At 40.7% G+C, this 144,179-nt stretch overlaps 3 protein-coding genes across 11 annotated transcripts; 1 reads left to right on the top strand and 2 right to left on the bottom strand.

Moving 5' to 3' along the window:
• Positions 1-3,098: 3,098 nt before the first annotated feature.
• STXBP4 (syntaxin binding protein 4) lies at positions 3,099-70,668 on the bottom strand. 7 transcript variants are annotated; one of them, XR_007906350.1, is made up of 23 exons: positions 64,644-64,839; positions 61,336-61,409; positions 61,061-61,156; positions 60,623-60,692; positions 59,710-59,784; positions 57,434-57,519; positions 56,641-56,770; positions 56,108-56,240; positions 53,932-54,038; positions 53,386-53,554; positions 52,289-52,367; positions 49,445-49,527; positions 48,855-48,951; positions 47,391-47,494; positions 46,640-46,726; positions 45,374-45,439; positions 39,086-39,262; positions 36,956-37,072; positions 36,380-36,429; positions 35,075-35,208; positions 19,283-19,340; positions 5,664-5,929; positions 3,099-5,585 (listed from the first exon to the last, which is right to left on the bottom strand). XR_007906350.1 is itself a non-coding variant. In XM_051798021.1 (23 exons), the coding sequence occupies exons 2-23, from the start codon at positions 68,510-68,512 to the stop codon at positions 5,818-5,820; spliced, it is 2,142 nt and encodes a 713-aa protein (XP_051653981.1). In that variant the 5' UTR covers positions 68,513-68,597; positions 70,524-70,668; the 3' UTR covers positions 3,099-5,817. The 7 variants fall into 7 exon arrangements, 6 of the variants coding, with proteins under 6 accessions (XP_051653981.1, XP_051653982.1, XP_051653983.1 ...); XM_051798021.1 differs by lacking the exon at positions 64,644-64,839 and adding exons at positions 68,475-68,597; positions 70,524-70,668 and having other exon boundaries at positions 3,099-5,929; XM_051798022.1 differs by lacking the exon at positions 64,644-64,839 and adding exons at positions 68,475-68,594; positions 70,524-70,628 and having other exon boundaries at positions 3,099-5,929.
• On the top strand, positions 70,636-74,395 carry LOC127475838 (cytochrome c oxidase assembly protein COX11, mitochondrial). The gene is made up of 4 exons (XM_051798033.1): positions 70,636-71,031; positions 71,098-71,253; positions 72,345-72,470; positions 72,817-74,395. The coding sequence occupies exons 1-4, from the start codon at positions 70,651-70,653 to the stop codon at positions 72,997-72,999; spliced, it is 846 nt and encodes a 281-aa protein (XP_051653993.1). The 5' UTR covers positions 70,636-70,650; the 3' UTR covers positions 73,000-74,395.
• A 130-nt stretch (positions 74,396-74,525) lies between these two features.
• On the bottom strand, positions 74,526-98,546 carry TOM1L1 (target of myb1 like 1 membrane trafficking protein). Of its 3 annotated transcripts, none has more exons than XM_051798027.1 (15): positions 98,407-98,546; positions 98,218-98,302; positions 95,942-96,020; positions 89,929-90,078; positions 89,384-89,503; positions 87,729-87,833; positions 87,022-87,138; positions 83,937-84,070; positions 81,463-81,523; positions 79,970-80,087; positions 79,108-79,204; positions 78,580-78,640; positions 77,621-77,705; positions 77,271-77,343; positions 74,526-76,344 (listed from the first exon to the last, which is right to left on the bottom strand). In XM_051798027.1, exons 1-15 carry the CDS (start codon positions 98,462-98,464, stop codon positions 76,281-76,283), a joined length of 1,407 nt encoding a protein of 468 aa, XP_051653987.1. In that variant the 5' UTR covers positions 98,465-98,546; the 3' UTR covers positions 74,526-76,280. The 3 variants fall into 3 exon arrangements, with proteins under 3 accessions (XP_051653987.1, XP_051653988.1, XP_051653989.1); XM_051798028.1 differs by having other exon boundaries at positions 98,411-98,526; XM_051798029.1 differs by lacking the exons at positions 98,218-98,302; positions 98,407-98,546 and adding an exon at positions 98,061-98,159.
• Positions 98,547-144,179: the final 45,633 nt, after the last annotated feature.

Below are 144,179 nucleotides of genomic sequence, written 5' to 3' on the forward strand. Positions count from 1 at the left end.
TTTTCCTTTTGCTCCCCTTCTGGGGCAGAGGAGGGGCTGGAAGGAGTCTATCATATTTTTTTTTTTTTTCTGAGGCAAACTTTTAGGTAGGGATTTGTTCAAAACTTCTTGAGGTTTAATTTGGTTTTGTGATCAAGAGACACAGAAGTCACATTTGTGAAATCCAATTAGGCTCCAGCCCTGGCAGGGACACATGACATCAGGCACGTACATCCATCCCAGTCCCTGCCCTTCCCTGCTTTTAAAGCCCTCAGCCTCCATGGCAGAGCTGTGCTTCTTATCTCAGGTATTTGGGATTACTGCAAACTCAATTTACCAGCTCGGGAGCTGTCAGAGCTGCCATCCTCCCCTTGGAAACGTGGCAGGGAAAAGGCAGCTGAGAACTGCTCTGCTCCAGGGGAGTGACCAGAGCGGGGTAGGGCAGGGGGAGAGGCAGAGATGGGTGTTGTGTGGGCACCAGCACCACAACTTGTGAATGCAGAGAGCACAGAGGGAGGAGGCTGTGCCGTGGCCTTGGCTTTAGCCAGGAATTACACCCTGCTGTGCATTCCCTGCTCACCCTCCTGCTGCAGCTGGAGCCTGTCAGTGCCTTCACAGGGCACACTGGGTTTTTGGACTGAGGACTTCCCACTACGATAAGCTCAAAGCTGCCAGAGCAAGGAAGAGCTCACCCGGTGAGGATCCCTCCTTAGGATCCAGCTCCTGTGCCCTGGGGGTTCAAGGAGGTGATGATGTGTCTGACACTGTGCCACTGTCCTCATTCCCAGCCCCAGAGCCCTTGGCTTGCCTTTCCCTTCTGGATACAGCAAAAGAAGGAACTGGATAGTTCTCCTTACCTGGAGAGGCACGATTTCCCTCAGCCACATCAGAAACCAAATTGCTCATTCCCCCTGAGCTGCCACCGCTCCAGGCCAGTGCCCCTGGCCCAGAAGAGCCCTCTTGTAGCACCCACTGGTGCCCTACAAAACTTCAGTCACAATGGCTAAAGAGTTTTCTTATAAACAGAATCTGTATTTTTATCAATGAGGCGAACTTACCAAGGCCTTTTCCTCCGGGTTCCTGTAAATTGGTTAATTTGTGTGTTCATAACACAGGACAAGCAACGGTAACAAACCTGGGCTGAAACAGACTTCAGAGTTTTGGACCAAACAAAGCAGTAAAACACTTTTCTGTTCTCCTCAACCAGCCACAGGACTTGCCTGTTAGTGAACATTTACTATTGATTTGATTTTTTGCTTTTATATCTCTCACTGTGGGATTGGAAGTGGTTATTGGAACAGCAGAGGCTGCAGTACTGTGCTACTTCAGCAGCTAAAACCAGACTGGGTTAAGCACATACATGGAGAGTTTAGGCTCAAGGGACTGGACTGCATTCCCAAAGATGAGCAGAGACGTGAATAAGAGGAGGTTAATTGCATTTATACATTTTCCTTTAATAACAAAACGGTTCCTTTTGGTTGCACCTTACAAACAGCCAATTAACAAGCCGGCCATACCTCAACCCTGTCGGGTCCTATTTCCTGTTCCTCTGTGTCTTTATTATTTACAACACTTTTGCATTTAATTTGAAGGAGCAATAAAGGTCTGAGAGTGCCAGGCAGGTTCTTAGGGGTCCTCTCTGCTCCTGCCATCAGTGGCTTCAGAATTTGCATGGGACAGAATTTGCAGGGGAAAAACTAACTCTCAAAACATACCTGGGAGCAGGAGGAATACAAATTTATTTATCTACTCTCTTCAAATTATCAGCTTTAATTAGTTTGGGTTTGACTCAGATGCTGTACCACAGGGACACAAATCACCATTGATTATAATTGATTGGTTATCATTGATCAAATCATATGGTTTCGACTTCCCAACCTCATATTTGGAAACACAAATCTCTACTTGTAACAGATTTTGGCCCATGAGGTTTGTTTGTTTGTTTGTTTGTTTGTTTGTTTTGTTTTTTTGTTTTTGGTTTTTTTTTCAATTTTATGACTTAATGATGAATGAAACAAAACTCATTGCATCTTTGTGGGAAGTGAATTCAATACTATTATCTTGTAATAAAATAACTTATCTTAAAAGAGTGTTGTGAAAATACCAACCTATTAAATCCAAGGCAACATCAGCCACTGTTTGGGGGAAAAATGTAGAATGAGCAGTAAATAATCAAACCACCAAAAATCTGAACAGAACCTGGATGGCACAACCTGTGAGCTGGCTGGTATTTTTAGTGTAACATGAAAACAATCCCCAGGGAAAGGCAAAGCTGGTTACAGAGGACAGAGGTGAGGCTTTAGCCACTGGTCTTTGATTTTTGGTAGGCTATCACTGCAGGCAGTAAGGGGAAAGATTTACTAAGGTATTTAGGTACCTAAACATGCCTAGCAGCATTTATAGCAGCATCTAAGTAGGTTAGGTGCCTAATTCCCATTAACTCCACCAACGTGTTTAAGCTGCTAAACATCTTTGCCAGGCTGGCCCCAGTGCCTGGGCTGACAGGTGCCTGTTTGAACTGGTGCAACTGGGCTCATTCCCAGTCAGGCTGATGCTCCTTGGAGTGGTGGAATGGATGACACACAAGGACCAGGAGCACAGAACTGAACAAAGGCTCCTGAGCCAACTCAGATTTTTGCTACTGACTTAAGGAAGAGCCACACAAAAGTCACTCAGAGCAGCATTTGCAAAAAGGCCACTGAATTCTGGTGCTTGGTTTGGAGTGAGGATTAATGTTCCTGCAGGAGTACCTTGAGCTGAGTGTTAAGAATCCCATCAGTTCCCAGAAAAGTAGACGTTTCACAGGCCAAGTCAGAACAGCATTTCCCGAGCTCCTGGACAGCCTTTCCCACTTCACAGCCCAGCCTGTTCCACAACCACAAGCATTTTTCTTAAAGGATTTTCCTTGTCCTCCCTCAGTGCCACCAGGCACCTCCTGCGTGTCAGAGACAGACTTAAAGAAATGAACCAAACCACTCCTAAAGCAGCCTCTTACAAGAGGCATTTGATCAGATGAAGAATATTACATGGGACAGATCTACTCCCATTCAAAGCTGTAGTTTCATTATTTTAAAGGATACAACATGCACTTGAATATATTTTCTACTTAAATTTTTTTTTTATTCAGGAATAAAAATGAAAAGTTGCTGTTTACAGCGTTGCATATGTTGACAACTGCTCTTTACAAATTCTGTTCAAGTTACCCTACAACCATTTTCTCAAAATACACAGTTCAGTTTAATCAAAATGATTTCACAAAACTATTTCATAGAAAGGAAGAGACAAGGGGAGATCAAGAGAAATAACCTAGGAAACAGTGTATGGCAGCGTACAAAAATAGATTAGAACATTTGGAGATTGCAGGTATGAAAATGTATTCCCCACCACGGAGAACGTGAACTAGTGGATTATGTGGAGAGGTAAAAGCTCACTGGAGTAGCTGGAGAGATGCAGAGACCTATTTCTAACGCCTTTAATTTCTAGGCAAATTTATAAGAGAGAGGGGGGAAACAGGCTCCAGCTTCTGGCACGTTCTCATGCGTGGGTGGGGACAGGGAGCAGAGCAGGCAGATCCCCCCTGGTGCACAGCAGGCTGGGCCTGCTTGGGATCATTCCCAGCTCCCCGGGAAGGGCAGGCAGCACGTGCAGAGCTGTCCCCCTCCAGCTGAGCCAACAGAAGGACAGCTCTAAACTGCTCCCCGTGAAGTCTCTGCTCCTGCAGCCTCCCTGATCCGCAGCCCCCCGTCCCTAAATAGCTTCTCCTCTTCGGAACACCCGGTGAGTTGTCACAAAGCCACAAGCAGAATAAATCAAGGCTGCAAAGAGGCAAGTGGAGATTCCAATCTCTCCTGAGCAGAACTGGAAAACTGGAATCTCTGTGCAGGCTGGATGTCACGGAAGTATGAACAGAAAGAGCTGTCATAAAGCATCCAAATGATTTCTACAGCTACAGCAAACACCACAAGGAATTCAGAGCCTCACATGTCCTCTGTGGGTCATGAGTCTGTGCCATTTGCAGAAAAGGGATTTAAATAAAAATGCTTCTGGAGTGTCCAAGCCTGAAGCACAAGCTCTGTCCCTTGGGACTGTGCTCTCCAGGAGCACAAAGGAGGCTGTGAAGCTGCAGGAGCCACTGGGGTAAAAAATGGCTAAAATATTCATGTGTTATTGTTATGAGAAGTTTTCTTAGAAATATAAGTTACTGTGGGTCTGCTGAGCAAGCTTTTCTTAATCCACACCACCTGTGTAGATTCACAGATAATTTGGGTCTGACCTAGTTAAAAGTACAAAACAAGTTTTTGCTATTTGCTTATTCAATATATCCTGACATCTACTTCCAGCAAAGCCTGCAAAAGCCTCTTTTGTGAGCTGCACACTGTTCCTCCAGGAAGAACATTTGGTGATGTGTCTGCAGCTCTCAGACCAAGTGCAGGAGATTCCTGCACTGCTATTCAGAGACATGACTTGGAGTTCAAAAGAAGGTGTATTATTTTGACTCAAAAGGATCAGCAGCTCCAGCGTGCCTGACCTGGCACAGCTCTGCAGAGCTGAGGACAGAGCGTGTGGTTTGAGGCACCAGAACTGTGAGGAAGTCTGAGCTTTATATCCATTCCTCAGAGGACAAGGATTCTTAAATCCAGTGACACATCTACTGAACACAGACCTCAAAGATGTGACTGCAGCCTGTGCCTTCCTCACACTGTCACAGTCCCCTTCTCCCTCTTGCACTGAAGGTCAGAGACAGAGTTTTCCTTTGGCATATCCATCAGTGCTTCTGCAGAGTTCAGGCCTGTCTTTCATTCATTAGTAACACCCACCATTACACACACACACACACATAAAGAGCCTCCAGAAAAACACAGCACAGAATCATACATTTGACAAAGCTGACATCAGACATTGTGCTGTCAATAATGAGATTTAAAATATCCCAAACCTGCTCATTAACTTGCGCCAGCACCCCCCCGTCATTTTCTTTATCCTCTTTAAATCACCACCAGTGTGTACAAAATGATTTTGTTCTACTTAAAGACCAGCTCTGAGGAGGTGACTGATTTCTGCTGATCCTGGAGGTGGTTTCACAGGTTTCATTGTACTTGAAACTTCACAGCTTCCACTGAAGTATTTGATGTGTGTATGTATCGGTTTAGCAGAGCACAAAAGTAGAATAATTTTCATTCTTGCCTCATATTGTTGAAAGAGCATGGTGTCCTCTACCAAAACTTTCTTTTCACTTGACAAGATATCAAAGACTCATTTTTCTAAAGCTCAACAACTATTCATAATAAGTATTCGTTTTAAAAGTCATCAGAGCTCCAATACTTGTAACAAATAGCTGAATTTCTATTAGCAAAACTTATTTGCAGATTTCTTTCATAAAAATAAAGATTTTCAGTAAAGCCATCTGCATTATACTCACCAGCATTGGTTCAAAAACCCCAGCTGACCTTGCATCTCAGTCAGCCATCAGCTGGAATCCACCACCAACTGTCCCATCTTAATCTCATGTTGGCCAAAGCCGTGAAAATTTCACTTCAGGTCAGGTCAATTATGTCAGTGGGGAAGTCATGGAAAGACTGGACTGGGCCCTAAGGTGAGACTGGTCCCTGCACACCAAAGTGGGACAGATTAAGGACTCCTGCAGCACCCACCTGCATCCTTTGTACCCCCATCAATAAACCCACCTCAAAAATGGCAGAACCTCCTCCAGCTTGAAGGGGAGAAACGTCACCAGGTACAACTACATTACACTGGAAAGCAGGTAGATTAAAACCTGGGCATCTTCTCACTAAGGAACTGGGACCAGACTAACTACTCCCTGTCAGCAGCCTCAAGCCCTCAGCTCTTGGACCCGGGCAGGTCTCTCATTCCATCCTCCTCCTCCTCGGAGCAGAGCAGGCTCAGGGCGCTCGTGACGGGATGGATCCAGGATGTTGTCTGTGTCACGTGGCTGAAAAGACACAAGAAATGCCATCAGCAACCCCAAAGAGGCTCAGAGACCTCAAAGCAAGAAACACCAGACGCGGTCTGGAGTTGGAACGATCATGACGACACTTTCAAACGCAGAATTGTCCTTTTCTTGCGAACTGTGAGATTTTTACAAACAAGATGTGGCGTGTTCTGGGTGCCAGAACCTGGACTGAAGATCCCATTTCGCAATACAGAGAGAATGCTTTTGTATGAGACTCCTGATACACACTGGTGACATTTCCTGTTAATTATCTGAGCCGTAGACAATTAATCCAGCAATGATGTGCAGCCCAGACAAAGGAGTCTTGTGAAACTCCAACATGGTTATTCACATGGCCAGCACACCAGTTACAGCCTGGGGAACAGTGGGCAGGAGGAAGCTGAGCAAATGTGGAATCACATCCCAGAAATACACTCAGCTCCTTAGAACATGAACCCTGGAAGTGTTCAAGGCCAGGCTGGAAGGGGCTCTGAGCAACCTGTTGAAGGTGTCCCTGCCCATGGCAGGGAGTTGGAACTAGATGAGCTTTAAGGTCCCTCCCAACCCAACACATTGTATGATTCTGTGATCACTATTTTAGCATCATTAAGTCATTCCTCTTCTTTCATAAAAAGGCTGGTGAATAAATCAATTATGTTTACATGTCCTCTAGACCAGTTCAATAAAAGGGTGTCAGTGCTGATTTTTAAGGCTTAAACCCTACATTTGACATGCAGTCTAAGCTGCTTTCCAGTGTTGGGAAAGCTTCTCTATGAATGGCAAGAGCCCGACCCAGGCTGGGTAAGGACAGATCCATGGGCTGGGTTTAGTGTCTGAGGGTGAGAACACTGCACACCTTGTGATTGGTGTGTGCATGTGAGCCATACTGTGTGTGGGCAAGACACTGCCTCTGCTCCCTTCTGGAATAATGTGTGCTTGGGAAAGGAAATAGCTTCTCTTCACTTAAAAAAAAAAAAATCCTGCTAATAAATTCACAGTTTTTGTAGTCAAGTCAGTGCAAAGATTAATTCTGTAATGTAAGTTCACTGCATGAACTAGCTGAAAAATATTGTACATATAATATACACCATGAAGGACAAGCAGCTCTTCTCACAATGTCTGACACACAGTGTCCCTAAAGCCCATGTCTGTACTCACCTTTCAGGTGCTCTGGTTTAATTAAATATGAAGTGCCATGATGGAACTACTCTAGATTTAGTTTTTCAAGTGAAAACAGGCTTTGTCTTTCTGTCTTTAAAAGTACTCTCTTAAATACCTGATTATGGAAAGGGATATGTTAAAGTAGGAATTTGAGTGCATGTTCCACTACACTGAGTTATGGGTTTGGGGATCACTGTTCCCATCAACATGATGGTGCCATGATCTTACCTGGTGTTTAAACCTTTCCTTTGAGTACACTGAGCTCAGACTCAGCTGGGTATGAGGAGGATGTTACTGTTCACCAAGAGATGAATATGATGATAAGGTAAATCACAGCTCAAGCTGAATGAATAAATTAACCTGTCTCTGAACGGGTAACAGGAATTTAGGCACTACTTCAACTGAAGCAAGGCCTGAGTAAAGACCACACAAGACAAACAAAATGTGGAATATAAAGACCATCAAACCCGAAACCCCAGTTATGTGTAAAAGCAATTCAGAGGTGCTCTTTTGGTGAGAGAAGCACTGGATGGACTCCATTCCTTTATGTTACAAAAATGTCCATTACTGGAGCTGTAGAGAGCAGTTTCACAGGAGTTAAAATAGAGGGATAAATGAAAAACATGTTTCTACAGGAGATACACTGCAGCAGACACTGACTACTCTTAAGCACAGTAATTGTTTCATTCTAAGAAAGTGAATGTACCGTTTTTACTGGGAATGAGAACAACTTGCCAATGTTTCCAATGTTTACCTTTACAAAGTCAGATGACAGCCAATATGGAGTCCTTTTACACTGTTTTATGAGAGACTTGTGAATAAAGTCTATCTAATTAAAAACATCATTCCTACTGTTCCACAACACAGGGAAATGTATACAGTCACATTTATATTATGAATATATTTATATTTGTAAATATACAAGGGAAAATATCTTTGCTGTATTTTTCTGCAATGTTTTCTACAACGTCAGGAAATGCCTTCTCTTTTCCTAATTTAAAAATTCAGTCAATAAGGCTTTATAGTGGAGATAGCAACTTAAATTGAAGTCCCAGCATGTGATTTCATTTATCAGTGTAACAACACAGAACTCCTTCCAACACCTGCAGAATCATGGGAGCTGAATGAGCTGGATTCCATCCATTCCAGCTCTGCCAATGCAAGATTTATTGCCTACACTACTATTTTAAGTGTTTATATCGACTACTTTTATCAAGCCATTTCTGAAAGATCCATTATGGAGTTTAAATAAGAATAAAATTACTTTTAAATTTGTTTTTCTGCCCATTTGACTTCTCCATGTAGCCTGCCCTGACCTGCTGTGTGCCTGAATCCTTAGTTCCATCTTCTCCTGAGCACTCCTGTGAAATGGGAGAAGCTGCACAGGAGTAGAAGAGTTACAGGGAAAGGCATTCACAGGGCTTTGATACAACCAACTTAAAAATTCCTTGTTAAGTGTTTATTCTTCAGAAGGTTTTCCTCCTACATACTCCAGGGCCAGGAGGCAAATGACAGCACGTTGAAGTTCCTGCTACTGCTGCAAGAACCTCAGTTTGCTCTCACACAAATTAAATGCAAAAAACTCTCCAGACCTTTCACAGCGCAGAATTGTGGCACTGAAATCAGGATTACAATTTTCTGTATTCAGTGCCATAACACTGGTGAGAAAGAACCAGTTTTCATCCCCTTTCAAAACACACAGGGCCAAATTTTGCCCTGATGTCAATCTGCTGCAGTAGATGCTTCTGATTTGAACTCGGTTCCTTTCAACTTGCACTAGACTTTATCCCATCCTAGGACAGTTTGTTTTAAACCCTTTGCCAAAATCCTTACTAGGAAAAGAGCTCTTATAAATAAACATTAAGTCCAGATACCACGTCTCACACTGTAGACAGACAGACACACACAATACGCGCAGATTATTTAGGCAGAGAATAAATGTATAAACCCCGCTGCTATTTATTTTTAGCTCTCCAAAAGTGCTGTGGCTAAAGAGCTTTGACATAATCAGTCCAAAGAGATAATCCCAGATTTACTGGTTTGCAGAACATTCTTGTATTAGACATACATCCTCCCTGATTTGTGTGTTGGGGCCAGCAATAAAAGTGAGAGGGAGTCCAAATCTACCTCTAGGTATTGCATAATTGATGCAACTGGTTTGAATGTTCAAGGGATATTTGGAAAGCCAACATCACAAATTTCAAGTGCACAACGTTTTTCCATTTTGCAAATCTTCCTTTCAAAAGTCTAATTTAGCATTTGCAGGGCAATTAACAACATTTAAGGATTTTTAGGTTTTCAAACAAATCATTGCTATCGGAGGGCAGCCAAATTTATTGTTAGAAAACAGAAACATTTGATCTGGAAATATGTCAGCAGATTTAGTCTGTCGTTTTAACATTAGCAAACTGCAGGACAAATTTTAGAGCTCGGGAAAACAAAACATGAGAACAGAGGGATGTTTTGGCAAAGGAATAGTGGTGGATTATTTCAAATGCCATTATAATTACCCTCCTTATGGCTCTGCCTTCTTCACATGGAAAATTATTTCTTTTAAAATGACAACTACGGATGATCTTTTAAGAAAAGAATCACTCAAAGAAGAACTCCAGAGAAAAACTAATTGAAAAAAAATGTCTGCACCTTAGATTTTGAGCATTATCAAGACATACTTTTCACCTTAGATTGTGTTCTCCAGCCAGGGCCAAACTCTGGAGCCTGACAGGGAATTGTGAAGTCTTGCAGACCACTCAAGTGCTGCAGGTCCCAGTGCAGGATGCTGAGCTCTAAAGCAGCCATGTAGCATTCTTGGAAGTTGTTTTCCCTCCCCCCCCTCCCCATTTTGACATTCATAACACCTGGCTCAATGTTTCAACTGCACCAGGGTCCCTGAGCTTTATAAGGAGCAATCTTGTGCAAGAGCCTTTTGTTTGAGATCTGTTCAAGAGAGGAGATGCAGCTTTAAACAACTAGTCAGACTCTCCTAATGAACAGGGACCACTGCTCTTTATGGGCCAAACAGGATTTAGTTGTAGTTGAACTTGGAAAGCCAAATTCTGGCCTCAGATGAGCCCTGTTTTTCTCTACCAAACAGCTTTATGGAAGGTGAAAATGAAAGCAGAACTCTGCTCATAGGAAATAACACAAAGCCCACAGTAGCTGTTTTACCCCTAAATGAGCACACCCCATCAACTAAACCCACGTAATCCATAGTGATAATTTTGCTAAACTTTTAATCTTTCTTATCTTACTTTTTAATTTCCCAAATTTCACTTGCCCTTTAAAGTGCAACGATGCTCAGCTGAAGAGCATTGATGGAGCTGTTCCTGATCTGCTCACAACTGCAAACCTTTGCTGAACAGCCTGAGACACGGGCACTGCACACTCTGAAAGCTTTACTCTTTGCTGCTTTCACTGCTATTGAAATAATCATTAAAAAACGTAGCAAAGAAGAGAATAACTCAAACAAAGCCCTGCGAGATGTAGATGCAGTGGGTTGGAAGGGGACATGCTCTACACTACCCAGAAATATATTCCAGACTGGGCTTTTGTAGTTTTTAGACTTACATGCAAGTCCCAGTGGGAAGTTTTGAAGTTCCTGAGAAAGGAGGATGTGCCATCTGCTAGAGGAGTGGGAATATGGAGACTGCACATCCTCTGTTACCCGCTGGTATGCAGGGCCCCGGGCACTGGAGGCTAATGAGGGCCAGAACAACAGGAAAATAAAGAACAATGCCCCTCAATAAAAATCCTGAAACTTAATCCTTCCTCTAGATGTTCTGCCATCCTCCCTGCTTGCTCTTGCACAGATTCTGTGTTCCTCTTTGCCTTGAATTACTGCCTTTGTCTTTTGTTCCCAGGCCTTTCTCTTCCTGTTCCCCCCTGTGCTTGGGGCAGCCCTTTGCTTTGCAAGGATCCTTTTTCTCTTTCAAATTCAAATCTCACACCTTAGAGAAGGTGTCTAAGCCCAGAGACCCAGCTCTTTCATCTTTATTTTACTCATGTTTCTCTCACTTGCTAAAGCAAATCTCTTGGACCATGATCAATGCTCCTTGGGCACCTTTGGAAACGCTGCATAATTAGAAAATACACCATCAAACAGAGATCCTGCACAAAAATGGAGCAGTCCCAGTTTGCACCAGCACCTTGAAGACCTTCAGAGGTCATGGCAGGGAGAGGCAGAATCACTTTTCCTCATGACAGCAGGTGACAATGGAGCATCTGCTGGAGCACAGGGAGCAGAAGGCACAGGAAGGCAGACCATGGGATCATGGCAAGAGCAGGGCTTTAGTTATAGAGGAACCCCCTCACACGCTGTGGAATTTAGATAAATACAGCAGATATATACAGCAAGATGTGGTACACAGGATGGTCAAAATGCTGGATATGTGCTAGTTCTCTTGCCCTCAAATCTCTACCTGACAGAGTTTCTAAATCACTCCATAATCAGTCTGAATATAACGTGGAGTTACTGGTGCTGCACCCCACACATGCTGAGAATGCTCTCCTAGGATTGCATGATTTTTAGGAGCAGAACTATTTCTCAGCTTTCAAGAGCCAGTGTTTTTAATACCTTGCTGTTGCCCCTTATGAATTTAAACCTGGTATTAATTCTTTGTCTCTTCAGCACCACGAAAGCTCTCGGAGCCAGCACACACCTGCAGAGCCAGCCAAGGATGGTGTCTGTCATGTTTGGTATCCCCTCTGGAAATGCCAGTGCTTGGAAAGCAGATGTTAAATGCTGTATGGGGATACCAAGTCAAGCAATGGAAAACTCTTGCTATTTTGAAAGGCAAATGCTGGGAGGATCTGCAAGGAATAATTTATTCTGAGCTGTAACTAAAGCATTTTACAAAATAAGACAAGTGAGTGACATTGATGCAAGTATAATCTATCAATCAACCCTGAGAGCATCCAGGGACAACAGTTTCCAGACACAAATCCTAAAGGCAGCTTGCATTCAGTTTTTGCATTGTATTTATCAAAATCATCTTATTTTAACTGAAACATTCATTTTTTTCCTTTCCCCTTTTCTGTTAAAATTGGTTTAAGCCTGTACCCTCTTGCAAGACATTTCAAAAGGAACATTCAGCATCTAATAGTTCCCCAGGAGATGCTGGGCAGGTCCTGGAAGATGGCAGTGACCTTAATTTTATTGGCTGTAATAACATCAAGAGCACTTGTCACCTCATGGAGCTGTGTCCTGAGGCAACATAAATGCTGCTTGTATTTCCCTCAGGGATCACAGATTTTGCTTGAGTATTAATTAAAGATTGAGGCATATAAAGTGAAACCCCAGAAGACAGTCTTGCTATTTATTCCTTGATTAAACCGATTAAACCCTTGTCTAATAAGAAAAATCTGTGAGCCATTTCAGAAAGCAGTAATCTCTAGGAAGAAGATTTATCAAGCCAAATAGTGTGCTGCATCATTAAAAGTTGTCAACAATAAACAAATGGCCCAAAGTAAAATAAAACCAGTAATAACAGTAGGATCTGAGCCAAGGCTGAATCAGCCCTAAGGTTTGAGTGACAGAATGGCACTGTTTGAAAGCACCACCTGAAATCTGTCTCCCCACTATCAGCCAAGTGCTGTTTCTCTAGAAGTGCTGGTTTTAATATGTGCAGTTACCCAGAGTTCTGTGTCTCTAAGGGAACTTATAAAAATTCTGGTGCCATTTATTTGCAAATGCATCAGAGCACACTCAAGGTTTATGTTTAAACTACACGTGTACTAAGGTGACATGAAGCTGGAGTGATGGTTTTGGCCCAAAGCACCTTGCTGTGCTTTGATCTGCCTCTGATGGCTCTCCCAAATTCCAGGGAATAAAATAATTTCAGCTCCTTGTATTTTCTCACAGAAGAAATTTTAACAGCTGCCTTCTCTGACAGGCCAGAACTTGGACAGAGTGTGCAGGATCTGTGGAAGCTGAAAGAATGTTTCTCCATTTTGGTTCTTGATATTAAAAAACAAACAACCTCTCAGGAAAAAAGATTGCCCAACCAAAAGCAGCTTAAGGTCTTAACATTCTTGTATTACAAGCTCATGTTATCATAAAATCCAATGCCAAGTTTCCTGGTTTTACATCTGAGATTATTTTCCTTATAGTCATGCAAAATGATTTCAGTGAAAAATCAGAGAAACTGAATTCCAAAAATCCCAAAGAAACATGTCAGGACTTCTTAAATTCGTGTTACATCTGAAGGTGTGTGAACTGACATTATGCTGACAGGTGCAGACTGCTTTGGATCCTTATACATTAAAAAGTAGTAATAGCAGTTAGCACTTGGTTAATGCTGAGCCAGTTCTATTTAAATATTTGCCATTTCTTTTGACTACACAACTATTCTTTCTCTATTTTCAGTTAGAAGGACTTGAGAGTGACAGGTAAAAGCAAACATTTTCAAAAATCACCTCTATTTTTCTGGGGGACATGTAAAATAGGAAAGGTCTGATTTTAAGAGATGCAAAGTAACTTCAGCTTTCTTTGAACTCACTGGAACCAGCACTCCATGCCTCAGAACCAGCACTCCATGCCTCAAAATACCCATTCCTGCCCACAAACCATCAAAGTTAAGATGGGGACACCTACAATGATGCTTTTGATAACTGCTAATTTTGGTGGAACTAACTTGCCTACCACTACACAAGGAGCTGGGAGCAGGCTCTGGATTCAGTCCAGGGGGATTTCAATTGCTGTTGAAATCAGTGTGGCAGATCAGTTTTTCTTAGTTTGCTGCTCTGAAGTGACTGAAACTTGTGTGGAACATACAGAAGTTTATACTTCTAGGTCAGGTCTGCTGTGATTTGAACTTCATTGAAGTTGATTTCTTCCAGGAAAGTTGATTTTCTTCTAGGAAGAAACCAACTAGGACTGGTCCTCCAGCCCCTGCTTGGATAACCAGGATATTGTGATATGCCAGGATGTACTGGAATGAAACAGCAGAGGCAAAGCTGGACACACCTCAGTGTGTTGGGGTTTGGGTCCTCCCTTCATAAAGGTAGTGCTGAGTACACTTATCAAAGGCACAATTTTCTTTTTGCAATTTACTTCCCAGTAAGTAAAATCAACTGTGATTTATTTTCCTTTTATGACGACACCTTTAACTCTAGTGCTATAAAACATCAGTGTTTATACTACAGGAGTTCTTCCTCTATCACACATGCTTTGCTATTCTTAGTTCAGCTGTAAAATCATAAACAGCTTCTATGAATGCCCAGTTTTCAGTAAAATGAATGGTGGGTCTTTCCCAAGCAAGACCAAAAAACTCCGGAATATTATAAAATATTGAATATAGAATATATGATGTGTAAGCTTTCCAAGTAAAAACTTGATTTGTTAGGCATGATTTCAAATTCCACCAGAACACATCATGTATGGTTTTTACTAACCTGTATTTTATAAGTATTGACTTTAGGCTTCTACTTAACATGAACCAAATTCTCTGCCTTCCAATGAAGGCACCTTCATTGCCTTCTTTGACACATTGAAGCACAAAAGGCCTGCATGGAAAGCTTCTGATTTTTAGATAAGCTGCTGAAAGACAACCTTAAATCAAACCTTACTGTTTCCCCTTTGTTGTAAGATAGAAAATATTGCAGGCCCTAATACATCTGAGGGAGAAGATCCCAAAAGTTTAAAACATTTGGTAACTTTTCCTTGCCTTTCGGGGAAATTTCAGATAAATGTTCTTGAGGAAAATAGCAGTTAATGTGGAATATTTGGAATGCAGCCCTATTAAAATGCTAGAAAAACAGTGTTTACAGGGGCAAAATTCACAGCTGGTCCTTACAAACCATATACATATGCAAGGAGTGGGTGGGAGTAGGAGGGAGAATAGCAAGGCCCTACCTAATTTTAGGTGCCAGTCTCATGATACAGAGCTGCCATATGTTAAAGGTGAACAGGGTGGGAGGGTGGAAGAGATTAACCAGAATGGGTTTTCTGGGGAAAAAATTAGTGTCCCAGCTCTGGGGTTTTATACTGTTCCTGTGGGATTCTTAACTGGCAGAACATAACCATAAATTAGCATGTATGGGCCTCACTGGGAGGGCAGTTCTGCATAGACTGTTTCTCCTGTTTGAAAATCAAACCCAGAAGTTTCTAATTCACAAAATCTGTTCAGTGATAGAATGAACACACACTGTTTGCACTGCTGGACTTTAATGCTAGGGCATAGAACTAAAGTGGTATTTTGTTCTAATATCAGTTACAACACTTAATAAACTCATTCAGCTTTACACCTGAACTAAGCCTGGGCAAAACCAGCGACAGGTCTAACTTTAAAAGTGAACATGATGGCTTTTCTCTTATTTACAAAACTTTTCCCATCCTAATGCCTCCCAGCTGACTGATAAGAGCACACACACTCATCTGGATGTAGGTGATACTTTATAAGGGCTCATTGGCCCCTTTGTGTTTCTGGGATTTACAGATAAAATGTCTATTTCAGACAGGAAAATCAGTAATTAAATTTCTTACAACAGAACAGTCTTAATTGTCTAATAAGTAAAATTAATTAATGAACTTTTTTACCTTATTATGTGGGGTTTCTTCAATACACTGGTCCTCCAAGCTCAAGACAAACAATGGAAAAATTGGAGAGGATCCAGTGGAAGGTCACCAAGATGATGAGAGGGTTGCAGAACTTGGCACATGAAGAAATGTTGAAGGAATTGGGTTTGTTCAGCCCCCTCTTCTCACAAAGATGTGCAGCACAGACAAGAAGCAATGGGCACAAGTTGCTTCAAGGGAAATTCTGTCTAGATTAACAAAATATTCCTCACTGTGAGAACAACTAAACTTTGGAAAAGGGTACCCAGGTAGGTGATGGAATCTCCCTGACTGCAAATATCCAAGTCCTGGTTTGCAGGGCTCTGGCTGACTTACTCTTGAACAGATGGTTAAATGAGATGACTCTTCCAATCTAGACTTCTCTGTGATTTTATTCCATTACTTTGGAATGGCAGTGGACTGCTGAAAACCCCATCAGGATACATTCAGTTGTCACCTTGAGCAAACGAGGTCAGAATCTCAACTCCTTTTAACCAAACTGGCTGAAATAAACACTGACAGAAATTCCAGCTGTAAATTGGTGACAAAACAGGCACCAGTGCTGTGTTTCTGTCCCTCACTGACTGATGGGGCACCAATCTGTGCCGTGTGTGAATGACTGCCTGTGTTGCTACATGCAAAACACAGCAGTGCTTGCCTTCTCTGTTACTTTAAAGTACACCAGGTTATCTCAAAACATATCTGAGGTCAATCTCAACCTTTCTTGTCTGGCAGGAGGAAAGTTACATTCTCAGTGAAGCTGTTCCCTACCTACTAGTGTAATTTTTGTCCTTCTAAGAACTGATAATTTATATTATGTTAGTAAGACACTTGAACTTGCTTTGTTTCCCAATGCACACTGAGCTGTAGCTCATCACAGTTTACATTACAGTTTGCTATCCCATGGTAATCCCTGGTCTTAATGCCCAGCACAGACTCATGCCAGTTTTAGCAGTCTAAAAGTCAAGTTTTCTCACACTTGCAGCCCTTTGTGACCAATCCTGGCAACCTGGTTGATTGAAAATAATTTACTGAGACTGAAATGATTTGCTGAATAAAGGGGTGATTTCAAAAACTGTCAGAAGGTGAGGATTCACGGGCAAGATACAGCTTTCCCTGGTAGGTACAAGGCACTGCTCAGCCCCATGTAAACGTTTTATTCATGTCAGTTATTCACATAAGTGGGTTTCACTTTAGTGTGTAACACAAGCCAGCTGGTTTGCTTCTTTTAAACTCTGATTTCTCATGCACTTCATATTGCTACACCCCTTCAGAGATATTTATGGAAATTTCACAGCAAGCTGTCTCAAGCTTATGTGCTATTAAGATTCCATTCTGGGGTGTTTACTGCATTAGATTTATAATGTATAGATTTATGGACTCAGCTACTTGATAGCCCAATAAAGCATGTTGGAACCGAAGGCAACTACTAATTAAAATGATATTTGATTGTCCTTAGCATACTGTAAAACTGCTGGGGATTTAAACAAAGCCATTGCAGCTCCTATAGAGCCTCACAGCCCAACTGCACAGGAAGAAAACTGGCAATGCCCATTCAAGAGCAGTTCAACTGTGGTACCACTTTGGGAATGTTTTCCTATTTGTATACGTGGAACTGGGCTAGTGTTGAAATACTCTTAAGCCCCTCATGGCTTTGGCTGGGCTAAAAATGAATGAAAGGATTCTAAAATAGAATAAAAGGATTGACATTCACAGCCAAAGAGAACAAGAAGGTTACAGCATTAGTACCAGGGTTGTGAGGTATCAACTATTCTGATAATCCCCATTTAAACAATTAGATTAAATCCTCCTGGGAAGGATCAGCTGATAAGATGCCCCTCAAGCTAAGTTCCTCCTAGAAAAGGATATTTTCAATGTTGGTTTTCACCTTGAAATCTCCACCATTCGATGTCAGAAACAAGGAACTTATGCAACCCCTGCTCCTTGTTCCAAACTGAACCTTCTCAGATGACTTTGTACACATTACACAGTGTAGTAAGAGGGGTGAATTGCCAAGCATGCAAACAGCCTGCCTTACACTCTGCAAAGGCATTTGGAAATAGTCATGAAAGTAAAATAAGGAAATAGTTAAAAATAATATTAATTGCCATGATGTGCTATTGAAATGCTCAGTTAATTCCATTCTAATGAACTGCATTAACAGCTCTGAACACCACTTCTGATTACTCCACTCAGAAGAAGTTTTTAGCCATAAAAGGTGATTTCAAACCCTTCTCTGCAATTAAAATGGGTAAATTTGCCTTGCCTGCCAGGCAAGACTGACAGGCAGAACTTTATAGGACAGACTACAGAAGGTAACAGTGATGGCAAACCTGGGGCACTCTCACCTGCAATGCTGGGAGCACGTGGAGAGGGCAGAAAATTCAGGATTTATTAACAATCAGATGTGCCAAAATTCCTGAAAAAGCTTTCTCACGTGAAATCTTGATTTCAAATCTGTAGTTTTAGCAAGTGGGGATAAATGCAAATTAGGCTGCCACCACCTAGAGCAGCTGAGATTCTACTGTTGCTAATAAGCATCTGGTTGTCACCTCTGCAGTGGTTCAGCATCCAAGTGCAGAGCTCAGGAGGAAATGCCTGCACACATTCAGCACATCCACCTTTCTGCTGAGTCATCCACATACCTACGTGAGCGAGAAGCACAGCAACAAACCCAAAAATAAAACAGGAATGGGGGGATGTTTCAAGGATGTGACATCTCTCCTCTTCTAATTCTAAATTATACTCGCTATTGTTGATAGATAACACTATCTTCAAGCTCAGTTTGCAGTCACACAGGTATAAACCCAGGGTATTACCCAGAAAAGTATCCAACTTCCCAACTGTCCTATCGTGGCTCTCTGCATGAACAGACAGAGCCCAAGGGAACAGTGCTCTATTTTAATAGTTGCTCTTGTATTTCTTTCCATTGCTACGAAATTGGCTTTTAATTCACTTTCATTTCCTAAGTTATTTTTCTACAATTTTTTTTGGTATAGATCTTATGTAGTAACCTACATCTGTCTGCAAAGAACAGCCACCCTTTGATTAGAGCTGGAATGCAGGATCATATACAGTGTGTTTGGAAACCTCTGCAGAAAAAAACCATGTCTGCTTTAATAGATCTTGCTCGAGGCAGCACGGGGTGAGGCAAGGACAGCAGAGCAGTGTGCTTGAAAAAAAGGGAAAAAAAAGGTCCCTGCTTTTCTTGCCTAGTTAATGCATCAAATTCAATGTTGTTTACCTGACTTTTAGAAGAGTTTGGGATAAAAGTAATTTATTTGCTGCCCTTCCTCTCTTTTAGGAGACTGCAGAAATCCACCTGCAAAATGGCATCTTTCTGGCATCTATAAGAATTAAACTATATGCAAATTTCAGCAGCTAGAATAACCTGCTATTAATTAAATCCATGATATATATATGGAATGGAGATGAATTGTATTTTTTACCATTTGCTTCAATCCCTTAAAATAAAAAACCCTCTATTATACAAATTAATTTTCACTATATTCTGGAAAAAACCCCCAGCATACAGTACAATGTACAATAAATTTCTCCACTAATTCTAGGTTTAAAACTGCGTTTGGTTTGAGGTGCTTTTATTACTACTCTGACTCGTTTTCCCCAGAACTACTCACTTGATAAAATACTTGATTCCATCAGCTGTATAAGCCTCTTCCCATCCATAAGGCAGACCTAAGAGGAGATAAGGAAATAAGATGTCTCTCTAAGCTCAACAGACATAGAGAACAGTTTTGAAACAGTGAAAGTTAGAACACTATAATCTCAAACCATGTCATAAAAAGATTATAAATTCCTACTATTTCTGCAGCAAATAATAATGTAAACAATACAATGTAAGAAATATTTGCTGTGCTACAAAGCCATAAAGCATTTGATGGTATTTTTATTATTAGAATGATGAGTAATACTTTTAGTAGAGTGCTATACTATATCCCTTTAAAAATTAAATTTTCCTCTCAAATCTTTACCTTTTTAATTCCCATTTGCTCAAAAGTAACTTTTTGTAGGGTTTGAAGACTGCTGGAAAAAGAAGCATCAGTCAATGTGTAAAAATGCTCCTGCTTTTGGGATACTGTACTGTAAAATATATAAAGTGCAAGGTCCTGAAAAATCGCGCTTTTTTTGAGACTAGAAATATATATAAAATTTAAATATGTGAGAAAAATTGTTCTGGAGGAGTTTTGCTTGAAAGTCATCTCCAAATGTGAGTGTCTCAGGAGTTAAACTATTTTTGTTCCAGTCCAAGTGTATCTCAAAGACCAGCTCATTAGAACCATCTGTGAGCCTGCTTTAGATTGGAAGCTTTGATTTGGGAAATGAGCTGGACTGCACGCACCAGATGAGCTTTGGGAGCTGCTTCCTACCAAGGGCTGCCCTAAGTGCACACAGACATATTTTTTTCAAAAATTCTTCTACAAGGCTCATTTGCTTCCATTGTCACACCTTTGTCTCCTTATTTCTTAAAAATCTGGAAAGCAATAATGTCAGTTCTCCAACTGAAACAGAGCAAGGACTTGGCAGAACGAAGCAGGTACAAAGCACCTGGGAAGGAATTATACCTGTAGGCACCAAGTGAAGAGCAGCAAGGAACCAGGACTCCAGAATTCAGGAAGGGAACTCGAGAGGTAAGGGTAAGAACAGCACCATCATTATTCAGTGCAGCTTGAAAAAGCCCACTGGATTAATTTTTTTCCTCTCACTTTTACCCCATTAGTCAGTTGTCTCAGGCTTCTTCCCATTTTCAGTTTAGAGCAGATCTATACAATCTGTTCCACAAAACATGCCACCTACTACCTTGCAGAGAGAATAATCCACAGCCGCTTCCCTTTAAACACAAGGTACCTGCTGTGGAGCAGTTTTCAGGCTCTGGCTCCATTGTGAGGGAAGGAAGAAAAGGATGTTTCAAGTTATAAATATGCTAGACATGATCACTAGTTCTTCCTTCCTCTCCCATGAAAGACGGGACCTTTATTCAACATGGATTTTTTCTGATGATTTAAATGGCAATAGGATTCATCCCTCAATTGCTTCCATCTGCCCTGGCCTTTCCTCGCTCCTGCCTGCAACACACACATCCAAAATAAATGACAATGGATTTGCTCAATTATGAATAAAAGCTCAGCATCTGCTCTGTGCTCACATGGATCCCCTACATCACCTGTTTCATTCATCAGTGATAATTACACTTTTTTCACTAGTGATCTGATTAAAATTGTGTCCTTTTTTTCCCCTTCTAAACAAAGAACAGCACATAGGTAGCAATGGTAACTGATGTTCTGCATTCTTCCCTTAACCACTGAAGACTATGCTTTTCAAAAACACTGAATACATTTGTCACCTAGAAATGAAACTGGAGATATCTCCACAGCTTTATCTACCTTTTTGACTTTATATGCATTAGGTTGTATATCCTGTCTGTTCTTTGCTTCAAGGTTCCACTGCATCTGTAGGTTTTTTTATTGCATTGATTTGCCACATTTTTACTCTCCACTAGTTTTTCACTGCTGTTCCCTTTACTCCATTCCTTCCCTTTCAGATTTGTAGTTCTATTCCTTGTATTTCCCATGGTAGCCAGGAGGCTCTCATGTTTTGCATCCTATTTCCCCAGACATGATCTCCACTTCCTTCAAGCTTGCTGTCTCCATGAATCATTCATAAGTTGATCCACTTCCTCATGCTCTATTTTTTCACACCCTCCAGGGTCAAATTTGTTGTCTGTCCCAGGACTTGCTCTGAAAGACTGCTAAGCTCTCACCTGGAGTAAATGGGAGGTAAAGGAGCTGAAACAGTCAGAAATACAGTCTGAAAGATACAGGGTTTAGCCCACATAAACTCCAGCAATCTCAGATTTCCTGCATATTTATAATTTCTTGTGTGAACTGCTACAGTCTTTGATGAATCTTCATAAATAATAAATCTCGGCTGCAGTTGTCTGCACAGATCATCTTGAAAGATTACAGATTTACAGTATTTAAAAACTAGTTCTTTTCAGCAGAAAATACAGGGCTTCTTGCTATTCAAATATTTGTGATTATTTACCTCCTGGAAGGTAAAGCTGCAAAAGCAATTGTGCATGCAGAAGGAAGAGCAGTCTCCTGAGAGAGTGCATTTCAGTCAAATCACATTGTAAACTACCAGTATTTTGTTCTGAGTATATGCATTTAATTAGGGTTAGTGCAAAAAAAAAAAAAAAAAGTCTATAGTTCTATGTGAAAAAAGACCAACAAGAAACCAGTTGCTGTTGTTTGTGCCCCAGCCCTGCTGCAGCTGGTCCCAGAGAGCCAGTCAGGATCCCTGGTGACTGCTTCCCTCCTTCCCTGCGAGATGCCAGCTGGGATAACCACTGCTGGAAAGTCAACATTATATAAAGCTGAAAGGAAATGAAGCCCTTGGGCAAACAGAGTCCTCCTGATCCTTGGTAAGTGTGGAGCTCGTGGATCTTTATCACTTCCCTGGGTTAACAGGCCAAACAAACTGCACTGGTGCTGGCACTGGGTGGGTTGCAGGAAGAAAGATGAGCATCAGCCCAAAGGATAAACTTCCCTGAAGTGACAGACATTAAAGGCTGTGCCTCCTGTTCCCAAGGCAGGATGTGTGTACTCTCCCTCAGTAACAGCTGCACACAGCATGATCAAAGTATGTCTCTAAAGGAAAAAGGGGGAAGTACAGATATTAGGAAAAAGCCTCATTTTTCCCGGGTTATCAGTTATCGAACCTATAAACTCTGCAGTAATGCAGCTGGCTGGGGTTTTTTTCCTCAGTAAGTTAGTTAAAAATTATTACAGCAAAAGATATGTGCAGATCAGCAAATGAAGCCAGTAAAGCAGATACCAGAGCAGAATATTCAGTTGACTCAAAGCTGCAGTTATTTCCCTAACATGGAAATACTGCAGTACAAATACCTTCTATTTCACTTATTTTCTGATAAAATTACTCAAAGGAAATGAGAGATTTAGAGACTATAGTAAGAATTGTTCAAAAAAAAATGCACTGTGCAGTAGGATTCTATCTAGATTTGGCCTATTTAGATGCTTCAAGATAAGTACTTCTTTAAGTGCTTTATTTTGGCCTTGAAGCCAGACTTTAAAACCCTCCTTCCATTACAAGCAGGCACCAAACACCAGTGATGGATTTGGAAGGAGTGCTTAGGGACAGCTGCCTACCAGAGGTGCAAACCTCACCCTAAACACTTTTTTGTGAAGCACAAACTAATTTCCAGCATTGTGCACAGCTCTGTAATCCACCATTAAAAGGATGTCTGGCTGCAATTCCTTTCCTGTTAGGGATAAACAGTCTCGTGGCTGTACCTGGAATTAATAGCAAGTATCAAGCTTAAGGGATGTAGTGTCTATCTGGAATTCAAAAGCCACATTGTACAAATATTCTGTTTCACAATGAACCATTCTCTGACCAACAATAGAAATAAGGATGTCTTTTTTACATAGCCTTTTACCTTTTATAACTTTTCCAGCTGTACACATCTTTTTAATGCACAAGAGTATGGGCTAGCTCATAGCCTTTATTTCTCTCCTTATAATTTATTTATATTTAATATTAGATTCTCAAAACTGATGAAGTTTTTTTAAGAAACAGGAATTACCTGCTAAAAGGATTTCTGATATCCAAGATGTGCTACAGGACATTAAACCCAGTTTTCTCTGTCACTTGATAAATGTGGGTTTGAATTCTGGTCTCTTTTCAATAGCCACCAATTTCAGCTCTTATCAACACTTAAACCTTCCTCATGTGGCCTCAGTAATGAAGCAAAATTTGTTAGTTAAGATCCCTATGAATTGGCTCTTCCCTTTTGAGCTACCTGGGCAAAGCAAAAGGGATGGAAAGCTGAAGGTCTGACTTGGGGGTTCTAAGTTATCTGGTCTTGGACTCCAGAGTGCTACTGGAATATGGGAATATCCCAAATAAGAGACTACAGGTATCATATGAGATATGAGACCAGCAAAGGAACTTCTCTGTGATTTATGTAATTCGACACAGCTAAAGCAAAACTCTGGGGAGAAATATCCCCCCTTGTTTGTTGAGTGTTGTCAGTGGGGTGCTGGCAAAAAAGGCCTTTTATTTTTTTGAGGCTATAAATAATATAAACTGTATTTTATTGCTTATTGGGGAATTAAATATGAACAATCAGATTCAGAAAAACAGCTTTCAGAAGTGAGTATGCTCTTCTGGCATTTGCTTGTGTGTCACTTTAGACCACTTCAAGTGCTCTTCCCAAAACCAAATGTGTTTCCTTTCATGAATAATACTCTGCTAAGGGGACATTCCATTCCTTTCTTTCACATATCAAATTCCATTTTAAAGAAATTGCTTTTTTCTTTTGTTGTTGGTAATTTAATAAAACAAAGATGGAGTCAGTAGTCTTCAAGTGGAGACATGTGGGAAATACTAGCAGCTGAAATTTATGTTAATTTAGAGTATGGCTGGCAGATTGGCTTGTCTCCCTTCAGTCCTGTTCCTAGAAACCATTCTTCAGGAAAAATATTTGTCTTACTTTGGATATTCAGGGTGTGGTGAAAGATGAGCTTGTGTATTCCCACTGCCTATAAATCACAATATATTGACCCATCTATGTTGGCAAACCCATTAATCTCTTATTAAAACAATTACAAACCAAGTTACAATACAGAATGAGTTATTAAATAGTTTGCTTCTCATGCTGAAGGATTATATGATCAACTTTAAGATCTTTTTGGTAATTTTGAAATTACAAACTGTTAGAAATATCTTTCTTCTATTCTAATATTTGTCTGTGAAGAGCTTGGTACAGTTAATTAGAAACAGTTTGGATACAACAGCAATTGAAACATAAGAACAATGACCAGTCAACTGACTGATTTAAGGAACTAAGAATGACCTCAAACAGTACATGTGATCAGACATTAGTAGAAGAATATTCCTCTCCTACTCAACAAGGGAACTCCACATTTAGAACAAACTCTGCCCAGTGTGTGCACTTAAATTCTTCAGAAATAAGTGAGAGCTACATTTATCTGAGCAATGAGGTTGCTGCTACCTGTCTTCAAGAAGGATAATTGCCTTTAAAACTGTACCTTTTCAGAAGCTGAATATTGGAAATGCAACAAGAAAAACCCAAACTACATATTTTTCAAATAAAGACTAATTTTCTCCAGGTCTGAAGGTTCCAAGCAATTCAGACAGTTATTAAGATGAGAAGCAAACAGAGGAGCTGATGCTCATTTTTACTTCATTTCAGTGTTTGTTTCACTGCTGGGTAAGTCCTCCTTTAGCCAGGGGTAAACAGCAGATCCATGGCATTACCTCCTGTCACAGGCTGGAACCTGAGCACCTACACTGCTGAAAAACTGGGAATGTCTTGCAGCATACAAAAAGCTGGAGGAAGACTGCATCCCTTCAAATGCTCACATGAAAGGAATTCGAAGTTCTAGTAATGATTATTTTTTATGTGATGTCATCACCTTTCAGAAAAAAAAAAAGTAATGAATTAGCAACTTGCCTGGAAAAAAAAAAAGCTTATTTCAATGTGCTTCTAATAAAATCAGTATGTATCACATTTGGCTTCCAAGGCCTTTCCACATACCACACGTTTGATAGTCAGGTGTTCAACAACTGGTTTTGAGGAGGCCAAGATACCATGAAGCAATATGTCCCTCACCATTACTGTTATTTTAGTCATTTATCTAGGTCAAGGGAGCATCAGCCCTCAAAAGTGAGGGAGAGTGAAAGCAGGGAGGAGTTTCAGACCACCTCGTTCTGACCAAACACTGGATTTTGCATAATCTACTGGCTGTTATTATTTGCTTCTAAAAATGTTCTTAACACCCTGATTATCTGACAATTATTTTTGTATTTTTCATCTACACTGCTTCTTTCTCAAATGCTACTGCCTGTCCAGTGAAAATACAAAAGAATGCAGTGACCAGTTACCCCCAAATTATTTTGCTTACTGTGGTTAAGAAGGAGAAAAAAATCAGCAAACTGCAGAATGCAGCAATCTACCCTTTCACAGAGAAGGCTGCTAAGAAAAAAAATCATGCCAGTGCTCCTTATTCTCCAGTGGCTCCCATCTGCCTTTAGTTTGCCAACTCTAAGATGTTTTGTTTTATTTCAGTGTTAAGGGCTGCAATAACAGAGTCTCAATTAGTGACACAGCAAGAGAAATACAGCACCTGAGGATCACAGAGCTGGGAGAGCTCCCTAGTAAAGTCTTAAAAATGGTAAAAGCACATTCCCTAGTACATTTTTTTCAGTCTTGTCCAGCTTCTAGAAAAATATTCCTTTCTAAGAATTCATTGCAGGTTTTTTCTTTTACAGTCTCCCACTAGTGACTGTTAACATGACGTTGTCTATTTGGGATTAGTCAAGAACACATTACTGCTTCCATTGCTGACTGAACACACTGCAAGTTCCAAAGCAATTTTTGATGAACATTTGCATAAGTGAAATTGAAATTCATTTTGTTTATACCTGTGAATCTCAAACTGCTGAAGAGAAGACAGAAAACACATTATCAAATCCTCAAATTAGAGAAACAGCCCATCACTGGGGAATTCTACACCAATGCCATTAGGCTAAAAACATAGTTAAATTCACAGAAGTTAAGTACTCTCTTGAGAACGTTCTTGTTCTCAATTGGTACAATCCACTTTCAGCTGATTAAAAAGAATCTGGAATAACACATTCTTCTTCCAGAAACACAAGGCTCTGCACACAGGGCTTTCACAGCCAGTTCTGGGTAATAGCCTGGAATAACTGTATGGCCCAGCTCTAAACTTTTCCTCAGTTTCCCTCCTTTCTTGCTCCCCTGATCCCTCTGTTCCAGAATTCATCCATCTCCTCCTTTCCTTACTGGATCAACTCCTCTTGTCACCATCTATTGTGTGATCCACCCACTTCCATCACTGTCATCTCACATTGCTCACTGACGCATGTGATCGTTAAATATAAGTTTAATTAGAAAGCATTCATTGGTAACAAATTAAAATGACTGGCTAAAATTAGAATTAAACAGAAATTGTCTGAGACTTAAAAAGCAATGGTATTACATGATAGGCCTTTCTTGCTAAGTAATATCTTACTTTTTTGCACTGATGATGCAATTAAAACTGCTCAGGGGGCTGGAATGAACCACCTACAATTGAGAGACAGAACTACTCTGCTGAGCTCATTTCACAGTAAGTACAGACCAAGGTAATACTTTTTCCTTTTGCAGAAAAATTGTAAAAATACATCCATTCAAGATATCCTTTTAGGCCAATACAAAAAAGCCTGTAGTTACACCTAAGTAAAAGAAGGGGTTTATTTACAGGAAGATATGACTTTAAAGCCAGTGTATTTTAAAAGTAATGCTAAAAGTTCTTAAAATCTAGGATAGATACATTTCAGTTTTTGTTATAAATCTGAAAGGAAACAAAAAAAATGCACAGTGTGCCTCAATTTAGCACACTGGATTTTACCTGAACTGTAAAGGTGACATTTATAGGTAAAGGTAAAATTGTGTTCTCAAAGACAATACCCAGAGCAATCAGTAATTCAAGGTAAAAACCCCCATCCAACTGCCAGTCAGTGATCCATATGCCTCAGGCCATGAGGTAAGAAATCCAGTATGAGCCATACACACATTTTGTACCTCCTTTAGGTCCCCTTCATAAGCACCAAGCAATTATGTTTTCCTCTTGTAAAATTCTCCTTAAAATATACTTTCAAAAAGCTTCCTCTCTCATTCTTGGCAATCAACTTTCTCTGTACTTCTTCCCATTTAAATTATCACACTTGTGCACCATACATGTCTAAGGAACTCTGCTGGCCCTCAGCTTCTCACTCCTACCTACTGAGGAGAAGTGAAAAAATGTGACAACTGCAGGAGCTGACAGCAAATCCTCCCAACCCTCTGAGACAAGATGAGCCCTGATAGCTCCAGCACACACTGATTCCCAACAAAGGGCTGCTCATCCCCCCTCCCCTTGTCAGCTTCCATCCAGATCTCTCAGGATGCTCGGAGTTGTGAAGCCAAAGAAAATTAACTCAGCATTAGCTGCCAAAAGGAAACACTTCTCTGGTTCAGCTCCACACTGCAAGGTTGGGTTATTTGTTGTTATTACCTGAAATAAGGAGGCAGGTGTTCCCTGAGGGGGGGTGTGGACACACACGAGAGACATCGGGGTACCCACCTCTCCCCGTCACCAGCTGACTGCATCTGAACTGTGCTTGCAAGTCAAAAAAGAGGGATGCCAGCCCTGAGAGCTCAAGGTTCAATTCCCATCTTACCACCTGCATATTTCCTGAGTTTCAGACACTGCTCTGGGACTGAGACCAAGCCCTGTCTCACCTGTGTGTTCCCTCTGACTTGTGAGCAATCTGTGTCTCCACACTATGGAATTTCAAAGTTTCTTTCCTCCTCCTTCACGTCGAAACACAATACTACAATGAAGGTTTGCTATACTGAGATTCTAAGCATTATGTCAACAGAAATTAATAGAAAGACAATTTAGGAAGTATTTACCATCCAGTAAAATTGTTGATTCTGGAGAGTTTTGACTTCAGTCTCCATAGTTACCAAGAGCAACTACAACTTGTATGGGAAGAGGCACAAAGTCAATTAATTTTTTCATAGAGGGGTCACACTATGAACTACACAAGACTGTGGACTTTTGAAGGTCTGCTTTTTAATGAAGTCTTCCTTAAGAGATGCTGGCAATTATCCTAATGAGACTGCACTAATCTTGTTAGGTCATCTGCATGTTAAGATATAATAATATCGCTTGTTTTTCATTAAAAAAATGTTTTGATTTGAAAGTCAGGACAGACAGTGCCTATTCAAAAGCTGACTCATCTCTTCTCATTAAAGGTAAGTGAATGGAGAGAGAATAATTTGCTTTTCTAGCAGCAACAACAGAGTTCTGAAATCTAGGTCACCTTAAAGAACTGTCTTAAAATACAAGCTTTAGAGACTGAATTGTGGTTTTCCTTGCTGTGGAACATGGGGAATAACATGCATATTCAGTTACCAATAAATCAGCATGCAACTCCTTCATAATTGATACTCTAAATATATTTTCTGATTTGATCAGGTCATAAAATTATTCCATCCTTATTAGTGTCATCTTTTATCTGGCTTCTCTGCTTGCACATAATTACTGTAATGTTCTGATTCTTGGACATCAAATTAAACAAGCAGGGTCTAATTCCTGGGCCCTGTAACATCATCTACAAGTAAGACCAGTCGAGTGAAAACAATGTCATTCCTTACATTCAACAAAACATGGGTTTAGTCCAAGGAAGGAGGGTTCAGGGATAATTCAGGATTTAAAACCCATTGGGAAACGGACATTTCTTTGAAATGCCACTGAAAAACAGGATTAGAATTTTGTAAGAGCTTGACTAACTGGATCAAATGTGTGAAATAAATAGGGTACAACTGAATGAAGACAAGAGCAAAGTGTTGTATCTGAGGTGTGGATAATCAGCTGCACAGAAGGAAGTGGGTACACCCAGCTGCCGTTGGTTCTGGGGCACAGGAAAGCCCAAACTTCACACAAACCAGAAACATGAAGCTACTGGGGCAAGGGAACACCATTTGGGAAGTGGTGTGCTATATTTTAAAGCAAACAAGCTTATTCCACTTTTGTCTCCCACAGGAAGGTCCCAACTACAGAATTCAATACAACTTTGATGAATTGGAGAGGAGTCAGAGAAATAAAAGGGTGAGGAAAGAAGGAAAGGGTAAAAAAATCAGCTAACTGGTATTATTTATTTGGGGAACAGAAAACAAAGGGGAGACACTACACGGCCTTCAAATATGTTAAAAGCTGCCAAAAGGAGGAAGGTGGTGGGATGTTTTCAATAACTCCAGGGGTCAAGAGAAGTAGTAATGAGCTTTAACTGCAATGAAGAGGATTTAGGCCAAAGGAAAAGGTTTCCTAATGGCAAAGATAATTAAGGATGGGAATAGTTCACCCACAGAGGCTGTGGGATTTACTACACAAATACCTGTTTGGATTAATGGAGATATAATTCATGGTGCTGGAGGCACATGGATGCACTACCTGACTGCTGGAGGTCCTTTCCAGCCAAATCTTTTCTGATTCCTTGGTGGCAAAGTACTGAGTGCTACTTTTACAAACTTTGGTGTGATTTACATTACATGCAGACAGTTCTTCTGCTTCCCATTTGCAAGGCATTTTTATGTCTTGTGTTCACAGAAGTAATACATTTTCATTTTATCATGTACCAAAAATCTCTTCTTGTCTCCTTCTAAGCCTTTCTTGTAAACCCAAGCCAATTCTGGGCATAGGAACAGGGTTTAGATTATGGTTTTTAGGCTTGTTGTGCAACACCTGAAGTCACATCCCAATAATAATACTAAAGCCAAAGAAAACAACAAAACCACAGCCAAAGGTATAACTGCAAAAGGTTTTGGGTTTTTTCTTGCCTTCCTAATAAACTATTCAACACTGATTTAGCTCCACTGGTGTAACTTATTTCCATAACATTATAGGCACTGCTTTAAAGTACAGGCATGCACATAAATATTACTGTTTTAGCAGAGATGATGCTACAGTTCAGCATTCTCACTTTTTTTTTTTTCTTGAGTCAGGGATCACTACCCAACCTCAAAAACTCTCATAGATTATCATAATAAATCTTGTAATTGAAAAGAATATAAAAGTGTCCAGGTTCTGCAGACAAGTTGTAAATCAGTCATAAGAGTTTTGTGGTTCAGTGGCTGACGACAGAATTGAGCCTGGAAACCACAGCTATAATGCTAAATTGCTTTGAAATATGTGGATGACTATGCATTAAAAAATTAATGTGGATCAAGCACACGGCACTGAAACATTGCATCAAACATATAGTGGCACAGAATTGCAATTAAAAAAAGCAACAGACCCAAACCAGTAAAACATCGTCAGATAATTGTCTAACTCTGTTCTCCAATCTGTGCTTCTTTTAAGTCATGCCCTTTCCCAAGGAAGATTTCCAGAAGGTAAGGCAGTGTAAAGGTACCACCCAACACATTTTTTTTAAATGTCAACTCAGATAAGACTCAACAGCAAAAAGTTCATTGAATAATTTAATGTTATTACTTTTGACAAAAATGAAATTACCTTCCCATTAAGTATTTTTATTTTGAGGTAAAAAACTTCAACCTTCAGGGACTTGCAAAACTGTGCAATTTTTCTTTGGATAAAACAGTTGATAAATTCTCTTTTGGGAAAACTCACCTCTTTTGTTGTTGTTGTTGATCAAAGTTTCAAAGGAATAATGCATTTTTATTTCACCAAAAGTAATATTTTCTAATGGAAATACTGTCTCAGAAAGTGTTTAATTGACAAACATAAGCTTTTTATCTTAAAAGAACGCAGCACTGATTTTAATTCTTTTGCTAGCAAAAAACTATTAAAAAGGGAGCTGTACAGCTGTGTTCAAGATATACACTGTATAATTTAATAGGTCTCTTCTATTTCTGATTTCAGTAATTCACTGAAATATTTATGGCCTTGCCAGAACAATGAATACACAGAGTTATGTCTTTAGTTATCATTAGGCTGCTCCTTCCCAGGCAGCTCTTCCAGTAAGGAAGAAAAGGCACAGTTCTAGTTTATTAGCTGAAAGAATTTCAAAGGTATTCCCTCCCAATGCGGGCTCATCCCCACAAATTGGATCTTGCAGGAAATAATTTTCTCTCTCTAATACTAAAAATACAAGGAGACAAAGCAACATGAGTTTCAGCAAACCTTAGCAATCAGCCAGTACTCCTGGGGTCAGCAGAAGACACCTATTTTGATATTCAGCCTCTGCAAATGCATCTTTAATATCACTAACCCAGTAACAGGAGTCAAGTTAACCAGGACATGCCTGTCCATGCTACAATTACATCTGGATTTTGAGGGACAGGCATAAAAAAGGGGATGAGGAACAGCCCATGTTTACATGTCAACTTAATAGAAAATCTCCTGATGAACTACAGCCAGTGACCTGTGCAAAGTTACAGCACTGTTGTATCCATAAGATCCATAAAATAGCAATAATGTACATGGCATTAATTCTGTTGTAATAAACACCAGGCCTGCAACAAATAAACACAAGAAATGTGAATACTTAGCAATATTGGCTCTTCTCAAAATAGCAAAATTGTTATTTGTGAAGATTTGCCTACTCTGCCTTATAACTGAGCTCCACTCACACTGTCAAAAGAATGGGAAGGGATAACTGAAACGTTCCTGACTGTGGAATGGTTTTGGCAATTGAACATAACATAGTTGAAAAAACCCTGAACTGAAAAAATTGCTAAAATTCCATATTTCAGCTTTTAATGCCTGAGATCAAAATCACCTTAACTAGACCAAGCACTAACTGAGCTGAGCACCAGCAGTTTCCACTGCAGTGGAAGCAGTTTCCTTCTTTTCATCCAGTCAGCATCCAAGGAAAATGAATACAAAAACTGGGCAACTAAACTTCTGCCTGGAGGATCTTTGACATCAAAAGCACGGTGACTGTTGTGACCAGCAAGATCAATCTGAGCCAGGTAAGTAGGATTTTTGGAATTTATACTGATTTGGAGATCATGCCAGTGAAATTCAGCGCGGCTGCCGCGTGTCAGATCTCAGGCTGACGCCGGATTAAAGGAACACGACGGGATGAAAGAGTTCAGGACGCACTGCTTGAGTTCCTGCCGGCTGGAGGAGCAGGCTCCATAGCATTTCATGGATACAGATGGCTGGGATTACATCAACAGGAGCAAGACTGTATTTTTGGATGGAAGTTTCAGAGGCAGAGTGAGGAAATTAGCAGCCAAAATACTTGAAAGCTGTGTTAAACCAGTGCCCATTTCAGAATGCTGATTGCCTGTTATTTTATGGGGAGATAAGTATGTTCCAGGGTTAATCAGATTTTGGCCATTACCAGCACCAAGTGTATTTCTTTTCTAATTTTGTAATAGAAAAGAAGAAAATGCTCTATTCTTTTTAGCCTGATTTGCACCATATGGTCTACTAAGTGCAGGCAGCAACTACTTTTAAATGCTGCAGTTCTTTCACTGAGGCATTATTACCCTTTGTATGATGAAAGTAATTTTATGTCTTCAGGAGATCCTTGCATTCTGCAAAGCAGAATGGCCTCTCAAGGCTTAGTTTCTAAAAATACCTTAGAGCCTTTAAAGAAGATGAAGAATGAATCTTTCAAGGGATGACCCCGATTATTCTGTTTATTACTTTGTTATTTGCATTTCAGGATCTTGAGGATCCTGCAGTAGTAAGCATTGGAAAACGAGCTGTTGGTTTTTTTTTTTTCCCAGTCCTCACTTGAAGAATTGCCAAACTGCCTTCACAGAGCTGTCATTCAGCCTGCAAAGCTGAAAACTGATCTGCAGCACTATCACAAGGCAATATGCACTTGAAGATTTTCAGGAATACACTGAACTTCTTCAAGCTTCTTCCCTCAGGCAAAATGTCTTGCTATTACAGAAGAAGGGGACAGTTCATGGGGCTAATTCATAAATATGTCATTTTGACCTGCTTGTCAAGGATGATCTTTAACAAAGGAAGCAGTTTTCCTTTGGAAGAACACTCCACAACCTTGCCTTGGTACCCAGACTTAGTTTCACGTGTATCGTAAATGAATCAAAGAGGTATTTTGGTTGGGGCTCCTTCACTTCATATTGCACAAAATGAAGCAAAAAATGAAGGAGAAGTTCTGTTTAGAAGGTAAAATACATCACAGTGGCTTCCCAGTCAGCCCTTCTCATCCACTGAGCAACATCAAAAATATCAACTCCAACTCTCTTAAGAATTCAATAAAAAATTATTAAATGCTGGGGACATCTTTCTGGCAAAAAATGAGAACTTCCAGTGTGCAGTGTAATGTCTACTATACTTTTGTCTTTGATATCTGATATTTATGAAATGCTACATCCACAAGAGCCCCCTTTTTATGACAGCCCATCTGCAAGAAAACTTTAGATCACATGGGGAACACTGAGTGAGAAGCTGGCACAGAGGACTGCAGACAGAATGCTATCAAATAGTTACTTTGCCTTAACCACTTTTTTTTTTTTGAGGGAAAGAGAGAAAGCAAGTGAGGTTTAAAGCTTTAATCTCATACTCAAGCTCGTCAGAACCCAAATCTATCTGTAATACTCTCCAAATCAGAATGAACTCAGAAAGATGACGTTCAATCTTTAAATCCTTCTCTGCAGACCTATTTTTAATTCTCAGGTTCAGAAAATGGATCCCTGCTGTGGCTCCAGAGCTTTCTAACATGTATCCTACCTATTATGTTTGACACAACCACATGGTAGAATTCAGTTGCATTCAGAACTAAGGGTTTTCCTTGCACAATTTCCTGTGTAGGGTTTTAAAACCAACTCAGTGTGACAGAAATACCATTGTCACTAGTGGAAAATCAATTGTCTCTTCTCCTGGTCACTGTTATTTTCTTTCTCTTCCACCAGTAACTCTTAAATTATAATATTCTGGAAACTTCTGAACAAATTTTATCTTCTCATTTTGCTTTTTTTTGCCATAGAGGGATGGAATAAATAAATGCTTCATAAATAATGTCAAATAAAACATTTTTCATATCTAGAAACATTTTCTCAAATATATTTCTTCAGTCCCTTTCTAAATTAATTCTGAAACTATGTAAGATATTCAAATCTTTGATACAATAATTATTGACAACAATAATGAACCACCTTTCCCAAACCTCCTGTGATGTACCAGGCCATTTCTGTTTTGTTTTTTTTAATCAATCCATTTAAGATGGATTAGAACTGACATATCTGCTCAACTATAGACAAATGTGATCAAAATACACCATCCTTTGGATGATCTGAATCAGGAATCCTACAATAACCCATAGTTGTTTCTTAGCTTTCCAACTGATGCAGTTTATTACAGTAACTCTCATGAACTATCATCATTTTTACCAAGGGGAACAGTTTCCTGTTAATGACCTGAGGATATACATGGATATCTCCAAATGGAACTGCTGGCTACATTCACTCCTTAGAGCAACAACATCTTAATGAAGACACTTAGATACATGTTAATGCAAATCCAGCAGAGAAACATGTTGTAAATATTCCAGTATGAAAAAAAAAAAGAGCATTAAAGTAACGAAATTCTGCTAGTTTTACATGATTCTGGTAATCTTCATATTCCTCACTTTAGCATTAATTTTCTGCTTCAAGTTTTTCAGGGAGAAATGTACTCTGGAATAACTTTATATTCTAATTCTAGTTTGATTAAGATGCATATTGAACTGACACTGAACCTGCACTATCCTCCGCTTCTATGAATGATTTATCCTGCCAGTCCCCATCCAATTTAGAACGAAATGATCCATCTTCCTGGCTAATGAACTGATACCACATTTCAAAGCACACAAAGATGCACACACTCACTCACAATCTACTTCCAAAATGGCACGGACAGACTTGGCAAGGTCTCTGGCTTCTGCTGCAAGAGCCGTGGTGGCGGCGGGTCCGACCCTTCCCAGCCGGGCGAGAAGTGCTTTGGTGGACAGGGTTGCTCTCCCGTCACTAAGAGAACAAACAACAATCAGTGTTTCTTTGCAAGGTGATAAAGCAAACTGCTGCTTTTAATACAGCCAACCTGTGTTTCTAGATTGGTTTGGGTCTCACTGCATGGACAAAAGCCACGGATGCTACCAAAGCAATGAGTCGGCCTCAGCGGCGGTTCTGTCTGCACAACAAAGGTGTTTGGAAAGCTCAGTTCAAGCCACATTCGTGACTCAAAGTGCAGCATTGAGAACTCAGTGGGTGTCAGGGAAGGAACTTACTTCAATGGAATTATTGTATTAGCATTTAAGAAGGGACACTGCTTCATAGGACCCAATTATTATCTTTGGGGCTGTTACTGAGTCAGTTTGTCACCTCGGCATTGTGTTTGATATTTAATCCATTTACTAAAATAACCTCTATGAGCTTTATAAAACAGACAATATCACTGTTGTGCAGTGCCCATGGAACTGCTTTTCACTGACTATCTGCAATATCATCATTGGTCTGAGCCTCTATACTTTTTTTTTTTTGAAATAATGTTCCAGCTCACTTCACTTAAATACATTTGATTTCCTTGAGAGCTTTACTGAAAAAGATCACAGGATAGAGACCAAACAACTTTACTGTTACAAAAATATTAATGGAACACTATCTGGGATATATAAGTACAATCATGTCAATATTCTGAAGGACAAAAGGCTGCTGAAATCTTTTTGAATATTCCTAGGCAATATCCCCAGGATCTTCAACAAGATCAACTTCTTTTACAGGAAAAGTAATAAAATGTAAATGGATACGCATGTTATCAATTTATTTATATGCTACTGAATTCATCATGATGCAAAAATCACTTAGGCAATTCTAAAAAAAAAATAAATTTAAAAAATTATAATCCACTGTTAAGGTTCGTTGCATTTTAACTAATCCTGAGTACATTATAATTACTTCATGGAAACATCCAGACAACCATAGCTATGTAATTACTAACTGTTTTAATTTAATTCAGAGGTTTTTAATGAAGCTGTATCCTGAAAGCCTAATTTATAATTCATGCCATTGCCTCTCCTCCAATAAAATGACACTCAGAACTATACAGCAAAAATATAAGGAAAAAAATAGCTACAAGACAGTTTTTGGAGACTTGGGAACAATAGTAGGGTTTTCAATATTAATATTGCCATTTCATTACCTTAAAACTGTTGAGGAAGTAGAGTTATCTGAAAGTATTTCATGCACAACCTGTTGGCCACAGTCAAGAAGTTAAGAGTTTAGAGATGGACACAGTCAAAAAGTAATACCTTAAAATTTAATGTTCTATTTGGGTGTGGGGCATTTGATTTGCAATTAAAGAGTCTAGTTTCTGCCAGCTAGAAGTGTGAAAGTAAACACCAAAACATTATATTTACTTCATTTAAGGGGGTTATAACAACATCACTTTTATTATTGTTTCATAACATTCCTAAGTATTATCAAATATCAGTTCTTCTGCCTTTTGCTTCTGAGGAATTTCACAGAAATTGATACAGTTTGTGAAAAAAAAAACAAGTGAACAAACTTATATGATCATTTCCATTTGTTTAACACAGCAAAACATAAAGTAAATTCCTGGATGGATCTGTACACTTATACACCACCTATATTTCTAGCAATGAAAGGATCCCTGCAAACTAGTGTATAGTCAGTTTATTGTGCTTATTCTTCCAAAGCAAGGACATAAAAAAACTTTTCCAAATAAAATACTGCCAGAAACGAAAGGCAAAGTTACCTCTACAAATTGTAGCAATTTTTCAGTAGCCACCTCAAAGGTCTTCCTTGCTGATTCTGATTTCCTCAGCTGGCAGTCGAGCACTGTAACTCTCTTTCTCAAGTCTTGAATGTTATCCTGGGAAAGGTATTTTAAGGCTTTTATTCTAGTAATTTTTTTCCCCTGGCTCACACAGATACATGGTGTGAACTGAAAGGGGTGCTCGAAATGTTTACCACACTCTTTCCTACATTTCTGAACAACACTGCTCCTGAGGCAGGAATTGCCTGACCTGCTGGCAAAACAGCTCCAGAGGGCAACAGATTTTGGCAAATGATATAAAGGTAATTTAAAGTTGGAAGATAATAACATTGATGGGGCTGAAGATTAAGGGAGTTTTAACTGATTTGTGAATGGATCAAAAATCCAACCTGATGGTGACAGCATCTGCCAGCAGGGTGGCATAACCAGCCAGTGTGTGAACAAACTCAGTCCTCCAGTTTGCATCCACACATCCCTTGGCCAGCACAGTAATTATGGCCCAGCCTGCAGAAAATTACCCCCTGCATGCACTTGTGTAACCTATTGATCAGTGTTATGTATCCCTCCCTGCTTCAGCTGGGGACAATGTGAGCCCTGTCAGATCAAGTCCTGGAGGCTCCCAGTTGCAGGTCAAGCCCCTGTTTGTGTGAGAGGACCACGAGGAAAACCTTCACATGCACATGGGCACGTTTGTTCAGCTGAGTTGGCTGCTGAGCAGACAGCATCTAGAAAGATCTCTCCAAAATTAAGAAAATATCACTATAATTAAAAACAAACTTTTACATGGCACTGTGGGTGATCATTCTGAAAGCCCACTACCTACTCCAAAACTCTCACAAGAAATCACCATAACCCAATTATTGCCTTTACTCAAAGCAAGTAAGTACAGACATTTGTTTGTATACATTGTACAAAGCAGCAGAATCATCAGCAGCCTGACTATCAGAGAATCTGTTGATTCCAAACACCTTTCTTTGGTAATCTCACTGGTGAGATTGGTGAGGGACCTCACTCTTTCATACCAAAAAGAGCATCCTATAGATTTGGTACCTACTTGATACTGAAATGTGGAGATTTAAATCTCAACACAGGTATTCAATCAGAATTTCAGGAATTCAAACTAGTATCTCCAGAACAATTCTCTGGGAAAGCAACCCATACCCTCTGAATTTCTTAAAATTTTACTTTTTACACCACTCCTAGAAAACAAACATGTCAAAAACACCTGACATAAAAGATGGGGCATCTCACCCAGATGTTCAGAAACAAGAACTTCCATGGTATGAACTCACAATTAAATGAGAGGAATTCCTTTCCAGAAGCCACAGGGACTTGCTGTGTTCTCTTCTGCAGGCTTGTTTACCACACAGCTTGGGTTTACCTTTTAATGCCTTGTAATATTGAATTAATTCTAATGATGAAATAAGGCAACATTTCAGTAGGTTTTCTTCATCAAGACATATGCACATCCATTTCTCACGAGAAAAGTAAGGTAACACATGCCAACCTACTTGCACTTCTACTGTGAGCAGAAAATGGATCTGCAGTTATTGGGAAAAATTTAAAAGTGCCTCAAACATTTTCTTCCTTGTCATATTCTGGAATGCCTCACTGGAGATGAAGTGGGTTTAAAATATAAAGCTCAATTAAAAAGAATTTTTTTTTTGGCAGGATTAGTAGCATTTAAGTGATTATCTTGATTAAATCTAAATTTACTTAAGAACAGGACTGGACTTTATACTGTTGTTATTTGCCTACCAGCAACATAAACATGAAGGCCATTTTCACACGAATACAAAGGCACACATGTAGCCTTTAAAGACAATATATCTACAGCTCAGAAAAGCCTTAATGCTTGAGATGTGCCACTCTGACCTATGACCCACATATACCCTCCTAGCTCCTGTTTTTCCAGCCCAAAGATATCTGGATAAAGGAAGACTCGTACACTCCACATCACCCCCTTCCCCACGCGTCCTTCCAGTTATTGAATAATACAAGACAAACAGTGACCTACTTTAGAAAAGCAGATGAAAAGAAAATGAAAACAAGATACATGACAACAGCGAGGAAACCATGGTAACTCTGACAGGCGACTGCTTTGCTTACTTTATTTTGGCCGGAGTGATCGGCGAGCTGAGCCTTCAGCTCTCCAATTTCAGCCTCCAGCAGGCGAATCACCTCCTCATAGTCCATCTCCATCCCCCGTGCCTGCCTCTGTGCAGCCTCTGCGAGGTGGATCCGGCTCCGCAGGGCTCTCGTCTCCTCCACGGCTGCCTTGGCTTCCTGCAGGTTCCAGGGAAAAGTTACAATTCCCTTGGAAAGTTCCAAGCCCGGCTAACAGAAGAACAGATTTAACTCACAGGTGCTGCAGGTGAAGTCAGGGCTACCTGCCAGTGTTTAGGGTTGGGTGGTTCAAGTGGTAATTTTTAAAGTGTAGGATGTGAGGCCACCCCTGGAGTGCTGTGTCCAGTTCTGGGCCCCTCAGTTCAGGAAGGATATGGAGGTGCTGGAGCAGGTCCAGAGAAGAGCAACGAGGCTGGGGAAGGGACTGGAGCACAAGTGCTGTGAGGAGAGGCTGAGGGAGCTGGGGCTGTTCAGCCTGGAGAAGAGGAGGCTCAGGGGAGACCTCCTCACTCTCTACAACTCCCTGAAAGGAGGTTGTAGCCAGGTGGGGGTTGGTCTCTTTTCCCAGGCAACTCTCAGCAAGACGAGGGCTTGGTCTTCAGCTGTGCCAGGGGAGGTTTAGGTTAAATATTAGAAAGAATTTTTTACAGAGAGGGTAATCAGACACTGGAATGGGCTGCCCAGGGAGGTGGTGGATTCTCCATCCCTGGAGGTTTTTAAGATGAGACTGGATGTGGCATCAGTGCCATGGGCTGGGAACCACAGTGGGGTTGGATCAAGGGTTGGACTTGATGATCTCGGAGGTCCCTTCCAACCCAGCTGATTCTATGATTCTATATGCGAGCAAAACCCAGGTATTTACAGAGGCAGAATGTGCCTGATAAATTAAATAATAAAATCTATAATTAGTGTAAATTAAAAGGAATGAAAGGTTTTATAGAAATGCACCAGGTGCTGTTAATCTGCCCCCTCACTTCCATCCTAAAAAAGTGCTTTACTGAGATATTACTTCCTTTTATTATTATTGCCTGAATTCACACTCCAGTGAGTATCCTCCAAGGTGTATATCACCAAGGCATATCCTTGGTTTTCCACTCCAGTCAGAGCTCACACATCATGGAGATGGACTCTTAATGCAAGTATTCTCAAAAATCATTGCTTTTTTTAAATTTCTTTTTCTGCCTAGTTCCTGCTCCTATATCTTTATCCTCTATTATCACAGAAGAGTGTTAGATAAAATGTACATATAAATAATGTATGGAAAACAGAAAGCAGAAACCTTTAGTTTTTAATTCAGCAAATGTAATCCCTAAATGTTGCAAAATCTCACTTTGAGAAAGATATTTCGCAGTTCATTTGACTACTGAATATTAATTCAAGTTAATTTTGATTTGTAAATTTAGAAAGTCAGACTAAAGGTCTGGACAACAGATGAGTTTACAAACTAGGAATAAAACAAACAAACTGCTCATAAAAAATGTAGACATACAGGCTCACTGGCACCAAAACCAACAAACCTTCTTTCCCCTTAGCTTTTAATTAATCAGTGGGAAAAGTAACTTTATAGCAATTTTCTGAAGAATTAAAGTTACAAGCTTTAAACACAAATACACAGAGGCTTTTTTGTACAAATTCCTCAGTTAAGGACACTTAGGTGAATATCCTATTCCTAGTCTACCTATTATTAATATAACTATATCCTGGTTGGGAATGGAACTAGAGGGAAAACAGGTGGGGGAAGAGGAGAAACACACTATGAATCTACAAAAAGTAGGAAATAACCTTCTAGAAAGTAGGCTTGAAATCACTGTTTCTGAAAAACCTAAATGACCAAATCTCCTATTTTTGTGGAAGAAATGGCATACAATATTTAAGAGGTGCCATAATAGATATGTCTGGAGAGGTCAGCTAAGCTTACAAATGCAGATTTAATTCTTTCCTAACGCAGAAGGTTTTGCCCTGTGCAATCAATATCCTTCAAGTCATGTTTTCCTGTACTTTGTCATAATGTTTCTTCTGTAAAATGATCTACTAATCTCAGCTTCAGATGACTTTTGACTTGTACTCTGTTAGCCTGAATAAGCAATACAGTTCAGGCCATAGGTCAGTTAATCTCAGTGATACATATACAGGAGACCATCTTCCTCAGATTTGTAATGGCTCTGCATAAATAAATAAAATACCACTGTGTACCCCAGCCCCTTAGAAAATACAGCAGTAAAAGAAGTGACAACATGTGCAGAACAGCAGCATCAGCAGTGAATACAGGTGATATTTGTGTTTTATATAATTTACAGGTTTCTGTTACAGAGCACGAGCAATAATCGATCCATTTAAATGACCTTTAATTTCACAGCAGGTAGAATGATTTTTTTTTCCTCTTGAAAGCCTAAAGCATGAGATGAGCCTTTTTAACGCTTATTCACCTCCACCTGGAGACACAGACTATTCCAAAGCTTATTGCTCCATGTCTGCCTGTTATTTGGTGACTTGGTTTCATGGTTGCCTGTTTGCAGCACCATGAGCAAGGGTCATCACTGAAAGCAGACTAGAACAATCCACCCCTCTTTCGAGCTGCTCAAAGCAGTTCTTTTTCCTAGAAACAATTCAGAGAACACAGGGACTTCTTAGAAGTTATGAATCTATACAAGCAGAGGTCAAAATTACTGCCTCTGGAGAGGGCACTTTTTTGCCACTCTGAGAAACAATTTGACTCAACAGCAAGAAGAGCTGGGCCCTGCTGATCCAGAGCATGAGCTGTGAGTCTTCAGCAGCAAAGGTATCCTTCAGAAACAGGCTGGAGGTGGGAAAAAGAGCCTTGGAGACAAAAGGGAAAAGGTGCTCCAATGTTAAGTTTGACTAATATAAACGAACACAGAAGCCTTGACAAAGGGTGGCGTCTTAAAAACCCACACACAGGAATTATTTAAATAAACTGACATCAGAAAAGTGAGGGGAAAATTGTTATAATGAAAAGGGAGGTCTTCGTTTTGAAATAAGACCTCCTTGAGATAAAGGTTTAATCTCATATAATCCAGAATTGCCTTTACTCCTCCATTGTCTTTTTCAGAAACCCGGTTGTTGAATATTAATTTCTCTGTAATAGCAGACTGAGTATGACCAGATTTCAACAGTGAAAGACCTAAAGGAATAATTAACAAACAATGGCTTCTTACATTACAATGAAACAATTACACACACTACAACCGAATTAGTAAAATTTTCTGACAAACCAGAGCTGTTTTCTGGAGCAGGGAGGCACAAAGGGAAAGGATACCACCAGCTTTCCCTGTTCTCCAGTTACTGCAGCTGGCACTGGGGTTCTGTGCAGGTAAGGGGCCCCCACCAGTGAAGAACAGATGGGTAACACCACAGTTCAGCAACGTTTGCTCCTGTCCCACTCAACTGTTGTATGAAAGAAGTGTTCAAGGCCAGGCTGGATGGGGCTCTGAGAAACCTGGTCCCGTGGAAGGTGTCCCTGCCCGTGGCAGGGGGTGGAACAAGATGGTCTTTAAGGCCCCTTCTAAGCCAAACCATTCTGTGATTCTAAGACACAACAGAAAAAGGATCTGCAGCTGCTAATATTGCATTTATCTAAATGCCTGTTGGGACCATTTTTCCTACAACCAATAAGAAATTGAAAGCCGGAGGAGAGAAACCCAATTCTTACCAAATTTCAAGGTACAGGTTTCTTCCTGTGCCAGGTTCTATTTCTGCCTTGGATAAATCTGAGTGTCTGAAGCAGGTTTTATCCAAGTAATACTCCAGCCACCACAAACACTGGAACTAAAATATTCTCTTAAACTATGTGAAAATTCTAGTTACAATTCAATTATGTTTAGTCATTAATTTTACAAACACCGTATGCTGAAAAGTTAATGAAATGAAAATAAACCAAACACTTCTTTCAGGCAGGGTGAAATAAATTACATACTGCCTCCAAAATAGCAGCCATTCAAAGCCCAGAAAAAAATTAATAGAGCAGCAAATCTCAGCCCTGTGAACTACGAGTCCAGCAGTTTGGGATACCACAAACAGCATCTTTGCAACCTTTCACATTTACTGTGGTTAGCTGAGGTGCTTCAGCTGACAATAACTGTGGAAAAAGCTGCAGTACAGAAGAGATCATTCAGGTTGGTATGACCCAGGACTTTGAGGCAGCACAGGATACAGTCAAACTCCTCCAGGAGGACAGAAGACACTAGAGAGTCCACATTCATGCTGCTGACAAGACTTCAGGGACTCAAAAATACCTTTCTGTGTTTTGTGCCGATTTCATCCCAATTTCAAATTAAAAAAAGATCAGTTAATGTATTTTAGCTGTCATACATCAGTATTAGAAAATACTTTCTACCTCATTTCAAATTTAGCAATACTTCTAGTCCTAAGAGCTCACCCCTCCTGTTAGCTACTGATTCAAGCACTGTTTAATGAATTGCTACCAACAAAGCATGTTCATTAACCAGAATATTTGTACCCTTGTCTTAATTAAGCTGTAATCTCTGCAATTCACAATTAGTAGACAACAGAAATACCACAAAAGATACTCCCATATATGACTGGTAGCCTATAAAACCTTGTTTTTTTCAGAGTAGAGATTTAAAAAAAATGTTTAAATTACACTCAATTCAGAAGGCCTTAAGCACATACTTAAATTGGGGTTTTGTTTACTTTGTTTACTTTTAATCAGGCCATTAGGGCCCAATAATGTACTCATTAACTCATTTCACTAACTTCAGCTCAAGCTGGAAGGCATCACAAGTTAAATGGAAACTTGCACCCTAAGTAGCCTATTTTTTAAAACCTTTGTATCACTATGAATTGCAATGTTAATATTGGTTCCAAATGACAGAAATATGTATAATAATATATATATAAAACACCTGAAAATGCACCAAGTATAAACAGAACTAAAATTTCCATTAAAAGCCCACTTGTAGTGCTGTAATTACATATAATTTATTATTTCTGTTTCATTTCACCGTGTGGAACCTTTTGAAGGCTCACTAGAAGATCAGTATTTAGCCCCGGGAGGTTTGCACGGCAAAGCTCAACTTCCCCACCACAGGACAGCACCTGAGAAAAATAAAAGTGTGAGGACCTCGAGTGGTGGCAAACGGGCATTACTGGTGCTTAAAGCACCCTCTCAGACCAGCCTGGTCCAAGTCTGCCTTCCCAGTAAGAGCAGGTTTGCACTGGGCTTTGTACTTTCTAATAGCTTTAGTCTAGATTAATAGGCTGAACATCTGCTCTGGTTTGAACCCTTATTAGTGAATGGAAACGTGAAATGCATTGTTGGAACACACCTGCAGTTAAATTTTATCCAGAAGATAATCCAGTTTATTTCCCTGCCATCCCACAGTGCAACAGCACAACATCAATGGAACAAGCTTTCAAGCAGTTCCCTTATATTCAAGGAGCAAAAAGTAATAATGAAGGTGCTCAACAAGTCCACACACATAAGCAAAAATATAAAATATAGCAGTACCTAGGAAGACTTTTTAAACTGTATCTTACATTTTTACACATGACATCTGATGGAGCAGATATTCCCTATAGGTTTCTCGTGGCTATTTGTAACAGTACAGGAGAGAAGGGCAGGCAGATCATTAGAAGAGATGAGATGACAGGATGTTCAGGAGAAGAAGGGAACAGGAAAGTTACTTGGGTTTGAATCCTGGCTATAAGTGACATGAGACTTACATGCAGTTGGAAATTTCCTTTAAGAGACACAAGAAGGCTGAATTTTGCAAGAAACTGTGATTTCTTCTCTCATAATTACAGATATATTTGGAGACAGAAACAAGACATTCCTCACAAAATCCTTACCACCACATTTTTTTCCTGGTAAATGTCAGGTTGCATTGTCAAGTGTGTCTGTTTTTTCATGCTTAAGACTTTGGCTGCCATACAAAATAGTTAATGTTAGGACTGTAAATTAGGGACACTGTTGCCTAAGAACAGCAAAATCACAACACCAGAAAGGTACTACATCATTATCCATCCTCACTGATCCAGGCTGTCTTAGGGTTCCTACCTCAATTCAACAGCAGAGGAGTATTACTGCTCTAAAAACTGAAGGATTAATATTCTCTACTTCTAATCAAAAGGTTTGTAGCAACAAAAGAACCACTTTGTGTTGAAATCAGTGTGAAAGTATAGTCTACATGAGCATTGAGACACAAAGAAGTGTTCCCTTCTCCTTTCCACAAGAAAAGAGTTAAAAAAATTTGAAAATAATAACTATAATTTTAAGAAACTTCAACATACTTGTTTGACTGCTTGTAGCTGCTCTGTTAACTGTTTCTGTGCATTCACAGATTCAGACAATTCTTCCTGTTAAAAAAAAAAAAAAAGAGAAGAAAGAACTAATAATTCAGACTAGAAGAGTTTTTAGTCCTAAAACTCAATTAGCTCCTTCAAAACTACAGGTAGCAATTCTTAACTTTTATCCATGTACTTTCTGCCTTCTGTACAACTACTATGTCTGTTAACAATGCTGTATAATCAGGAACACACATATTAAAAAAGTTCTGGTGGCAATAACAAGTAATGAACAGCTTTTATAAAACCTTTGACAAGCCCAAATTCCCATCTCTCCAAGCCAGCTTTTCAGTGAGTTCAGTGAGACTGGTTAGGTTACTTGAGCATTTGAGGATTATTCACTGAACATTTCTGGGATATGTGGAAAAGAGTATAAAAAATGAGACTATTTCAGATTAATCATTGTCAGTTTTCAACATCAGCAATTTAGGGACTCGTGATAAGTATCCACTGTTTCAACACTCAATGGAAATTGGGTTCTTTCATTTCAGTACAAAGCTTTCAGAAGAAGAAGCCTCGTGCACAGAACAAAGCACAGACCTTTGGCCATATCAACCCAATGTTTTCGTAATTTATAGCAAGAAAGAATTTTTTTTGGACCAGGAGGGAATTTGTATAATTGTCTATATCCTCAGATCAATTTTCCTGTCCAAGAACAAAAGCTACATATGCTGAATACAGAAATTTTTATCTTTTGGTATGTTAAAAAAGCAATTCAGGACCATGGGGGCATGATTGTAACCCAGGGTATTAAGAAACAATAAATATATTCCTTGCTTTAGGTTTTAGGAATTTTGTAAAGTCTGTGAAAATATGTATTACTTTGGAACATGATTAATTTGTCCCCCAGTTCTGATTTCTTTCAAAAGTATCACTACATGCTTAGACTCTGCAGTCACTAAGATCACATTTTTATCTCTAAATAAAATTGCCTGGCAAATCAGTCACTTCTCCAAATTCACTTTTGCGAAATATCTGCTTAGTTTCATTTCTCTGTGGATCAGAGTAAAAAAATGTGTTAGGATTCAGTATAACAAATAAAATTTACTGTCTCTAGAAATATATTATAAGCAATCTTCAAATGTATTAGGACTGTTTGCTCTGCCTTTGTACTTAATCATGAAAAATTCCACATAAAATTCAAAATAAGAACAGTAAATTACTACATACACTCCAAAAAATGAATAATTTAGAGCAAATAAAAACGGTTACCTTTAATTTACTAATTTCTTTTAAAGCTTCATTCCTTTCTTTCTTAAGTCTTTCCACGTCATCCTCCAAAGAATTACAGGTTGCAAACTATTTAAATACATAAGGTTAGAATGTATTGCTAACTGTGTCTTCCATAATCTTTAACATCTTATATTAAGAGGTCTTGTTAATAAAATTAGAGGAAAATCTTAACTTTAAAACAATTTAATGCTCTGAAAATGCTAAAAATGTTTAAGAAAGTTTTGACTAACTTATCTTCCCAAGGAATAATTATTTTTCCTGTTAAAGTGGATTAATAAAAGTACTTTTTGAAGTATCGAGAAAACATCATTAATAGCCCCTGTTTTTTGCATTATTTTAAATATTTCCTTTTATTTTAGTATTCATATGCTAAAAATGATCTTTTTTAAAGTCAGCTCTAGAATAAAATGATTTTCACAGTAGCAGGAGCTCAAATCACTTGGCCCAGTAATTGTTTATCATTCACACAGGTTGTAGCATTTCCATTAAGAAACCTCAGAAAATCCCTGTTGTCCAGACTTATAACAAACAACAACATAATTATATTAATTGCTCTCTGCAAATCAGGCTGCTTAATAAAGCTTGACAGAAACTGGGTTACCTTAAAGAACCCTGGGATATGGAGCTGTTTTAAACATCTGCCCAAAATATGGAATAATTTCACATATAATACACTCTCCAATAATCTCCTCCCAACAATTAAAAACACTGTTCAAGCACATATTTTTACCTGTGGATCCTGTAAGCTGGAAACTTCACTGCCCCCAAATGTGACAGATTTGTGGCCATCATCTGCTGTATTTGAGAACAGATTCCTTGAAACTTCAATGAAATCTAAAAAACAGTTCACATTTTGTTGCTGCAGCCCATGAGTTCACTTCAGTAGCAGTGTCACTAAATGCAACACAACTCCAAATATCACAACGAACAGCCAGTCTTTTATAAATGCAGCTTAAGCTTTCTAAAGGAAAATAGGAAAATTAGACACATCCCTCTCAAGAGAAACTTTTGGTAAAGAATAAAAATGTCCAAAACACATCTTGGGAAGAAATATCCTCAAAATTAAGTCGTGAAGGACAAAAGAAAACAAAGGTGGTGTGAAAGTTCAGCTTCCAAGTACCTGTTTAGGGATGCTTTACATTTGGCAGGTCTCTGTGACAAATGAAAAGAAATCTGCACACCAGGTCTACACCTGCCCTTCCCAATAATTAATTATGTTTGAGGAGACATAATTAATTCCCTGCAGGAAAAGGGAAAAAATGTCATGCTGGCTCAGAGCTCGTGGTTTCCTCTGCAGGTCCTTTAAACCCCTGACAGAGCCCCGGGAAAACTGATGCTGGCTAAGTTGAAAGTTCTAAATACAAACACTGCATCACTCACAATCAACGTGGCTTGGATGATGAATGTATTAAAAAAAAAAAATCTGCCACGATATGACAGAAAAGTGGAAATAAAAAGGTCAGTTAGTTTACTCCACGTAAAATCTGATGGAAGATCCGGTGTTTTTCATGATGAGATACTTGAAAATCCAGTGTCTTTTTGGATGGTTAAGTATAAAATATTACTTTTCACACACTAGTTTTTGATGCTGTTCTTCATAAACTTTAGGAAAAGTGAAATTTCCATCAGTTTTAGCATCAGAACTTTCATGTCTCACAGTTTTTGAAAAATATTTTTAAATTGTCAGTGTCACCAACCAAAATTGTCATAACCAACAGAAGCGACTCATTCCCATCAGAATTAGGTTTAGCCAGAAGAACTGTGATGGTCTCCATGCAAATCTCTTTCTATATGCAATAGCTGAAATGTTCTTGCTTCTCACAAACTGAAGTTAAAAAATACATCAGTTTAGTCCCTTCAAGAAGTCTCTTTAACCATCAATACTTTCCCAAGTAATTTTTGGAACAATTACAGCTCCCTATCGTCAAGGTAAAAAATTTAGGCATTTGTGAGCACAAAATAAAGCTTTCCCAAGGCTGCTCTTAATTAGATAAATTTGTGATTTGCTTTCCCAATACTTAGTTTCAGAATTTCAAGCGCATTTTTATACAGTAGAATAAGGTTCTTGCCTCAAACTATCATTTTATTTGCAGCAGCAACCCAATAGTGACAGAAAATATATTAAATGGTTATTATCTATCATTTCTGTACTCCTACTTTTCATTCTTTTCCATAGTAATTAACAAATTATTACCTCCAAAAGACACTGTTCCTTTAGAATCTTTCTGAAGTTGCTGCCTGAGGGCTAGCTGCTGTTCATCTGTGAGCTGAATCCCAAGATAATTCAATGCCTGAAAGGAAAAAACTTATTTTGGAGTGAAAAAAGAAAGGACTAGGGATAATGACTGCAGGGACATGGGGGAGTAATTAAAGAGCTATACTTCAAAGAGCCTTTGTATCCTGGTACACTCTCACTGACAACACTTTTATTCCAGAGCTGCTCTGTAACTTTTCCTTCTAATTGAGAGATGTACAGATATTATTTAACCTTGAATATGGATGAGTGTAATAAGCAAAACCCTTTGTCCTTAATAACTGCCTTAAAAACCCTGAGGGATGTTCGGATTCCCAGAAGAGTTAATCAGTAATTAGATTAACAAAACCAGTAATTTGCCCAATATATAAAATGAAGTATTGCCCTGCAACACGAAAGAACTACTTGAATGGAAAATTTTGTGTGTAATTTATACCTTTAAAGTTTGTCAGCATAGGAATATTGTCCAGATGTTTTACCTGCATCAGGAAGGGAGAGGAAGGAAAACTCCAAAGATTTAAAGTATTTACCCTCTCCAGTTTTTCTGTTTTGAGACGAATAGACGAGTTCCTTCCTCGAGGCTCGTAATCATCATTCTGGCTGGGGGCAAGAGCTAAGAGGAAAAAAATTAATTAATAATTCTCTAGTTGTAACTATTGCTTTGAAAAATTTGTTCTAAAGCTCTGCTTGTCAAGTGGGTGCCAGCTAAATACCCAGTTGCTAAAAAGACATTTTAACACTTAGACTGACTTTTATTTTTTTAAAGGACGCAGTTGTAATAAACAAAAATTATGGGTATCGATCACCTACACTATTTTTTTTTTGTATAAAGAAGTGACAAGTAGCAAATTAGCAGAAAGGAACCAGGAATAACTGAGTGATCCATCAAGCATATGGCTTATACTGGTGGTGTTTTCTCTTCTCTCAGAGATACACAGATACCCAGGAAACAGAAGGGGAAGCACAGTTGTGAATTCCAAGAGAGACCTCCAAGACACACCCTCATCACAACTGACAGCTCCCAAAAACATATGGAGTGATCCAGAAAACACTGGGGAAAGAGAGGGGATGACCTGTTGCCAGTTAAGGGCTGTGTGGAGGGAGCTTAGACTGAATTTCCCAGGCTCCTTAGGAGCTCTTTTCCAAGAACTCTCACCCATCAGCCCCTTCCCCAAGTTCCCATGTTTTTAGCCAGCTGCATTAATAACCTGTGGTGCACCTGCTGCATTTCCAACACACACAAACCATGAGGCTGAGGCAGGGAGAAGAAGGCAGCAGCACCAAGCAGCCCCTATGCAAGATTTCACAATAATTGCCTTTTATTTTTTTTTTTCTTTTTGTGTGTGCATGCTGAGTTTTGATGGAACTTGAGAAACACAGTCAACAGCTTTGTCATGTTTCAGACACACCTGTGGATACAACACAACCACCTTTGGCAGCCTTTGCTCACAGACAGCAGGCAGAAGGAGCAGTGAACTGCCTCTTGCTTTGGATTTTAGGTCTGTGCACGAAGAAAAAAATTCCTGGTTTGCATTCATTAGTTATAAATCTAATTTAGATCTTAATTCACCGTTTCATTAATGGATTAGAGAGGTACCAAAACCAAACCCAGCATTTAAAAAGCGAAGGATTTTGCAGTTTGAGATTCTCTCTAAAGGAACAGAAGGAAGCACAGAGAACTCTGTTTTTTTTTTTAATTTTTTTTAGTTTCACAGCATATCAGTTTCCAAGCTCCAAGTAATTTACATTCTCTCTATATGCCAAAAGCATAAACCAAAACATCTTGAAAATCTCTGACACTAACACCTCTCACATGCTATATTAAATTCTGAAGACAGTGGGCTAAACCTCGGTGGAATTGGCACACTTCCTTTGAGCTCAGAATGAAAAAGCCTCTCGTATGGGTTTGTGCAAAAAACTTTTCAAAACTATGCTGATTTTTTCATAAAGCATAAAAAATAAAAAATCCTCTAAGAGATACTTTAATTTTTTCAAGGTTATCTTTGAAAGGTTATCCTCGATAAAGGGCAGCATGAAAGAAGTGGCAGGTTTGACAAAGGATGTGCTATTAAATAGGAAGAAAATGAAACATAAGAAACAGCACAAACTGGAGCTGCAAGTGTTTGTCCTTTCCACTCCACTACCCACTTATTCAGATGTGTTAAGAAACTGTGGCCTTCTTGGTCTCTTTAAACAATGAAGCTCCTGGGTATTGCATTATATTAACCAAGAGTCTCATATTCTGAATATATTAAAAAACAGCCTTTTGTCTTGTTCCTTTCATTTAGTTGAGGTGTTTTTCATGGTCAATATGAAAATCTGTGTGATCATTAATCTCTAGCTATATTCAATACTTCAATCTTTCCAGTTCCAAAAGTTCACATTCATTCAGCTCACCCTTCAAGGAAGGGAGACAACCAGTCAGATTTGCATTACAGGAACTGTTTCATTTTAAATTTGAATATCTAATATGGGCGATAATAAATGCAGGTATAATTTAAGTAACACCAGTGGAGAAACATCTGGAATGAATCAGATCCTGTATGTTTGTTCTTCCTCTTCTCAGTAAATTAGACACCAAGCTGAGGAGCTCAGGTTATGCTCAATTGCTACTACCTGAAGAAAAAGGATATAGTTCAGGTCTTCACACAGAAATACAGAACAGAGTCAGTTCTGTCACTGTGCCAATGGGGACTCTCATTATTGGGTCAGACTCCTGCATTTTCACTGTTTCTAAACACAACACATATTTGTTTCCCAAAGGAATTACAATTGTTCAGCTCAAATCTGGTTCTGACCAAATTCTGCAAACTCTGTTTTTCCTCAAGTGTTGTTTTCAAAGTAGATATTTAGAGAGATGATCAAACTGACTCTTGTCTTTGTTCAAATGCCATGGCTCTCAAACATAAATATTAACATATATGTTCTATTTGTTATGAATTGAAAGGTTGTTAGAGGTCTGCATGTTATTTCTACCCCTCCAATATGCTGCCCTGATTTAAACAAAAAACCCCATGCAAGCAGCACACATCCACAGAATTTCATCAAATCAAGAAAGCACAGTTTCTATGGCAACCTAATCTTGATCTATATGTGAGTCTTCATTATCTGGTTTCTCCTGAGTCTATTATCATTACTGCTGTATAGCAAATGTTGTGATCACTCGTTTTTGTTTGGTTTCAGCTGTTTGTTAAAGACAATGTAAGTTATATTTGACAGGAGCTCCTAAAAATCCATTGATCTCAGTCCTTTATTTAGGACTATAAAAATATTCCTTCTTTTGAAGACTACTGAGTCTCACCATGTAGTGTGTGCTGCAAGACAGTTATCAAAGGGAAAAAAAAAGGGTGGCAGGGAATGAAGTCAGCACTTACCCGTGGCAGACACATCAGCAGGACTGTTGTCTGGAGGAGTTATTGGAGATTGCTCTCCCATCTTGACTCCAGTTTCCATCTACAAAAGAAAATCAAAAGCCATGAAACACCACTCCTGAGGCAGATCACAGGCTAAACTAGAAATACACATTAATGCAAAGAGAGAGGGACAGGAAGGAAGACCAGGGGGAGAAAAAAGGGCTGGATAGATCAAAGCAACAATGGAAGGCACGGAGGGGGTGCTGGTGGTGAGAAGGGATGGCACTGGAAAAACTCAGATCAGGGCCTCTTCAAAACCCTGGGCTTTGAATATCTCCACAGATTAAGATAACACAGTCTCTCTAGGCAACCTGTTTCAATATTTATATCCCTAACAGGAAAGAAAAATGGGCAAGAATTTTAAGTACAAACATAAGAAGAACTGAGAATCACCTGCTTTGACTTTGTGTTTGACACAGAACATTTTATTCATTCTTGTTCGAAGGTAATACTTTATTTAGCTTTAAAAGTAAGATAAGCTGAAAAAGTTCCTTCAAAAATTAAAATAATGGTTTTAAAATCTTCTTTCTTATGGTCAACATTATTCCTTTTACAAATTTACTTCTTTAAGGTGAGCTGTATGAATTAAAACAACAATTGATGAGCTCAAAGGGGAAAAAGGCCACATTCTTCTAGGACTTTTTTAAAGCAAAAATCCCATCATCACAGAGCAAGTGTAACTTCTGAGATTGTACTGTTCACATATATGTAGTAAACAGAGAGTATTTTATCTCTGAAATAAATAACTATAGATATCACATTCCAAAACTTTACAACCTAGGGAAACATTAGGGAGAACTTTGTATCTAAGAACACAGTTAATGCTTATTTTATTTGATTTGTTGTCTTACCCCAAGTCAACTAACAGTCTTATTCCTCTCATCAGTGGTTTAACCTCCTGTTACACAACATGGTTTTTGCAAATCTTTTGATATTCCAAAGACTTAACATTGTGGAGGAAAATAGCCATTTTCTTACTAAAATGGAAACTCAATTAAAATTAGGAGAAAACAACCATTTGCTCACTTGATTCTAAGTGGATTAATAAGTGTACTCACAGCATCTGGAGTGAATGTTGAAACCAGCTTCCCATTAGGGGATGGCAGAGCCTGTTGCTCTCCATATGCTACAGAAGATGTTAAGAGGCTGAAAGGACGCTGCAGATTCTCTGGATAACTGGGAATATTTTTTTGCCTAATAAAAGCTATCTCCCAGAAGTTTTCCAACCTAAAATTAAAGAAGTTTCAACATATTATATGCTATGTTGTTTGTAAGATTATATGTTGCTTCTGCAAAAAATTACATGTTTCCAAACACTGTGATTTTATTAATTTTTTTTCTAAAAGGGTGCTCTATTCCCCATCATTAAAAAGGCTGATGGGGTTGGGTTCTCCTTTGATATTTTATTTTTGAAAGCACTCAAGTATCATAATTTTTCAGGTCTAAAAGGTGCATCTGAGTCTTTTCTATGAAATAATATTGCAATTGAATATTAAAAAAAATTAAAATGCCTGCATTTCCTCTAAAGTCAAGTCATTAATCTGATCCTAAACATCATATAATAAACTATTTTGGAGGGTTAGCTGCTTGACAGTAGCAGATACCTCATCTTTGTTCTGTTGATTATACTTTTTGCCTCTTCATAGGAGACACCAATCATGGACTCCTTGTTGATGGACACAAGTTGATCTCCAGGCTTCAATCGTCCATCCTAAGACAACAAATAAAAAACCAAACCCATTATTTTTATAAGAACTAACTAACACTACAGAAAAAAACTGTATAATGACAGCACTTTCACATATTCCTCTGGATCTGTTGAGACAAGAAACACCAAGAGCAGCTGTGCATTCTGCCTGACAATCTTCCAGGAATAAACAGATTAAATGATCATTAATCACCATCACAGCAGTCATTATAAAAACTTCATTAGACAGAACACACCACAGATATTGTCTAAAGAAGAAATTTGGACCCACATACATATTCTGTTAAAAAAACCCCATCCAAAGGAAGCCCAGATTTTTCCAGCAAGGAGCACCAACCCATCTGACTTTAGGAAGCTTCCTTACTAATTAATTCAGCTGCGAGCTGGGTTCATTTGTATTTCAGACCCAAATGTTCACAGCAATACATGGGACTCATGAGGCACTCACTGGCCATGTTAAGTTAATGAGAAAACTAGATTAGTCTATTAGGAATTCACCAGGCAAAACCATGACAGAAATAACACTGTCAACTTTGTGCTTCTGTTAAATTAATTGCAAATTCTCTAGCACATTTCTGTCTGAGAGACTATAAGACAAGACTTTAAACATGCTAGGCTACACTTCTCAATAAGAAAAAGCTTTCTCTACTCACATTTTAAAAGAGGCCTCAACAGTTTAGCTGGAATTTCATGTAATTCACCTACAGTTACAGAGTTTGTTATGACATTTATCTAATGTAATAAACATCGAATCACACATCTCAGTTCTTCAGCTCTTAAGAAATTAATCACCAAGTGAAACAAACTGTGTACAGATGATACACAGGAAACAAGAAAAATACCTTTTCAAGACCAGTACAATTATACCTATTTAATATCCACATACCATAATATTAGTTGTGTCATTTCAAACCTATGATAGCGTTTTATTACTTCTTTTTTTTTGTCACTTAATGTTTTGGTTTTGATTAAAGAAAAAAGCTGTAGATCTTTTATTTTGCTTTCATCCAGCCTATCAAAGAATATCCATTTCAATGGTGCCCTCACGTGGCAGAGGTTCAGAACATGTTTTCTGCTTCAGATTCCCAAAGGGGATAACCTTTGGATTGGGAAATTACCTCTATCAGTGCTAACATTGGAACCTCCTGAAAATTTATGTCTCAGCCTATTGATTATGTGTGATAGGCTTTCAATTGTATGTTTGCAATGAGAAAAAACGTTTTAGAAGCCACAACAAAATAGGAGAAACACAAGAAGAATGATTATCATTTATCTACTGAAAGAGGTCTTTGAGAAACACTGAATGTTTTCCTTTACTTAATATTTTAGGACTAAACTTAGTCTACAAAAGTTCAGTAACAAATAGTTACAGACTGTTTGGGGACAAAACTCATTGTTTGTGAAATCAGCTTGTAGCCTTTTGCTTGGCCTGAGGCAAAAGCTGGTAATCTACACTTCAAAATAATCATAATAACTCAGGATGCCAAAGGAGATTCTTGGATAAACAGTCCTGTTTACTTGTACCAGATAGTTGCAGTATTTATTTACTTTTTAAACTGACAAGTCCTCCTGATTTACATACTGCATTTGTCATAAATGAAAACAGTAATCAGAACTGATTCATACATTTTATTAATCTGCACTTTCGGAATACTGTTTTTTTAATTTGCCTACACAATGATTTCCAACTGCAAGGATTCATCTAAATAAAGCCTCAGGGAAACATGATTTTTTGAATGTCCAGGAAAAAAACCAAAGAGATGACATCTGTAGCTGTGTCCCATCCTTCCTATTTACCTTCCACCATGCAACCTCTTACAGAAGCTGATTTTGTACCTTCTCATACATAAACTGGGGAATGAAGATCCTCATTTACCTCAAATAGACTTTTGAATAATTTTCATTACCATGTAACCCTGCTGCAGTGCAGTGAGAGCAGTCTGTTTAAAAAGAAGGCAAGGAGAAACACAAACATATTTTGTATTTAAAATATGGCTGTATATATAACATACTGAAGCAGGTACTAAATGAAGGCAAAAATACAGATGTCTGAAGGGAAAAAAGGTCTTTACCTTATGACAATCACCACCAGGGATAATTTCTTGAATATATACCAAAGGCCCTTCATTTCTGTTAATTCCTCCCACAATATTCAAACCTAGGCTTGTTCCTTTGCAAACAGAGATAATCTGAAATGCACTATCCCTACAAAGAGAAAGGTAGAATTACTTCACAGAACTAGATACTCAATAAAGACTGAAACAACATATTATCTTTATGTATTTGCAAAATCAATAAGATATTACAGCAACAATCTCAATGTTCAAATATTACACTGCCAAATTACCACAAAAACCAGAAGCATTAATTCTTTAGGACACAGATCAAAAGTCAACTTCTACCATGTAAATGACAAATAAATAGGAAAATAACTTATTAAAACTGAAAGTCTGCAATATCCACGGTATTATAAATTACAGGATTAAAAATTAAAAAATAAACCAAAAGTTTAACACTTAGTGCTCAACCCAAATTCTCCTGACCAGCCAAACACAGTATTTCCTGCAGCTCACACAAGACAGTGACAGTCAGTTTTGGAAATTACTTTGCAGGCTTTGGGGATGGTGCTGGGACAGAATTATTTCTGCTGCTGGTAGTGGTGTTTTCCTTCAGAGGCAACTGAGGACTCTGTGACCTCGAGGATGACCCAGAGGAAAGGCTCTCTGTAGATTTTGCTTCAAGAAAAGAAACGTTGAAAAAAAAAAAGAAATAAAATACACATTGGGGAAAAAGCACAAAATTTCAGCTCATGTAAGTTCAGCAGGATTATTTTCATGTTGGAAAACAGACAAATAAAGCAATCAGACAATCAAAAGGAAGCTTAAGTCTACACAGTAAGAAGTGCAAGTCACCCAGGGTCCCAGGAATAATACTTTAAAACATAGCAAGTGACAGTTTTTTCCAATCTAGGTGCAAAAAAAAAAATCTCAACTGACTTTCCTAAAGAATAATCCTCTGTGCTATATAAAGCATCTTAATTAGGCAGCAATTCCACCAAGATTAGAATTTATGGTACTCTAGCTCAAATTTTGTGCTTTGAAATCTTGCAGCACATTTCAGCTACAAATAGCAAATACTTTTCACATCATTCATTAATTAAAATTGCTGAAAGCAGATAGTAATATATTTAAAAGTCGAGGACACTGACACACAAAGCCCTCAAGGTATATTTTTAGACTATAAATGTCACAGTCTAAGTGACCATGTGTTTTGCCTGACTTTCAGTCACTTCCTCCAAGAGATCTCCCCCCAGATTAAGAGTTTTAAGTGCAAGTTTCTACTCCACCCAAGGCTGGCTGTCCCACAGGATTATGTCAGGCTTGGAAGTGATCTCTCACCAGCTAACAGATGTGTTGGAGAACTTCTAGCAGAGTTGTTGTCACTGTGAGAGCCATACTTGTCCATCAGGTCGTGGAATTCTTTCCTGTGGCAATAAAAAGATCCTCTTTGTCAGGATTTGGCATTAGTGAAACCTGCACTGTACTGAAGTTTCTCTTCCTCAGAAGAGGAGGCTCAACCTCAACTGAAAGAGGAAAGCCCTGTCAAATGTCCAGAAAAGGCAAGGAGAAGATCATGTAATACAGGGTAAAGATGGAAAAGCAACAGACTGTGAATGAAATGGACTATTGCTGAAAAAGCTTAATTATTATCTCTCTTTACCCTGGATTGCATAACTTTAAAAACTTGTAATCCAAATCAATTAGAAATGATAAAACAGTGGTATTACTTAGATCCAGAAAAAGTTACTTATATTAGAAGGCATCAGATTACAGCATACTCATGTTTTTAAAGAATGCTTTTAGTTCAATTACACTGAACAAGAACCCAGAAGAGACTGGCAAACAAAGATGTGGCACCTCAAAAAAAAAAGAGGATAGAAGAAATATTTATTAATTACTCAATAATGAGCAAAACAGAAGCAAATTCCAACTTGTACTTAGTTTTCTCAGAAATTTTCAGTCCATTTCATCATCTTTGTATATTAAATATTAAATATGTCTCTCCTTAGGCTTTATCTTTTTCATTATGCTATTTCTCTCACTGAAAGAGCAATTCTTGGTCAAGTGCACTATTGAAATAATGGAAATAGTTGAAAATACTACTACTACTACAAACTAAAAGCAGCAGCTGTTTGGCACCCATCATATTTGTAACAAACTGGCAAAGATGTAAATTTTGGATCACATGCACTGAAGAGACAACAAAAATGCTTGATTCACCTAACATTGAATCCAGCCTAATTAAAAATAAAAAGTTTATGATCAGAGCTATGATTATCTCGGCGATACCCGATTTAAAAAATGTAAGTAATCTAGAATGATGTAAGCCAGAAACATTGGCAAATTAATACTGCAGAATTAAACACAGAGAAAACAAATTAACTGATTGCAGGGAGAGTAATTCCCAGGTAATTCCAGTGACTGCAGTTAAAAGCTGCTGGATGTGTTATTTTTTTAAAAAAAGAATGACAAAATTTACTGTACTAATGCCAGAGCCAGGGAACACACAGTTGAGTGCAAATCAAATAATCTTTTAGCACAGGAATGTAAATCCCCAAGAAATGAATTCACAGGTGTGTGGGTGAGGGACTGTCTGGAGTGGCAAATTCAGCCCAGGCCACTGCTCCTATCCCCAGAGTGGTTAAAGGACCAATGGATTTTAATTATTCAAGGAATTTAGAGGAACTAAGCCAGTATGCTTTAGATAAAAGCAGATTAAGAGTGGACCTCACATATATCTGGGCAGTCTGAAAAAAAAATGAGAGATCAGAGGCTACAGAGTGATTTAAATGTCTGTCAAATACACAAAATAAAGGAAACAGAAAGAAGGAAGCTTAACTCGGACAAAAGGCTAAAGGAATTTAGAGAAAAATCCTTTATGCAGAGATTACTCTGTAAGTGGAACATCCCAGGAAAGGCAAATAACAGCAGCTACTCTTGCAATGATTATCAAAAATAGTTACATAACAGCTCATTTCTCTGGAGATTTAAGTCACAAGGGGATACAGACCTGGATCCAGCGTTTCCGATGATGCTCTGCCAATACAGGTTTATATGCTTAACTTCCAACAGTAAGGTTAAAGCAATATTTAACATAAATGCCCTTATAATGGATGTATTTTGGACTACCTGCTGCACTGAACAGTTTAACCTGCTTATCCAAACCATTCAAAGCTCATTAGAGATTGAAAAGCAAATTTCCGAGGGGAAACAACAACTAAATCTGACTTTTTTCAGAAGGCCAGACCAGTCTGAACCATATAGTCTTGTGGTACTACAGCTCTAATGTAGATTCTTAATTTTTTATTATTTTAAAATGTGAGAAGTATTAAAAAAATCTATTACAGCATATAATTTTTAATGGTATTAGCTGGGAACATAACATTAAAATCCTCCTCTTTAAACTCAAATTGGCCTGAGCTTGCTACTTGAATTGATGCAAGTGATCTCAGAATGAACTGGTATCAAATACCACACAGAAAAATGTGATATGTGGTGTAATCCTGCAATTAAATCTAATCTGAAAGAGAAATACATGCAAGCCCAGCCCCCCAACCCAAGATATAGCACTGGAGTTTTATTAGTTTTGAGGTTAAAACAAATTTTTCTCTTACTTTGCTTCTTCATCTCTTGCAACGAGCAGAGACATGTGATTAGATGCTGATGCTGTTCTCAGGATGTCAACAGCCCTACAAGGGGGAAAACAGCCAAATAAATACACCAGGGGGCTGTCAAGAAGTACAGAGCAATGCTAAAAGAGCAGGAAAATGGACAAATTCCTATCAGAGTTAATCATTTTCACTGCCAGATACAGAGAAAAGAGCTTTCCAGCAGCATAACTTCAACTAAGCACTGGGGAATGGAGCAAGAGAGACTGTGGTGCCTCTGTGCTGCTGACAGCACCAAGCTGGGACTGACCCCTCCTTCCCTTCCCTTCCCTTTTGTTCCCATCTCTCCTTAGCCCATCCTACTGCCTTCCTGGACCTCCTTCAGGCTTAACAGCCCACACCAGACAAAAACCACTGCTCAGGTGTGGTGCTTTTCTCATGATTTCCCTCAGCAATATATTCAGGATTTTCTGTTTGAATTTCTAGCCTCTGTCTCCAGCACTAAGCTGCACTGATCTCTAGTGATCCAGCTACAGGAACCACCTCCAGATTTTTTTAAACCATTTCCCCTTCATTGTCCCATTACCTGTTCACTGAATCATTTACATTCACCAGTATTGAACCAACAGGTAGTTATCAAAGTATTTTAACAGCTTAATATGTTCTAATGCTATTTTCACACACATTCTCTAATCTATGGCATTAAGAAACCAGTTTATTCTGGCATTATAAAAACTTAAAAGTTATTCAACTTTTCCACATCAGTTTTGCTGAATTAGATTTATAGGATAAATTAATTGCCAGCTGAACTCCAAAGACCTCAGGGGAGTTGAGCTCTTTCACTCAGTCACTGATAATGTTCAAAATAATCTGCATGTGATATTCCAAGCTCTAATAAACATTCACTAATCAAATTTACCTTTCATTTGTTACTCCAATCAAGTTTTCTCCATTGACATCCAAAATGAGGTCACCAGTGAGCAAACGGCCTTGTAATGAAATCAACAGTAATTCATGAATCAACAGGAAAATAGTGAACATGGGATTCAAACAGGACTTTTCCTTTCAGTTTTATGTGATTTAATGCAATAAACAATTTTATGACTGTCATGACTTTCTGATCCTAATTAAGATGGGTTATTGTGATAAGATTAATAACTGTCAATCAGTCTTATTAACCACAGAAAATAAGGGTTATTTTAGCTATTGTATTATTTACACACAGTACAAATATTTGTGGGACTGGAATTTGTATTTCACAGTTGTGGAAATTAACTCCGAGTTGAAATTTCTTTTGACAGATTTTGTTTTTTTAACATGTAGTGTGTTGGGAACAAATAAATTCAAAATTACTTACTATCTACAGCAGCAACCCCTCCAGGTAGAATTCTCTTTATAAAAATCCCATAATCTTCTGCTGTTTGTGCCCGATAACCTCCAATAATTTTAACTCCTGCAGGAAAAAATAAGAAACGAGCAAGAAATTGGTTATTCCATCTCCTGTGCTAAATGTATTAAGAGTCAAATCCACAAAAGCCAGATAACCTGTTGGTGATGACAGTGTGACCTGGAAAAGCTCACCAGGTGTTTTTAAAGCTTTGGTTTACTCTGAGGATGTGCAATCTTAGTTACCTAATCCATTCTGACAGTCAGAGAAGGAAATGCGGTGAACAGCTCGATTGATTCCATGAGGGCCCATAATAGTCCTAAGGAACAAAATAAAAGCCATTAAATTACAGAAATGGATGCAGAGCTATGTTGACATAAAAGAAATTACAGTGACCATGTTTTTAACTCCAAGACCAATGTTCTCCACTGACAACTTCATATTGTTTGATCCCTCTGCCCACCCCTTCCCCAACCGAAAATCAACCTCCTCATCACAAATATCAGGTGACAAGGTACTACAAAGTATACACAGTTTACTTCTTTTTCCCCCAGAGCATTTCAGGATGAACTGTGAATTTCATTTTGTTTATAATAAAAGGATTATGATTAAATACAAAAAAAACCCATAACCTGGTCCAGCTTAGCATGTAGGCAAGAAAAACATACCATAACCTCTTAGACCAGGTAATGAATGAATATTAAAATAAAACCACAGCTAAGACAATGTATACAAAAGCATTTTCTAACATATAATTTTGTTGTTATTTACGAACATAATATTTTCCCGACAGTCTCTTAATTTCTTCACTCAACATTGATTTCCTTTTCTGCTGTAAAAAAAGAGTTTCTTTCCCAACTCTTTTGCCTGGTCCCCTGCATACCCTCCCACCCCAAGAGAAAATACCAGGATGGCACTTGAAATTGTCTAAAGGCAGAGGAATATTTTGGAGGCAGTTCATCATGCTAAAGAATTAAGGAAGAATAAAAGTAGAGGTTTGAAACTTAAATTTCCAGTCCCACGGGACACATTACCAGCACGTGGCTCCGAGAACACAAAGTGTTAAGAAGTCCTGTAAGTCCAGGTGACCCTTTACCAGTTTTTATTTTTTATTTGGGTGAATTATGATTTTAAAAATGCAAGTTGTATCATAGCTCCTTTGTCCTGCCACTGTACCATTTTTGGGGAAGACTCACCAGATCTCTTCTAGAAAAGAGCAGAAGCACCACTCAGGTTTTTCTGCTTTGACCTACATATTGTTCTGTATCAGACAGACATACATATTGTTCTGTATTTTCTAGAGAGTGTTGTTAAAGTGACGTGGAACAACCAGAATTCATTAGCAGGAGGCAAAAGAAGATCAAAGTGGAGGACACAGTGACCCAAATCCTCCCACACAACCTAATCCAGCACACAGCCTGAACTCCGTGCCTGAAACTGGGTATATCTGCAAAAGCCAGGGTACATGCCATTAACTGGGGCCATGCCAAATGGAAAAGAGAAATCCAGAAGGTCCGAATGTTCTTAAACTCTAGCACCAGGCAGGCGATCCAGCTTCTAAAGAACATCTGCAGTACTTTTAGTTTTGTAGAAGAAAACTGGATGAGGGTTCTTTATCAAGGGATAAGCACTAGCTCTGAAAAGCAAGTTTCCCAAAACCTCAATTTCCCAAGTATCTGCAAAATTAGCCTTTGCTTTAGAAAGGCTGGCTACAAGAACAGACCCAAAAATTCATGTTTAGAAACAAAAAGTAGGCCTATGTTTCAAACGCTGTCTCATTTTCACTGGATAGTTCTTGAAGTCATTGTTTCATGGGCTAAAAAGAAATGATGAAACCCAGACAGGATATTTGGGCTGTATTTGACACAACTGCACATGACCTTGCAATGACATGGCAAAGCATAAGGCACCCTTTGTATGGATAAAAGTGAACCAAACTGCTTTCATTTAGTAGTGTTACTACCCAGTACTGTCACTTTGATTATCCCATGAATTTAAATTGTTCTGAAGCTGAAATACAGCACCCTGGCCATGTTCTTTGCAGGTCTGTCCTGACCTGTATCCATCTTTGAAAACTTAAAAAGGCTACACTGATCTTTAAAATAGACAATTATTGTATTGTTTTTCTCTCTTGCCTTTTGCTACTTCTGCTCTGGTTCTTGCTCTGCCATGGCCTCAGCGGTTCTCACATGGCATTTTCTTAGTTAAAATAAAAAAAACAAGAACAAAAGTTACTTCAACCTCACACAAAGTCACACAGAGGTTTACTTTCATAAAGTCTTAAAAGATCAAATCTCAGACTTTAAAGTTCAGAGTTCACTAGAAATTGTAGGACCTATTTATATACTACCATATAAAATGATCATGAAATATGATCAAATCTAAGCACAGGCAACACTTTCAGAAGATAGATCATAACTAACATAAAATGCATTCTGACAAAGAGGATACAGAGGATATACAAATTAACAATAAACAGTGGAGAGGGATAAGATAGCTCTGAAACAGTGGAATTGTCTTGATGCTGCCACCAACAATTACAAAGAACTGTTGAACAGGTACCTTTAAAAGATACTCAGGAGTTTTTATGCTCTAGAAATCCCTCCAATACACACAGTTTAAAATTACTTTATCATACAAAAATAAAGACAAGGATCTTCAAATGCCCTGAATTGGTTTAGCATATCTAGCTGACTTTTGGTGTTAGTTTTTTTTCCCCAGAAAACTTAGAGATAGATCTTCAAGTCAAGCTGCTTGTCATAGTTTTAATAAAATAAACAGGGCTTTAACAGTTTCACTGTAAAAAGCCTTGGATTCAGCACCCATCCAACATTAATTTCATGTTATCATTATTTAATATTCATGAAATGTCAGAATACTGCCCCCAGAGCATTAGAAATATGCTCAACGGTATAAATAGGGAAACAGGTTTCTAAACAACTTGGCAGGAATAGCAAAACATAATTCAGTGCTCTTTGTAGAAGACACGAATTAAAAAAATCAGCTGTTGCTGCTCATTTCTCGAGGTCAGGCAAAAGTTCTTGTAAGCAAGGTTTTAGCACACAGAGCAGATGAGAGGCAACAGACAAAATAAACAAGCAAAACTCAACAAAATGTACACTATAACTGTCTTACACTAGAAAATGCTAAACTCAACACTCCAAGTGAAGTCCTGGAACACTAACAGACTAAGTGCATATAATTTTGTGTAAGTGTTCTAGTAAAGGCAATTAAAATGACTTTCCTTCTATTACTTTTTAGCAGAATACACAAGGAAATTCAACAGCTTTAGGTTTTGTATCTTCTAAGGACTTATCAGAATATACAGGATATTCTTCTGATCTCTATTCCTGAGAAACTGTCATTTACGTGCACGAACAAAATATTTATCCAGGATAATAAATACACTTTCCTCACAAAACAGATATTAATTGACACATAAGCAAAAATCTAAATTGCAGCTTATGAAAAGAAGCTGGAAATGCCCACAGCTTTTAAATGCTCTCTCCTGTACTTTGCCCAACTGCAGACCAGAGCAGTGCCCCCAGCATACCAGTACAAGAGAGAAAGCCCATCAAAGCGCTCTGGTTCATCCTCGGCCCCCGGTGAGAGTAAGGACATTCTTCAGGACGGCAGCACAAACAAAGACAACGCAACCAAAACGCTCTGGAGGCTTCCAGTCCAGCTGGATAAAGGTTATGAGCTGGATGATTTCTGCTGCTCACTAAAAACCCAAACACAGAGCTCCAGGCAAGCGTCTCTGCCCACTTAATCTCCTCTGAAACCCTCTGCGTCACATGGACTAATTCACCTAGCGAGGTAATGTTTACTTTTTCTCTGCTTGAAATGGCAATTTACAGCAACTTTAAAGGCTGATAAATACCAAGGAGAAAATTTACTGCACTGTGACTAAGGAATCCGTATCTAGCAGCCAAAGGCAAGTGATGTGATTAAAATAAATTTATTTTCTCCTGTTCTTCCAATAATTTATTTCTACGCTCCCTCCAAACAAGGTCAAAAGCAGTAACTCATGACCTTTCCAAAGCAATCTTCCTACCAGACTGGATTATGTACAGCCTCACAAAAGGGAAAGCCAACAAAGCAGACTGAAAGCACTAATGAAACAAATGCCATTATGCTATTACTTGGCATTCTCAATCATGCTATTGACCTGTGCCACGCTTTAACCTGGTTTTTAGACTTCCAGTATACAGCAGTCAAAAGTTAACACAGAATTTAGGTTACATATTTTCTCTAGGAAGGGAAGCTGATACATCTGTTTTTCTGTGAAAGGCAATAAAACTGGTGAATTTTATGTCATTACACTAAGAATAATCTGATTGAAAAAGTGAAAAATATAACCCTGTTCCCAGAGGTCAGACCCTGCTGACAGGAAGCTTGGCCTTGCAGAGATATAGATATTTTCAGAAGTTCTGAGCACCTGACATCAGTTTGGTTAATGATCATTTCCTTCCAGTCTTGCATCAGAAGATGCATCCCTATTACTCCCCCTTTTTCTAAAATATTATAAAAAGACTGCAATTTAAAATGAAACCCAAATATCCTGTGTTCACTGAGGGCTTTAAGTAGAAAGGTGAATCCTCTGTAGCAAGGAGTGACCCTGTGATCAGACAGCATCTGTCAGGTCTGGAGCTGTGCAGCAGGAGGGCTCGGCTATGCCAGGAATGCACTCGCTTATCTCAGGCACCTTTTTTTTTTTTTTTTAAAGCTGCAGGGACTGTGGTTTCATTAGCACTTAATCGTTCTGGAGAAAGGATCCCTTTGCTTACAGACAATGTTCAAATAGAGCCAGGCCCCAGAGCCTGCAGAGCCACTAAAGGGGCAGAGGGGTGAAGTGACCCACCACAGATTAAGGAGCAGATCAGAAGTGGAAGGGGGATCACAAAGCAGCCTTCCCAGTTCCCAGACTGTGAAAAGCTCCACTGGCATCCTTTGGATTGCTCACATCCATTCAGAGATAAAAACTTGGCCCTTTGTAATCTTTTCTCAATCAGTTCACTCTGTCGGGGTTACCGGCATTGCAGTCAGGTGAAAGAAAACCCATTGATATTTTAAGCCTTGTACCAATTAGCTTTGCTCCAGGTGAGGTTACAGAAAACACCAGCAGCTTTTCTCCAGCAAAACTGTCACCAGTGGAATTCAATTTGTGGAATCAATATCAGGAGCATTTGTCAAAGCAAATATCTCAGACCAATCTGGCTTGATTCCAGTGTTTTCTGCAATGCAAATCTGTCCCCCAGTCACCAGCCTGGCTCAGGGCTCTGCATTTTCACTCTTAAAAAGCCAAAAGGTATTTTTATTAAACCAGAAATTACAAACTTCTGAACAATTAAGGCTGATATAAAGTAGTATTAAGCTTATTGCTCCCATTTTATTAGTTATTAGCAGTGATAGATCACTTGTTCAGACAATCCCTCCTTCAAAGTAAACTGGGCATTGTTCAGCTTCCTGAACTTATCCCTGATGCTTCTATCCCTCTTTACCTTCAAATTCTGCTGCTGTGCTGCTTTTAACGTTTCTAAAGGATTCATACAGAACAATAGCATTATTGCTTCTCTTGTAAGTTCTCTGCCTTTCAAGAACATACCCAGGAAAACACAAATTACCTTTTATTTCCAGAACAATCTAGGAATACTGTAACAACTCAGAAGTCTATAACATTTATGATAAATAAGTAAAACTAAATTTTCAAGAGATATCATTTGTTCTTAAGTAGAACTCCTTTCCAAACAGCCAGTAAACTATTCTATTCTGCCAACATTTGTAATTATGACTCGCCTTTCCCAAAGGAAGTTTTGCAATGCTTTAGCAACTGAGATGGATTACAGGATAACTTAGCAGATGACAAAAAGATTTGCAGAATCTTTGGGCATAAAATTCACAAGAGCTTTTTGTTATAAATAAAACAAAAGGCCTTTTACAAAAATCCTCTACAAGTCCATTAAGCAACTGCAGCCTTTCAGGGGCACTAACCCTAAATTCAGATACTAAGGACCACAGTCCAAGGAATGCTGTGTCATACAGCATGGAAAAGCACTTATTCTGATTTATCCCAAACCACTAATTATTCAAAATACATTTTGCTGATTAGGTCATAAAGAGTAAAAGAAAACACATGTCATTATATGGCAATTGTTAAACATTAAAAAAGCTTGGGCAACATGGTAATTGTGGAGAAGCATGAATGGGTTTAGGCTAACCCCTGTGTAGAGAGGAAACATGTTATTTAAAGTTTAGGTAAAACTCAGTTAATATATAACCAAGTGCATTCTTGGAGCACTGTGCATGGATACTGCCTCACAGAAAATCAGAAAGCATAGAAAATTATAGTCTGCCATTATCATGTAGCTCAAGTGCAGTTAGAGGTGCCTTTCCTGTTCATCTCATACGTGAAAAATTGCCTTTGGAACACTGTAATCCAGGAACTACTCATGAAATACACCTTCCACGTGATTCTAGCAAGCCACAGCTTCTTAAAGGTGTATCTTTGTGTCACATACCCTGAATTTCCACGGGACGAGCAGAGTGCTGGCTTCTTCAGGTCTCAGTAAAAACCAAGTAGATTTTTTTTTAATATTTTGTGGGCTTGGTTTTCAAAAAAATCAAGTTATTTACGAGGTGGCATAATTCTAAATCTATGCTAAATTGGTTGAAAGTGCTTTTGAATTCTGTTGGCTGGATTCTATTACAAAAGCACAGCAAACATGATAGTCCAGCAGGAGCTGTCTGTGCCTGGTTTTAATTCTGGTTTGGATGACAGTGTTGCCACAGTTACTTGGCAGTTTGGGAAGGGTCTGGAGTTATGGTTTTCAATCATCCAGTTTTGCCATTTAGAATCTGATCCAACTTTTGAGTGGATAACATTACTGTCTCTAGTATTAATATCATTATAATTTTAGATCCCATGGCACTGGTAAAAATATGATGGTTCCAAACCACTATACATAAAGCATTAAAGGTACACAGACATAGTATTCTGAAAAATTCATGTTATAATAGATAAACTCTATACAGTGTCTTATGTTACTGTAGGTGCCCTATATATACAAGGAAATAATTAGGTATATACCTTACAAGTATGTTTTCATAGTTACAGAAGCATTAAGGAATTTCTTTGCAGGGTTTTATCTCTGCAGAACCAGTCCTAACCAAGTGCTGATTAACTTAATGAAAAGCTTAAGAGACATTTGCTCCCTTAATGTGTAAATTCACTGGTGTTGGTGTCACCTTCTCTAAGATGTTGATTCAATATCAAAGTTATTTTTCCTGAAGACTTCATCAAAACTAATGGAACTGCAAGAATTTTCATATGATAATCCAGTAATTGCCGTATTCCTGTCTCTGGAGGGAAAAAAATACTTACTTTTTATCTGTATTTATTAGGGGATCTGTACTGGACATCTTCTTAGGTGCACTACTTAAATAAAAGTTCAAAATGAAGAATTCTGACACATGAAGAACTGGCTCCTAACCAGGATAACAACTGCTGTAAAAAAAAAAAAAAAAAAAAAGAGAAACCACTTTTTGAAATTTAAATGGTCATATCTATTTTCAGACACTGAAAACATTTTTATTTATTGCTGACTATTTGAAATCAAGCTGGAAAAAGACAACTGCCATGATAAAACAACTACACTTCATTGCTGAAAATAGTTAACAACTCAGACTTCATTGTATGTGGTACCAAAACATCTCACATCCTAATTCCCTCTTAATTTATGAGGTAGGAATTAGGATAAACCTGAATCGCCTGTGATTAAAATCTTCTAAAAAAGGAAAGAACAGATTACAATTTCAAGATAAAGTAATGTAACTGCCGAAGACAAAAAAAAGTCTCTCTGGTTTTTTTTTCCTCTATCAAAGGTTTCTTGTGGAGGGAACGTTGTGTGGAACATGATAAGGTGTTCTGTGTGTCTTTTCTCATGTTTTTTTAACTTACTGTCTAGAATTCAGTGTGCGTGAACTTCTCACACGAAGTATGTAGGACAGGCCAAAACACACAAAATGGGATTACATACCACTAATGTAACAAAACCCCCAGTAATTCACATCGTGCTTTTATTAGCACGACAGGAAACAGAAACACTAATTCCTGCAGGTCAATATTTGGAATACCATGAAATTTCCTGCAGTTTTCAGATCTCTCGTTAAAGGATCAAAAACCCACTACGTGAATACAGTGGAAGTACCACAATATTGCTTCACTCCAGCCTTTACCATTCTCTTATTCAACACATCTAAATGGAAAATGAAGCAATATCAGGAACTGTCAGTCCTTATGTGGTTCATGTCACTGGAACCAGCACAGAAGAGGAGCACTGCTCCAAAGCTGTAAATTTAAGTATTGCTAGAGGAAAGTTTATTACGGTGCATGGGGACCAGTCGTGAGAAAAGCTATTGTTTGTGAATTTTCCTGACCGTGCCCATCCTGAAGTTATTGCTGTTTGCAAACAGCTCTTAATCCCTTTGCAGCGTGTCAACACCTGTGCCCGAACAACAACAAATCCCGGCGCTGGGGGAAGTGAAACTAACAGGCACCAAAACACCACTGGGGAAAACAAACAAACAAACAAACAAACAAAATAAACGACCGGTGTCAGTGTCCACAACCGGCGGAGATTTGCACGGCCTCGGAAGGACCAGAAGGAACAGACTCATGCTCTGTGCCTGTCCGGGGGCAGCTGGGGTGGCACCTGAGGGGTAACCAGGTACCTGAGAATAACCAGGTACCTGAGGAGTGACCAGGCACCTGAGGGGTAACCAGGCACCTGAGGGGTAACCAGGCACCTGAGGGGTAACTAGGCACCTGAGGGGTAACCAGGCACCTGAGGGGTAACCAGGCAGTACAGAGGTATTGTCTAGTTATCCACCAACAACCTCGTACCAGATACCTGAGGTACCCTGGCACCAGGTTTATGAAGTATCTGGTTACTCCTCAGCACCCTGGGTACCGGGGTATCCCGGTTATCCTTCAGTACCCTGGTACCAGATATCTGAGGTACCCTGGTTATCCCTCAGCACTCTGGTTATCCCTGGTTACCCTGGTACCAGATACCTGAGGCATGTGGTTTTTCCTCAGTACCTTGGTACCAGGTACTGCGGCGCCCTGGTTATCCCCTGGTACCCTCGTACCGGGGGTACCCTGGTTATCCCTCGGTACTCTTGTACCGGAGGAACCTTAGTTATCCCTCGGTACCCCGGTACCGCGGGTATCCTGGTTATCCCTCGGTACTCTGCTACCAGGTATTTGAGGCGCGGACCCCGCTGAGGCATCTGCGGGACAAACCCCCCCTCCCGGCCGTGCCCCGCTGGCTGAACCCGCTCCTGGCCGGCCCTCCGGTGCCGCTCCCGTCCAGCACCGCCCGCCCCGGCACCGCTCCGTGCCGGGAGCCCTCGGGGCTGCGCCAGTTACCTCGTACACAAACCCGCCGCCCGAGCGGTCCCGCTGGGGGAGGACGGAGGGACCGAACACCGGCGGGTGCACCGGGACCCCCCGCGCCTCTGCACCGCTCCGAGGGGGCGCGGCGGGCGGGCAGGCGATGGCGGCTCGACCCGCCCCGCTCCTGCCTCATCCCGCCTCCGCTCCCGCCTCATCCCGCCTCCGCTCCCGCCCCGCTCCCGCCCCTCAACCGGCACCGCCCGGCCCTTCCAGCGCCTCTCCCGAGAGCCCCCGCGCCGCGGACATGGCGCTCTGCGGGCCGGGCTGGGCCCGCTGTGCCCGCGGGCTGCGGCTCGGGGCGCTCCCCCGGTGCGGGCTCTGGGGGACCCGCGGCGTGCGGAGCTCCAACCCCTTCACCCGGCAGCAGGAGGAGGAGTGGCGGCGGCGGAACCGCTCTGCCGTGGGCTACATCGCGGCGGCCGCCGTGGGCATGGTGGGGCTGTCGTACGCGGCCGTGCCGCTCTACCGCCTCTACTGCCAGGTACGGGGGGCCCGCGGGCGGCGGGGGCGCGGGGGGCGCGGGGCCCTCACTGCCCTTCCCTGACAGGCCACGGGGCTCGGCGGGACCACGGGCGAGGGGAGCGGCACGGAGCGGATCGAGAGCATGGAGCCGGTGCGGGACAGGGTCATCAGGGTCACGTTCAACGCCGACGTGCACTCCAGCATCCAGTGGAACTTCAAGCCGCAGCAGAGAGAGATCTACGTGAGTCGCTCCGATCCCCCCTCAGATCCCTCACCAAGAATCGTCAAGGCTGGAAGAGAGACCTTAAGAGATCACCCATGCCAACCATCCACCTGGCACTGCCACTGTAACCCCTAAACCACCAAACTACATCACCCCCCGCCAGATCCACACACCTCCAGAACACCTGCAGGGATGGTGACCACCGTTCCCTGGGCAACCTGTTCCAACCCTGACCACATGAACAGCGAAAAATTTTCTAATATCTAATCTGAGTCTCCCCTATCTGGTCCTCTCACTGCAGGCACAGCAGAAGAGACCTGCCCCCACCTCACTACACCCTTGTGTGGAGTTGTGGAGAGCAATGAGGTCCCTTCTGAGCCTCCTTGAGACTAAACAAACCCAGCTTCCTCAGCCCTTCCTCATCAGACGTTTTCTAGACCTTTCATGAGCCTGGTTGCCCTTTGCTGGACACGCTCCAGCACCACAATGTCCTTTTTAGAGAGAGGGACCCAAAGCTGAAGGCCCGGCCGTGAAGGCACCAGGTTTAGCCTCGTGTGATTTTGTCTCCTGCATCCTCATTGTGGACATCCATCCACTGGCATATCTGGGCCCTGATCTGGAAAACACCCAACAAGGCACTTCAGCTCAGGGTGCTCCCTCAGTTCTGCCACTTTGGGATGGCACGTTGGGTGCTGGTGGCTTCTGCTTCCAGAGGGCAGAACTTAAATGCCTGCTGTGGTATAGTCAAAGCCTAGTTGCCTCCCACCATCCCATCAAGGCTTGCTATCAAAACTGTATTTATATATACACTTCATGGTATATACACCATATGTATATACACTGTAAAGTGTGCATATATACTTAAAATACAAATATAGAATGTAACTGTATATCTAAACCTGTGCCATTTTTTCCTCCTTCCTATCCTTGTAGGACTGTTTTTGAATGGGGGTAAATTGTATGTAAGCAAAATATTCATGAAATAATCAATTTGAAACAGCAAAAGAGAAAATTAATTCTAGCTAAAGCCCGAGGAACTTGGTTTGAAGGGTGGAGGGCTGCACTGGCTTAAACAAAAAAGGAAGTCACTGTACAATTATGTTACACAGGTGGTACCGGGAGAGACTGCACTGGCATTTTATAAAGCAAAAAATCCTACTGACAAACCAATAATTGGCATCTCCACCTACAACGTGATCCCCTTTGAAGCAGGACAGTATTTCAATAAAATACAAGTAAGTGTGAACAAAGCAAAGACTGCATTTTCCTTTACACGAAAGAAAATAGTTATCCATCACTTAGCACCATTGACTCTGAGGGCAGGTGGGAACAGGGTGAGCTGGCCTGGCCCACTGGCACCTTTGCACACTTCATTAAAAGCTAATTTCTTTCCCTGTAATACAAGAAATGGAACAGAATTGCTGTCATGTTGCTCATATGATTGATCCTTCCCAGGATTTTAGAGATGTACAGGGAATGAGAGTTGATATTAAAAGACAAAGCTTTCTCTCATGTTGGCACAGATAAAACTGCCAGCCATCACTATTGTCTAATTGTGGTTTTTATTGCTCCCCCCTGCAGTGTTTTTGTTTTGAAGAACAGAGGCTGAATCCTCAAGAGGAAGTGGACATGCCTGTCTTTTTCTACATTGATCCAGATTTTGCAGAGGACCCTAAAATGGCTAAGGTTGATTTGATCACCCTCTCTTACACCTTCTTTGAAGCAAAGGAAGGACAGAAGTTGCCACTTCCTGGATATCAGTAATGGGCCATCTCTACAAAAAAGGACTTCTGCTGCCTGACTGACAGTTTTAAGACCATTTTTCCTTGCAAGTCAAAACTGCAGGAGTACTGTGCAATATGAAATTATATTATTAAACCAACGCAGGCACTGCTGTTATTAAAGTATATATATATTTTTTTAAAACCAACTTAATGCAGTTGGAATACTATTTCTTAGTGATAGCATTTCTTCAGTGGAAGGGAATACACTGTTCCTGGAATTGAGAGGGTTTTCTCAAGCCATCTTTTTATAAAATGTTATCTGAATACTACGAGACAAATTTTTAAACCCAAGGGTAAATTGAGATCTTCATTTAAATGCAGAAGAACAAATCAGTTTATTAAGCATCTAAAATTGCATTGCTAGCTCTGGAGAATAAATTCCATGTTACTTTAGAAAAAGGTAAAACCAGATAACCAGTTAAGGAAATCTCATAACTAAATAAAGTTAGACTGTATTCCTGTGTAACCCTCCCTGGCACTGGAGGATATGATGATTCAGAAGATGAGGCACCCTCTCAGATTATTACTGAATCAGTAGTTCATTTGGTAAGAGCAGACTGCTCTGAAACAGTTATCATTAGAACAGTAATTTAAGTGTAAGCACATCAGATCTGTGGGATGGTTTCCATTTAGAAAATACCACCTAATTTCCATGTTGTGTTTTACTCATTTCAAGTATCTGTACTCTAATTAAAGTACTCAGTGCCTCTGCAGAGGGCTGCACCCTGGGCACCTCTGCACAGAGACAGGCTTGGCTTAGGTACGAAATGCTTTGAGGGAAGGGCAGTGCATAAACAACTGCTCTAAACTGCAGCTAAATTAACAGTGTAGGAGTCTCCTCAAAAGCCCAGATCAGCCCCATTCAGAGGCTGAGTCCAACAGAACCTGCCCAGCAGCACAGCAGTTCTTCAGAGGGACTCCCTGTTTACCACCAGACCACGTAAGCCTGTATTTATGTAACTTTTGGTCATTATCTGTGGGGTGGGTGTAATAACACTTTATCATTGCTTTGCAAACGAGCAGTTGCCGAGCAAGTTTAAGTGACCTACTCATTTTCAGACAGGAGTTAATCTCAGCCAGTATCTCATCTGCTAGGCCAGTTCTCTCTACCCCTTTCAGCAGATGAGATCTAACAAAGTAAGACTAATGTTGGTTTGCTTGGACTCTGAAAAGTTAATGGGTACATCAGAAATGACTTCCAGTTACCTGAGTCTGAGTTATATTTGCATACAATAAGTCAAAAAGTGTTCTTTTGAAAATAAATGGATGCTACCTTTAAAATGCATTACTGTACCAATTATCTGTGTTGGCTAAACAGATCCTGGATGACATTCATGTCAGGTCTTCACTGTATATTAAAGTTTTAAAAGTTTTCATTCTTTTGTCTCTCTAATGCGTTTTATCCAGCTCACACAAATTAAATACATCTGTATGAAGACAGCAGCAAGCTTTATAATTCCAGCATGCTTCAGGAAAAGAAAACCCAGCATAAAGATCAGTCTTTGAATCCAGGCTAGGGGAAAAAAATTCTTACCTGGGTTGACTTTAGTCCATTGTCTTTTTGAAAGCTGAACTGATCAGGGCAGTTCTCCACACATTCCTTTGTTCTGGCCACCTGCTTCAGAAGGAAAGGAACATCCCCCTGGCAAGTGCCAGTTCCTTAAAAATGCAGGTTCTCCCCTCCAGTTTGAAAGCCCAAGTTTGTGCAGATACTGAGCACGTTCCAACTGTAAAACAAGCTCTGTAAGCTCGGTAATTAGCCAGTTCCCTTTCATTTATCTGTGACCATTTTGCTGCTTTAAATACATGAAGGTTCAGTCAGCAATCATCCATTATGGATTACCACACTGAAATAGCCCTTTTTGATTTGTTACCCATCAGTGTGTGAGTTTTGCCAATACAAGTAAGCTGTAGGGAAAAAATTGATCCACCTCAAATCCTATTTTCAGCTGTTTTCTCAGGCTGCTGCAAATAATACAAGAGAAATTAGAGTAAAACAACTTGCCTTTTCACCTCAGCTTACGAAAACCCCAAACTTGTGTTTTGGATAGAAGCAAGGTGTTCTAAAGGTCCTGCAGCCACTGCTGACTATGCAATGACACACCACAGATTTACACTAAAATACTTCCAAAACCACCTACATTTGGTGTTTCAGGGAATACACAAATATGCAAAAACTCAGAAGCAATGAGAGTTAACTTCTCAGTAAGCATTTGCCTTTATTTGGAATTTTATGCTACAAAAGTTGCAAAACCAGCTGAGAACTTATCCCTTAAACAGTTAACATAAGGAATGTTTAAAATGCAGTATTTCACAAAAAATTAGCTTATCTGCTATGAACATGAACTATGTCCTCAAATTTTATATCAACTATAAATTCAGAGAACTATACCTGTTAAAGTGCATAGTTTACATTCAGCATTAAAATAGATAAGGCACTGTAATTATTAAAAGATAAAACTGTTATTAACAGGGTTAAACAACTTAATTAAAGTAAATGGATAACTACTGCTCATCTGCATTGTAGATAATTAATTTTTCCTTCACCAGAACAATCTCTGCAGGGCAGGAACATTGAGAGAAATAATTGATCCCCCTTCAATATTTACTGAGTAAATAAAAGCAACAACAACAACAACATAGGAACAGGCAGGTTTTTTTCTGTTCTGTTAATCATGGATGACAGCACCTCGTGTCCCAGCTTTGGTTCCCTATATTGGGGGACTTTAGGAAGGAAGTTAAAAAAAAAAAAAAAGAAAATGTGTATTCAGGATATGATTGTAGAAAAGTAACACTGTGTCTTCAGATCTCTCTGAAGAGGCCCAATTTTAGAAAGAAGTCCTGTATATCAAAACCCCCTTATAAATTTCCAGGGAGATGAACACAGAGAGCAGTGAGGCCAAACCAGAAACTGGATTCTGCAGTTTCTGTAAATGTAGTGTCCTTTTTGTTTACTTGTGTCAGGTGTCAAATGTTACCTCCTATACAGGTGAATTTAGAAGTCATATTTTAAAGCCCCCCCCCAAATACCTCAAAATAACCATGCAAGTCACCGTGAAGAATACACAGCTGAACATTTAGGACAAATTGTCAAGGTGTTAGATCCAAGTAACTCCTCAGCTTGCACACAGCTTAGTACTCCAACACTAATTATTTGTTGTGCCCAAACCTCTTGTGTTATTCACTTGTAGGCTACAGGAAGCGCTGCACAGGACCAGCACCAGAGAATAACGTGGTCAGGACAAGACTCCCCCTCCACCCTCAGCAGTCTGTGCTCTTTTTAACTTCTGTCTTCAGCACATCATCGATTTCTTCATAAATAGCTCTGAAAGAGGAGGAATTACATCACAGGTGTTTCCTTTGGACAGAAGGCACCAGTGCAAAGCTGTCTGAGCAGGGACTGCCAAGGGTTTGTGGTGTTGCCTCAAAGTGGCTTTGGTTGCAGGATGCCCAGGTTTCCATGGAAACCAAGAGGCAACCCTGTGGTGCTGCTCTGATTAGACAGTTAATGAGATACCTCTGGACATTGTCACTTCTGATGAAACAAGTTTGGGAGCAGGACTGCGAAAAGCAAATGGCAAGTGTACCACCATGCAATTACTGCACTAATTAAAACTAAACAATGAAAGCTTTGTTGAGGTTTTTCTGCCTCAGAATTCAATGGTTCCTTGGAAATAAGTTTTGTATAGATGGCTCTATTTATTTATTTTATTTTTTTTTTGCAATTTACTGGTAGAAATTTGCTGTCTGACTCTTTTGGCCCTCTGGAGAGTCCCACCATCTCTTCCTTTTTGTAGTTTATATAAAATTGATTTTCTTGACATGCCGTAGAAAAACATTCTTAAAAATCATGATTGCTGTGAACTGCAATTCCTTTGGTTACCTTGTTCCAGAACTACCTGTGCTGAAGTGTCAGTCAGCTTCCTCCACCAGGACCCTTTACCATATTTCATTCACCTTTCTATATCACTGGATAGGATTTTAGTAGATCATTTTTGACATAGCATTAGTCCTCTGCTTTTACAAATGCCATTTAATGAGCACATTATAGGAGTTTATTCCTTAACTGGTTATGCCATAAATATTGGAAGAAAATATACAAAATGCAGCCACTGTCATGTACATCAGTGATCCAGTTGGTCAGTTAACTCAGTCTAAGTGGTGTGGTTTGTTTTCTCACTCAGAAGAAAAAGCCACCTTGCCTTTGGCAGATAAGAAAACTGTATTCTGTCTGGCTTAAAAGTTACTTACTCAGTGGGAGCCAAGGGATCAAATTCCATTATCTCGTAGTAATGAGGTGATTGTGACTTGTTCTTTGATGCAGCTGAAGAATAAAGACAGGCAGATACATTCAGATTTAAATGACAGTGAAAAGCATATTTACTGCATGTTACTTTTAGTGTCCTCCTGAAAGGAGCAGATTATCTGGATCCAGCTGCTTTAAATACCAAAATGGGTAGACTCTAAGAGAAGCCACGAGCAATAAGAGTTTGTCATTGATTGTTGCTGCCCATAGACTTAAGCAATCATTAAGTAAAGGCCTTAAGTTCCAACAAGAAAAATAAATCTCTCTGAAACAGGTGGTTTGCAGTACTTGTTACCTGCTGGTGATGGTCCATTCAGTGGTGTCTGTCCAGCCTTCACATTTATTGGGTTCAGAGGCACTGGGCTTAAAAGAGTTGCCAGCTAAGGATATCAAGCAAAACCATGCTTAAACAAGTTGTTCTATGAGAACCAGTTTGATTTAACTTATATAACTGCTGGCTTATCTTTACTCTCAGACTATTGCAGCTGAAGTTCTAAGGTCAACAGTTAACAATCCAATTAATCTCCATTCCCCACACAAACTTTGAAGCATCTTTCAGTGTTATCTGTAACACATTTATATAATTTACTTCTGTGTAATTTGTTACACTGCACAGACTCTAAGACTGGCTCTTATTTGCAGTTTAAAATAAGGACTATACATATGTGTTTGGGGGCTGCTTCTCATCTTTTCTATTTCATGCTGCCTACCACAGAACAGCATTCAAATTCATTCCATTACCTCAAAGCCCCTTCATGTTCTTTGCATTCCTTCTGTCATGGCTGTTTCTCTGCACATGGCATTTGTCTCACACTGCACTCAGGGTTTAAGTGTTTGATTTTTTTGGTGAGCTGTGTTTCTGGGGTTTGCCTTTTTTTTAGATTTCTTTTTTTTTTTTTTTTAATATCTTATTTGGTACAGGAAATACACCAGAGTAACATCATGGCAATAGGAGGAGAGCTCAGCTTGCTTCACATAGCAACAAATTAAACACAAATAATAGAGCAACTGCTTTCTGCAAACTCCCCTGGGGTTGTGCTGGACCCAAGGAAAGATTCTTTCATATTAGCACCCGTGGTATCACAAGAGGAAAGCTGACCTGGTCACCAAGCACAGTGTTCCCTGATGTATGGAGGAGGATCAGAGAACAGATCTTTTGTATCCCATTTGGAAGCAGTCAGGGTACATCCAAACAGTTCTCACTTTGACAGCTGCCAGACAAGAATGATTATCCTGAACATGAGCATTACTCACATTGCTATAGGTATGTCCAGCTGGGCTGTTCACATTATGGTTTTGTGCTTCAGTTGCAAATCTGGGAGAGAGTAATACATGGAAAGTAACTAAGAAATGATCAAAACTGTATAATCCAATTATCATTATTTTTTTTGCTGGTCTGTCTTTCCTGTATGTCACAACTGAGAGCAGCACAGGCAGGTGGGCCAGTGTCCCATTCAACAAGGACACCTCTCCTACCTTAAACTCTTTTACTGACCTGTTTCATGTTTCTGCCTTTCCCTGCAGCACTCCAGCAGAAAGTCACAGATATCTCAAGTATATTTTGCCTGTCAAGATACATCTCTCTCTATGACCAAACAGTGCTGCCACAGTAGTGTATTTTAAGCTTGTTTAGCAATGTCTAGCACACAGGTAGTTTTCACTTGTGTAAAAGCAGTAAATCTGTGTTCTCAGATCTTTTTATACTGATTAATTGAATTACAGAGTACTAATACCTCTGAGGATCTGTTATCTGTTCCCATTCCTTGATAAGAGACTACTCACGGGGATTGCTGAGCTTTTGTAGGAGTTGCTGAATCCAGCTGTGGATAAATTGATGGATGATGCCTGTTTTTATCTTCAGGGTGGGCAGATATGCCATCTGAAATTCAAAGCAATAATTAATGATCACTTAAACATTATTAAGCTGATGTTAGTTCCTTTGAACACTGTAAGAGTAAAGTTTTGTTTGGAAGGCCTATAAAGAGTCTGAAGTGAATTGCTGTTTATCACATGAAAGGCAAAATTTTAATAACTCTGAGAAGTAATAGATCCAAGACATTTATCTCCTTAAAATACCAGAACAACATCAGTAGTGCTCTACATGGTAGATACCACTTAAAGCTCTTTTCACTATTTCTAAAAGATTAAAATGGAATTCTAGGCATTTATTCCTGGGGGGACATGCACACCTTTAACTTTAGTATGTGGACTTTCTTAGAGTGGGTAAAAGAGGGGCTTCTACAAACAGTAATTCAGGGCACCTGAAGCCAAGTCTTTCTAACACCAAGTGCCTCCTGAAAAAACTCTGGATATGTTTCTTTCTTCCAAGAATAAGCAACTCCCAGACTGTTTTACTCACTGGAGTAGAAAACAGAGCATGTTCTACTACTCAAATGTACATAACAGGGGAAAAAGATTATTGCTTCCCCTGTAAACAAATTACAGGGAACCTTATACTACCTTACATTTTTTTCCCTAGGTAACCATATCAATTCTCCTTTTAAGAAGATTTAAGGAGCATCCTTGAAGTTAAGGAGCATCTTTGTTTTCTTTCTTGCAAGAAACTTCTTGACTCCTCCACTAAGCTCTTGTTGGCTTGTTTTAGGAAAGCAGGCTGCAAGGAAAAAGGATTTTTACCACTTACTAGAGCCTGAAGGAGCCACTGCAGAGTCAGCCTGCACCACTGCTGCCACAGGAGGTGGAGAATCTATGGAGAGGCCAAGTAGATCACTTGAGGGAGCAGATGGCTGTTTCCTGTACAGCTTAACATTTAAAAAAGGGTGAGTTATTTTAAGGGGGTTTTTTTGGTACATTTTTTAAAGGAACTTGCATAGAATTTAAAACGTTGTTATTTTCACAGAACACAAGCTTTTAAAATCTTAATATTAAAAATTGGCAAGTATGAGAGATCAGGACTCTGTGTGTGTGTGAAATATAGCTAATGAAATAAAAAATGCATTCCAGAAAAAAAATCAGTTTCAAAAGATAAAGAAAACCAGTTCTAATGCAGAAAACAGAAAGGACTCAGTTCTAAAAAGCCACTGTGAACTTGTTTAGATACAGTTTGATATCGATCTTCTGAGCAATCCTGTACAATTATTTTCATGCTACTTATTTATGATACTTAGATTTATTACATTCTTAGGAGATTGATTTTTTTTCTGTCCTGTATTGGATAGGAAAAGTTCAAAATCACAACAATATTTCCTAGGACCCAAAAAAGGGTTCCCTTTGTTCCTCCTGTGAATGTGTTGGCATTAAAAATGTAGCCAACCAAAGCTCTTAATAAAACCACATGCTTGAATCATACAGGTTTGGTCACACCAGATGAAAATTAAATAATTAAAGATGATGCATTTTAAACTCAGAGACTCCTGAATAATATAAAAATGCACAGAGAGCACCATTTGGACCATTAACTAATCCAGCAGTGCATCCATCAAGCAAAACCATCCACCTACATAACCAGTCTGTAGTAATAGTGACTTTTCAAGGAAAACAAGAACATCTTCTACCTTTTTTTAATAATTGTCAGCAGTATTTCAGCATTCATAATGCATTTTCATGTTGAGTCCTAGACTACACAATTATGGCTTAGCAGAAGCTGAAACATGTGCAAAACTACTTTGGGCAATATAATTAACAACCATAATTATCAATCAATAAAGGATAGTCATTAAAGATTTGCATTATTCACAATTCAGAAAAAGCTTTGAGTCAGGAAAAAAACCCATCAGCAACAGCGAATTCTGATAGTGCAAAGCATTTCAGTTCATAAATTCTTAACAGAGAGCAAATGAAAAGAAACATTATGGTTTCTCATTTTGTGTATGGCAGATAATTGTGCTTAGCTGGAGAGGTAATAAACCAGCATTTGAATAGACCTCTCTCTCTCTCATTTTTCCTGACCAAGCTTCCATTTCGGATTTGACATTTTTTTGTGTTTTAATTACATGAATTTGCATGTAATTCTGCAAGTGAAACTTTAGAAAATCAGGAAGAGTAGTATCAGCGTGTTGTCTCCTGTACCTCTCAACTAGAGAATATAATTCTGCATGTACCAAAAGGGTATTTTTCACAACAAAAAGAAAAAGGGATGTTTGCAGCCCTGCAGTCGATGAGTTCATCCATAATTACCTCTTCACGTTCACGTTGTATTCTCTGGTTCTCCAGAAAACGAACTCTGTTTCGAGAGAACCTGTTGAAGTTGCAGAGTTAAATGTTCATTCTTACATTTCTGTGATGCCATTCGTAACATGAAACTGGTTCTAAATAAAGTTTGATTATCAAAAGACTCCAGAGGCACCAAACAAGCACTACAGGTGGTGTCCCTGGGCACTTGTCCCTGCACAGGCAATGTGATTCCCCTTCCAGGGCTGTGCTCCTGGGATCACCTGCACTAACACCACCTGGTTTATTCCCGGGCTCACATTTGGAGACAGTCCTCTGTTTGTTCCAAAACACAACCAAGGCACAGCTGACAATGGTTTGCCCCAGTTCATGCCAGATAGGTGACTATGAACACACACTGCACCAACTCTGACTCCTCCTGATGAGAACACTCTTCCAACCGAGCCCCTGGAAACCTTCTGGGCAGCTCACTGCCTTCCCTCATGCCATCCCAGGGCAAACCACGCGCCTATTCTGGCACACAGCCCTCTCAGTAGTTCAGAAACTTGAAATAATTTTTTTAAAAAAGGAAACGAACAAGAAAAAATCTACCTGCATAAATGTGTGTGTACTACGAGTGACAACAGTGCTACTGTGGGGCCAGAGGAGACCCAGGCAAGTGACATTCAGCATCCAGAAGGACACTCTGGTTCAGCACCAAGAGCCCTGAGTGACACAGGTACGAGACTGTCTACACTGTTCAGGGTTATTGTACCAGTGAGGCCCAGAAAGAGAACACAGATGAACAGAGGAACAGAAGGAAAAAGCCTTTCCAACTGCAGACCACAAAATGTTTCTCTGAAATCCAGGAAGGACCGAGAGGCTACAGACACTAGAGGGAAGCACTGTTACACACAAGAGCCCTTTGTTGCACAACGGAGATTGCTCCGGATTTAATTTGGATTCTACATTAATAATGAGAAACAGGGAATGCAGCACGACTTGTCCTCAAACAATACCCACAGCATGAAACAGATGCAGCTCGTTAAAATCAGTTTGCCCTTTGCACATCTCATTGTTCAGGGGGAGAGCCAAAGGACAAATCTGCAACACAAAATTAACTAAATACATTTTCATACTTTATCAACTCCAAAGTGCAATGGATCTGCACCCAGGAAGACTCATTACATATAAACCATAACATTATAGTATTAGAATGCAGTATTTTCTGTCCAGTTTCATAATGGCAAATTAATTAGTCCTTCAACCACCAGGTCTTTCATAAGGCATTTGTTAAATTATACCCACAAGCTTCTATTCACAGTTCAAGAGATTCCTGGCCTTGCCAGTATTCATCAGTTATAATGAAAATGTAAGCCCACCTCTGACATCAGTGGATTTACAAATGCTGAACAGAATTCCTGTTTTGCTTTTTAAAATGAAAAACTTCTTCAAGCAAGAAGTGAGAAAACAGTTCTTTCAAGGCAGTTGCTGTAATTTATGGTAACAGTACTGCAGACATAAGATTTAGGGATAAATGAATAAATGACAACTAAATGTTGCCAAGATTAGGCCCAAAGTTTGGGCCTATGACACTTACAAGAATTAGTGATATTTTCAGTGCAGCATTTGGAAGAGGATTAAAAAGAAAAGATGACTGAATTCTATAAATCTGCTAAATTTAATCACGAACCATTGCACTTTAATGATTTCTAGAACATTTCCTAGCCATGGAAGAGATCAACTACTTAAGATGGAAGGGTAGCTCCTATTAAATCTGAATACTCTCCATGAGTGTACTCATGTGATATTTTGGGGGCTAACACTGGAATTTTGAGTTTAACAATAATTTCAGTTTTGCTGGCATCTACTCATGCTACCAATGCCATAACAGACAAACACCCAGGATGTCAACAGGAGCCCTGCAGTGCTTTCATGTGTGAAAGAAAGAAACATTTTCTGCTGTAAGACAAGCAGAACAGTCTGTTTCAATCCAGCTGAGAACAGCAAGTGACTCTCTTAGGTGTGCAATGAGGCAGAATGCTGCTCCATGGCCAGTTCCTGCAGTAAAGCTGTCAAAGTTGCTTAGAAAGGAGAACAACTATTCCTTCCTGAAAGCACAGACACTTAACAGAGATAAGGACCATCACCAGCACCAAAGGTTTTGCAGCAGGCTGATGACAAATTCACTGGGCACTCCCAAAAAGGAGTGTCAAATTCCAAAATGAATCCCGTTTGTGTGCCTCCATCTGACTTACTGTCTGTGCTGTTAACTCCTTTTACTCCATTCTAATGGTTTTCTAACTACCTTCCTGAACCAATTCTGGAGTGTTTAGAAGAAGGCAAATATATAACTTCCTCTTTTTGCAATCATGTTTCTTTTCAGGATATAAGGATAAAATCAGTCCCATGTGGAGGATCAACACCAGGGACCATCTGTCCACTAAGTGCACTTAATTCAGTTAGGATTCCAAATGTGAGGAGAGAGACCCTGTGCTTACCTTTCATGTCCCAGGAGGACATTATTCAGATCTTCATTTACTTGTATTAACTCAACTATCACATCTTCATTCTCCACTGTCACCAACAATTCCATGATCCTCTCCTGCATCATCCGACAGGTCTTATACAGTTTCTGCCCGAGGCAAGGGAAGAAAAATAAATGAATAAATTGTAACTGTGATCTCTCAGTTTGTCAGTTCTGGAGATGAATGATAAGACACTCCAGCCTTGCAGACTCACAGGCAATATTCCTTAATTTACACAAACCACATGTGCCATTTACTTGAATTGCAAATGGGACAATGTTCATGTGTTTGACCTCTGCAGTGCAGGTTCACAACTCCCACCACCACAGCCAGCACTCCTACCCAACCCCTGCCTCTTGACCCATCTTCGTTTCTGAAGATATATCTGTCTCTAAAGTCTAAATTACACATTGCAAAATAACACAGATCCCTCTGGGCGATGTAGAGCAAATGTGATTTGATTCTGCTTGAAGCTGATTAAACTCAGCAGGATGCTTGGATGTAATCCTGTTCAGTGTCTGCTTGAAGAAAAGACAATAGTGACCTGAAGGTCAGAAGTGACACAAGTCTCCAGCTCTAACTATTCCTCTGAGTGGGGAAGTCTGGATGCATTTCACCTATGCACTTTTGAGAAAGTAACACAAACCTTACAGAACCACTTGATGGGAGAATTATGAGGGTTCATCAAGCAGAACTTTGCATTATTACCAGTTGAAACGGAACACAGTTTGTTTATATTACTCTCCTCTGTAGAACTTTGCATGTTCAAAGAAACAAATTCTTTAGCAACAGGAACTTTAACTCAGCCAACATTTTTTTTTCCCCTTCATTTGCAAATGCTGGCTGGCTCCACTTAAAAAAAAAACAAAAAATGGTGGGGGGAAATCACTTTATTTGCACACTGCTATCCAGAAATTTCTCTGGTATTATTTTCAAAGTGATCTGATTTTTCCTCAAAAAACCACATACTTCACGGAGATAAATTACTTATGTAAAAAGAAAATTTGCACCCCTTTGCCAAATCTGTGTCAGGATTACAGAGTGCTGTACTTTTCAGTACTGTATCTTCATAGCCCAGGATAAAATGCACAAAAACCTATTCAGCTTAATGTCTGTAATTAAATTTAAAACCTTTCAGGCTCCACACTTTACTACCTGATCAGCATTTAAAAAACATATATTTCTTATGGCTCCATTACACAAGCAGACTGGCTCCTTTGCAAGTATCAATAATCCAGAGAGAAGGAAATTGAGACTCTCATTTCAGGCATAGATCTGCCAGGCTTTGCTCCTCGTGCACTCTCCTTTTTTGAAAAACTGGAGTTTTACAATGAAGAAGCAGCAGCTGGAATAACAATCATCAGTGATTCCCATACATTTGTGCTAATTCTTACCAGCTGCTGCTCTGGACCCACATTCCTGCACGTTCATCCAGTATATCTATTCACTATCCAGTACAAAAGTCTGTGACTCTTCTTGGCTGACACTGAGCTATTCTTTAACTACTATTATTGGCCAGCACATTATTTCAAGTAAGATCTGATATCTTAAGCCTTGTCCAAAACAGGGTGGAGAAAGGGAGGAGCCTGGCCACTAATGAAGATAAAGAACTGAAAACATGTTGCACTGATCAAGCTCACCCTGTTTTAGCACTTATTGGGAGACTCCATGTAGTCAAAAGGACTGAAATCAGTGTCTCCAACTCACTCAAAGCCTGAACAAGCAGCTCCTTTAATAAAGGACTTTGTTCTCTGACAACAAAAGCCTAATCCAAGCAAACCAGGTAGTGCCACAAACAAAAGGGAACATTAAACACTGTTCAAGGAACAGGGTGGCCCTGCTTGATGCTTTACTCCACTCCAGGCACAGGGGAAAAAGAACGGAAAGAACAACAGTGAAAGGAATGAGTTTTCAGTCACTCTCCCACATATGGGAACTCCACACCCTGTCCTCAACCTTTTGCCAACAATTTTATTACTGGGAGTGTCAATAGGAATCCACTGGTTTACTGTGGGCAACTGAATCTGTGCACCCACATGCAGAAGGGCCACAGCAGGAGACAGGAAAGGAGAGACATATTTTTCCTGTTTCATAACCAGAAACATTTACCCTGTCGTGGACTGGACAGAGGTGGCCAAGCAGATTAAACCCCTGTATTCTCAACAGCACTCAATAAGGGTTCCTTGCAAAGGAAAATTTCTACACTGGGCAGAAGAAGTGCACTCAAGGCTTGCAAAAATTAGATTAGTTCTCCAAAACATTTAATGCTGTAAAACTGCTAAAAATGCATCCTCATCATAGAAGTTTGAAGGTAAGTTTAGAAACAGAAGGATGGGATAAAAGCTTTTCAAGCTCTTGCACACAGTATGGAACAGAAAAACTTCCATTGACATAGGTCACTATTGAAATGCTAAAGTAATACTGTATTTTTAATTTCTAAAATAGAAACCACAGCATAAGCAAGTAGAAGAAATGATGTCACAGAAGGAACATCTACACGTTCACTGTCGACTCCGAACTGGGCTATCGCAATACAATTCCTCCAGGCTACACTTTGGGAGCACGTGGATGCACCTGTAGCACAGCAAGCTCCCAACCTCTGAGGTCAAGCCAATGCTTCATATTCCTCACTGGCCTTCAGTCTGCCTCCAAGGTACTGGTAATAACAAAGAGAGCACTGACAACTGCAGGACGGATACGAGAGCGAGACTGTGTCATCACCTGTTTTCCCACAAGGCAACTGCGTTCTACTGGAATGTTCTCTGGGCTGTTTGACAGAACATGCTTAACAGAGAACGCTCCATTATGAAATTCCTTTGCCCTTGGAATTCCCTAGAGCTTAAATTTGCATTGCAAGCTGTATTGTCTTTTCCTGACTATCTCGATGTCAGGGGCAGGTGAAGGAGACAAAAGAAAAGCTGAGCAAAAACCAGAGATCGAAACCTGTTGATGGATTCCATTTGTCAGCTCGAATCCAGATGTTAAAAAAAAGGATGCAGTATATTTTAAAATCAGCTTTAACCAAATCGACATGCCCCACCAATGAATTATCATATACCTGTAAAAGATTCATATCATCTGGATTTTCAGAGCCAGGAGCATTTTCTTTTAATATCGATGACATGACTCTCACGTTCATTTTTGCCATATCCAGTTCACTGTACAGTTTCCCAACCTGTTGAATTCAATAGGAGAATATTGTGTAGGTGAGCAGATAAAGCAGAATAATTCTTACCCCTAATACATACTTTCTTCCCCATTAGGTATAATATGAGCCTAATTAGCATTATTTTACTCCAGTGACGTGCCATGAAAATGAATGGAATTAGCTCAGCTTTTATATGTGTAATCAAACTAAGATCCAAACCTGATAGCACTACTTGTTTTCCTTGCAGCTAATCCCTCTCACTAATGTCACTCTTACTCCTTTTAGTTAGCTACAGGGAGGCAGGAACAGAAGTGAACTGTCCTTTCCTTCCTGCTTTTCAGAACAATCTTTTCACACAAGCCTTATGTAGAAGTAAGTCTGGCTTTCTCACTCACCTTTGAAGTAGTTTTTATCAATCTGCATAGCAGCATTGTAAGACATGACTAGATGCTCACACACTTGAGTAAATGATTCCAGGAACCCAAACCCATGAATTTAGAGCTGTATCCCTTGATCTGATGGTCCCTTCAGCGGCCTGAGCACCCAGGCTGCTGGAGTCACACATTAACAGCACGTTTCAAGTGGACCTGCCCTGCTCTAAACCTGTAGTACTGCACCTGCTCTGGAGTCAACAACAGCGTTGGGCCCGTGGGAAGAGGCAGGAAGGAACGTTTGGCAGGACAAGCAGAGGAGGGTGATGACTTTGTAGAAGACCGAGGTGTCTGTGGAAAGACAAAAGAGCAGAGCTTGGGTTGAACAAAGGAACTGGTGCAGACATCCTGCTGAGAGAGGATCATCCCTGTCAGACCAGACAACTGGGCAGCAGCTTTCTCATAATCAGTGCTCCCAGGGAATTTGTTGAGCAAGGTCTGTTTACAAAAATAAATCTAATGGCTGTTTTGTCATGAAACGAGGCTTGGAATTCAGGTATCTTTGAAAAGGGCTTGCAAGTAAATTCCATCACAGGATAAAGTGGAAATGGCTAAAGAACGGGCTAGCAAGGAACTCGTGAGCCATCCGACAGCCACGAGTCCCTCCCAAAGTGCCACTGCAGCTTTACAGTGAAGGACAGTTTACAATGAGATCACACTTGGAAGCAGTAGCAAGGCTGGGGGGTTGAGTCTGGGGCTCTGCAGAAGGTGAACAACAAAAGCCTTCTGGATTGAAAAGCTGGAACACTCTGCCTGCAGAAAGCTTCACCTGCATTGTATTTGATCTGACTGCTAAAATAAAATCCAAATCCAAACCCAGCCAGCAAAGGAATACACAGTACAGGTCCTTCACTTCCTAGAGACTGAGGTAAAAACTCTGTTCAGGTCTGCTGTTGCTGAGATCAACAGAAGGTTTGCCAGATTTTAACTGTCAAATACATGTGGTTGACAAAATAATCTCTGCTGTACTTGGTGAGGAAAATAAATTATTGTCTATTGAGAGCATTCTTCACACAGCTTGGGCAAACAACCTTCAAATACATAAGCTTTTGTGCACTCCACTATTCAGCCATCAAATCAAACTCAGGATAAATCTGAGTTATTCCTGTCTGCACTGATTATAGGCATCTAGGTCTATATTGCAAGGTTTCACCCTGTGGTGGATAGCTTTCACACTGCTCAAAACTCTTGTGAAAACTCTTATAATAGAATAAAAAAACAGAAAAAAAGGGCTTTAAAACATGTACTGTATTTTCAGCTGATGTCCAATGCTCAAGCCATACTTATATTTAATGTTCTAGATGCTACACGGTCCTACCTATCACACAGGCTTAAATAACAATTATTGTGTATGGACTGTGAAAACAGCTGGAGAGATATAAAGATAATAGTCTTTTTTATAGTTCTACAACTCTTGATTTAAGGATAGATGACGCTCATGTTCTGAACAGTATGTATTTTGTGAAAGCCTTACTCATTTTTGTTGAGGCTTTCAGAAGCTGACAAGTTTGGAGCACTCAGCACTCTTTTTTTTTTTTTAAAGTAAACAGCATGGTCAAATCTTTGAAAGTCTCAAGACAGAGATGCTTCATTTTTGAGAACATATCCACTGATCTGTGGTTGGCAATAAAATAAACTATTATATATAGGTCAGGTTTCTTTGTTGTTATCTTAGCTGTTATAATTGAAACCGATTCCTGCTCACGTGCTTAAGTAGGTTTGTCATATTCTGCCCTGGAGCATTTTAATAAAAAGAATCCCAAACCAAACACACCTTCTTTGTCTGCAGAGCTCAAACAATTAACATATCCTGCTCTTGAAGTATCCCTGTATATCCTCACCTTAGGTCCACCACTGCTGGTGTGAGGGGATGGAAACTCCACTCCTTTCTTCAGCAATTCCAGGTAAACTTCTTTTACTTCACTCACATCCACCATTCCTTGAAAACCTCGGGCCCACGTCTAGTGTTGAAATGTCAGGAAGAAAACAGTGACAGAAATGGTCAGTCAGTGGGTCAGACAAATGCTTTTAAAATGTGTTGTCCTAAAGACAGGTCATTCCCTACATCCACCCTGGAGGGCTCCATTCAAAGCAGCAGGAACCACAAAAGCTCCAGAGTTACCTCTCATCCTGCTGGCTGAGTGCAGCCACAGCCACAGCATGTGCACAGATTGGGAAGGGAATAGAAAAGGTGGAGGTTTTCCAGTTGTCTGCCTTTGTCTTCCAGTCTGTGCTACTCCTGTGTGAAGCAGCAGCAGCAAGAACAGGGTCTGCTCTAGGAAGAGGTTCCCAGGACACGTTATGGTACAGAAATGGGCTGCACCATGAAATGTTTCCCATATAGCAGAGACACTGTGAGCACTTACAGTTTGCTCTATAGACTCACCATGATATAGGTCAAGATTTTCTCCTGCATGTCAATTGGCAGATTGTATCTTGGGTTCAGTAATTTCACCAGCTTGTCTTTGCAGAAATCTTTCTTCACAACTAAAGACTGGAATCTTGGGCCACAGTTCTCCATACACATGTCAAGCAGCTGCACACACAAAAATCCTTCTGTTACACAGAGACTGGGGAAAAAACCCACAACTTGAGTGCTTTTGTTTCCTTTTGTTTAATTTGTTTTAAGGAGTTATGAGGATTAGCAGGAATGAACAGATTATTGCAGCTCACTGTGTGCTCTGTTATACTGTGCAGTACAAAGGAGATGTGTCAGCCACAGTTAAACTATTTTTAACAGAGAAGTGTGGTCACACTTGTTTCCATGCCATAGCAGTAACTGAAACATACAGTACCTTAACAGCACAAAATCTATCCAAAGCTTAAAAAGATTACTTGTACAGACTTAGCAATAGAATTAATTCACTGCCTAGCACATAGGTCTGACAGATTCTGAAGAACTCTGCAAGAGAAGAAAATCACATCACTAAATGCCTCTCTTCTAATCTGCCCTGTAAGTGAGAGACTAATGATAAAATAGAAGAGAACAAAATCAACAGCTCAGAGCACAGTTTCTTCATGCTTTTCAAAGGTCACAATCATTTGAAACAGAAGAGCTGAAATGTTCCAATTGTCACATTCACCTTCATGAAGGAAGTCTGCTTCCAAAACTCTGCTTGAAATGCTCAGAGTAGGGTCCCTGTAAGCAACATATCTGCCCTATCAAACACAGCAGCATGAGGTGGTGACATAAAGCTTCTCTCTCTTGTGCATTTGGAGGTGACCAACTACCATTCCCATTTTGCAGAAGAGATATCAAAAGCTGCCACTCCATCCCAGTCACCTGAGATCAGGCCAATACAAGTCTTGATGGGAAACTGGAGTCAATCAGATTGGATCCAGAATCAGGAAAAATGGTCACCCTCCTGTGCGTCTTGCCCTTCAACTGCAGCTTCCCTTTCTCTCCCAGTGTAAGAGGGAAGGTGAAAAGGTGAAAGCAAAGGGTTGACATTAACAAAAGGCTGCAAAATTTCATGGGTTTCCAGAGAAAACTTCCCTTGAATCATGTAACAGACAGGACATATTCTCAAAAGGATAAACATATTTTAAGGTATGATAATGTAATCTTGATAAAAGTAGGTTAAATATACTTTCCTATTCACAGCAGACTATATTTGACTAAGTGAAATCATTTTAGTAACTCATTTTCTAGCCTCAGGACTTGGGGATTTTTCCCTCAGTGTGATCATGAATTTACAGGAGAACAGGTTTAAGACCAGAAGAAAATACATTGCCAAAATGAAAACAGGGTAGAACAAAGAGACTCTGGTAGACTGCTGTGCAAAAAACTAACTGAAAGATAATTACAAAAAAAATCTTGGCTAGAAACATTATTTTTCATAGAGAGTACATGAAACATATGCTAATAAGCCAAGTTATTTGCCTGTGCAGTACTTCAAAGATGGTCTGTGTAAAATATTTTCAACCCAGTGCATGGGAAATTTGGTATGCTACTCCCTATTATTAATTCCCTGCTTAAGGGACTGGGTATTTACCCACTGAATGAAAGTACTGAACTAATGGGCTGGATCCTCCACTCAATTATGCCAGTCCAGCCCACTCAGAGAGAAACTAAGCTGGTATGAGAAAAAGAAGAATTTGACTCAATTATTTTTAACTGGACCATTCATGAACAAGCCACTTTCATGCTAATAACACCTTTCATTAGAATTTCAATACGGGTATTTATTGTGCAAATAGGACTTCACCATCCCAGGGAGCTCCACTGGAAGGAATAGATCCAAGGTGGCCAAGTCAGCTACTGCTCCACATAGCACAGTGGAATCTCAACAGAAACGTGTTTTAATAACAAAACTGGTGAATTAATTTCAACCAAACTTCCTGTAAGTGACAGACTGGATATGAGAAGGGTTGGAATGGACAGAGAGGCTGTTCCAGGCTCACTGATACCAGAGGAGGTCTGCACTGAGCAAAAAAGGGGGAAACCTGTGTAATCCCAGCCTTCTGGCTGGAGTCAGAATCACAGAACTAATGTGGTAAAAGGCATCTACAGAGAGGTGAAGCCAAACTGTAAAGCAGAAACAAGAAAAGGGAGAAGTTGGTGAGTACAGCAGAAAGTCAACTACATTCCTTATCAATAGAGACCTCACTCAGAATTCCAGAAGATTTGCTGCTCAACTAAAGCAGCCAGGAATGGTCCATAAAGCTGTAAGGAAGGGGTGCAGTGTGTGATGGACACTTGTCAGAGCTAAGGTCAACACAAGAAAACACAGGTGAAGTGTTCGCTTCTTCGCATTTCTGACTCAAAGGGAACAAGCCATTAATCCATCTCCAGGATTACACTGTATGAACACACACTGATGTCTCCCCAGAAGAGTTTTTGAACAGCAAGATGCTATTTCCAAGGCCAGCACTTAAAACAAACCGGTATGAGCAGCTCTCTCAGCTGCCATTCCCCAATTACAGTGCAGGGGCTATGCACACTTCACCAAGATTCAGCATTTCAAAAATATTCCATTTTCAGAAGTCTTCACTTTTTCAAATTTCACATTTCAATGTCCCACTCAACGTCCTTTGCTTTTCTTCTTTGCCCATGTATACCATAAAGTATAATAAAATGGACTAGGACTGTTTTGATTGAGGAGCTGGAAGGCTCTCTCATGTTTTTGTTTTTTAGATCCTCTGCTCTGTGACATGTTAATTTAACAAAGTAAAATCTGAAGGCCACATTTGCCATGCTAAATTTTTTTGTACATCTAGAAAAGTACAGACTATTGAAAGGAAAAGCAGAAATATTCTTAGAAAAAAATCCTCCAAAATTTAAATCTTGCCAATCATACAATCACAGAATGGTTTCACTTGGAAGGGACCTTAAAGATCAAATAGTTCCAATCCCCTTGCCATGGGTAGAGACATAATTCACTAGATCAGGTTGCTAAGGGCCCCATACAACTTGGTCTTGAACACTTCCAGGGATGGGACATTCCCAATTTCACTGGGAAAATGACTCCCTTTAAAACATTTCCCAACAATGTAATGCAGAAATGAAACAGCAATCTTAAATTTCTGCCCACTGCTTTGAATGTAAGAGTGTGTGTGTGGACACAGGCACAGAGAGGGACACATTTAATGTGAGATTTAATGTGACAACTGAACAGGTACCGCAGTGTTCACCACACAAACAGACTTCAGGTATCCAAAGTCTATCAGTAATAAAAAGTCAAGTAACACACACACACACTTGGTTGGATTCCAGCCTGAAAGTTCTAATCCTCTTCCCTCTGATTGCACAATCTCCACTGCCAAGCCTCGGTGTTATCAAAGGCTGGGCATGGAGCAACTTCATGGCCTGACACACATAAACCTCCTTTCACATGACTTCACAGGTAAACTCTGCAGCTCAGAGCACATGAAACCAAGCACATTATAGAGCTGGCACTCAGCCTTCTTCCTCCAAATAAATAAATATGCACTTACGAGCCAGGAGAAGGAAGACACTGCTGAGATTTAACACGTCTCAATAACATAATCAGGGCTAACACGTGCAGTTGTGCTGCTTTGATGAAGACACTCACACTTCATTCTGTGCTCCTTAAGCAGCTTCATAAGAAAGATTAAATTCTAGGATTTCAAGGTTGAGCAGAGAGAAGTGGATCAAAGCACCTTTCAAAAGAAATGAGATTTGTAGATCCTTAATTTTACCTAATGTGGGTAAGATGTTGAATCCCAAAGGCTGGAGGACCACATTTACTACAGGAAATACAGGTACTCATAGTTCATAAAAAAAAAGAGTCCTTATTTTTGCAAAAATCTGGGAGGAAAACAACTTTATGAGATGAGAGTTGCACTAGGAGGGAAGGGCTTCTGTTTCAGAAATTGAAAATTATGTCTGTTTTTCCCTTTGCAATGATTTGCTGTTGTAATCTAAGCATTTCAAAATGGGAAACAGGAACAATTTCATTAAGGCAATTAAGAAGATAAAAATAGAAGATATAGCACACAGGAAGAGTGATTTGGGAACAAAGTTAAAAGCCACACGTGGCCAGCAGTGGGGTCATTAAAGGAAAGGTTTCACATGTGCTAAACTGATGGCAGTACTGGTAAAAAACCAAAAAGGAAAGAAGTCAGGGGCAGAGGGAGAAGCAAAGGATAGAAGATCTTACATAAGAACTAAAGCTGAAAGAGAGTTAAAGGAAAGGCTGTAACTTATTTAAATTAAAAAAAAAAAAAAAGGAAAAAATATTGAGGAACACAGGGAGGAGAAATCTGCAGAAAGAAAACAGAAGCTGGGCCAAAAGGATGCAACTGCCTGACAGGCACAGGTAACACTTGCACACGTGTGTGGGTGAGAACAGACAGGGAGAAAGGGGCCTGGGATGGCACAGAGACTGAGAGTGTTGAACTGCAATCCCAGCTGAACCCAACACTCCTCCTGCGAGCAAATGCAGTGAGCTTCCAGGTCAAAGTGATAAAGTTCTTCCTTGGATACACCTGAAACAAGATCCTTCTCCCATTTTTACATCCTCAAAGGCTGAGCTATAAGGTCACCTTGGGTATATCTGCACTGTAAATACCCAAGGAACGGCTCCCAAACCTAAACACTGGGTTATCAAAATTGACTGTGTCAGATACCCAGAGCAGGACCTCGGTGCACAAGGACTGCACCAAGGACTGGAGGAGAGGGAAAGCAGAGCTGACACAGGGATGGCAAGTACAGTGGAAATCCAGTGTTTCTGTTATGCAAACAGAGAAAACACACACACAAACGTGACTCACGAGACAGGGGAGGAGGAAGCCAGGAAAGAAGTGAGGAAATGGAACCAGCTGCAGGTATAAATTGACATGTTAAATACATTTATCTGCATCTCTAACTTGTCAGGAGGCACTTGGGCAATTGCTAAGCGACCTACAATTCCACACTGTCCATCACTGATCTTCCTTAATCACTTCTCAGCACATGTTGATGTAGATAATGATTTTGCACAACAAATACCAAAGCCATGAGTAATGGTAGTCAGTGTGATGCAGACAGGCCCCTACAACCTCAAAAAAGGAAATGCTGAAAATAGTTTTAGACAACTAATGAAAGACAAAAGTCTCCAATAACTTAAAACACAAATGATATGATTCTTCTCACAGTTGCACTATTGTTAGCCAAGAGCAAGTCAAGTCAGAAACTCAGGACTTATGACAACATTAAGAACTTCCTGCTGCTGCCTACATTACCAGTGTAGTGGAAAATGGAACTGCATTAACAAACTCCAGTAAATCTTAAATTGACTGAAATGACACCTCCCCAAACACTGAGGCAGTTTAGAAACACTGTCAGGTTTTGGAAGCCAGATTATGTCAAGTGAGAATCTTTCCAGTCACTACAGCCTTCAGTCATAACATCTGGATTTCACATGGCTTATCCTGTCTCTTGCTCCCTTGCTTAACTCATTGTTGCTACCTTTTCATGCAAGTTTCTCATTTAGATGTGATAACATTTATTTTTACAAAGCAGTTATCACACATTCCACCGTGCTGCACACTGTGCTTAGTTTAACTAAGATCAGTACCACAAGGTGAGTAATAGAATGGTCAAATGCAGCTTTTATGTAATAACCCAACCTCCATGTCTTTCACAAACAGGTGGGGCACTCACAGAGGGACAGTCACTAGAGTAAATAAGAGCTATACTACTTCCACATAGTACAAATTTAAAAAAAAACCCAACCAAACAAAACCACAACAATAAATGTCAGAATTTGCATCATCCAGGATTCCATGGAATGCTGGCAGACCATCTGATCTGCACTGTGGCAGTGCTGTGCACACAAACAACAAAGACTGAAATCATCCCGGAGAGTTGTGTCAGGGATAATTTGCATGCCACCTTATCGTTTAGAATGTTTGCCTCCTTGGTGTCTAATTAATGTAAACATAGCTGTACTTACAGACAGGGTGAGCCTGATCTCCTTATGGTTACAGTTTTTTGCAAGCTTTTTCTTTAGTGCCTTAACTGCATCTTTAGGCCTGTGAGAAGAAATTAAGGAGAAAAAGTTACCAGTGAAATTGGGCTGTTTTTCTAGTTCATAACTTCATCCAAGACCCAAAAATACCAGCCTGAGATACGGCACCAAATTCATCCCTGTATTTACACCCACACAAAACAAGAGCAATTGCCCCATTGATTTCAGCCAAATCACTTCAGCACTGAGCTAGAGCATCAAAGCAGTGAATCAGGTTTGTAACTGCAGACCGTGCATTACTCCAGAGACTGTGCAGAGAAACAAAGTTATTCTCCTCTGTAAAGTCTGCTCCAAAATTATATTTTCCCACTATTGTACAACAGAACTACTTATCTAGCTTTTATTGCCAAGAAAGGGAATATCAATTGCCAGCTGTATCAAGAGTTGGCTGGTACCTATTTTTCACGTATGATGCAATTAAAAAATATTCTGCTGGGAGGGCTGTCGGGAGCAGGGGTGTCATGGATAACTTCCAATCTTATAATTGCAGGATGCATTTAACTCATCTGAGTAATTACCATGTATGGATGGACAACCCATTCCAGCCCAGAGATAGGGCCATTTCCAACCCAGCCATTTTGATTTCTATATATACATCCCATATCTTTTAACTATCTATGTAGGAGGAAGAGGGTGGAAGACGGTATCGAGATTATCACACGTGGGGAGCAGTTTTGCCTCATTAATATGGACTATCTATAGTGTACAATTATTAGGGCCAGCCCAACAATCATGATCAACATAAACAAGATGTCCCAGTGCCTCTTTAGGATCTCTCTAGAATCTAAGATGGAGCAATAGGCACAAACACAATGTTTTGATAAGAAAAAAAAGAAATGTTTGTTGAAATTATTTCAAAGCCAATAAAATTAAGTGGGTATTTACCACCGCTGCATTTCTCAGTTTGAAATGTTATACTTCATGTGAAGAAAAAAAAGAAGATACTTCTCATTTTTCTTAATCTTATGCCATACCCAGGCATACTAGGAAAGCATCAAGGGATGGACGGGAGCATGAGTGAGGAGAAGAAAACTTTCCCTTGCAGAAAGCTGTACTATGATTCCACTCCTGCTTCTTGTTTCCCTTACTGAAGCATCTGGAAATGCTCTGGTCAGGAGCTGGATATTGTATTAAAATAACCATTTACCTAATTAGATACAGCAGTTCTGCTGTTCCTAGTATCCTGTTACAGACTGTGACTAGTAGTAGCTGCCTAGGAGGAAGTTACAAGGAGTTCCTCTGTAAGCATAAGCTGTACACAAGAGGAAATAAGTTTATTAAGAAAAGCTCTGTTGCATGGAAACTTCACATAAAAACTAACACTGAGGGTCAAAGCGTGCTGTTGCTTATGGCAATAACCAGAAGGGAGTTATTACTGACATTCCAAGCACTAAGAGCCACGGGTGAGAGAGTGTGGGATCCAAAAAAATGAGAGGGAAGAAAAGTTGATACAAAATAAAAAGATACATGTGCAGCAACTAAGCCCATCTCACTCTCCTGGAGAAAGCTCTTCAGCTGATGTTAAAATACGCCACTGCTAGCAGTGAGCTCTTGCAATGCAAAACTGATCTTACATGAGAACGAATTTCCTTCTTCCCCTTTCACAGGTGAGAACAAGGAAGCTCAGAGCAGCAAGTACCTGAGCAAACCTGGATGTGCAAGAGGCCACCTCAGTCCTGGGAGCCTCTGGGAACAGACCCTGACGGGATGGATCCCACTGAACAGGGACCCAGCCATCGCTTCACCCCTGCTGTGACACAGCTGAGCAACTGGACAGTGCAGAACTCCAGGTTAAAAGCCGAGAGTTTTAAACAGTGTTGGAGGCACCCAAGTGCCCAAAGCCTTTTTATAGGTGGGTTTTGCAGAGGGCAGGGGTACCCGTTTAGCCTGATGAGGAGTACAGGTTGTACAAAATACATCAGACGCAGGTGAGAAACATTTGTTACCACCTTTCCTCCAGCGCGTGTCCACGGGGAAGAGCTTACGAGTCTAATCCCTACAAGTCCTGTCGGCTCGGAGACGGGCAAAGCTTTTTTCTACGAACCAGAGGTACGTGCTCCCTGCTGTTATTTCGTTTTGGGTCACTTCACACAAGCGCCCTACACCTCCTGCTCGGTGTCCCTTTGCCCTCGAGCAGCGCCGCTGCCACCTCCGAGCCGCGCACCGGCCGCTGTCGATCGCTCGCCCCCGGCCGCGCTCACCCCTCCTCCGTGGCGTTGATCAGGTCGCAGATGTGCATGAACTGCCCCCACTCCTCGGTCTGCAGCGATCCGAGCGTCGCCCGCTCTGAAAGGCCAAGGGGAGCCGCCGTTCAGCCGCCGGGCGGGGAGAGGGGGCGGCCCCGGCTCCCCTCGGGGCGGGACGGGGCGCGGAGCCCCCCCGGTACTCACCGACCAGGCTGCCCACGGCGGTGCCGAACGGGTCCTTCGGAGCCTTCCCGAAAGCCATGGCCGGCTGCCGGCAGCGTCCCGCGGGCTCTGCGGGGCTGCAGCCCCGTCCCGTCCCGTCCCCTCCGCCGGATCCGGCCGCTCCCTCCCCTCCCGCCCCGCCGGTCTCTCCCTTCCTGGCACCGGGGCGGGGCCGCCTCCAGGTACCGCCGGGCCCCTCGTCCCGGATCGCGGGCGGGACGAGCGGGGCCGCACTGCCCCGGGGGGCTGGACCCACCGGGTCCGGGGGCTGGGCTCTCTGCACTGGGACAGGGCTCACCCCCCGAGGCTGGGCTCTCTGCACTGGAACAGGACTCCCCCCCCCGAGACAGGGCTCACCCCCCGAGGCTGGGCTCTCTGCACTGGAACAGGACTCCCCCCCCCGGGACAGGGCTCACCCCCCGAGGCTGGGCTCTCTGCACTGGAACAGGACTCCCACCCCCGGAGGCTGGGCTCCCCACCCGGGACAGGGCTCACCCCCCGAGGCTGGGCTCCCCCCCCGGGACAGGGCTCACCCCCCGAGGCTGGGCTCCCCACCCGGGACAGGGCTCACCCCCCGGGACAGGGCTCACCCCCCGGGACAGGGCTCCCCCCCCGGGACAGGGTTTAGCCCCGGGGATGAGCTCCGACCCGGGACAAGGCTCACCCCCCGAGGAAGGGCTCCCACCTGGGCTCCCCCCGGGACAGGACTGACCCCGGGGCTGGGGTCTCTCCCCCAGGACAGGGCTCACTCCGGGACAAGGCTCCCCCGGGCTCGGGGTCGGCACTAACGCGGGGCCGCACGGACGGGCAGCCCCGCAGCCCCGGCCCGGACCCAAATCATCCCCTGACCCGCCCGGGTCACACAGCCAGGTCCTTTCTGTCCTGTCCCGTGGTCGGGACTGAACGTGTGAGCCCCCCTCAGCCACCTCCCGAAGGGGACTTTGTGGCTGAATTCACGACAAAGTTGGCGTTTCAGGAGGCAAAGCTCCGAAACTCCCTCGCAGCCCCTCCTGCTGCGCGACACTGCACCACTGCATGTACAGACACACCCCAACCTCAGCACCCACCGCCACGGAACCACCCCCCTGCTCCCGCAGCCTGCAAACAGGTTCTCTCAAACCCCGCGTTCTTTTCTGATTCACAGGTTTAACAGGAGCAGAAGCACAGATCTCAAAGAAACAGGGAGGAAACCCCCAGCAGTGCATGCAAGTTACATTCATAAAATGTAACTTTCTTTATGCAGAAACCACTAACGCGTTCCTCTCTCCACATACGTATTTCCACACGTGGGACTTTCTCGCTACAATTACTATCAATGACTTCCACTGCCACTTCATCACAAGCCTGACTGTGCCTCAGACCTGCACAATACTTGGGAACAAACGTAGCATGAATGAAAATTAAAACCTCAGTTGTAATTTTGGTGGACAGAGAGTTGTAATTATTTCAGTATCAAACACACACAGAATTGCATTAACTAGCATTTGAGTACAGCTTAATCAGTCTTACAGTCAGGACATGATACAAGCAAATAAATTATTTGCCTGACATTAGAATTTAATGAATTAACAAAGCTCTATTTGCACTGATTATGAGAGGTTTCCCTAGGATGAACTCACTTTCTTTTGTGGGTTGTACAACTCCGTGGCCCCATCTGCTGGATGGCTTTAACAGAAAGGCTGGAGAAAAATGTGGGTTTTTTTGTGTACCTACAAGTATATCTATGAAAAAAAAGTTATTATGACAACTATTTGGCAAATTGATTGTACACCATGAATGTAGGAGCAGTCTTTTTCTAACTCGTTCTATAATAAATGGGTGTTCAGCTCAGGGAGGCTCCATTTGAGACAGTTCTAATGAACACATCTCAGTTTTCCTTCTCTCAGTCTTGTCATTTGGATATAAGCCAGACATCAGCTGTCAGAACAGGAGTTTGCTTACTTATTCTTGTTCACAGAATTTTGACAGACATCCTCTCAACGTAAATGTTTTATCCATTTGCTCTTTAACATTGATACTGAAATAAGGGTCTGTTTAAATTAGCCCTTGTTAAACCTGCAGTGTGAGTCAGATCTTGTTCCAAAGAGCATATTTTATTGAGCTACTCTGGGAAAAAAAAAATCCGATGAAGCCTTTTTTTCACTGGAATTTACTGATTAAAGTCACTAATTGAAAGCAGCTATTGGTCTAGATCTGTGAACTCTTAGAGGGCTTCAGGTTCTGCTTGAAACAAGCCTGCCTGGCTCTTCAGCCTGTTCCTGGCTGGAGTCCTTGGTATTCATGAACTGGTGGTCAAAGAGTCCCAGGAGTCCTACTGTGCTCCTTGAAATTTTACTATTATTGCAGATGCAATATTATACTTAATTATTACTATTAAGGGACATTTTCTGTCTTTTGCAAGCACGTGGAGTATGTTATAAAAAGAAAGAAGGAAGAGGCTAAATAATTTCTCTTTGCAAAGTGTTTTGAAACAAGAGTGTTGAGTGACATAGCTGATGTCTGCCTTGGCTCAGCTAACATGTATTATACCAACACAAGCAGGCTTGTCAATGTAATTTCATTTGCACCAGAGATTTTGATGTTGTTGCTATGTCAACTACAAATATAAGTAATTGCTATAGCTATGCAGAAGTTTTTTCAGTCTAGTTTGGCTGGTTTAAAGTTCAGTTATATATAATTATTTTAGTTTCTAAAAAAGTCACACCTTTACCTTATGTAGTCCTCAGTCCTCTTTTCAAAGAATCACATGCACACAGAGCACATGGAGTGAAATACTTAAACAAACTCTCATATTCATAATTTGATTTATGTTATTGACCTGTACCTGCTTTTGTTTGTTATATGAAAATGATAAACCATGGTGATGATTTTTGATTTAGTTCAAAACTGAGAGAGATTCTTAAAAGATCATTATTCATCAGAGATTAGGTGAGGAGTTCCAAAGTACTCCCTCCTTCATCTCCTCAGGGCAGAATTTACTCTCACAAACTTCACCAGAAGTCTATTTTAGTGTGATTCTTCCTTGTTATCCAGTACAAGAGAGATACAGTCGAGAGGATTCTCGCTCTACCTCATTAGAGCAGATGCCAGTTATGCTCTTTGCTGGTAGCTCAGCTTGAACAAACAGCTCGAGGGTTAAATCAAATCCCTTCTGCAGCATCTCCATTAACTCATTGCCTCCAGATAACAGCAAACCTAATGAGGAGCTATTTGGGCAGATTAAATTGATGTTTGGGATGCAGTCTCCCTAAGAATACAGAGCTGTCCCCAAATATCTATTTAGGTAATTACTATTTTATGAATTAAAAAAATAAATATATATATAATCCAAACTCTGTTATGTTAGCAGCACATTTAATTTGCCTCTGCAGAAAAGGGAACAAATCTGGCAGTGCCACAGGGAGGTGGTAGAGGCCTGCAGAGGGCAAGCTTGGTCAAGGAATCTCCTCATTTTTCATGCAGCAGCTACACGAAGTTAAGGGTGGTTTAGGAAAAGGCAATTCCTTATCAGCCATAGTGGGTTTTCTCATACACACGCTGTGGTTCAGATGCAGCTCTTTAGCATTACAATGCTTTCTTGTAATTTGAAATAATTTTAAAAAAATCTTTGTAAATGCAATGTCAAGCTCTCAAAAGGTAGGAGAGGGTCAGAGAGGTGGCATTTTTGTGGATGTCTCTGTACATTGGAGACTACTTAGAGAAGTTTATTTTGTAGGACATCCTCTGTGAATTTGGACAGCTGTAAAACACACTTGTCCAATTAAAGCAGGAATGCCTTCTGAGTTACATGACACTGGTACACAGCAGGACATTCAGCTTGCATTTGGTACACATCCCTGTGTGCTACCAGTTTATTTTAATTTTGTTTTCAAATCACTGAAGTTCATGATAACAATCTCTCATACCTCGCTTTGAGCTGCAATATAAATTTCTTTGCCTTCAGTCAATAAGCTTGAAAAAATCTGTGATATTAACTGGTACACTTTTTAACATTAAAAGATTACTTGTTGAGTGATGAGATCTCCAGATTAATGGTTTCATCTATAAGTGGCTGGAATGCATAGAACTACAAACATTTTTGTCTGCTGCTTAAAAAGAAACAAACAAAACCCAATAAACCAACCTCCAAATCCTTCTGTCTCAGGTAGGTGATATAAGAACATAAGCTGCAGGAATCAACCTGCATCAAACCTGAAGCAAGCTGGTATTTTCAGCACCAGGAACAATCTTGATTAGTTGGACACCACTGCAATTATCAGTGTAGAAATCAATCCTGGAAGGAACTCAAATCCCCAATCTTTGCACATCAGCTGCAGGTATGGCCTTTGCCAAGAAGGTCATTTTTTCTCCTCGTGACACTCCCACTTGAAGAGCAAAGCAGCTCTCAGCAAGAGCTGAGTTCAGCACTGTTTCTCCTCATTTTCTTACTGTTTGGACAATGGCAATAGCTAAAACCAGATCCTTTCAAAATACACATTTAAAGAACACAATTTTCAGGCACTGCATCCTAATTAAATGATTTCAGCAATAATTGATTGCCCACAAATAGACCTACTGGCTACTGCACCAAATATCCCAAAGCTTCATGGACTGGCAGGAACTTGTCACCCACAGAGCCCTGGTTCAAATCCAAGCCCTCTCCAAGCCATGTAGTGCCATGCTGCTCACATGGCTCTCTCCTGTCCTAATTAACCAGGAGCCTCAGCTGAGCTCTCTGCTGGATTTTAATTACAGCGTTATTAATTCATGGGGAAAAAAAATTGACAGATGTTTCAGGTTGGTTGTAGCAAATTAAAAGGCAGGTGCTTGGCAGAAAAGCTCAGAAATGATGAAACAAATGACTCGTGGAGGTTTAGCTGTTTTACAGTGAGCAGGGTATGTGGTACCAGTTCCTACACTGGAGTGCAGGGTGATTTCTCAGCCTAAAAATAACAATAGCAACAGATTTTGCTCTGTCTGGCTTTTAAGGAAGCTTATAAACATGTGTTCATTTTACTCCTCTTTCCTCTAAACAGAAAAAACCCTTTTTTAGGTTGTTAGTTTAGATAAATTGTGTGATGCAGAGGTAAACAATAGAAGTAGTTGGTTACTCTGCAGTGATTGCTACTCAAACTGAGCATATATAATGAAGTAAAAGACTAATTTTCAACTCTTAGATAACCAATGTTGTCATAATTTCGCTAATAATTTCAATCACCTGACAAAGCAGCTCAGGAAAATGCTTGAATCAAATAAATGCATTACAGCAAACACAGGCAGGGTTTGAAAAGCTACCAAGGTCAGGATTTTAAGGAAAACAAGAAGCCAGTGCCATGACTTTGAGCTCTCCATCAATTATGCTGTTGCACAGGAATCTTTATCTGAAGTCTCAGTGAGTCTCATCTGTTGTGATGACACACAGTCAGATGAGCTGAAAAAACACTCTTTCAGTAGACACTTGGTTACTAAAAAGTTGTTTGGATACAGGTTCTGTCTCTGTTTTGGTGATTCTCTTCCAGGGAAGGAAATGTTACAGAGTTTGTGTGCTTTGTTTGTTTTGGCTTGTTTTTTTTTTTAAATGGAATGTACATATGCAATATATGGTATAATTCCCCCCAAAATGAGCCACTTTGTATTGTTTTCATGTGTTAGTATCATATAAAAAACAAAGTGCTAGGATTTCCCTAATGTTTTTGTTTTTTTTTCTTTAACAAGATGATAGTTTAAATGATGCTTCTTGTCCAAGTGTATCCAAAAATTATTCAAAGACAAAAAAATCATTAGATTTCATTTTGAGAATGCAGAATCAGATACACTGACAATTTCAGAACTAGAATTTTGGACAGTTTTGGTTTTGATAAACCAGTACTTGCTTACCAGAGGTGTCTTTCTGGAAAAAATCTCCCCCACTTGTAGGTTTATCACACATTAATTGCCTCAGAGCTGGGAAGTTAAAAACCCAACCCAAAACCTCTTTCCACTAGTGGAGACAGAGTTATGGGGACCTGCCAAAAGACCCCATTTCAAAGGCAGTGGTTTTCCTACTGTTGGAGTGCAGGATGTAGAGAAAAATTTGGCAACTTGTTAAATGGAAAGAATCAGCTATATATCTAGAATAAACAAAGAAATGCAGATTTTAATGCTGTAACTCAATGAAAGATGAAGAACATCTTTCCCTGTTTCTTAGGGAACAAATATTCATCCATTTTCTTAATCTGGAAACAGAAACAAAGTCTGCTGGTGCTTGGACTGAGCCTTCTCCTAAGCAGAAAGTATTTATTCAGATTTCTTTCACTTCCACCACACTTGGACGTGGTCAGTGAGTGCTGTCAGTGCACGTGGCTCTGACCTGTGGGGCTTCTGCACAGCTGGTGCTCACAGATTAATAATTGTGGCCTAAATGGAGATTTATGGCACTGTCACCTCTGGGCCATCCTGAGCCTCCAGTACGTGGAGCAGGGGAACACACACATTTCTCACAGAGTTCAGGCTCTTACTTTGCATTGCAGGTCATTGGGTTTTGCAGGATGAACATAAAGAGAATGAGTTGTACAGAGCCTTGTCATGGAGCCTGAGCTCACTGACATTAAGTTCAATAAGGAAAGAAATTGCAGAAGGTACATTCCCTGTATCAGCATTAAGCAGAGTGAAATTATTGCTGGTTACTCCTCTGAAACTTAAGGTCAAAATCTCTGAATCTCTGTTCAGAACAGCTGTAAACTTCAAAACCTACTCACTGCTTTGGCTGCATCTCCACGCTGCTGTTTTTGGCAAACATTTCTGTGCAGCACATTTTACCCAGGGAGCTGGAGCACTGGCATTCACGAGACCATGCAGCTACAAGTAACTTAATGTTGTGTGAAACAATCACCATGATGTCTAAAAGGTACAGTTCACACACTGCAGGAATCCCTCTGGCATTTCCAAAAGTAGAGAACAGTTTTGGATGCACAGGCAGCACAAGTCCTGTAGGCAAACTAGAAATTCCTGCTTGGCTGTACTTGAGTTTTCACCACAAGTAACGATGCACCAATGTCAGCAATGGAGGGATTTTTTAACTGAAATATTTAGTGCAGAAGAGTATCAAAATTATCTGATCTGTTTGTTGTCAAGACAGCTGTGAGGAAGAGCCTCCAAGAATTGCTTTTTCCACCATGATCAATATGTCAGAGGTCTTCCCATACTAGACTCTTACACCAAGTCTGTTGCTCCTTCCTAGTGTGGTCAGTTCTGAAAATAAGCAAGAGATTTCTTCCATCTTTTTTACTAATTCAAGACACGTATTTTTCCTTGCAATGACATTTATGTGCACTCCCTACTTCTGACCTTGTGAGCAGAAAGACCCCTAAACTTTACATATAGCTGTGCCCAAAAAGAAAGGTGAAATACAGAGCTGAACTACACTTTTGGCCTCTCAGCTTAGGAGAATCAGAATCCTTTCTGATTACAGAATCGTTCCCTAAAATATTTTCCATCCACTTATTCCTGGAACTATGTCCACAATAACAATTTCCTCCATCACGAATTGAAACACAAAGCTACACAAAAGGCACAGGCATCACTGCTCACTTGACCACTTGCTTGCAGAGCAGCTACACTCAGTATTTGCATCACTGCTGTGAAAGTGCCTATTCTGCAGTCTTGTGTGCAGGGCAGACCTTTAGAGCCTGGCACATTTCCACCCAACAGCCCCCCAGACAGCTCTACCTGCACGGATCAGAGGTCAGACTATTACCTCTGAAGAGGTCAGACTAGTACCTCTGAAGAGCTCAAACATTCCCACCATACCCCCTTGTAATGCACCCTGGTGTTCAAGCTCTCAGCAATTATAAATGACAGTATCCATCAATTTTAGCTGCTTATATGTTCCCCATTGCTACAGTAACCGAATGCTTTGTACTCCTTAATCCATATTGAGGTTCTGAACCAATTATAGAAAGATTTAATGTTAAGAGTTGTTAATTTGAGTTGTTAATTTGTCCGAAGTCCCTCTTTTGATGCCCAGTTCCAGAAATCTGAGGTTTGAAACATGCTCTCAGCTGTGGAAACTGGAAAATTTTCCTTCCATGCCTGCCCACAAAGTCTTTTGTCACGACTGAATAGGCCCCTCATTCCCACCTACCTTCAGAAGCAGTAAGAAACTGGGGACTTTGCTGTTGATGTCAGCAGCACCAGAGGATTGTCATTGGAAATATGGAGGGTTATGCCTTCTTTCATAGAATTGTTGCCCTAAAGCACATAGAAATTACATGAGAATGCTGAGTGTGCCTCCTTAGTGTGTGGCCACTGTGTTTTTAATTCTGCATTCCATCTATTGAACCTTGCTCTCCTGCTCATCATGTAGGAAGTGTGAGCATTGTCAGGATTCAAACTTTGTACGATGACTGTAAACCCTTATTTTTATCTAGATATAAGGAATTTGGCCAAAGTTACACAAGAGATCTGTGGGAAATTAGGGAATTGAGCCTAAGCCTCTTATATCTTAGAGCAGCAGCCTGACTGCTGCTTTCAGAAGAGCTTCACTACATTACACCAGCTAAGTGTCTGGCTCAATCACTATTCTGTGGATTACTAGAGGGCAGATTAACTGGAGTCTATTGAATTTTTAAAACATAAAATAAATACCTGCTATAAGCTCTTAGCAGGTTTCTCCTAGCAAGGTTTGAGGGATTTCCACTGTCTTAATTCTGCACCTCTGTATGTGCACAAAAATTGATAGTGCATAAACCTACCTGGTAAGTAAAGCAAAGCCTCATAATTTTGTTTAAGGTTAATGAAAGGCAATGTCAACCCTGACATCCCAGATAAATGATGTTTTCCATTGCTGTACACAAATGGACTGGAATATGGTTAGCACTGAGTCTGCTAGGCAAGAATAACCTCAGCTCCTTTCAATTTGGAATTCTCTAACCACCCATGGACGATAAGATGTTGTGCACTTACCATCAATTTTCTGACTTCGTGGGGAACAGAGGCTGAGAGCAAGACAGATCCTCACATGCACTGCCTTGTTACTTATAATTTCTTTACTGAGAGTTCGTGCTTCCCCTCAGCTGAGACAAATCCGTTTTCAGCTGCATCTGATAAAGCAACACCCACAGCTCAAGGTCACCAGCTCCAAATTGGCCTTGCTTTTAACTGGTCTCACTTGAATGGGAATAAGCTTCAAGTGCTGCTTAGTCTTAGCTTTGATTCGGTTAACAGTGCACCATCATCTTGTGAACAGGGCACTTGAGCTGCAGTTACACTCTTATCATTCCAGTTGCTCAAATCAATTGAGAAAATATGCAATATTGTGCAATATTACCAGCGGACTTTTGAATACAGATGTGTTTACCCAAACACCAGTAAGGTGATCACTGGTTTCTCAGTGTTTCACGTCAGTTCTAGTTCTTCAGTAAATCCTGTGCCAATGGAATACAGATATAATAAAGGAAATTAATTCTCCTGCCATAACTTGAAAGAGCAGCACAATGGTGATAGGTGCAGTGGCACGGAGGCAGCTCACAGCATGCTGGAAGGCTGCAGTCCTGAGACTGCTCCATGGAAGACAAAAACCAGTAATCTTTCCATTGCTCTTCTTTCAGTCCTTTTACTCTTGAGGCCTAAAGCCAAGCCCAGTAAAATATGGCTAATTAAACCTCTGATCTTTAACCACTGGTGTGGCCTTCACACACAACACCACACAGTAAAGCTGCTACAAGTAACATCCTGATAACCTGCTTGTACTCATTAACACCTGTTAGAGGGAGTTGGTTTCAAAGCCTCTCTGTTTAACAGGGAACAAGACCTTTAAATCTGCATACAAAACAGTATTTAAAAACCCAGCTCAATTGCAGAGTGAAAGAGCCAAACCCTATGAGAAACAGTAATGACCTTTCTGGTACACAGTTTGCTTTGCCCAGGGATATTTAACTTCTTGATTCAGTCAGTCAGTCAGTTTGGACAACTCAGTTTGCCAAGCCCTTTGTAATTTCCCTCCTTCTTATGAACACAGTTAATATTTAGCTATCAATCGAGTCAATCTTTATTCCCCTGTAATTTTTTTTCAGTTCTTTCTATATTTCTAAAGCCTGATTATAAATATACACTCCACAGAATGACTGATTTTATATTTTTAGCTAGAAAATCTTAGTGCTTAGCCCAAAAGGAAACATATCAGGGGTTTCATTTTAATTAAAACCATGATATTTCCCAACAAACTTCTATAAATAAACAGTCATTCGTTACTCTCTACATGTTCCCAAATAAAAATGTTTTGTTTAATGTGTGTCTTATGTAAAAAGTATTATTTCTAGTCAATACATGCTTCTATAGCTGTGGGAAGCACTGCTGCACCTCATAGGAGTTACAGTTCAGACACTCACAAGTTCCTGCTCTGAGGATGGAAGTGTCTTTGGATTATCCTTAGAAATCACAGCTTTCCCTCAGGATGAAGCATCACATGAAAACATGGGATATCCAAGAGCTTGATAACATGGAAAACTCTTCAAACTTTCAGCATTACCAGTGATTTTCCAAATATTTCTCTACATACCTTATCAAGGTAAGAACAACAGTCACTGACTACTAAAGAGCATTTTAGGCTGATTGGCAAAACATTAACAAATATAATCCTATTGTGCAGCACCTCCTTCTCTTTGAATGCACAGGGAGTACCTCCACGCATAGACACATCTACCTTCTCATCAGAAATTATATTTAATGCACCAAAATTACTTACCAGGACTTTGTTAAACCAGAGATAGTGCAGTGCAGGTTATGAAACCAGGATAAAGGAGGCAGGACCCTTGGGATCTCCCCTTCTGGCTTGAAAGCTGCTTGCTGTGGTCTCAGGGAAAAAAAATAAGAAAAAAAAATCACTTCTCTATGATGCAATTTACTCATCTGAAATAATGAGATACCTCACAGCAACTCTTCAATAATACTTGTGAAACTACACAGTGATCTCTTGGCCAGAAGTGTTCTAGTGGAGCCCAAATGTCAAAAATTGCTTTCAAATCAGGGAGTGAACAAAAAGTATATACCAGACTGCCATGGATGGTGCTGTAGTTATTTCCACTATGATGCCTCTCTTACAGTTTCATCTCTTTTATGGCCTATTTTGATGAGTTAGCATTGCCTAATACTGGTTTTTTCCCCTCCAAAATTTCACGTGTCCTCCTTTGCCCCGCTCACATCTTTTTTTTTTTTTTTTTTCCCCCTCACAAAACTGCTCATGAATCGCTTTGGCAGTCAGAGGGTAAAGTGATAAGCACTTTTAGAAGATGGCTCATGGTTCAGTGGCCATCAGCAAGCGCTGTCAGAGCCCATAACCCTCAGCTGGGAGGTAACAGCAGCTTCACTCACGCCATCATTAACCTGCTGCACGGCCCCTGTGCCAGCTCGGGGAGGGCAGCCAGGCTGGCAGCATTCCTGCCTTGGCAGGCACAGGCCAGGCCACTGGCAGGGAATTTTATTCATGAAGGTGACCACTGGCCGTGAAATTCGAGTACCCAAATAGTGGTGACATCACACACTGAGGAAAACAATCACCTCTTGAGGCAGCTCAGTGGGGAACTGGAAGAGTTGTGGTTGTCCAGATACATCCCCCAGGTCTGCCCCCTCACCCAGACATGAGGTGAGGGCAGCAGACTGAAGGATCACTGCTCCTATAAAATATAAAAACAGGGACAACCATGACTGTCTCTCACTCTCTTCCTACAGCATTAAGAAAACTAACTAGATTGATCTCAGCAGTTTAATATCATGCTTGTGCATTGAAATAGAGCCTCCTAAACACAGAAAAAAGGTCTTGTTATATCATTAGGTGCTTTCCTTAAATATCCATTGTTTTTAAAAGACATGAGGAACCTACTTACCTGTTATTAAAACCCACTGAGTTTAGACATCTCCTTAAATGATTCAGTAACTTAGATTGTTAAATGAAAAAAAACCCAAAAAACCTTATTTGTTCTGTTTCTCTGTGCAAGCTGTACATGGTAAAAGAACAACTGCCCCCTAAACAGAAATATTAAAAGGAACTGAAATTCTTTTAGGTTGATCTAATACTGTATTTGTTTAGAACTTTGTGATGACATCAGCTGCTGCTGCTGCTGACTAGCAGGTCTGCTCCAGGAAGGCACGAGTCTGCTGTGCAAAAATAAGTGTGTGCTTACAGTGACATGTCCTTTCACAGATTCCTGCTGGAAGTCAAATCCAATGGAAGATTTATTTACTGTGCACAGCTGTATTTCAGATCTTGATTACTGTGTGTTTCCTTTGGAATGTTTGCACTATGCTGGCTACCTATTTTTATTCCCTACACAAAGAGTATGAGGCCAGGAAGATGCAGGAGGGGAAAATCCCACAAACCTGAAAGGAGGTGGAGACTGATTCATGTCACCACTTTTTCCCTGTGGCACAGCAAGTGACCTTTTATTTCCAACTCTCATCTGGTACAGACTGGAGAAACAAACCCTGCTTGAGAGGTGTTAGTCCTGTAATTTGGTGCAGTGCTGAAAAATTCTACAGTGAGGAAATTAGTATGAGGATCTCTAAGAAAGAGAACAGAACGGGAGCTGAAGTTGCAAGAGGCTGCAGGGGCAGCAGGGATGGTCTTAGTGACCAGACTGGCAAAAATCCACTTATAGTGGCACATTTAAACTGCACTTAAGAACGTGGGAGCTCTTCCAGGTCTAACCAAGAGATGGACCACAGGGGCAGACACTTGTTTTCCCCTTGGCAGAAGAAAATTTACAGTGCTTATGCTTTACCCCTGGTTTTAGTTCTGCAGAAATACTGAAAGGGCAAGATGAGAGCAACCAGAAGAATTTAGCAACAGAGTAAGTAGAGAAAGTTAAAGATCAAACTGTTTCAAGTTTTAAATTTATTTGAAGCGTACTTGAAACACAGATGGAATTTTTATCCAACCTACAATATCCCACAGACACAAGCAAAACCTTCCTGAAAAATTTCAAGATGATTGCACAGGAAAAAAAATAAAAATCTATCCAAGCAGCTGGCCAGAGGGAGAAGAATAAGGTCAGACACATCTCCTGGTTTTGTAACAAAGACTAGAAACGTTGCATTTAATTTCAGACCTCCTTGTTTCAATCAACTCTGCTTTTCTTCTGTGCACATCCCTTCCTCTGAGGGCTTTCCTGCTAAGAGTCTGCACCAGCAGCTTGGGTTTAAGTCTGCATCAAGCTGGTTTTTATAGTAGTAAGCACACTTGGAAGCTACAAAGACACAGTGTGTTTCCTGCTGCCCTGCTTATCAGTCACAGCCAACAATTCATAGCTGCTCTTTAAAAAAAGAAAATAATTAAACCAGTACAGGCTTTAAATAGTGCAGGGCTTAAAAAGGAGTGAAGTGATTCTATCTCATGCTTGTGGCACAAAAAGTAGTTGTGAGTCAGGTAAGCTGAAAAATTACTGCATCTCAATTTTTTGAAAATGTTTTAAATGACTTATTGAGACTTTGGCCTTCAGTCTCAGAAAAGTCGAAAGCTGCTCTGTTAAATTATCCACATAAAACAGGATGTGCTGAATTAATTTCATATTAGAACACAAGCTCCATTATTGATGGGGTTACAGACCCTCAGGCTGACCCTTTTACTTGCTCCAAAATCTAATTCAGATTGCCCTGAAATTTAATTTACCACATGGAAGCAATGGATAAAATAAGTATTCCAAATTTGGGATAATGTATTTTAAAGAGGTTGGTATTTCCTCTCCATGGAAAACACACATCAATATATAACACTGAAAAAAATCCACTGCTAACACTGAAACCTAATTTTTGGGGGTATATATTTAATAACTTACATGGGTTTTCATTAGACCTTAAACCCATTTCACATGGATTCCCAGACCCTGAAGAGCTCTTCTGGAAGGTTTCACCTTCAATTACAATTAGCCAAAAGTAAAAAAACTTGGAACATCAGATTCTTCTACTAATTTCTTTTCTACAAGCAGTGTGTTTTGTGTTGCTGAAGAGAAGATTTAGCTTGCCACTGTAGCAGAATGGCTGTTAAAAATGTTTGTTTTTTCCTGGAAACTGGCACACATTAGACTCCTTTCATATGTTTTGTTGCCTTCTCTGTTAGGATTAAACCTTCTGAAATACCCACCTCTCTCAATCCATCTGATGGCTCGCTTTCTATGGCCCAGTTTTCTTTTTTCCTACCACTGATCCAGATTCCAGCTCAGCTTTGCCAAGCACAGCTGCCATTCCCACAAAATACTAATGCCACTTCTGGAGAGAGCTCAAACCCTTCTCTCTGCCCTGGGTCCTCCCTTGCTTGCTTGGCTTTCTTCCTCCCATGCACCTGCTATCTATCCACGTGCACACAGACTTTTAGCTTTAGAAGGAAAGCCCAGTCTCAGCGTGGGCAGGGATAATGCCCAAATAATCACTATACAGGACTAGGAACCAGAGGTTTTAGAAGGCAGGGCTGGAATTGGAGCCCGTGGAGTATTAACAATGCAGAACTTGGTACCTGGACTGTGATCTGTTAACAGAGACAGACAGGTAGCTGCAGCAGGAGATGCAGAATGTCTGTGAGATGTACTTTGCTGGAGTTTCCATGATTAAGCCAGCAATCACCTCCGTGCAAACCTTTCTTTGCAGAGATCAGCGGCGCAGTTGATAAAATTTTGTCCGAGGTATTTCTTCTGTAGATAAACCAGAGTGGAAGGCAGGGTTAATTATGTTGCCTTAAGCAACAGACTTTCTCTTTTCAATAACATTTCAGTTGTCCTGGGCTATTAAATACTACTTAGAGCTGCTCTCACACTGATTCTTTGGGAAGTGTTGTTGGAGATGCTTATCTTTGTGCCCTGGCAGCCACATCGATGTTTGCAGACAGGCAGGAGTTGGCCCTTCCAACCTCTGCTTCAGCTTGATGATGATGGCAGAACGTGAATCACTATTAGCCAGGCAATGTGCATATATCCCTCATTAACTCTATTCCTAATTGTCATAAATCCTCCTTAAATTGGCTTTAAAATGCCACTGCCGTAAACATTCCCTGTTCCTGTTTTGCCTCACGGGAGGATGATGTTTTTCCAGCACCAGGAATTACTATTTAATAACTTGGCTATTTAACCAAGACTAAAGTGAAGGCTTGTAGGGATCATGTGTACATGAATATTATTATAAACAGATCCCTTTCCAGAAACATCCTGAAATTTGCAGAGGACCACTGTGTCAACAGCCACAGCAGAATCATGGAGGGGAATCTTTTCTGGTGCTGCATGTAAGGAAGATTTCATGGCTTGAATGCTCTTTGTAACTTAAAGAAAGGATTATGAGTCCAAGCAGCAGCAGTACCAGGCAATTAATGAAATTACTCTTTTGGGAGGGCTCAGTGTACACTCTTAAATGTGTTGAAAATTAGCCACAACTCCTTAAGGAACCTACTTGGAACAAAAACTAAATTTAAATCCAGAAGTTAATTTAATAATGTGGAATACATCATAAGACTTCTGGTCCACAGGTTCCCTCAACTCATTTGGTTTGGTGTTGTTTTTTTTTTTTTTTTTTTTTTTTTTAGTATTTAAAGTTAGCATTTTACCTTGTGCACGTTTATCTCTTTATTACATTTAGTTTCATATTTTCCTCCTCCTAATATTGTTTCCAATGTAATATGTTTAAATATCCTAAATCTCCCTGGGTGATGGCTGATAAAAGAAAAGTGGGCTGTGTACAACACAAAATCTAGTTCAAAGCAGCCAGGCACAGCCCCACATTGCTGGAAGCAGCAGCAGCCCCTCTCACCTGCTGATACCTTGGCTGAGGGAGGCAAGAGTCTTTCTGGGTATCCCTGGGAAGAGCTGCTCTGCAGCAGCTCTAGCTTGAGTAGCATTTACAGCAGAAGAACAGAGACAAACCCAGCCATTTTATTTTGAACTGTCATTTGGAATTTGTGGTGCTTACAGACCTTCTGAAACTGTTCCCCAAGTTCCTGCAATCCTGCAGGAGGATTTAACAAGGAGGGAGCTGTGCTGGTGTCCAAGAACTGTCCTGTCAGCAGAGCACCTTGACAGGTGGGGGTTCTCCTTGTGTATCCATGAAGACTCCCTGCAAAAACCACACAAAACCCTCCCAAACATCCTTAAAGATGGACGTTTTTGTGAAAAGAGATGGAATTCTTGGTGTCCTTTCCTTTTTTCTGTAAGGCTTATAATGACCCAACTACAACAGACTGGCCACTCTCCAGTGCTTCATTAAAAGGAGTCTCTGTGTTTCATTAACATCTGTCAGACATGGTTTATTCCTTTTCTTTTATCCTGCCTCTGGAGAGCACCCTGTGAGACACGGAGTGCTCTGCTGTATTTGCATGGGGTGTGTGTGGTTTGGGGTTTTTTATCTACTGCTCTGTGTTCAGTGAGGAAAAGAGTAATCCAGAGATGCCTGGTGGGTTTTGATAGGGAAGATGGAAAGGTCTGTGGGAATCATTTACTCCTAGTACATTGCTCTGCAGCCTCAGACCAGCAGCCAAAAAAGCTCTGCCTCCTGCACCAAAGAGGTGACAGTGCCTTGCACCAGAGACAGATTTGTGTCAGGAGGACAAATTCACTCAGGTGAAATTCTCAGGCCCAGGAGCTCAGGGTATTTTGCAAGTCATAGCAATGTCTTGCAGCAGTAAAATTCAATATTTTTATGATTCCTGGAAAAAGCTGTGTATACTGATGTGACGCCATGAAGGTAAATAGCACAGCAGAGCAAAGGCAATTTCAGGTAGAGAATTGGACCCTGTCTAGACTGACATTCTTCACTTGAACAGCAGCATTTTTTTTGTTTCAAATACTACTGACAATGAACTTTGGCTCATCTGTCAAAGAAACAGGAGTTTGAGGAATGAGATTTAGAGAAATTTTTACCTAACATTGGATGCTCATTCATATGCCAAGGGCCAAACACCCTTCCAAATCAGCTGTGTTTATTAAGAGCTCAATTTGCCAGTTACTGATGTTCATTTTTTAACTTGTATAATGGTGAGTATTGCTTTTATGTATCATCTCCATTTTACAAAATCAGTGAATGAACTGAAAACCAGAGATTTCTCTCACAGGCCATGAGAATGTGTGAATGGCACATCTTCCTTTGGCTGTGCTGGAAATGGCAGCCCTGTGTTTAGGAAACACCCTGTGCTGACCGAGGAGTGAAAAGAGAAGGGCTTTAGAACTGGGAAGTGAGGTTGGAAGGAAATGGGTACAATTAATTGAGTGGTGAGCAGGATAAAATAAAGGCCTGGAAGGATGTACTGCACACACGTGGCTGTGTTGAGCTCCACTGCTGGCTGGGGAAGGCAGCTCTGCTTGGACTCTAAGTGTGTGCTTTCTCTAAGGGAAGTCATATATATATATATATGTATGTCATATAAATATATATATGACATATATATGAGATATATATATATATATACGACTTACATATATATATATATATGTATATACACACAACTTTTATATATATATATATATATATATATATACACATAGAGAGAGAGCTCCAAACCACTATTGATTTCTATCTTTCCTTTACTAATTTAGGCCTGTGACAGATCCAAGTAGTCTTCCTTTTTTTTCCCATTACCATCTCAAACCCCAGGAAGGCCAGACAGCTGAACAACTGGTAGGTAGTGAGTTCTGTACTAGAGGCTGCTTTGCTGTATAAACCAGGGTGAAATGATCTTGCAGTATTTCAGACTATGACCTTTCAAGTAGACAGACCCAATGATTTTCAGTCAATGCTCCCTCTGCTTGATTTAGAAGCCCATTCAGAAGGCAAAAAGGCCAGTTCGTTGTGGCAACTCATTATTCCACTGTGCTGCTACATCCTGATAGATAACAAATCTGACCTTTGCCACAGAAATAGGTTGTTGTGGGCAGTAAAAATTCACTTTGAGTGACACCATGAATGCTAACTCTCCTGTAGATAAAGGTGGCATGGGGGCAGAGCATGCAATCAATGCTCCAGCTTCAGGAGCTCCCTGAAAACCTGTGTGAGCAAACCTGGACTGCCTTCCCATTTCAACAGCCAGGCCTTATTTTAGTATCCTGGGAATACCTGTAAGCTCAGAAAAAAACCCACAAGTTGCTTCCTTTTTGCTTAATAAAGTGAGGGTCAATTGAAATAAAAAAAAAAAAAGTGAGCTCCTTCTTGGATCTAAAAGTGCATTGGCCATATTCTTGGTGCCAACATTAAAATTGTGTTCTTAGATTTCTGGCTGCAGCTGATGATGGTGAGCATTTAAAAGAGGAGCTGTAACTGTGGTTAAGTTCAGCCCTGAATATGATGTGCTAATAGGTTTATTAGGAATGCACAAATTATGGCAATGTTCAGTGGTTCCCTATTCAGAAAATTAATTCCAAGCATAAAAATCAATTCTTGCTATTCTTCATCAAATCAATTTTATTCTAATGTTATCTGACTTGGTATAATGAGATATTATTTGCTCTCAGGACTTTTTTTTCTTTTCCCCAGTCGGGCAATTGAACAAAAGCTTGGATAATCCCATTTTGCAAAGCTTCATAGATGAAACAATAATATTATCCAATACCTATCAGAGTCCAGAACATATAAGCTCAGGAAAATTGTTTCACTGTTCCTCACAGTGCTGTCTATGAAATCCAGAGACTTCTACTCCCTGTCTTCCAAGAGAAAACAAACAAAGCCCCTGATGAAGCCACTGGTGAAGTGTGACCATAAATTCACTTTCAAGAACTGATGTGCTAGAGAAGTCTGTCCAGCTGAAGAACCCACTGGCCACCACTGTCCAAAGACAGCAGCAGAAAAGCTGAGGAGACCTGCAGACCTCTTTCTACCTCACTGAAAGCTTCTTTATCAGTGAATGTTGACATTACTTCAGAAATTATCTAAAAAATCAATACACAAACTCATCAACAAATTAAAGATTCTCCCTAAGAGAAAGGTCTTTGGTATTCTGGAAATAATTACTGTTTTTGCTCTTTAAGGCTTGTGTGGTTACTTGAAAGTCTTTTTTGCTGCAATTCCACTTCAGCTGATATTTTCACTGACACATGTCAATGGTCTCTATCATTTTATACCAGCTGTTGATCTGGTCAAATCACGTTCTTCTTGCTCCACCATTTAAACAACTTTTTTATATTTGACTGAGAAATGTGTAGCTTTGTGAACAGCTGAAACACTGAAGTCTGATTCCTAGGAATGTGTGCCTTGAAGTTTGGCTCCTGCAATGGCTAATGAGGGTGCTGCTTGTGTGGCAGTGTTGGCTTGGTGGGAAGCAAGTGCCATCAAAAAGCTAAAATACTTAAACTCCAAAATTACTTTAGAAACTACACCCTTAATGACCACAAGACTCAGGACAGTTTTCCTCCCTGACATAGTGTTGGTTGCTCATTAAGCACTGGTCATTAGAGTAACCTGCAGTCCTGTTATAGTGCTGATAAAAAAACTATTACCTTGGCTTCCTCCCAGAGCAGCTCATTTCAGGGAAGTTTCTCCTACTAGACTTTTTGCTGTGTTCAATCCCTTTTCATCTGCTGACTTGGATATACTAAGGCCACTCTTTTTTGGGGGGGGAAGGTGAGAAGATGGAATTTTTAGCACTTACATTTCACTTGCTGACATCCTGTGTGAACAGACCCACAGACCTCTGGGCAGGATCTTCAGAGGTCTAAGAGTGATTTAGGAACTCAAATCCCCCCAGTGCTCAGCAGGTCTCTGTTCCTAACAGACCCCTGAAAACCCAGACTCACTCTGTCCTGGGACACTTGCCCAAACTCCTCTGTGAACAAAGATATATATTAATTTTGTAGATTAATGCCTTAGTGCCCCTGAGGATCCACTAGAAATGACTGTTAAAAACTAATGCCATCAGCAAGAGGGTCCAGTAGGAAGTGGGCATGTTTGCAGCATTTCTTTCCACACAATAAATCCCCTGCAATGAGACATTTTACTGCCTGAACTGAAGCTGAACAACAGCAAAGACATGAGGTAATCTGGGTACTCCCAAATGCCACTCAAGAGAGTTTAAATGCTGCAGAACAACAGCAACTGTGAGTTCAGTGCCTGATTACAGGAGAATCTTTATTTCCAAAAACCCTTTTATAAATTAACACCAAATTGACTAAGAGGGTGCATAATCTTTTGCTGCTTTTGCTTAGTCCACACCAGAGAAATGAATATATGAAAATAAATGATCTGAGGAATAAAATACACTTGAAATATCATCTCTCTAGCTAGAACCACACACCTAATATAGCTTGGGTTGTGTCTCACCATTCAAAGTTCTACAATTTCAAACCTCCTGTATTTACTTCAAAGAGCTCATCAAGTCCCAGAACTTCTATGTTGCAAAATATTTCTAAACTCCTATTTAATCTATGTTGAAACAAAACCACAAACAAAACCCCCAAATGTCCTGGAAAGAGAAGAAATTGGGTACAGAAAACTTGCTGTTTGGTATATCATTTAGTACTTTTGTTCTGTTGCATATTTTATATTGTTTTATACCAAGCTGGTAGCAATGATTCATTATATGAAATTGGAACATTACAGATCCAATCCTGGAGCATTTGTCTTGCTGACAGGGAAGGATCCTTTAGGTCACTGAGCCACTTCTCTGCAACTGAAGGAAACTGCAAAAAAGACACATAAGCCAGAAATATCTCCAGAAGCTTAACTCCATTCAGCTCTGTACCCCTGGATTTATAAACCCCTGACTATCCCACAATAAAATGGAAGCTGTCAGGGGTAAAAAAAAACCTCAAAAGCTAATCTATGCTGTAAATCTATGCTACAAAACAGAGCCCAGAATCACTGACAGTGCACTAGGTCCTGGTGCTGGCACAGACTTTGTACGGTTCCATAAAGCAAATATTCAAATCAGAAAATGAACTTATAGACAAGACATTCATGGCCAGATGTGTTGTTTTCCCTGCAGGGTCAAGCTCCAGTGACTTCAGTACCCTCCCTGCTGTGTAACACGCTGCAAACTTGATAATGTTGCTTCATGTCTCCACGAGTGACACTTTGTCATGTCCATGTAATCTCCAGTGAAGGAAGAACCACACCTTCTGAGTGTGCAGGATTAAGCTACACAATTGATGTGGAGATGGTGGTGATGAGGAAGAGTTATACTAGTTTAAACTGAGTACCATCTAGGAGGAGCAGATGGCCTGGCAGAGATACATTGCTTACCTGGAAGTGCCCTCCCGAGCTCTCAGAGCATCAGCTGCACTTCACCGGTCCAGAAGGTGTCCTTGCACAAAACTCACATCAACTCTATTTATAAAAGTCTCTTTCCTTAGCTGTGTTCTTCTAATGCTTTGTGAAGTGAAAAAAACCCAGCAGAATTTGTGAAATGAACAGAGGCAAGCACTGACCCAGATCCATCGTCCCACCAACAATTTCACTGAATTATGTATCCAGCTCCAAAGGCTCTTTCCACACAGGTGTCTAAATGTAAAGAGAATTAGAACACATAACCAGCTTTCAGAGCAATCTGTGTAAGGGCTAGTGTAATTAAAATACATTATTATTCATTTGAACTACTTAGAGTGCTCGGAAGATTTGCACAGCTTTTTGCAGAGGCAAAGAGGAGACTTTTGATTTAAATGACCATGAGCCAAGACAGGTGAGTGAGTGTAAAACAGGACAGGGCACAAGGCCCACTCTAAACTCAATGAACTCATCCCAGACCTCATTCAGAATAGCATTCAGTAGTTTGCCAGTGATGTACCATGTGTTTGCTCATTGTAGTTTTTAAATATCTTCTAATACAGGCAAGACTTGTGAAGTGTACACTGATTTTAGAAACTGCTGTTTAATTGCTCAGACTTTGGTGAGTAATCAAAGTTTCTGGCTGGCTGGTAAAAAGAGCCAAGGTGTTACCTGGGTTGTCTGTGGACTTGATCACTGAGGGGCAGGTGAGAAGAGCATCAGGAAATCTTGCTTTCCAGGCAGGTGCTTCAAACCAGTAGACTTTGTTTTTTCACCTCTAAGGTTGCCAACCAAGTGCATGTGTAAAGTAGTTACAAACACGTCTGCACTGCAGTCTCTTGGGTTGTCTCTCTGTCTCTCTCTCTCTCTCTCTTTCTTTCTCTAAAGCTCTGAAAGAAAAAATGCATTTGGAAGTATTATAAGATTATTAAACATACCTGTCTGGTTAGAAGTGTAATTACATCCCTTTTGATACCTGTCAGCAGCAAAGGGTGTTCAAACAGGCCAGATCATAACACGTGCACCCACAGCCTTACACCTCATGGATTTCTCAACTGCCATTTGAAGGTAATAAAGGAAATCCATGTTTTAATTTTTAATACTTTCAATGCCTGCTCTTACAGCCATTATATATTTTGAGAATGAACAGCTGAATCCATCATCCTGTCTCCAACAGAATCTCCAGAGGCATTTTACCTGAACCTTTTTTCTCCCTCCTACACAGACTTGCTATATTTTAATTTTTTATAACCAAGCTGTATATGAACAATAAGAACATTAACTCATAAAAACATTAACTTATTGGGGAAAAATTATACCACGAGAGTGCATCCAACTCCTCATGTATTTTGACATTCCATTTAGCAGATTGTGTTATCATTTTAAGAGTGAGTCATCTCAGCTCTGAAGCACTGCAAGGGAAGTAGAAGGCCTGTCAAGAAGAAAATGTAAAGACAAATACATGTATTAAGTCTGTCTTGAATGATGTCAGAACCGAGTGTCAAGGCAGAGAGTTTCATCTCTCACACAAAAGACGTGGATGCTGAAGTTCTAAGGGGCAAATTTTCATCACTGGGCCTGGCTGGTAACACCAGTAATTGCTGCTCAGGTTTCTCTCAGTCACTAAAATACACTGCAAGCTTTCACAATGTTGGCATTGCTCTTTCTTACCCCATTCAGATCAGACCAGGGACATGGCAACCCTGCCCCTATCTTGCTGATAAGTTTGTTTCCAACTACCCAGAAGTTCTCAGCCCTACATCCACCTGGTCACCACAGACTTGAGGCTCTGAAGGGCCAGTGGGCACAAAACTTGCCTCACATTGCCCTGAAATCAATGGATCACACGACAGAGAAACCACCACTTCAGGTGTTTTAAGGTACATGTTTTTTAAATGGTGCCAGCTGCAAGAAAAACATAGTTCTCTTTTTGGACAGCAATTGGTGGAGTTGGTGCCTGCACTAGAAATGCCTCAAGAAATGCAAAACTGCAACCAAGAAGCTAAGAACTGTAATATTTTTTTAATGAAGAAATGAAACTGCAGTAGGTGATGGAAGTTTTGATGTTTCCTCTCAGATCCCACGGTAGCATCAGCACTAAACAGATGTCCCATATTCCAAAGAAATGGCAGGTTTGGCACCTCTGCACTGTTAGCAAATTTAATTATGGCTTCAAATGCAATAATGGAGCAACCTTGCTTGGCTATAATTGTATCTGCAATTGGCAGCAGCTTTGCTTCCCTCCCTGCCATATGGGGCACAGCAGAACAAGGTGCTGCATATGTTCCTGCTGAATTATACTGGGTCAAATTGGGGTCAGATAAAAATATTATGGAAAGGAGGGGATGGAAAATCAAAAACAAAGAGTAGGAGCAAACTCAGGGTTTTCCTGCAATTCCAGTTTCTCTAGCCATTTTATCTGGGGTTCAATTGGATGTGAGTTCCAATAAAATAGCTACTTTAATTAGGAGAACTCCCAGTCTGTCTGAAATAACACCATGTTCTGGGCAGAAGATCAGGAGAGGCAGAAGAGCTGGCATTGCCTGAATACAAGACAGTCCTGAGATAGATGTGAAGAATGGAAAATAATCCTTTAAATATACCACAAATACTGGGAGAAAGGTTTTCAACTTCCCCTTTCCCCTCCCCTTCCCCTGAACCAATGACATTTCAGAAGATTTGGAACAGGGTGGGGAAAAAACTCTTCTGCCAACCCACATTAAAAGTCTCCAACAACACGACAGCTACGAGGATTGAAAAGAAAAATAATGCCCATCTTGTTATTTGGTTACATAAAATATCCACCTTAGGCAGGCCAGGTAGCAATATCTGAGTATGGCTGCCTGACATTTTCCATTACAAGGCTGTTTTCTGTTGTCAGTAACTTGGCCAGATTTAAACCATTTGGGCTGAAATTCCCATGTTGACTCTGTCTCAGGCTGAGTTTGCCTGCTATGTTTCCTGCACACGCTTTTATGTCTAATTGGGGTGGCTGATTCTGATCTACAGTAAGAAAAAGGAACCTCTAAATAATTGCTCCACCAACTTCATATCCCTGGAAAGGAAAAATAACATTAAAATAATCCTTGTGACTTTTGTCCTGCCAGAAGAAGGGGAAAACTCACTTTGTGCAAGGCAGATGCTACTGAAAAAATTATCTGATGCCAATGCAAAAGTGCTCACCCCTAGCCACTGTCATCAATAGACACAGGTAATGTCCTTACCCCACTTAGTTTTAATTTAGTAATATTCTGATGCACAATCATTTTCTTTCTCCTGCTGAAACTAATGGGACTTTTCCATTAAATTTATGGAGCCTCAAAGCCTCTTTTTTGTATTTCTTTAGAATTGTATCCCCCTGTGACATCTCTTAAGGCACCACAAATTACACCCCACTTATGCTATTTACTATTTGAAAGGCCAGTTTTTATCCCTGACACTGACGAGAAGTTAATTATTCTTATTTTCCCTTTTTATGGTACTTTTTCGCACCGTAATTTGAAATTATAATTATTACTGATTCGGAATAAAACATGAAATCACCCCTGATAGCACTGAGACTGGAATACACAGAGGAGCCAGGCCTTCCTACACTGCACAGCAGTGCTCTGTGAGAGGAGCCAGTTGACTCTGCAATTAAATAATGTTGCCATGGCACCAGGTAGGTCCAGGGAATAGCAGGGGAACACTAATTATGGACGGCACAACCAGGAGACAGTCACAGGCAGCTGCTGCACTGGAATGTCTGGTCTCTCTGTCAGAAAACAACAAAGCAGTTTATAAATATTAATAATGAATTTGCAACACCTAATAGTAAAGAAGAAGGCTGCACATTACAGGGAGAAATGATGAACTGGGAGAGCTGTGCCTGGCAATACAGGGTCACACAGCAAGGCTGGAACTCCCTCCTGGGTTAAAGGCACCAGTGTTGTCCCTCCAGGTTTCTCCATCATTCCTAAGGAACCTTCCTGCCACTTGGGACCAGTCTGTGCTTCAGCCCAGGCTGCTCTTTCTCAGACTCGTTCATTCAAGCCAAGCAGAGCCAAAGAGAACCTGCTGCTTATTCCATTAACAGCCATTAGAACCCTGCAACAGCAACAAGGAAATGATTTTGTTCTCCATCTGGCACGCTGAGTTTGGCTGAGGAAGGACCTGGAGGATGGGACTCAACCTGCACTTCCAGAGGTAATTTGGACTCAGTGACTAAAGCAGTAACATGGAGCAATTTGTCTTTGTATTGTAGCAGTATCCCATTTATATGAGCAGGTCTTACGAAATGAAAAATGATGATTTATTCTCATTTTAGTAGGAAAATTCCCTCTTCTCATCAGTCTTTTATAACACTGTAACAGACCTTCAGGAGATAAAACTGGACTAAGAGCACCTGGTGAAAGTCCTTCAGAGGAAAGAAATAAGTTCCAGTGGCTTTTTGATTAAATTCTTATGGACAGAAATGAAAAATAATACAGTTCCCTGACACCTTGATATCAGTGTACTGGTTATTAGAAGGATGTTCATGTGAGAAACATTTCTGCAGGTCTACTCCATGCAACTCATTTTATCTCTCCACTACTCCTCCCAAATGTGAGAAAACCAGCCCAGATTATTCAAGGATCTTTGTTTTAAAAAATGGGACCTTACAGAGTTTCAGCTAGTGAGCCAGCTCATAAATTCAGCATTTTACATGGCAGCCCTTGGCAGAGAACCACCACCCCTTTAAATCATGCTGGGCAAGAAACTGTCACTTCGGTGAATCATGAGAATTACTAATTCTATTATAATGTGTGTGTGTATGGGGAAGGTAATTCAGTGGGAGTTTTAGTTCCATCTTTATGGCGTCCTTCAGAAGATTATGATCCTCACCACTTTTCCCCGTTGCCCGTTCAGCTTCCAGAGCGACTGTTAAAAGTTTCAACAGCAGCAGTTAATAAAGACAAGCAAAGCATAAACCTCTGCAAAACTCATCCCTGTTTTGCTGCTCCCCTGGTTGCTGGCATTGCCATTCCACCTTCCCCTCCAAGGGTGCATTTCCAACAGGGTGCAATGCACAGGTCCCAGGGCTGTCCCAAATACTCTGTAATACCTGTGGGCCACGCTCTTCATTGTCTTTACAAAACTGACACTCACATCTGGAGGTAGTTCAGGAAAATCAGATGATCACCCAAAAAAGGAACTGGCTCCTGTGTGCCCATGTTTGAGTTAGTGCACACCTGGGAGATGAGCTCTCTGTATTACAGCTGAAGTTACTCAGGACTGTACTTTATATATTATTAAGACCTTTTTGAATTTTAAATTTAAAGCTTCCCCCTCTCAATACATACAATCATACAAATTACAGTTAATTAGAGAACAAGCACTATTAACTACGAAATCTCACAGTCCAGTGGTTAAAAGAAATTCAAACATCAGTCCGCCCTTAAAACAAATTGAGGAGCAGAGCAAACAGTCCTGTCTGAACACTGCACACTGAGCCAGCTTTTGTGGAAGGTGCTGGTAGCAAATATTTAATTTTGCACTCCATTGTTATTTGGTGAGAGATGTGGCAGTAACTTCTATTTGACCTCAGTCATTCTGAGAGATACAAATGCACGTGAAAGAGATGAGAAATTTCGCCTTCTCACCATTACACATAAAATATGTAAATCTTCTCCCAGATCAAACACATTTGCACTGTTAAGGAGCTACCTGATGGATGCAGACAGATTTGATGTATTAATCCACCTGAAATAACGCACACTACATAATTCAGTATTAGCACATTTAATGGGAACTGCACAAGTCCAAAGTGTTGGTAATTTCAGGCCCATAATTTAAAAGTACCTGATTTAATTCAACGTAAAGGAAGAGATAAAAAGCAAATTTGTTCTTTCCTCCACTAATGAAACAGTACTTCAAGGTGCAATAAAGAAAAAAATTTGGCTCCACTCTCCCTGCAGTCTCTGTTTGGAAATGAACACTCTTCTCGATTCATAAAATCTTGCATGTGTTTAGGTACTAAAGAAGAAGTTGATGCTGGGTTTTGTCACCAGTACTTGTGAAACAAGCTTATCCATTTTTGCATTAACAGATGTAAATTGCTGGAGGCAACTATTAAGCACGAGTAAACATGTGTTGCCTTTTAAACACTGTCACTTCTCTAACAGACCAATGGTGTGATTATAAACATGGCCAAGGGGCTTTCTGCAAATTATTTTAATTCCTTTTCAAATTATTGCTCATTATGTCCTGTGTTTCTTCCTATATGGTCCCTTGGCACATATATATAGCCCAGTTTAAACAGCAGGGCAGGGAGTTGTTCTCTGGTGCATCTTGCTGTGTATTTCTGTCAACTCCCCCTGACCCTCTCCTGTGAGACACTTAAATACCCTTTTACTTCCCCCTCATAACAAAGCAGAAGATGAGCAGAATAACCCGGGATTGAGCTATCCAAGATTAAGGACATGTCTGCACTGTGCAATGGAGCGTGGTGAAAACAGTTTTAGGGAATCTGTGCCTGTGTCTAACAACAGCCACAAGCAGTTTTGCCCAACACTCAGTAACCTTGTCAAGGCACCGCTCAGGTCCAAACAACCAGGGGTAATTAGTGATAATTACCCTGGCACAGTTATTTTGCTCCTAGTTTTGAAGCTGACTTGCAGCGTGCCCATAGGTTTGCTCAGACCAACGTGCAGAATTACTTCTGGCTCAAGGTCACACCAGAAATCAATGGCAGCAGCAGGAAAAGAGCCCAGATGTCTTTAATATCAGCCCAGCTCAAAGTCACTTGGTGCTCTCCTTCCCAAGCACAATCACCCTCTTTTTCTAGTACATAGACAAGTGTTGGAGAAGCTGCACAACTCGTAACACACGCAGAGAAAAAGCAGCACATGCAAAACTGAACCATCAGAGTATCACTCCACCAACAAACTGTCCTGGTGCAGGACCAGGGAAAATTTGGCCCTTGGCCTCTGTCGCTGTGATGGACCTGTACAAATAAATTACATCTGTATTAAACAGTGGGGAATTCACTGTTTAATAAATGAAGTATTTATTTGACTACAGACAGCCACGTTCGCTCATGTCAGAGCCCTGAGGGGCAGCTCCTGCTCAGGGTGGCACAGCAATAAATCCCAAGTTTCTCCAGTCACTGCTGAGTCTCCACTGGAGATCCTTCACACTCCCACTTCTGTGGCCGGCAGCAGGATCTGACTCTTAATACATGAACTAGTGACACTTAAGGCCTAGAAGGAGAAATTCAGTTATCTGCAGCAACTGAAATAACACTGTGCAGCTTGTCATACCCAGTCCAATTTGTTCCACAGTCTTTCAGAGACACCGGGGAAATACTCCATTCTCCAGTTCAGCAACCTTCATCTACAGTATATATTGCTTCCTAAAGAGTTGCTACAGTGGTGAAGAGAAAGAAATAGAATAGAGGCTCAAAACAAAACTACAAGCTTTCCACCGTGACTCCCACCAACTTCTGTTACTGAATGTAAATCTAAAGCCATTTTCTCTTTGAGATAATTGCCAGTTTCTTCTGTTTGCTTGAACTACTTGCTTTGGTACAATTCTGCACTGATTTATTCTTGCATTTGAGTTCACTTGTTAAAGTGTAAGTGATGGGAAAAATGGCTCTAAATTTCACTGCTTTAAACACTTCTCGAATCCATAGATAACACAGGCAGACTGACTTTCTAAGTTATTGTCATCTCTGTTTCCCTGAAATCACAGTAGTTGAAACCATTATGTTTTTTTTTTTTCCATGCACAAACAAAATTCATATCCTTTCAGCTTAAATTATTTTTAGATGGCGAGGTGCAGGAGTAAATACAATGACAAAGCACAGCGGGTTTCTCTCAATATATTTGGAGCAAAACCAAGATGGAGCTGTTTCCAGCACACAGCAGACTCCCAGAAAATTGCACTCACCGTGCACAGCAGATGTAATAAATTTCCATGCCTCTAGACAGAGCATCCAAGCCCTGCTTTCTCTGCCCCAAACTAACAGAGTAAGAGGCAGTTCTGATAAAAGGCTCTTTTTGGGTCTGTTTCTCTTTAATTCATTGCCATTGACGAAGAATTCCTCTTGATTTTGTAAAAACTCTTTGTGGGAAGTTTGTTTGTCAGCTGCTGGCACAGAGGGGAAGCAAGGATAACTATCCCATTCCCCACAATCTCCACAGGGCTCTCATGAGCAGCACTGGGACTTTCTGAGGACACTGGTGAAGATAACAGGGTACTTCCAAGGGAGATTCCCCCAGCAAGAATGAACTGGATGAGGAGTCAGGAAGAAACAACCAAAGGAGCCATTTAATTTTTCTTTTGGGCATTTTGCTTCATAAATCTTCAGACAAGCCATCAACTTTTCCATTTCGGAAATCAAATCTCAACTTGATTCTCCCTGCCAATAACAAAACAAAAGATGTTCTGTGTCTGCCCACAGAGCCTATTACATGGCCCACAGTTATGCCATCTCTTCTGGGTGCTGGTACTGAAAAAGGAAGAATTGGAGCACAGAAGAAATGCTTTTGATGATGTGTGAGCCTCAGAAGGACCACACTAATTTAAGCTCTCTGGGCTTACAAGGAACAGCTATTGCTGTGGGTAGTTACAAATTAGAAGAAAGGGTTCCTTCAGTGGGAAGAATTCAACAGCTCCTTCCCTGAAGGGTCTTAACTTTTTAAAACCATGTTAAGGAAAAGACAAAATGAACAAACACACTTGTTGAAGGAGGAAATCAGAAGCTATGTCCCTACTGAGGCCAGTCCTGCCCTCGGGGAGCTTAAAGATGGGCCCAAGATAAGGCTTGGATCTCAGGAGGACTCAGATTCCTGGAACACAGTGAGGTTTGACTTCACTTGTGAAGTCACCTTAAAAAAAAATAAATAAAATTTGAATGCTCCCCATTGTGACAGGATGCATGGGCTTGGGGAACTCACACTGTCCTTGACTGGAAATCTGGGGAGTGGATCTTTACTGGGCATCAGCCACACTCTACCTGCAACAGCCTTTCCTTTATTACTGAAAATCTTCCTGTACTGGTCCTTGCAGGGCTGATCCCATGATAAGTGTTTCACACCCACTTGCTTTGTTCATTGTTATTTTAACGGGGTGAAAATGTGAAAAAAAAGCCCACAAGAAACCAGGCTTTGGCTTTCTACACTGTCACAGAGCCCAGCGTTGAGCTGCAAATGTCTGCCTGCCTGGGACAGCCTCCTCAAGCCATCCACATCAGCAGGCAGCAAATGTCCTCTGAATGTGCCACCTGGCACGACTGCTCATTGCTTCCTAATCCTCCTGGAATAGCATTTTCCAGACAACTCTTATCACACACCGAGCAGTCTCCGTATGTTTGCAAAATGAAGTCAAATTGGTTTGACATCTCCTGCAAGTAACCTTTATCGTCAAAATTTGGCAGAAGAAAAAGACAGGACTTGCTTCTGACCTAATGGTTTCCCTCCCCTTTCAGGTAAATTCTTACACTGGGAGACATTTACGTCCCAGAGCTGATTTTTCTTGTATACTCAACTAACTCTATGCAAAAAAATCCAGCACAGGATTGCATGACAGAGGATAAAATGTCAGTTTTCTCCTCTATCCAAGCTGTGCTGAAGGCAGACAGGTTTACAGCAACTCTTGCCTCTGCACCTCTCTGAGTGCCTTCCTGATTTATGGCAGAAAGAAGCTCCAAGTCAGAGCTGATTTAACTGTGGCAAAACTGCAGGAACTATGGCAGCAGCTGGAGCTGCAGAGCTCTAACCAGAGCCACTGTTACTCATCTGTATTTTTGATAGTTCCATGCATTGAAGTTGTTTCCTGATGGGCACATCTGCATTTACAGCTTCATTCTACCACCATGGAGAAGACACTACCACGTGTTCCCAAGCTCTCCCTGTTGGCAACAGCAAAATGTGTGGCCTCAGAATGAGAGGAAGGAAGGAACAGCTCTTGGAAAACCTGACCTCCCAGTCTGTTTCCAGCAGCTGTGACAGGAACTTTGGTTTGAAGGTTTTGCTATGGAGTCCTGCCTGGTAGCAGTGTCAGACAAATTTATGAGTTCCCAGTTCCCACAACTGATTACAAGGTTTCCCTGGACAGCTCAGTTACATATGGACATCTACTGATGGACACCTTTAATCCCAAACACAGGGAGCCGATTTTCTGGAGGCTCCAAGTTCCTGCTTTCATACAGAAGAGCTGTACCACAGGCAGAAAGAACAAAAAGGTCTGATGATTAACATGCCAGTGATTTTAGGAGGAAAGCACAGCTCTTGTTACAGACTCCTGGCAAGAGTTTTGCCATGTGCCTCACTTTCCCAGCCACAAACTGGTGACTGGAATTCACCCATATCCTGCTGTCAGTGAGGACTGTAAGGTCCACACTGCAGGAACTATTTTTCAATGCTGCTTTTATCCTGACGTGCTCAGGATGCTCCAGTTTTGCTGGAGTGTGTGGCCTCAGCTGCACTGCAAGGGATAATACAGCTTCTCCAAGGATGACCTTGTCTTCTATCCCCCAATTTCCTACTTAGCATCATGTTTAAAAGTAACATTTGTGCACTTGGTTGAAGCATTGCAGGAATTCTTTAATTACTTCTAAACCCAGCTATTTGCCATTCAGAAGCTTGTGTTACAACATTAAAAGGCTTTGACAAAGTAATGTGGAATTTCTGGAGCAGGCTCCAACAACACAGTTTCTCCTTTTCATCTCCTATTTCAAGGAAGAGTGACAGCAAAAGTTAAATGCTGTTTTTATTTAGTGCTGTTTGATTGAGAGATTAAGGGTTGAATTTCTAATTTGAAGAGCAATTCTCAACGGAGGCACAATATTTGTATCTATTAAGGACAAGGTGCCCCTGAAATTGCAATCTGCTCCTCTTCAGAAGTTTTAAGTTTCAGGAAATTATAGGTTTCTACCTTGTCTACAAAAAAAATATATGTAGTTTTATGAGAGTGGAATATACATGTATTTCAAATAAAAAAAGTGACCCATTTAACCTTCAGACAAGGTATCTCTTCCAGCCACCAGCAGCCTCCCAGTAAAGCAGCTGTTGATCTTAATTCATGGACACCTCCTTTCATAGCATGTAAATCCTGTTACATGCAGTTGTATTCCCTATTCTCAAGCCAAATCCTTTCCAGTTCCAGATCATCCCAATTCTGCTGTGCAGCAAATGGAATGGGGGGGTAATTACGAGGCAATCATTTGGAAACGGAGAGTCTTAAATCACCCAGACATCCCATCATCCTGCAACATCCTCCTGCCAAAGGACCTCCTCTTCTCCTCTGCCAGTGTCCAGAACAAACAGACTCTTTTCCTGATCCCTGCACAAGCCAAGTATATCTATGTGGCCCTAGGAAGACTCCTGTAGGGGTAGTGAAGATGTGGAGAACAAAAAATTTTACATCAGGCTATAAGGGGTGTTGTTCCATCACCAACTCAGCTCCAATGTGAACCTGTTAGACTCTTCATCAATCACCCAAACAAAACACTAGTGACTTGTAGGCAAATGACCCCTCACCCAGCAGATTAATTCATTATAAAACAGCTTTACCCAGTGTGATGGTTGCAATTAACTCATAGAACTGTAAGAGGTTTCAAAAACGTAAGTCAGGCTGGAGAGCAGAGGAAATGACAGACACCAACAAGACCCCAGACATTTCAAATGGGGAAAAAAAAATTTCAGCCTTCTTCCCAACAAAATCATTTCTGTCTGGAAAACACTGCAGCTATTTATACTAACTATTGTGTTAAGCTCTGTATAAAGCACCTGCTCCAGGCCATAGCACCTTGCATCCCAAATTAGGCAAAGCTGGTGTCGTCAGCCTCATTTCACAGATGCAAAGCACAGTCACAGAGAGAAGAGATGACTTCTACAAAACAAGCATGACAAGCACATGAACTGAATTTGAACTCAGAGGGTATATGGGAATGCTTTAACTGAAAGCCTTCCCTTTCCTGGCAGTGAATTTCCCAAATGCATACATCTAAATTCCTGTGCCTTTCACTGCATTCACAGATTTGGATTCCTTCTGTTCCTACCAAATTACGTAGGCTCCCCACCTTTAAGAAAAACTACCACGGCTGTTTTAGAGTTATTTCCCTCTCTTTCCATTTCCTTAAAGGAACCTGACTCCAGGCATCAAATACAAAGGCAGTTCTTGTGGGAACTTTCAAAGTTGCTTTTATGTCTGATTGTCTTTGTGCTGAAGTCACAGGCTGAATTACTGCTGGCACAGGAGGATGGGCAGAGCTGGAATCCAGGCAGTGTGTAGGTGTTCTTGGGGAGCAGCTACAGGCACGTTGCCTGCTCAGAGCAGGCAGGATGCAGGCAGGAGTCTCCTTGCCCTCAGCTGAAAGATTGTCTCAAAACTCTGCCTGCTCCTTCTCTGGGATGTGGGTTTGTGGGGATTTGGGTCTGCCTGGCATGGTTGACTTCCATTGCCTTGACAGCTTGGGAATCAGGGCTCTACAGTGAGTAGGAGCAGGAGATAAGGACAGTATTATAATATGAAAATGGGTTAGGTGAATCCTGCATCTTTTTCTTTCTGAGTACAAGGAAGTAGAAGCCCCATAGAATCATTTAGGTTGGAAAAGACCTCTGAGATCATCAAGTCCAACTTTTTACTAATCACAACCTTGTCAACCAGACCAGAGCACTGAGTGCCACATCTGTTTCTTGAACACCTCCTGCAGTGGGGAACTCCACCACCTCCCTGGGCAGCCCATTCTAATGCTCAACAATCCCCTCCATGAAGAAATTCCTCCTGATGTCCAACCTAAATCTCCCCTGGTGCAGCTTGAGGTCACTTCCTCTTGTCCTGTTACCTGGGAGCAGAGCCTGACCCCCACCTTGCTACAACCTCCTCTCAGGGAGCTGTAGAGAGCAAGAGTTGCCTCTGAGCCTCCTTTTCTCCAGGCTAAACAAACCCAACTCCCTCAGCTACTCTTCACAGGATTTACTCTCTGGTCATAGGACTTAGGCTCCCACAGACCCACCAGTACTGGGTTACACAGTTGGAGAGTCTGGGCTGCTTTTGAGGGACTCCACTATCCATCCTCAGGCATCACAGGCCTGCTGGAACAGGAAGTTTATAGTGCAGGCTCTCCATGCTAAGTAAAATTATAACAACGTCTGGCATCCTGCCTCCAGCATAACCCAAACCCAAGCTTCCTAAACTGATGCTTCAGAGGGCAGCAGAATAAATAAACCTCTCAGCAATATGTCTAGCCAACCATACAATGCTTTACATGAAGAAAAACATCTTTCCTGAGCCCAATAGGAAATCATTTTGTGCCCTGAAGCATGAGATTTGTTTACCCTTAACTTAACATGCATAATGCTAGTTTTGTCTTTTTGCAATGAAATTATCCATTCTCTTTATAAATCTGGCTCTTCAGATTCCCTTGAAGAAGCTTATGGAATAACTTGGAGGAATAAACCACTGGAATGAAACTGTAAGGAAATTACTGTTATTTCTCCTAAGCTACCTCAGTGTCTACAGAGGTTGGACAAAAGTTCACGCACACATCCAGGCGAGCACTCTCCTGAGCAGTATTTTACTGCTAAGAGTGCTGGCTAAATAACAAGATGTATTTCATATTTAATTCCCCTTGAAATGCAGCACAAAAAGTGCAAATAAGAAAGAAAACTGAAGACACTGGTCTGCATTTAACACTGGAGTTGCTGGGTTTTTTTTCCTCTCGCGTTCAAGACAATTTTGGAGGCTGAGGTTAAGAATACCAGGGACACTTCAGACAGACACCATTCCTTAGTGCAGGGGAGTCACACCACTGAGACCCATCACCTCGTGGGCTGGGTCAGAGTCCATTGCACATTTTAAAGAACCTGTATTTTCACAGAGGACACAAAGCTTCTACAGGACAGTTAAGGACTTCCACAACAAGATTCTGGTCTTTTCCAGAAATGTTGATTCACACCAAAGATTCATTTGTTTGAGTAGCCACACGGTTTTTTGGCTGCCCCCGGGTTCTCCACACACAGATTTAATCAAAACTCAGATGCTCTTTTTCTCTCATGGGAAGAAAAAGGGGAGAAGAAGCTGCTTGCAAAGGTTAAAGATCTTCTTTTCGAAGGCTCTCCGGTGAGAACCAAAACCATTATTCCAGAGAGAATGAGAACTGCTAATCCACAGCTGACACACCACCAATATTGATGAGAACAATATTTGCTGAAGGGCGTAGAAAATACCTTTCATATTCACATGCAAACAGCAATGCAGGAGAGTAAATAGCATGGTCAGAGTAGCATGGCTGGTTTTTTCCCTTTCTGGTACCTGTTGATGTGCTCTGGTTGTCTATCTCCATTACATTCCTGGCATTAAGTCTTGCAGGAACTTGTTGCAGTTCCCAAGGGCTTTATTTCCACTACAAACAGTGAGTGCACTGTAGCAAGACACCGAAAAAAACTAAAAAAATCATCAGCTGAGGCAATGCAGAGATAGTGGGGATTCATAAGGACTGCTGCCAGTCTAGTGAGGTTAAACTCTCCAGGCTCCTCTTCACAGTTAATAAAGGAAGGGCCCTCCCAGACAATAAGTCTGAGCAGCTAAATTAAGCTCTTGCTCTGAGGTGCAGGATCTTGATCATTAACTGTAATAGGGCCCAGGTACATTAACTGCAGTGAACAAGGGCCTCACAGCCTTCAGTTTGCTCAGTGCCTTCTCCAAGTTCTGATCTGGATACAATTCAGAGTATGCAAAGTTGGGAGCCCTGGCCCTACATTGACTGTGGCCCTCAGGCCATTTCAGACAGTGATTTAGGACACCTGCATTGGGTGTATTTTCATGTCTATTAAAAGCCAAGTCCAGTGTTTCTATTTTCCTGGTTTTTTTTTAATTTAATTTTTAATTTTTAATTACTTTCCACCTTGGATGAGTGCTGGGCTAAATTGCCCACACAAACACCCAGGTGCCAGCAGTGGAATAAGGGATGCTGATACTGATGGCTCAGTAGCAGCCCGTGTTTAGAGCATCCTAAAGCAGTTACAAAAGTGCAGCCTCAGGTACTGGAAGTCAGATGGTATCAATATCCTCCTGTTTTTTTACTGCCATGATCATCTTGATCCCTGTATCCTCAAACCAGTCGCCACCAGTCACCCTGCTGTATCTCACTTCTTGCCAGTACTCAAGAAAAGGAGTTTCAGAGAAAGAAAGCCAATATCAAAATTTCATTATTTCTAGAGGATAAATTCTATAACAAAGGCTTAGGGTAGGATACAAAACCTACATGGGGAGAGGATGTCTCCACTGCACAGCCTGTGCACTAGGAAAGCCAGATAAAGGATGGGAGAAGAACACCTTATCCTTTGTTCAACAAAAAGCAAATTAATGGCTTACCTGCCTCTCCACATCAGCTTTTACAAAAAAACCAACCAACCAAAACCATACAAAAAGCCCCTCTCATACCAGAATTTTTTGTTAGAAGTGTTTGTATGTTTATCCCACTACAAATCAGCAAGATCACAGCTAAGCTATCACAGCCAACCAACCCAAATCAGAGCTCAGCTACTCACAGTCAGCTCAAAGCAGGAAATAAAGAAAATTTTCAAAGAATCAGTCATCTAATTAATTCCACGTTGCTATATTATGTAAATAGATATCAGAAAAGAAGAAAGCCTTAAACGTGTTAACATTCACTCAAGCAAATATTGACATCGAATCCAATAGGATTACTCCCCTGAGAAATGTTAAGTGTACACCTAAGTCTCTGTGCAATTTGGGCTTAGGTCTGTTGAATAAATAGCTTTCTGAGAATTATTCATTTTGTTATATATTGCACCATCTGTAGGAATACTGATACAGTAATTTGAATATTACTGAAATACTGCTTTTATAAAATATTCAGCTGGTCCCCTAATGCAGGTGAGGGCTAAGACAAATACTCATAAAACAAACTATGACAAACTTAGTCACATTATAACAAACATAATTCATTCCCTTAGAGTAATCAAGTTTATTAAACACAAAGCCTGGTTAATATTTTATATTTGCAAACATCTTTTCCCACTAATGGCCTAAAGCATTTTGCAAGCTACAACATGCAGACAACATTTTAAGTGCAATCTCTCCTCCTGTGCACCCCAGTTGCCAAGCTCTCAGCTGAGAGCTGCCCTCCCACACGTCAACAACAGCCATGTCAGCCCTTTCGTGAGGCAAAAATAAACCCATTAAGTTTCATCTAAACACTCCTGTTGATACCCCAAAATTAGAGCCTGGTCAAAAAAACAAACAACTGTTCCTGCTGAAATGGGCAGAAACCAGGAGTGAATGTTCTGGCATCTGCATTGGGGCACACACACACACATTGCAAAGGGGGGGCTTAGGCACCACCACATGAGAGAGGATTTGGGGAAGAGGCAGAGACACACATCCAGCATTTCCATTTGCTGGACTGGGGCACCTTCCACCAGACCAGGTTGCTCAGAGCCCCGTTCAACCTGGCCTTGAACACTTCCAGGGGCGGGGAAGTCACATCTTCTCTGGGCAACCTGTTCTGGTGCCTCACCACCCTCACAGGGAACAATTTCCTCTCCATAGCCCATCTCGCCCTGCTTGCTGTCACTTTAAACCCATTCCCCCTTATCCTGTCACTCCATCCCTTGTCCAAAGTCCCTCTCCAGCTCTCCTGGAGCCCCTTCAGGCACTGGAAGGGGCTCTCAGGTCTCCCCAGAGCCTTCTCTTCTCCAGGCTGAACACCCCCAGCTCCCAGCCTGTCTCCACATCAGAGGGGCTCCATTCCTTTGAGCATCTTCACTTTGGAAACAAAGCACCGCTAGAGGACAGTGGAAGCTAAAAAATGCCTGGCAGCCCCCTCGGTGCTTGGAAATAGGCTGGAGATGGGGTGAGATTCGCTCCGGGAAATTCGGTCGGTAAATAACTGCCCACGCACGTTCCGAAGGATCGTGACTCCCGTGTGCAGCAGGTGGGACCCAACCGGAGAGGATTCACGGGGCGGGGGGGGAAGGCGGTAAAGTGTTGCCGAGGTGAGGGGATGCTAAACGGGCTGAGATTAATCGAAACCCACCGCCGAGGATCTGCTTTCCCCCCCCCCCAGCCGACCAGCAGGCAGCAGTGGCAACCACTGCAGTCAGTGTTGGGATTCTGATGTAATTTGGAGCCCAGATGTAATTGTTCTGACTCAGAAAAAAAAAATAAATATTAATCAGCTCGCAAAAGAGGTGACAGCTGTTTCTCTGATTCCATTTCCATCTAATTTGTAGTGTTTACCTAATGTCTTAGGTGCATTTCCAAACACAGCTAAGAATGCCCTTGTATTTCAGTGACTGGTAAGCGAATGTAGGTTTAATTTTATGTGACTAACTCTACTGTTTCTTGCTAAAAAGCAGGGATACAGATGGAGGTAAAAAAAAGAAAAACAAGGAAAATAGAAAATCTCTGTTCTGGATTGCAGAACATATTGCATAAACTCACACTGGCCATAGCTGTTTGCACAAAACCTTGCAAAGGCTCTGTAAAGAATAGGATTCAAAAGGAACCACAGAAGATGTTGCCACAGATCTAAGGACAGGCATGTCAGTTAACTGTGGTTTTGAAGAAAGTACTAACCTAGAAAACATTTAAGACATTTAACTAGCCAGCCTGCCAGTGTGGATATCCCTCAGTTCACCATATATACATTTTTAAGTGACATTCCTTGACTGGCAATATGAAGCACCCCTTCTCCTTCAAGGTAGTCCCAGCTTGAGACATCTCATGGTTTTAGCCCAAGTTTTGTGCCACCTCTACTATAATTTCTAATTCTGCTCATGTTTCTCCCTGTATTTAGGAGTAGCTTACTGCTTGCAAGAGAAAATATGTGTAAAAATACATCACAGCTGCCACAGCACCTTTTACATTTGAGTGTCCTGGATCACTTTACAACCACAAGAAGAGTCCCAGCATCACTATGAAATGGCTGCATTTAGATTTACAGCTGCAGTCACCTGCTATCCAGGGTGGGAATGATCTTTATGGCACAGAAGCATTGTGTGAGTGGCCCATGATTCTGTAAGGAGTCATGAGTGGACCCTAGAGTCCTGCCTTTTGATGCTCTCCTCATTCCCTGGTGGACATTAAATGCCACAATATACATGTGGATGGTTCTTAAGAACATTTCTACACTCTTTTACTGGCAATTTATGGATCATCCTTCCTGCTCTCCCCCTGTTGCTCTCAGACACGGAACAAAATTTAAAAAAACCCCTATAGTGCTATTTTGCATTTCAATTAAGTACAGTGGACCAGATTCCCAGGGGCTAGACTGGGATGTGCTGGCATAGACCCTTATGAACAGAGCAGGTCAGAGCCCAGCCTGCCACTGAGAAGAGCACAGTGCCTGCTCTGCACCATACCCTGCTGGGCACAGAGGCCAGTCCTCAGCCTGGCAATGCTGTTTTGCCTTAGGAGGTGTGGCCAAAAACTGGCAGCTTGTTACACCGACTCCCAACCTTGTGTGGAATCACAGCAAAGATCCAAAGGGACAGAATACTACGCCAATTCCTGTGGTTTTGGCTGAGCAGCTCAGTCCTGGCATCCACACCCCCAGCAGTTGGATGTTTCCTGGCAGGTTGGCAGCCCAGGGGGACGATTTGCAGCATTCTCTAATTACAATGCTGCTGTCGATGAGTTAATGCCCTCGGGGGAGCTGGGGAGAGCCTGTGCCCGGGCTCCCACTCTGTGTGGAGCTGAAGCACTAAAAGATGTACAGAGAAATACAGCCTCTCTTGATGGCTGCAGTTTAAAACATGGACTCGATTAAAATTCACATCCTGCAGCTCTCAGCTTTATTAATGGTGAAGATAGGAATAAATGTAGGAAAACAAAGTAAACCCGAGTGAAAACTGGAGGGCAAATGGACTTTTTAAAAAAATTGCCAACAGAGCAGGTGGGCAGAGTCACGACCTCTTGACAGAAGTACCTGCCAGGTGCACGATGTACCAAAGCAGTGGGGCTGGTTTTCACACCGAATATGGCATGTGAAGGATGAGTCAAGAGACCCAGCCCAGCCCTCTGCAGTCAGGGAGTCACCAGCTCAGCCCCTTTCTGTGACCTGTTCTCTGCAATAGCACAGAAAGAACCAGGTACCTGTTTAGTTCTGCTGTAGCATCACCTAGGAAATACCCTTGGAAAAGGCATCACGAGGAATAGGAGCTCTGTTTCTCTGCAGAAAAGATTGGATTTTGAGGATTCTTTGAGGACCTCTACTCAATTCAGGGTCATAAAAATGTCAGTCCTTTATGCTGGTAAAACCCCTTTCTACTTAAAGCAATGGAAGAAGCAGAGTACACAGTGTTCAGTGTGCTGGTTTGAGAAATCTAAACTTAAGGGAAGCATCTGAAATTTCGGCACTCTGTGGGCCTGAAACATGTTCAAGGGATTATTTCAAGTGCCTTCCCAAATTAAGGATTCTCCCTCTCTCTCTCTCTGCTAAGGCCTCAGTTCACTCCTGCAGCAGGGGTTATCTCTGAAATGCTCAACAGCAGTGTCTTCATGACTAAAGGAGCATAAGGCTCAGGGAGAAAAAAAAGAACAATGGAAGGAGAAAGAAATGCAATCTAAATTCATTTTAACTCCAGTATACTATTATTAGTTAAAACTCCCAAGGTAACCTCTATTTCCACAGATATGTGGGTTTTCCATTTCAGGAGGACTAGCAAGGACTGTGAATCTCCAAGTGATGACCAGGAAGCTCAGCTGTGTGCATCACATTTTTGCAGACCCTTAATACTTCCATTTCTGTGACCTTTCCCCATGCCTATGGATGGGTATGATCCACCAGAGAGAACTGAATAATGATCCTACCTGATCCCCATTTTTTTTCCTTGCAAAACTAGTCCTCAGCAAATCCAGGTGGTGCAAAGGAGCCCAATGAGAAGAATGACCTGGTTCTGAGTGTGGATGTCAGAGGACGTATCCTGCATGTCTGGGAAACTGCAAATGAAGCAGATGTTTGTCATTATTGCCCACTATTTAAGTACCAGCATTTCTTCTGCACTAACCACTCTCTGCAAGCAGCAATCATGCATCACCCTCTCCTCTTCTAATGGCTACTCAAGCGTGTAATAAGTTGAATTTCATCTTGCTAATGAATCTTATTTTAGTTGTTGGGCATGACAGGGCATTTCTCTGTTAAAAAGTGAGTGGAGACATCTGGCTTTGGTGGGGTGACTAAAATCAGCTGTGTTTAACCAGTGTCTCTCCTGTTTCACCTTCAATTGCTGACACCAGACCCTGCCACACTTGCAGACTCAGACAGGAAAGCAGACTGCAGAAGTCACCCTCTACACCTGCCCTATTTTGCCTTAGACAACTTTATATCCCATGGTGTAAAATGCTTCAGGTATTCCTTATGTCACCTGAACAGTGTCAATGCTGTATCACCCACTAAACCTGTGAGCACATGGGAGATATTCCCATTATTCTGCAGGCTCCACAGCAGACAGCAGTCCTGCCAGCCAAGCAAGCACCGAGTTCAGCTCTTTCCTGACCACTTGTCCTGACTCTGCACTCATGCAGAGGCATGAGACTGCTCTGACTCAGCACCTGACACAGTTTGCAGGGTGGGTGCCTGTTACTGCACCAGCTAAAGGACTGGGAATCAGCCCTGTAATGCAGGGTCACTGGTGAGAGGCTGCTGCTGTTTCTTCCCCCCTGTAATGGCTTTCTTCCTTCGTGATGAGTTATTGCACTCCTATTTTTGGCTAGGCTTCCTTTGGAAAGCTGGCACAGAAATATTGTTTGGTAGACACAGGCCTGCCCCAGAAATCTACTGTTTTTGGGGTTGTTTGCTTTTAACTAATTCATTATGCTGCTGTACTGCAACGTATATCACCTGTTTTCCCCTCCAGCACAGAGTTTTTATTAGACAACTACTCTCAGGAAGCTTCCCCAAGACAAACACTCAATCCTCAGTCTCCTTGGAAAGCCTGGCAGTCCTTATTGTCAAGGACTAGAAAGCAAAAGCAGCTCAAGTAGAGTAATGCACACAATTATTATCAATAATATTTTGCTTATTAGTGAAAACTTGTGCTAACATGAGTGCTTCCATGTGGATTCATCCCTGAAGTAACAGGAGCTCATTACAGGGAGATTTTTCAGATCAAGCCTGGATTTTGCTGGCTTCTCTGTCTCTTGCTTCTCTAATGTGATTGTGCTCCATGACCCTGATATATGACAGTCATTTTAATGCTGGTAACTACTCTTTCGACTGCAGGAGGCAATGAATGCCAAAGATATTTAAAGATATCACCAGTCAGCCCTGACTCTGCAGCCATGAAGCAGTTCATGTTCCTTAAGAGCCAATTCCACCAATTTTGTGTTGGTGTACACTGGTTCAGCAGAGAGACCTGGTGGAGTCCCCTTGGCATTGCTCATTCCCATAACGGGTTACTGCAGATATTATTTACTGAGCTCAAAACAACCCTGAAGTGCCTGTCAGTTCAGCTGCAAACTGGGGGAAAAACACTCTTCACAAATACTGGAGAAGCATTAGAATTTCATCTCTGCTAGCTGTTCCACAGACTGCTGTAAGTATGTTATTATGTTCCCAAGCTTAGTCTGACTGAAAGGAACCTGCTGCAGCAAGGGGATGGTGACATAAAGATGTGGTAATACTAAAGATCACACAGGTCAAAGCCCACCCCACAGCAGAGCACCCACTAATCTTAGAGAGGAGCTCCTGTGCTGAAAGAGTTGCAATGGAAAGCAGCATTTGCACCCTCTCCTGTCTCAAGTGCAGGGTCTGGTGGTGCAGGGTGAGCTCCATCCTCCTGCACTTCCAAGGGAAGCTGCTCTTGAGGACCCTGGAGAATCACCACTGTGGTGGGAGCCAAACACTGGAGTTCTGAGCCTGCCAAACACCAAATTTCCAGGCCTCCTATATAATCATAAAATTAAAATTGTCCCATGAAGACAACCTGTGTGTGCAGTGGGGTCACACCACCCCTGCTGCAAAACAGCTGTGCCTCCCTGTGGGCACAGCCACGGTCAGGAAACTGCACAACAGGACATCACAGAGATCACTGGTCCATCAGCTTTCTGCCTATCCCAATAAATAATTCACTGAAGAGCATTCTAGACCAGAAGTTATACTCTTAATGAAACAGAAAACCCCACTCTGTTTTGCCTGTGTAGCCCCTCTGTGGGGTGGCCCCGGTTCTGCCCAGATTTTGTGGTTTCTGCTGCAGCTCAGCCCAATGGTGGCAGAAAATTAACTTTGGGAATTAAGGAGCTGATGGCATCACTCCAGCCTCTGATGCTGCATCACAGCCCAAGCCCAGGCAGAGTGCTCAGTGCTGACTTTGTTGTCATCTTGCACATCAAATTCTGCTCCGGGTCACCCAGAGGAGCCCAGATCAGCACAGAAAGATGAAGAACAGAAAGGCTGTTAAATAATTTCCCCAAATCTCATGATTTGCCCTCAGTTTTAAAAACATGCTTTGTAACACTGGCCAATAAAGAGCTGCACAAGAAAACAGAGCTTTAATCTTTGTAGTGGATCCTGGATTTGTGGGAGTTTTGAGTAAATCTGTTTAGATGGTTAAGAAAAGCCTACAGCCAACCATCTGGGCTCGTGTTGCTTCTCACTGTTTGTTGACATCAGCAGTCCTTAAAATGTTCCCAGCAAAGCATAATTTTTTTTTATTTTTCACACCTGGGTAATTAAAACAGGTATGCATCGAACACTGGGACCCATTTTTAAAAGATATCATTTTCTCAAGCCATAAATGTAATTTGCTATCAAATTAAGTATTTCCACACCCCACTTCTCCAGCACTTTAGCATCTTAATTTGAAATACAGTTGATAGACGTTACTATTTTCAAGCAGCAGCCAGGTTTGGATGCAATTCTGAACTAAGTAAGTACTTGCCTTTTCCTTATGCACCTCAGTGGTTTATTGCCTTGGTATGCAGCAGAGACAGTGAGAAATGGAAGAAAAAGCAATAAGAAGGGGAAAGGTGCCTCATAAAATGGAGAGAGGAGGGCAGGAAGATATGATTTGTTTTACAAGAGAGTCACCACTCTAAGCCTTTCTCGGTAGAAATGCCTGTTGTCTGAAACTTGATTTTCAGTGCAGCATTTTGAAAAGAAGCTTGGAAATAAGACATGATCCTTACAGCAAAACCATCACCTTAAAAAACTATCCCAACTTAGAATTCTGCACAACTTGGATACCTTGACTTCATTCACAGGTTCCAGCTGAGGACCAAACACTCAATACAGCAGTATCACACAAGAAATCATTTTCCCACCAAATTCCGAGCAATATACTTATCTAGCATATCTTAATCAGATAAATTCTCCTGGAGATCAAAGTTAATGATTTAGGTGAAAAGGGCTACCAAGACTGAGTTTTAAGAGTTGATTTTCCTTTTTGGAGTGCAGGATAAAGAAGCATTTGTTGTTATAGTGACTTCTCTCCAGTGATCAAATCCCAACATGCAGCTGAAATTCAAAAATTTTCTTTCTCTGCTTTAGCAGATTGCAGTCCAACTAGACCTGTAGCTTAATGCATTTTTTTTTTCAAAGCACTAACTTCATTAGATTTATTTATAGTTGTGGTGGAATAGTAACAAGTCACTCTATAATTCATGGATCACTCATGTGATAGGGACCATTAGCTGTCACATCAGTGCAGATGAAGCGAGCTTTGACCTGTGAATTACTGTCACAATAAACTCAACTCCTGCAGATACCAATGTTATTCTTGTGGTTATAGTGTATGTTAATTTGAAGTAAGTACTTTAGTGAGGAACCTGAGAAATTAAAAAGAGTCTATCTGCTACCAATCTTTGGTCTTAGAGAACTGTACCTCTAATAAACCTATTTGAATATGCAGAAAGTAATGAGCTGCCCAACAAGGAGAACTGGGGAGTAACAGGAAAGGGAAGGACAAATCCTTGCTTGGCAGATGATTTACTGTCAAATATATATTCATGACAAAGGAGCATGGACGCAAACTACATTTTTGTCACTAGTAAAGAAACCTGGAAAACAAAAAAGGACAAAGAAAACGTAAAGAATAATTGAAGATAATGATGGTAATTTGTTTCCCTATTCTGAGATAATTGATCCACACTGAAGACGTAATTACAGTACATTAAAGAGATTAAACATAAGGTCTGAGGCACAGAGTGAAGACAAGCATGAGCTGAGATACCGCAATTATGACATTTTGGGAGTCATAATATTTTGATGTTGGCCTTTCAAAATTCAGGGACAACGGCAACACAGTGAGCATCATTTCAGTCGTCAAATGCCTGCTATTCCTCTCCCTTTTCCTGTTTCTGCAGGCTGCAGTCTCTGACAGAGTGCCTGCTGCCAGCGAGCAGCCAGTTAAATGATGTGGCAGTCCATTTGGTTAGGGACGGCACTTCTGGGCTCAGGGTGTCTTCTTTTGATCACTAATCACACTTCAGAAAAGGCAATTCATTTACTCCAGAGGCTTCTAAACCTTCAAGTCGAGACTGTTTGTTTCCAGACCTCTTTGTTCCCTCCAGATGATCCCTTTCCTTACCCCTTATTGATGCACTACCTGTGGTGATGTGCAGTTTTGGGCTGTCAGTGTTCCACCTGT

This window comes from Manacus candei, unplaced genomic scaffold (genome assembly GCF_025592945.1).
Source record: "Manacus candei isolate 608988 ecotype Guabito, Panama unplaced genomic scaffold, ASM2559294v1 h1tg000047l, whole genome shotgun sequence".
Taxonomy (NCBI): Eukaryota; Metazoa; Chordata; class Aves; order Passeriformes; family Pipridae; genus Manacus; species Manacus candei.

What these genes read in the sequence shown, in the direction of transcription:
- STXBP4 (XM_051798020.1), bottom strand. Translation starts at nt 64,711, where the DNA reads ATGTCCTTACTCTCACCGGGGGCCGAGGATGAACCAGAGCGCTTTGAT. An exon ending in AGGAACAGTGTCTTTTGGAG is followed by an intron (nt 47,495 to 48,854) that starts GTAATAATTTGT and finishes ACTGTTTTTTAG; the next exon opens with ATTTCATTGAAGTTTCAAGG. An exon ending in TGCCATTTTGGAAGTAGATT is followed by an intron (nt 19,341 to 35,074) that starts GTGAGTGAGTGT and finishes ATCTCCTCTTAG; the next exon opens with GTCTGCCTTATGGATGGGAA.
- LOC127475838 (XM_051798033.1), top strand. Translation starts at nt 70,651, where the DNA reads ATGGCGGCTCGACCCGCCCCGCTCCTGCCTCATCCCGCCTCCGCTCCC. An exon ending in CGCAGCAGAGAGAGATCTAC is followed by an intron (nt 71,254 to 72,344) that starts GTGAGTCGCTCC and finishes TATGTTACACAG; the next exon opens with GTGGTACCGGGAGAGACTGC. An exon ending in AGTATTTCAATAAAATACAA is followed by an intron (nt 72,471 to 72,816) that starts GTAAGTGTGAAC and finishes TCCCCCCTGCAG; the next exon opens with TGTTTTTGTTTTGAAGAACA.
- TOM1L1 (XM_051798027.1), bottom strand. Translation starts at nt 98,464, where the DNA reads ATGGCTTTCGGGAAGGCTCCGAAGGACCCGTTCGGCACCGCCGTGGGC. An exon ending in TACAACGTGAACGTGAAGAG is followed by an intron (nt 80,088 to 81,462) that starts GTAATTATGGAT and finishes TTAAATGTTAAG; the next exon opens with CTGTACAGGAAACAGCCATC. An exon ending in GAATGGACCATCACCAGCAG is followed by an intron (nt 77,344 to 77,620) that starts GTAACAAGTACT and finishes TTTATTCTTCAG; the next exon opens with CTGCATCAAAGAACAAGTCA.